We start from the raw sequence: 109,251 nt of genomic DNA on the forward strand, positions 1-109,251 counted from the left end.
TTCGAACAATTTTTTAAGGTTTGTTATCGACCTGACAATGCGCACTGAACCATTTTTGACGCTTCGGTCTCATTATCGAAAATGGTACAACGGAACATTCGCTCAAAAAAGGTAATAAATCCTCAAGGTAAAACTGATTTCGAAAATTTTTGTCCAAAGCATATACCTCCTCTTCCAAATGCCCTTTTTGGTCTAGTTAAACATGTATCTCATCCTCCTTGGGTGAAAACACTCGACCCGTTTTACCTTGAGCGCAAAGAAGTTCCTGTAAAGAATAAAGTTACCTACGCGAGATGTTCCGTGTACGATTTTCCTCGAAACAAATGGTGGCCATTATGTTGGGTCAATAACATTAACCCTCCTCCTGGTAAATATTTTTCACCTCCTTCTTCTTCGAGTATACCTTAAACTTGTCTCACTTCTTTGCTCGAACCTTGTAGCTGCCATCCCTCAGCGTGTTCCTCGATATGTTGATCCAACTCCTGATTGAGAGAGTGACGATGACGAGGATAAAGAGACATCTAAAAAAGGTCGAAAGAGAAACACCGCTGCTGACAAGGTTTCTTTAGTTCTAAGGTATAGCTTGTTTGGATTGCAGTTTTTCTCGAAACTAATATTTTATCTTACCTTCTCGAAATTCTACTCTACAGAGTATTGGAAACTCGAAGAAACAAAGAATAGGTTCAGACAGTGCCAAAACTGTAAGTAAATTAACTCAAATATCAAGGTTATTTTCTTGCTCGTGTTTCATACCTAATCAATTATTCTCCAATTCAGGTCTCGACCACAAAAAAGCAAGACAAGGGGAAAGGTAAGATGGTCTTGCCTCTTCCCAAGAAACCTCAACAATCCTCTGGCGAGAAATTGCTCAAAGACGCCATGAAGTCCGCTCCTAAGGTATCTCAATTTCGATGTCTTTCTTCATTTATATTTCTCTTATGCCTTTAACCGTTCTAAAATCCTATTAATAGGATATTGAGATTATCCCACTGGATTCTTCTCAAGGGGTGTCTCAAGAGGTGCAGAAAAGCGTACCTCTTGTCACTGAAGTAACTCAACAGGTTCATGTTCTCATACCTTTCGACTTCAAATTTTCTGGTGTTTTAAGTTAATCTTTTAACTTACCCTTTCATTTCATCAGTTGCCTACCTCCCCAGTGGATGTTGCAACATTGGCCTCAGTTATGGCTTCGATAGAGGTTCCTCTTCAAGCTGAAGAAGATAGGGTTTCCCAGCCAGAGCCTTTGACTCATGCGGAGACGCAACCAGACTCTGCTCAAGGTGAACCCTCTTTTGAATTACGACCTCCCCTGAGTCCACACAAGGGTATATTTCTTTCGACTTTACTTTTTGATATGATAACTTGTTAATGAAGATCTCTTATGTATTTCTCCTTGTGTAGGTTCTACTGAGTCTCCAAGACCTTTTACCACTTCTCCTTCGACCCAAGGAGGTGCTACTTCTTCTGTCCAGGGCTTCTCTTCCATTCCTTCTCCAGATTTGGATTTGATGAGTTTCTTCAACGACGAGGATGAAGATATCAATAGTATCTTCGAGGTCTTGGACAACTGGACTAGTGGCCCTTCTGGGTCAGAAAAAGAAAAATTGCCCACTGTTGAACCAGCTTCTGAAGTACCTTCTTACCAACCCTTGCTCGAATCATTTCGATTGAAGGCATATGTCGAAGATCTCGATCAAGCCTTCCTTATCCATGAATTTAAAACAGAAGTTCAACAAATGCTTGATGACCTGCTGAGCTATTCTGACCTTCCTTCTGACATTTCTTTGGAGCTTCAATCTTTTATCAAGCCTTTTAGCCGTGCATGGGAACTTCGAACTCAATGGTCTACTGCATATCAAGAAGTGACCCAAATTGAGGTCGAAACTGAAGGAGACCGTGCTAAGCTCGAGAAACTCCGAGACGAGTTGGTTTCTATCAAGAAATCAACGGAAGAAATGATTTCTGCTTTACAAGCATTGCAAAAGGAGGAGGCTGATATCGAACATGCTATCGAAGCCTTAAAACACGAGCTTGACAGAACTCGCTCGAAGAAGGATGGAGTGAAAATTAAGAGTCAAGAGATCAAGCAACATCAAACAGGGCTTAAGGAAGAAGGCAAAGCCATTTCTTCTCGATTAGCAAAGACTTTGGAGCAGAAGAGGCATTTAGAAGCTCAATGTACGTCTCGCAAGAAAAATTTGGACGAAGCTTACAAAGCTTTCGAGGACTTCAAAAGACAATTTTGTAATAATTAGCGTTTAGATTTTTCTTTTCTTTCACTCTTATTAATTTATGTTCGTCCTGTATTGAACAATTCTCATTCTACCCTCTTGTGAAAATGTTTTAAGTATTTCCCATTCATGACTTTGCTTGTACTTGAATCATTTATCCCTTTAATCACGTATGCATTCTTTGAATATACTTGCTTGACTACAAAGGGACCTTCCCAATTATATGACCATTTCCCCAAGTATCGAGATTTTTGATCTATAGGAAGGATGAATTTTAATACCAGATCTCCAACTTGGAAACGTTGGGTTTTGACCTTCTTATTATATGTTTTCTCGATTTTTTCTTTTTGTTGCACAAGATTTTGCAACGCAATTAACCTCTCTTCCTCTAAAGAAATCAACTCGTCATACATTAAACTCCAATAATCCGCAACAGGTAATTCATTTTGTTTTTGTATATGAATTGATTGTAAATTAATATCAATAGGAAGAATAGTTTCATGGCCATATACTAATTTATATGGAGTAGTTTTCGTGGCATCTCGAGGTGAATTCCTATAAGCCCATAGTACTTGAACAAGAGTCTCATGCCAACTTCGAGGTCTGTTTGATATATGTCTTTTGATTAAATTAATCACTACTTTATTAGCAGCCTCGACTTGACCGTTTGCTTGAGCATAATACGGTGTTGAAGTTATTAATTTAATCCCTCTCGACTCCGCATATCGAGCAATGTTTCGACCCGTAAAAACTGTGCCTTGATCAGTAGTGATTGTTTGAGGAATCCCAAACCTTGTGATAATATGATCCTCGATAAAATCAATTATGTCTTTTTGCTCGACTTCTTTTAAAGGAATAGCTTCAACCCATTTTGTAAAGTAATCTATGGCGACTAGTATATACTTGTGGTTCTTCGAGGAAGGTGGGTGTATTTGGCCAATCAAATCCATTGCCCACCCTCGAAATGGCCAAGGCTTGATAATCGAGTGCAACTCACTGGCCGGCACTCTTTGTATCGGTCCATGTTTCTGACACTCTTCACAACTTCTTGCGAATTCGATACAGTCCTTGATCATAGTTGGCCAATACAAACCTTTTCTTGATAATGCCCACTTCATTTTCTTTCCAGCTTGATGTGCTCCACAAATACCTTCATGCATCTCCGCCATTGCTATATAGCTCTCATCTTTCCCCAAACATTTGAATAAAACTCCGTCGAAACCCTTTTTATACAATTCATTGTTCAGTAAAAGATAACTAAGGGCTTGGAGTTTAATCTTCCTTTCTACCTTTAGGTTGGGATTTCGCAAGTATTCGATCAATTCGCTTCTCCAATCTTGCTGACTCACTGAACTAACATTTATAATTTCTCGGTGCTCCACCAATTCATTTTTTGTGTGGATTAAATACTCAAGACATTCTTCACTTACTTTATACCCTGAGGCTGTTTGAGCCAACCTATTTGCAATGATATTTGAGCCTCGAGGAATATGTTGTAATTCGACTTCATCAAAAGTGTTAAGTAATTGCACGACTCGATCCTTTAATTCAATTAACCTCTCATTTAAGCACTTATATTCTTGTGTTAATTGTTTGACAACTAATTGTGAATCCCCTCGAATCAATACATTTCGAGCACCCAACTCCATTAATATTTCGAGTCCAGCTATCAACGCTTGATACTCAGTTTCGTTGTTCGAATACTTTTTGTTCATTTTAAGTGACACTTTTGTCGGCAATCCCTGAGGGTTTAGGATTAAAAGACCTATTCCAGCGCCTGACTCATGTTTCGATCCATCAAAATATAATTTCCATGGTTTCGTGGTTAAGTATAAAATCTCTTTTGACTCATTCGAGTGATCAGCGAGAAAATCTGCGAGTACTTGACCTTTAACTGCTTTTAGTGGTTCAAAAGTAAGTGAATATTCAGTTAATGCAAGTGGCCATTTACCAACTCGAGAATGTAAAACAGGTTTACACAACATATACTTAATCACATTACTTCGACAAAATATTACAACATCACGAGTCCTAATGTAATACTTCAACTTTGTACAAGCAACATATAAACTTAAACACAATTTCTCTAAAGGGGAATATCTAATTTCTGCTCCTACTAACATTCGACTTAGATAATAGATGACTCTCTCGATGCCATTTTCATCTTCTTGCGCCAGCATGCCCGCAATAGTCGAATCACTAGTTGAAATGTACAACTTCAGTTGCTTCCCTTCAGAGATTGGTGCGAGTACTAGAGGATGAGCCAAATACTCTTTGATGTTATCGAATGCTTTCTGGTGATCTTTATCCCATCGAAATTCTTGTTCCTTTTTTAAACGTAAAAGAGGAGAAAAGATTTTAGTTTTACCAGACAAGTTCGATATGAATCTTCGCAAAAAGTTCACTTTACCTAGGAGAGATTGAAGTTCCTTTTTGTTCGATGGAGGTTTAGTCTCCATAATAGCCTTCGTTTTGTTTCGATCCACTTCAATTCCTTTCTGGTGTATGACAAACCCCAGAAACTCTCCTGCTGTAACACCAAAAGCACATTTTAGTAGATTCATTTTCAAACCATGTTTTCTCATTCTCTCGAACGATAATTTTAAATGGCTTAGATGATCCTCTTTTCGTTTCGACCCAACAATTATGTCATCAATATATACTTGTACAAACTTACCAATTAGATCATGAAATATTAAATTCATTGCCCTCTGATAAGTAGCACCAGCATTTTTTAATCCAAATGGCATCATCACCCATTCATAGACGCCTAAGGCACCTGGACATCGAAAAGCAGTTTTCGACACATCGTTAGCTGCAATATAAATTTGGTTATACCCAGAATAACCATCAAGCAAACTCATAATTTCATTACCTGCAGCGGCGTCTATCATGTTTTCAGCAATAGGCATAGGATATTCATCCTTGGGCGTTGCTTTGTTGAGATCTCGAAAATCAATGCAGACTCTGAGTTTTCCATTCTTTTTGGTCACAGGCACAATATTCGAGACCCATTCAACATATCTTGAAGTTCTAATAAACTTCGCTTTTAGCAGTCTTTCAATTTCTTCTTTAATTTTCTCGACTACTTCAGGGGCAAATCTTCGAGGGTTTTGCTTAACAGGTCTCTTTCCAGGAACTGTGGGTAACCTATGTTCCACCAATTCTCGATCTAATCCTGGCATTTCCTCGTAATCTCATGCGAAGCAATCTTTATACTCATGTAAAACTCGAAGCAATTCCTCCTTTAGATTTCCTTGCAAGAACTTGCTCACGTAGGTTACTCTTCTAGCCTCACCCGTTCCTAAGTTTACCTCTTCAAGTGGATCCTGAGATTCTAACTTATATTCCTCTTTCTCCGTTCTTTCGAATCCCAACGGTGAGTCGTCGAAGATACAATCCAACTTGGGATCTAGCTCTTGCTCTTGGTTTTCTGTTGTTTTTTCGACCGCGTGGCCTTTTCCGTTCCCTCGATCTTCTTCTTTGCTCGAGACATCTTGGTCTCCTTGATTTCCTTTTTTTTTTTTTTTCTTTTTTGTTGGAAACTCCCTGGTCTCCTTGATTTTCTATTTTTTGTTTTTCATCGGCCCATGTGGCCGTACTGTTTTTATCAACTTCCTTAAAAAATGCTTTTTCACTTTGCACTTCTTCGGCCATATTGGCCGTTCGATCGGCTACGTAAGCCGATATTCGAGCTAAAAAGCTCGAGTAAGGATCTTTATCCTTCATTCTTCAAGTGGAGCCGAATCCTTCTCGGCTCGAATCACAAAACCTCTCCTTACATCCCAGCAAAACATCTTCTTAATGCCTTCTTCTTCATCCATCATTCTAGAATTGTAAGCATCGAAAGGTTTAGTTTTCGCAAACGCTGTCAGTTGTTGGTCCGCGAAATACATCCCAACTTCATAGGTTTTCTGATCAGCTTCAAGCATCTCTAACCCTTCATCATCATTCCAAAAAAATATCTTTTGGTGTACAGTGGATGGAACAGCTCCTACTCCATGAATCCATTCTCGACCTAGCAGGACGTTAAAGTTTGCCTTAGATGGCGTTACTATGAACATTGTAGTCCTCCTTACACTTCCAATTTGTACGTCGAGCAGAATCATACCTTCAGGCTGAGAAGACTTTCCGGCATAATCCGAAATCATTATGTTGTGAGGTTTTAAATCCGCTAAGGACTTTCCAAACCTCTTCAGCATTGTCTTGGGTAGGATGTTCACAGCTGCCCCTCCATCAACAAGAACCTTATTTACCTCTTGCCCCTCAATCAACAATGTCAGCAATAAAGGCTTGAGGTGTCCTTTCATCTCCTCAGTAGGAGAATCGAACACAGCAGTGTTAAACTTGGGAATAACCCTTGATATTTGGTTAACCCATACGATTTTCGACTCATAATTGGGGTCCTCGAAGAAGTCCTCTCGATGGATATCTTCTTGTTCATTCACAGCTTCCATGGCTCCAGCATACTCAGTTGGTAAGATCGAAACTACCCCACAAATGTCCTCTAAAGAGTCCTCGAAGCCACTCTCAAAGCAATCAGTGATCATGTCCTCATCATCGTCAACGAACTTTTGAGATGACTCTCCTCTCTGGGGAACAGGGATCGAAAAACGATTTCCTTTTACTCCTTCAAAAGTAGCTTTTCGCATCCTTTGTTGTCTTCTCCACTGAGTTTTACTCAAATTGTTGAAAGGTTGTCGAAAGCCACGACCATAACTTCCCGTTGGGAATTTCCCTAGATTTCCTTGCACTGGGTTCCGTGGATAAGCCATCACTTGTTTCCCTCGACCTATTCCTCCGACCATAGGTCTTGGCGGTGCATTCCATTTGCCAATAGGCACATTAGCATTTGGCACAAAAGTGTTGCCAAACCTCGATGAATTATACATCTCCATCTTTCCTACTGGAGCGTTATATTGAGGCATGTGAACCTGCCTCATAGTTAACCCAGCATTCAACCCGACGTTGGGCTTAGGCTTTTGTCGAAGGTTTTCAGCCTTATAATTCATCATCATATCTGACTCCTCAAAAGCCTTAGCAGCAGCCCTATCAAATACAGCACTACATCGAGGGCATAACATCACTTCTCTATCAACTTCTTTCTTTTTCGACAAGAAATCAACTAAGCTATCCCCCTCTTTAGGATAAATGGGCTCCTGCTCCTTAGCAAAATCTTCCATTAGTTCCTCGAGCTTCTCGTCAGAAATGGGCTCAATATTGTCATCCTCTTCGACAGTGACATCCACCATATTGATCCCTCCTATCGAGACTGGCTCGACATATCCAGTATGAGCAGCAAATGGGTCTGTGTCCACTTTCATATCTTTCTCCTCAAAAGCAAGGCGACCATCAGTAATCGCCTTTTCGATAAAATCCCTGAAACGCACACAATTGTTAGTCCAATGACCATACATATTATGATATTTACAAAATTTCTTTCCTTTTCTTTGCTCGAATGGGGGAATTTTATGATTTTCTGGGAGTACGATTTGTTTATCTCTTAATAAAATATCAAATATTTTTTTCGCTTTCGTTACATCAAAATTATACTTCTTACTCGAATTACCTTCTACATTATCTCCTGGTTTTAACATTTGACATTGATACGTAGGGCCAGGGCGTAGTTCGGCTAAGTTGATCTCAAACTCCTCACTCGAGACTTCACAATTAGAATCTTCCCCCAAGATCTGAATTTTCTAAATACGCTACCTTCTCCTTTCGAACAAATTTGTCAAATTTTCTCAACCTTTCTTTTTCTAGTTTAATTTGTTCGATCCTTCTCACTTTTTCAGCCAGTTGGGCCATATCCCTCAATTGTTCATTTACTAACTTCTTGCGTATCGAGAAATCTAACCCTGTCGCCGCAATCCTAACTAGTTCATGTTCAGGTATATTGGTGTAATATCGAGATTTTAATTGCCTGAATCTATTCAAATAGTCATCCAAAGTTTCATTATCTTGTCTTTTGATATTCATCAGATCGACTATACTAACTTTTGTTTCCTCTCTAAAGAAGTGTTCATGGAAACTACCCTCTAACTGTACCCATGTGTGTATCGAATTAGGAGGTAAGGTAGTAAACCATGTAAAAGCATGTTTAGTTAATGAACTAGGGAAATATTTCATTTTTAAATATTCGTTATTTGCTAAATCCCCACATTCGACTCCATACCTAGCTATGTGTTCAACTGTTGACTCAGTCAATTCTCCTGCAAATTTCGAGAACTTGGGTACTTTTACTCCTCGGGGTAGTTCTGCTTGGGTAATATAATCAGGAAAAGCTGACACGAAATATGGGCGTTCGTTTCGACCTACATCGAATCCATGCCTATTTAATATTCTTTCCACCATCTGGTCTAAATGATCATTGGGATTCCCATTAGGTCGAATTACATTCTGAAAATTTCCATGCCCCCCAAGGTTTTCTCTGTCATTCAAGTTCGCACTCATGGCTCTCGAAGGTGTTCCCTCACCTAGTTTATCCCCTATTTTGTTTATCAATTCATACAGGGGAGTCATAATGTTATGCATTTGAGTTGACAACAAATTGACCATGTCATGATTACTATGGTCCATTTGCTGTCTAAGAGCCATCATAGCCTGGTTACTAATTCCAGTGGGTACGTAACTGCCTTGTCGAATTAACGAACCTTCCTGACTCGTTCCTATATGTTGATAGGGGTCTTGCATAACAAACCCCATGCCGTTTGGTCCAGGATTATATCCCTGTGGGGATATATGCATTTGGGGATTAGGCCCTATCAAGGGTACTGGCATATCAGCATGTATAGGTTGGGTATTTCGCTAATTAGGTGGCATAGCCCAAGGATACTCCCTCGTGACATCTACCAGTTCCTGAGTTACATTATTTGGCCTTGCTGTGTTTTCGAGTAACACAGGAGGAGACCTTGCCCCCCCGGTCACATTAGTAGCACTATCAGGATTGGGGTTAGGCTGTTCTACATTTGCATTATTATGGCTTGCATTCGGATTATTAGACGTAGACATAGTTCTCCCACTCCTTAATCTCATGCAATTCACACACCTAAACTAGTCCAATTATGTTCTGAATTAAACGAGTCCCACCGGGCGTGCCAATTTGTTTACGGTGGAATTAACCATCAAATCCTGGGTTCTTTTTATTTAGACTAGCATACGAACGTATTTCAATTTAGGTGCTTTACTATGTTATCGTGTTACCGCGAATGGAGAGAAGGATGAAAAAGTCTTAGCAACTACTTGTTTCAAAATGTTCTTCGATTAAAACAAACAAGCAATGTTCCCGCATGCAAATAACAATATGAATAGAATGAACAATGTATACATTCGCAATACAAATCATGTTCAGATTACATAATGTTCAAGCATTACAAGATTAAAGTCTATGACTACGTAATTAAAATAAGAGAAGAGAAAAGAAAGACTACACTAATCCTACTCCTAAAAAGAGAAAAGACAAGTGGCCGAGAAGTGATTATACCCAAAGATGATTCCTCGCATGGAAGCCATATGTGCAGGCAGAGAATGCTTCAGAATTTGGTTAGAGTATGAGTTTTCCGACCTCCGTAAGGGTCCGTCCTCCTTGTATTTATAGAGCAATCAAGGGCGGTTAATTCTGTACATGTACGCTTTTGACTCATAACCGCTATCCACTATATTTGCTACGTGGTCTTGACTCACAACTTCCTTTAACCGCTCTTCCCACGTTCCTTGTTTCCTCGATTGATTTTTTGGTAACCGTTTTGGCTTAACCTCCATGTTCTGAGTCTCAACTTTTCAACTATTCTCGAGCAACACTTGTTTTTTCGAGTCCCATAATTTCGAGTGCTCTCACGCCCCACATGAGATTAGTCACAAGTATTCAGCATGTGTTGATTTTACTTCTCAGGCAGGGCTATCAATCTTTTCGAGTCACATGATTTTCGAGTACGCCTAACAATAATAAAATAATCTTTAATGATCTTTCGTTTTAGGTTTTAAGGAGTGGTTGTTTTACGAAATAATATTCAATTTATGGGAATATTTTAATTATATATGTTTAGTTATATTTAAACATTTTTTGGAATATTTTAAATTTTAAAATAATTAAAATAAAAAGTTAAAGTTAAAATATAATTATAGTTAAATAATAACTTTCACCATTTCATGGAAATGTAACTCTCTCATCTCCTATCAAAATGGCTTAAAAGTGATATAACTATTTTTTTTTAAGAATATACGTAATATATTTTTAAAACTCCTGACAAATATATATATATGTGAGAATTTAATCTTTTTAGAATCATATTTTTAAGAATAATATTTTAATTTGTAAAACAAATACTCGAGTTTCTTTTATTAATGGGGTATTAATTTTTTTAATTTGAGAGACAGAGATGGGGAAATGTCGCAATTTAAATTACCATCACAATTTAATGACAGACTTAGGACCTGGAGTCAATGAAGACAGATTATTTATAATAAAAAAATAATTATTATTATATAAAAAAAATATAAATATTACATAAAAAAGAAAAAATACTTATTAATAGACTAGTACAAAAGAAGTAATTTACGTTGGTTATTTTAAGTTTTTTATGTTAAAAAAAAGTCCGACGTTAAAGCGGGAGACGTAAATTTACGTTTACGTCATTTGTGAAATCCGACGTAAATTTACGTCGGGCATTGCCAAGATCCGACATAAAAAGTTGTAAACAAAAAAAAAATAATGAGTGCAAGCAGAACAGGCCGTTTTGCTTGGAGAACGGGTCATTCTGCTTGGAGAACGGGCTGTTCTACTTGATAGAACAATCTAGAAGAAAAGGCCAACAACCCAAACAAATAGAACAACATAAAGACCGAATAGAACAAATAGCCACAATAGCAATACGAAGCAAAAAGGTGTTAGCAATTCATACCTGAGCTACAACAATGTGCGAACGAGTAATGAAGAGTTCACCCCACTCTGCAGAAAATAGAAAAAATGATTTAACAACAAACGAGAGGGAGAGGGTTTATACAGAGAAGAATCTAGAAAAGTGATGAAATCCGAGTGAGTGCGTGCTTCCGTGTGCCTCTCATGCACTCTTTTTATTCGCTTTCGCTACTTTTTTTACGTCAAACCTGGTAAGGTCCGACGTAAAATATAAAATCTACGTCGGTTGTATGTTGTGTCCGACGTAGATTTTACATTTTACGTTGGACCCTACTATAAAAAAGTTCGCAAAAATTATAAAAATGTCACCGCATCTTTTTTACGTCGATTTTTGTTAAATTCGATGAGAAAAAGGTGACATACAAGCCTCGTTTTCCATCGGTATTAATAAAAAGAGAGTAAAATAAATAATAAAAAAAAAGAATAGTTAATAAAAGATAAAAATTTAAAAATTTCTTTTGTGGCCTTTTTGGACAACGGATTTTGGTGCTGCTTCAAGAAAGTCCCAATGAGGTTTGGACACAAATTTGAGTTGTCCATGTCATGTTTACCTTTGAATTTTTGATCATTTTCATTAGCCCAAATTGGGTGGATCCAGCATAAACAAATGAATTTGAAATTGTCAAACCCGAAAATAGAGACATGCATTGTTTGTGGTGCAAACTGCTTAAAAACCTTATTCATTGTCCTTGTTGGATATCCTTTCATTTCACATTTGACTTGTTGTCAAAGAACAAAAACGCCATTGTCCCTTTATTTAAGTAGCTATAGTTGAAAACCATCATGATAACTACATTTTTTGTGATTTGCATAAAGAAAGACATCGGTGAGTGTTTGCCTGCAATAATCAGTGAAAACGACTTAAGAAGGCGTACGTGGGCGAAAACGGTAATCCTTCTTTGCACCAATAACCCTTCACTAGTGGACACAACAAGGACAAAGGCAAAACTAAAACCACAGGTGGTTATCGACTATCTACACTTAACAAAAAAAAAAAGGTGACAACGGCTGGATAGTAAAAAGAAGTAAGGGCATTCAAATCATGGTTATTAACCAAAAACTCTTTATCACATATTTGCACTATGAACAATAATTGTCCTTGCATTTGGATCACAAATTGTGGATTTCAAAATCCATCCGTCATCCCATTCGAGTTAATGAGACAGGTATAAATTCAGAAACAACGATAATTAATATATATACAATTAAAATATGTGTCCAAACGTCATTGGTGTTTTCTTGAAAGGACACCAAAATCATCTGTCCAATAAGGACAACCAAGAAATTTTCTAAAAATTCAGAAATTAAGGACATCAGTTAAAATTATAAATTTAGAAGAGGTAAAAAAAATTATAACTCAATACAAGAATATGTATTATCCTTAAAGTCAATGGTGCAATCGCACCTCTCAAGTGCACATAGGTCTCCTATGGGTCAAAGTAGTTATATTTATATTACAATAACAAAAATGAAATTATAAGGGAGCATTTTATACATAAAATGTTTTTATTTTTCTAGAAATATGAAGTTGTGAATGTTAGGAAGCACTTTGGTACAAAAACTATTTTTACTTTTCCAAGAATAAGATATTTGAAAAGTTTGTTTCTTACGTTTGATTTATTATTTAAAAAATAACATTATTAGGAAACATTTCTAAAGAATGTTTTTACCTATGTTTCCCATGAAATCGTTTTCATGAGATAAGTGAGAATATTAACTATATTTTCAAGTTAAATGAAAATTTTTATTCTGACAAAAAAGTCATGTCTTTATTTGCTTATTTGATGGGATAAAAATTTTTGAAAAATGTCATATTACTTTTATTTATCTATTTAATGCAATAAAAAAAATTTGATTCTCAAATAACATTATAAATATTTATAAAAAAAATTAGACCAACCAAACAAATTTTAATCATTCTTAGAAAATAATTTCCAAGATTTACAATTCTTAAGAATCATGATTATCAAGCTTAAAAAAAAATTCATGTACCAAATATTCTCTTAATTTCTTACATTTGATTTATCATCTAAAAAATATTCCTAGAAAATCATGTTTTTTATACAAGTTATCCACCCAATTGAGGGTATGTAAGAATCTAATTAATATTTTACTATAGTACAAATATTATGTTATCTTAACTTACTTAGTTAATGTGGTCAATAATGCATAGACTAAGTCAATAATACTTAACTCAGTAACTTATGATGTATGTTGAATTTTAACAATTCAACTATTAAATTAAAAATTTTAATGTATAGATCAAGTCTTCAAATTTTTAAAATTCATAAAAATTATTTGATATTTCATTTTGTTAGTTTCAATTGATGAATAAATATAAATGTATTTTATACATTAATTTGAATCTATATATCGAAATATTGTACAATTTTTAATTTTTTTAAAATTTTGTAAACTTGATTTATACATTAAAAATGTTTAATTTAACGGTTAGATTATTAAAATTTAATATATATCATAAATTATTGAATGGAGTAATTTAAATAAGAGTTACTCTTAAAGTTATTTAATTCTTCATATATATATATATATATATATATATATATATATATATATATATATATATATCAAAATAAAACTGATCGAATTTCTTAATTTGAATAGGCTATAGAGATTTGAATCAAAATTTATATATATTAATTATTGTTATCAAGTAATTTAAACCAAAATTATTATATACTTACAGATTTTTTTATGAGTAAAAATTACAAAAAGCAATCGAGAAAATATATACTTAAAGTTTGACTATTCGAATGAGGAGAGTTATATTGATGATAATTCGCAATTGCAACAAAGATATTACGAAAGATGAATTGACACGAAAATTAAGTGGTCAGGTTTTATTTGTCTGTCTATTCAAATCATCATTGATGTTTTTTGAGTAATAGCAACTTACGTACGTAATTGGTTTAATGTGTTTTGTTCACAATTGGTACTAAAACTTCTTCGCAAGGGATTAAAAAATTGTGTTTAGGCATAAACGATATATATTCACAGTTCACACCATCATGTAAACTAGCCAAAAGCCAATAATGGGCAACGAGAGATGCGAGCAAGCCATACCATACATTGCCGACAAGTTTCACCATTAAACACCAACAACAAAAAAGAGAACAAATAATCAATATCTATCATACATGAACAGAATCAAGAACAAAATACAAACGTGGACACATTCATTATGGCATTATCAATTTAACATATATTGATCATGCATGCGTTCCATATATATATATATACCACGGTCAAGTACACATAACTTGAAACAATATAGCACGTTTTAGCATAAAGATTAAATCAAGACTTAATTAACAAAAACACCTTCATTGATCTGGCCACAAGAATGCTCCCGTTGCAAAAGCTCTCTTCTCATCAAGGGTACCCTCCAAACTTAATCCATATTGCTTAAGAAGCAAGTCCACCTTCCACTCCTCCATGCTCTCATAGTCTTGTTTGGTATAACGTGGATAGTGAAGTGGCATTTGAAATTGAAGCCCTGAACAAGGGTCATCAACCTCATTCAAATTACTTGAAGGGCACAACCCTTTCACGCTTTTGACATCTCCATTAATAGGGTAGCCTTCAATCTTCTTGCACTTATCCACTTGTGTGTTGTTCATGGGGTACCCCAAAACATGGCAAGTTGAATGAAGAAGCCATTTGAGAACCATTTTTCAGCCTCTAATTTCTCTGTTCCTATGAGAAAGAGAATTATAAGAGGTGGGAATTAACTTGCAAGTGTTTTGCTTAAAGCAATTAATATTGCATGGACATAATCGGAATATATAGGAGAAGATGCACGTTATGAACCCATGTAATTAAGACAAAAGATTGCGCATTACACGCGTTAATTAAGCAAATTAAGAATCCCTTACGATATGTCTATGAATTTAGTAATGTTATATTTAATGGGATATTTTGAAATTTTGGCTGTTTCTTGCGCTGTAAGTTATCACTCATCATACATGAATATGCGTACGTGCTTGTTTGGAGTGCGTTCATAGGTCTCGCCTTAACGTGGAAGAATTATTAAGTGGTGGTTGGTCTATTTTCAATGGCTATCATTATGTGTGCTGCTTGTTAAAGAATTAAGAAATAATTAATAATATAGTATTTATGCATGATTGATTTATGGATGCTGCTTGTTAAATATTAAGAAATAATAATATAGTGGTATGTGTTTTTAATTAATGCTATTAGTGTAAATATTCACCAATTTTACTAATTACTATTTTTTTTAGAGAACCTTGTTGGTATAGTCATCAATCACTTTTTTATCTACAAAATTTGAATATAATTTTTTTTGCTAAAAAAAACTTAATTTCAATTAGATCAACAACTTATTAATATAATATAATAATTTGCATATTAAGAATTCAAATTTTTAATTTTTAAATTTTTTTAATATATTTGCTCATGTTTTCATAATAATAACTAAAGTTTCTATAATAATAATAATAATAATAATAATAATAATAATAATAATAATAATAATGTTGCTTATGTGAACATTGAGTAATAAAAAATAACATGACACGCGTGACCCGTGACGTCATATATATAATGCAAAATAGCTTCCAAATTACGTTATGATTTTTTTTATATATACGGTCATCTGTTCTATTTTTTAAATAAATAAAAAAAATTCGCGAAGCACGCATTTAGTATAGAATGCTGCTATATTTTTAAAATTAACTTAAACAAATATTTTAAGAACTTAATTAAATGAAGGGAGTTGTTGAGCTGAGTTCGCATGGATTGATCACTTTTATAATTAATTTTTTAAAAGCAATTTTGTGTAGGTTTAAGGTTTAAAATTTAGAGATTGAAACTTTTAGTAATATTAAGAATGGTAAAATGGATACCAAACTATGGTTCAGCTTGTCAAAAATTGACGGTCTGACTAAGCATTCTAGCCTGTATAATCCATCTCGCCTAACTTGCATAAATTTTTTTTTTTAATGTTAAATTTAAATAAGTCAAATAAGATTTATTATGTGAATAATATGTAACTTATTGTGTAAACATGTAATAAATATGTTATAAATTTAACTTATTTTATTATATGTAGTTTAAGTTTTTTTTATAGCAAATTTGTTGGAAAAATTGTGATTATTATTAAAATTTGAGATTTTTTTTATTACTTAGGTATACTAATTTATGTAATTTTTTTTAATTATTAAGAAAGAAATGTATTGAAAGAAATATCCAAAATAAATATGTAAACTTTTTTTTTGACAAACTGTCCCACCAACCCACCATTAGGTAGGATGGGCTAGAGCAACCAACCCATTTCACTTGACAGGTTAATCCAACATGTTTTTTTTTGTAAATAGTGGAGCGAGTCTAAATGAATTGAGCTGACTCATTTTGTCATTCTTAGTTAATATGTATTTATGATGTCATGAAATAGTATTAATCTTTTTTTTTTCACACAAGTGTTCTAAAACTTCATCTTAAACTAATTTGTTTCAATTGGGAGATAAGTAAAGTTTGGTCAAATAGTATTAATCTAATGTAATTGTCCAATTATGAGAATATGACAAGTATTTTGTCAAATTTTATGAGTTGTAAACAAATACCACGAAAACTAAATTATAAAAATATAAAAATAATAATAATAATAATAATAATAAAGAAAGAAAGAACCTAATTCTAATTTTTTTTTTTAGTTTAGAGATGTAATTATAAATTTTCGAAAAATTTGAGGATGATGTCATCTATTAAACCTTTTAAATACATATAAAAAATAAAAGAAGAAAAAGAAAAAAAAAAAATAGTTTTAAGTCAATTTTTACCTATAAAAAAAATACTTGTTAGAAAATATAAATTTCTTAAATGAATTTGATTACTTCGAGTTATTAGTCCTTAACTATCTATTAAACGATACCTTGGTTTACACGAAGAAAAAAAAATCAACTTATGCCTAAAATGAATCGATGAGATGAGATGAATACGCAATATCAATGGATTCTTTTTAACACTTAATCTAATCATGGGCTGCTCTTTCTATACTTCACTGGGCTTCAAATATAAATGGAAGGTTCATGATATATATACCTCCTTTTTTTTATAAGTACACCTTCTTTTAAAAAAAATAATTAAAATTTTAAAATATTTTTAATTTTTTGTTTTAACTTTTTAAATTTTACATCCACAATATTTAATTTAGTACTTTTTTCATATATCTTTCCTCTTTTTTTCAATTTTTATATGCACCCCTTTATTTTTCCATCCCACCTATTTTGATAGCATGTGAAAACTGAAAGAGAAAAAAAATATGTGTGAATAAGAAGAAAAAAAAGTAACAAATTGAAAGTTGAAAGTGTAATAAAATTTTTTAAAAAAATTATAATATTTTATAAAAAAAATTAAAAGAAGGAGGTGTACTTATAAAAAAAAGAAGGAAGTGTATATATCATGATCCGGAAATTTAGTATCTCTGTCCATTGGGCTTATAAGGGCCCATGTAGACTGTAGTTATAGGGCCAGTCAAAATAAAACACGAGCAATATATAAAAACTACTTTGAAAACGTTGCTTTCACTTATAATGATCTTTTAGTGTATAAATACAACTTTTTTTAAGTGAATTTATACACAAAGTATATGAACAAGGACATGATTTAACTTCAAAAATAAATCCATAAACACCATAAGAATATTTATTAAAAATAAAAAAAAAACAAAAATATTGCATTTAATTTATTAAAAATTAATAAATTTTATTACTTCCATTTTTTTACTTGATAATTACTTTGAAAATATTGTAACTCTCATCTTACTAATAAATTTATTACTTTCATTTTTTTAATGTAACTTTCATTACTAATTTTAATCTTAACATGATATTCCTTTCAAAATATTGTAATTTTTATTAATAAGTTGATATAAGAATGAAAAGAATAAATATAGTTTATATAATCATACATAGAGATAGTAAATTTTCATGTAACTTAAAAAAAAAACAAAACAATATAGATTGTGTATTTTACTGTTAATCATTCGAGATAAAATTTAAGGACTAATATTTATTCTCCACTTTTTTTTTAAACATGTATATAAATTTAAATGAAAAAGATACATTTTAAAATATAAGGTGTAATCGAAATTAACTTAAAATCGTACCTGAGATTCTAATAACTTCGTAACTAGTCATACATATGCATATATTCTACTCCCTCCGTTTTTTTTTATATAAGAAATGAATAAGTAATTATTAAAATTAATAAAAATAGTTAAAATATTTCATTTTTATTAATAATATCATAAAATTTAATTTATTCAAAAATACATTTTGAATTGAATAGTTTAAATAATATTTATGTTTAATGACATTATATTTAACTTAATACATGACTTTTGCTGCTAATAAATGTAACTTATATAATTAATAGATCAATAAATATATTTATTTACATAAAGTATGAAAAGATATTAATAATTAGTATATCTTAAAATTAACAATTAATATATCTTGAAATGAGTCTTTGTTTCTTATAATTAAAAAAAAAGTACCGAGTTTATAGTATTACATGTGATCGTAAACAAATTATGAAAATATTTAAGTTAGTTTTACACTTTAAACTTTTTCTTAATTAGATTAGTAATCTATGTGATGCACAAATTTATTTTTAATCAACTCAAAATATTATTAACTTATTTTATTTTTTAATTATAAAAGAAAAAAATTATTCGTGTTTTCTCCGCTGACCGCAAAGCTTAACATAATATTATATGAAAAAAAATATTACATCATAATCATATTTAGAAATGTGTAAATTATAACATATAATTATAATATATATATATATATATATATATATATATATAATTTTACACTTCAAATTAAGGGCATAATTATTATATCAATTGTTCAAAAATAAACATAAAACAAAATTAGAAGATTGAAATTTAATTAAGAGCCCTTCAAATCACTCAAGTAGACATAACTTTAGCCTCAATCTTTAGAGAATTTGAGTTCACAAATGAATTTCAATTTTCTTGTTGTTTTTAAATTGTTTGCCACACAATATTTCTTTCAATTAGTTTTCAAATGAGTTTTTCCTTTTTTTCCTATCTCTTCTTATTTCACATCCACATCTTTTACTTTCGTTATTAATTATATCAAATATTGTTCATATATTTATTGATATGAATTTTTCTTAAATATATAAATTAATTTTTAAAATTAACAATAAATTATGATAATTATCTTAAAATTGGTAGTTTAAAACAAAAAGTTCAATATATAACTAATTCAAACAAATAAATAATTATAGAAGTTCTTTCAAAATTACTTCTTTTCAAAACTACCTCTTACAGGAAAAAAAAATGTCTCTTTACTTTTTTTTCATTACAAAATGTGTTCAAAGTATTAAATATCAATAAGCAAAAAAGTCATGTCTCCAACTTTTTTAAATTGACATAACTTGTTAATAAATTATACATAATAAGAAGAAAAAATAAAATATTACTCTTGTTATTTATTTACATTACTATTTATGTTGTGCATGAAAATTGTCCACAAAATTAATTTATTGAGAACATACAAATCATTTAAAGCTAGTTAGGTAGAAGAGGAGTTAAGAATTTTTAATTATTTAGCATTGAAAACAAAGAATTTGACACAGTTATGTGCATAATTATCTGTCATTAAATAAATAAATTGAATTAATTAGTTAAGAGTTGTAAACAAAAAAATATTTAATGAAGAGTAGTTATAATAGGTATATAAAGTATTAAATGGAAAATGGACCGAAATCCCAATTACTTCAATTTATATATATTATAATAAGATATGACATGTCTCAATTCCTCCAACTTTTTTTAAATTGACATAATTTTCTAATAAATTATACATAATAAAGAAAAAAGACTAATTAAGCAAACAATTAAAAATAATATTATTTTTGTTATTTATTTACACTATTATTTGTGTTATATATGAAAATTGTCCACAAAATTTATTCATGGAAAATATACAAATCATTTAAAGTTAGCTAGATGAAAGATGAGTTAAGAAGACTCAAATCTTTTAACTATTTAACACCTAATAAATAAAGAATTTGATAAGGTGACATGGATAATTATCTACTATTAAACATATGAATTGAATTGATTAGTTAAGAGATGTAAAAAAAAATTAATAAAAAACAACTGTAGTGTTTATATAGAATATTAAATGAAAAATGGACAAGAAATCATAATTAGAGAATCATTTTACTTCATATATATTAAGATAACAAAGAAAAAAAACTAATTAAATATACAAATAAAAATATATATTATTTCTATTATTTATTTACATTATTATTTATGTTGCACATGAAAATTATTCACAAAAATTATTTATTAAAAACATATAAATCATTTAAAGTTAGCTAGATGAAAAAGGAGTTAAGAAATCTAAAATCTTTTAATTATTTAACACCGTAAACAAAGAATATAACATAATCAGATGCGTAATAAATTGTTATAAAATAAATAAATTGAATTAACTAGTTAAGAGTCGTAAATAAAAAGTATTTAATAAAAAAATATTTGTAATGGATATATAGAGTATTAAATAAAAAATGAAAAAAAATCATAATTAAAGAACTTGTTCACTTTATATATAGTATTAAGATAAGATTCCTGGAGGAAGGGCATAGAGGAATCTCGGGAAAAAAAATATTACACTTATAATAAGTTTTTCTTTTTCTATCACATCACTCATCTTCTCTATCTTTTTTCTTTTTTATTTCTCATCTTTCTCTTAAATATTTTACGATATAAAATTTACGTACTATTACAATTACCATAATAAAAATCCAGACCAAGGATGAAGATATATCTAAGATAACAAGTTCCAACTATATATCTAATATGATTAGAATCCAAAAAAAAAAAAAAAAATAGTAGCACCAATTGGGAAATAATTGTATATATTGCCTCTAAAGTTAGCTGCAATGAGAATTGCAGAAATGGGGCTGCTAAGTGTCTATTTGTATAATTGGTGGCGTAAATTTCAAAGCAACGAACAGAAAAGCATGAGTCTTGATATTTTGATGCTTTTAAATGAATCCACGTTTAACTGAACCAAATGGAAAAACAAACACACCCTAAACTACTAAAAACTGAGCATATCATGAGAGATTATTTGTTCCAAGTCTTCACAAGCCTCGAATAACCAAATTTCGAAAAATCGATATAGAAGTGATGTAAAATATCAATTTTGCACCAGTGTTCCAGTGCCAGATTCCACAGATGAAAATTTTCTTCACTCACTGATTGAAATTTGAAAATTTTGAAGGTGCATGTGATGTTATCTAGTGTTTGAAATATTCTTAATTTCTTTCCCATATGATACCAGACTATATATATGTACATTACTGGTAGTTTGATGAATATGAAAATGAATGGAGATAGATTAATGTGAGAAGCTATTGAGAAAGCAAGTTATTTGATGTTCTTTGGCTTCTGAGTGTCACAATAAACTTGTGCTATATCCCACTGACACTTGTGGCTTCCATTTTGTGGATGGAAATTGACAGCAACTATACTATACTACCAACAATACACCAAACCTTATCTTGTTCATGCCTTATCTTTCCGTGCCCTCAATGTAATGTAGTAAAAATGTGGATCCCACCACCTTACATGCCCCCCTCACAAACGTTCTTTCTTCTTCACTTGTCCTTTCTTCATTGCCTTCTAAATTTGGGTAAAGGTCAACTTAAAATATAGATTCTAGTTTGCAACAATTTGAATTAAGAAGAACAAAAAATTATCACTATTTAAGATAATTTTATTAAAACAGTTTACTCTCTTAATAAATGCATTACTTTGAATTGTGATGATTGGATAATTCATGAGGGGATAAAATAGAACAAAATTAATTAATATTACATTGAAAAATGAAAATATCAATCATCATATATTTTTTAAATGTCATAACTGCAATAATTGTGGACAAGGGGAGTATAAACACATTTTAGGCTTTAATACATTTTTTTTCTACTCATCTTTTATAAATTTTTGTAAATTTTGTCACCCAATTTTCAAATTTTTATACATTTTATGACTTGTTAATTAATCATTTGATGTTATTACTTAACTAATGAAATAATATGTTGTTTACTAATATGAATTATTATGTGTGATATTTATATATGATAACATGAAAAATTGTTACATCAACATATCAATTAACATTCACACGGTCAACTAACAAAGTGATAAAAAAAAATGCAAAAAATATGAAACCTAGGTGATAAAATATGTAATTTTGAAAGTTAAGTTACAAAATTTGTAAATATATAAAAGATGAATATAAAAAATGTACAATTAAACTCATATTTTTATCGGATGTAGTGTTTTTGTTTTTCATTATAAATGTAAGGAGAATGAGAATATCTCAATAAAAGATAAAAATAAAAAATTTATTCTCAAAAAAAATTATATAAGAAATTACATTTATTTTATCTTAAAGAGATAAATATTTCATTTCAAAAAGACAATAAAAGTTTATTCTACTCAACATAGTGGTGACTAGTAATATTGAAATAGTATATATGAAATCTTAAGTTTAAATTTTGTAAATTTTCTTACTAATCACAACAAAAAGAATGTTAAACCTATACCATCTTCGATATAAGACATTATATTGTTTATATATATATATAATTAAATAATATAATTTCTTTCAATTCATAGTTTTGCTTTTGATCTCATATTAAGCACGAAATCAAAGTTCAGCCTTTAATTAAAGAAAGATTACCACATATACTAACAACTTTAAGTAACATTATCTTATTTTACAAAACTAATACTAACCATTGAGTTATGAATATAATTTTATTTTTTGCATTAGGAATATCTTCAACCAATAATGAGAAACTATTGTTTTTAAAGCATAAATTACTTAAATAAATTTCACGTTTAATCACACATACACTAACTTTTTTTTCTCTCTCTCTTTTAGTTCTTGTGGTTTATAGAATTTAAATAACACACACTATTTTTTTTCTCTTTTAATTCTTGTCGTTTATAGAATTAAAAGATGAAATTTATACAACTGTAAGATTAAAAAAATTAATAAAAAAAATTGTATGAGAACTAAGATAAAATATTTTTAATTATAAAAAATAAAAAAGTAAAGTTTATAAAACTGTATAGAGAGAAACTAATTAAACCTAAATTAAACTTCCAAATTAATTTTTTAATAAAAGTATGCATGCCTTTTGGAACAAAATGCTTAAACCAAAGGCATCGCTGTCGTAGACAATCTTAAATTCCGATTCCGATTCAACGTTACCCTACATGCTACGCTGTGAAAATCACTTCAGATACTAATTCTTCTTTTATCATTTCTCTCTCAAAATTGTTGAATATATATATATATATATATATTGTATTTTTCTTCTTCAAATATGTACAAATTAAATTAACGTTAATCACGTCTCGATTACATTTCTAATAATTGTTAGATAAAATTAATAATGTGAAAGACTTAATTTTTTTATTCAGTTTTTTTTTTTTTTGACTCTGAGAGACTTAATTTATATACAAATTTAATTTTTTGTATTTTTTAGTTTGTTTTGTTTTAATTAACTGATGAGAAAACACACGTACTATATGTATACTTGTATAGTATATGAATATGAAACGGTCGGTATTCTTAACTTTATAAAATATCTCCTTATATATTATATATATATTATACCTATTAGGCTTAGCATAATGATTTAGAATTTAGGGTTAATAATAGGAACGATATGAAATAGTTAGAAGTACGAGGATCTAGGTTTAATTTTCATTGTGATAATTTTTGTAATTTTTTTTATTTTAAAAAAATAAATATATATATATATATATATATATTATAGAATAGATAGATGCTTAAATGTATTTTATTAGAATAGAATTAAAATTGCTAATATTTTAAAAAATAAACTAAAAGTAAAATTACACAATAAAATTAAAGGGTACAAATGTCAAAATAATTAATAAACTGCCATTTGTTTAATAAACTATCGAATTCACATGATAATTATTTATTTTATATAAATTTATTTATACAGTTTCATAAATAAATATTTTCATTACATATTTTATTATATTTTAAATTTATCATAAATAAATATTTTTGATATAATTTAAATTTAAATTTATGATAAATAAGATATAATGTAATATAAAAATATTTTAATTATTAATAAGTTTGTTCAAAATAAATATATCAAAATAAAAATGAAAAAGAATATCTTAAAAGGATAAGAGATTTAAAAAATATATTTTTAATAAAAAAAATATCTCATTTTGATTGATATAAATTTTAAACTAATTTATGTTTATAACTACCTCCAAATCATTTTCTCTATTATTATATATATTCATTTTCTAAATCTCACACTTTTTAAGTAAATATTCATTATTTTTTTATTTTAAAAAATACAGAAATATGAAGTGTGTTTTTTTTATAAATATAAACATTATACATAAGGATAATGTTTGAATCTTGTAGAAAAAATATATATTTTAGGTTAATATTGAATTACTTCTTATTAGATAATAAATTATTTATTTAATATAAAAAATTATGAGAGACTTGAGGAGGTATAGATAGAAAGTAGAAAGGAAGGAGGTGTGGACTGTGGTGAAATAGAAATATAGAGAATAGAGTGATGGAAAATGGGAGGTGTGACGTGTCCGTAAGTAGAATATCCCGGAATGGAGAATTCCCATTATGCCCTCTCTGTTCTTCCTTCTCTTCTGCGCCAACTACGCCCATTGAGTGGATTGAGGCATTGAGCACATGGCACAGAAGAAGAAGAAGAGAAGGTAAACTAAGGACTCAACACTCAACACTCAACACTTCTCTCTCTCTCTCTCTCTCTAACCAAACACAACACTTTTTTTCTCTCTGCCTCTCCATTCAACCGACTGGGCTGGGCCCACTCCGTTCCGCTTCGTGGCAGACGCAAACAAGCCTCCATGAATGCACTTTAACATTTCTGTCCTTTTGCTCAACCATTCTTCCTTTGACTTGAGTTTCGCCTCAATTTTCTATAAAATTCTTGTTTGAGGTTGTGTTGGTGAGAATGGTTTGAGGGAGGGTTGTGCTAGGGTTTTGGGGAGTGAGGATGTCGGGTGGAGTTTTCGTGGCGTGGGAGGAGCGGGTGATTTGCCAGGAGCGTGGGAACCGAGTGATTCATTTCTATCTGAAGGATGCGTTGGGGAAATCGGTGCTGGCGGTGGTGGGGACTGAGCGGAGTGTGAGGCACATGATGTATGTTGTCCCTGACCATTTCTTGCAGGCTTATGGATCCACGCAGCCCATTAATGCTTGCAAGTGGAGGGCGCGGAGGGAGGTCGTTGATTGGCTCACTTGCCTCGTCTCTCACAATCGCCAACACCATGCAGGTGCTTTTTCTTTTCACCTATTTTCGAGTTTCAGACTCTGCTTTGCTCGTTTAGGCTGTCACTATAATGTTAAGGTTTTCGTGATACCAGTTGGTGATGCATTTGTCTGCAATTTAAAACCTTGACTTGTCTAATGGGGTGACCCTTGGTTTGGTTGTTGTTAGTTGTTGGTGCTAAGCCAGTGTCTCGTACTCACATTGGAATGCTGTTAGGCTTGGTGGTTGTTAGTTGTTAGTTGTTGGTGGTGTGAGCCGGTGTCTTGTACTATCACCGGAAAGCTATAAGGCTTGTTCTGATTAGTAGGGTAACTGTGCTTCTGCTTCCCGTGAGTTTATCTTTTCAAGGAATTTGGTTGAGTATGTGCTGTGGGAATTATATGCTTTATGTCATTGTTGCTTGGAGGGCCATGTTGATTAGCTCACTTGACAGGGTGTGATCTTGTGTTTTTCATGTTTAGGGGGATTTGTTTTTATGAAACATTGCATGTTCCTGTGTGCATGGATTTTGGCTGGTGGAATTTTATAGTGAAGGTTGTTGTCGGTGCCTAATGGGACAAGGTTGGTTGTCGTTAGTTGTCGGCCGTTAACCGTTATCTTGTATTTTATCTGCTAAGCTATGAGATTGTTCTGATTAATTGTGTAACTGTAATTCCCACGTGTTTATCTTTTCAACGAATTTGGTCAAGTCTGTGTTGTATGAGTCATAGAGTCTATTTGGATACAAACTAAAAGCGCTTCTGAGAGTTTCTTTACTGAAAAAGAGTATTTTCTGGTAGGGAAGCTCTCAATAGTGCTTATAAGCTTGCATCCAAACAGGTTCATACGCTTTGTTATTCTTGCCTGCATGACGACTTACATGAAAGCTGTATTTATACACACTTTATTCATGGGATGTTGTCTTTGGACTTTCATATTGAGGATTTTTCGATGATAGGTGAATTTTATTTCGGAAAGCATAGATTTTGATGATTTCTTGGAATAGAGTAAATTGGTTTATTTTAAAATAGTGTTGTTACCACATCAAATATTTTATGTGTTACTTAAGCGCAATCGTATGAAATTTATATACTATCTTCTTTTTAAATATGTTGTTACGGAATGATTAATAATCACCATGTTAGCATTTGTAGCTGTCGTTTCCATGGTAACTTAATAAATGTGAGAGCAGCTGTGATTGGTTTGTTATTCCTTTCTCGGGAACATGAGTTATCAGGTATTGTAATTACTAATTAGTACATTATGATATTACATTATATTTGCACTTGTGGTTGGAAATTGCATGGTTTGGGGGTGTAATTGGGCCTAGCTTAAAGGATTTTTATGAAGATTGAAAGGAAGAGCAAGGTATATCACATCCTTGCCTGCTACCATTATGAAGCAGGGCCGGCAGAAAAAAGCTCAAGCCTTGTGAATGAATGAGCAAGATTAAGGTAATAACAAAAGAACTAGCATTCTAGAGTTGAGAAACCACCCAGATCTAAAAATATATTATGACAACTTAATACAAGTCTTATGAACTTTTTATTCTTGGGTTACTTGTATAATACCATACTAGTCAATCCCAAATAGCACATGTATTCTATGCTGAGAAAAAAAAAAAAAAACCTAAAACTGAAACGAAGTTTTGTTGTTTTGACTTTTTTTAGAGAGATTGAAGACATAACAGAGCAGAAAGAAATATAAACATGGTTAAAATGGTAATGTATATTGGATAGGCTCATAGGCCACTACAGCAAAAACTGACCAGAAAATTGCTGTATGGTGAGCGACGGGGAGTAGATCTGTAAACTCACGGAGGATTGTGGAGAAGAGCTCTGCTGAGGCTAGAGCTTGCACTTGCAAATGTTAGTGGATATTGAATAGGCTTATAGGCCACTACAGTGAAAACTGGCCAGAAAAGTGCGGTGCAGCACACGAGAGGAGTAGAGCTGTAAACTTGTGGAGGACTATGGAAAAGAGCTCTACTGAGGCTGGCACTTGCACTTGCAAGGGCGCACAAACAAATTTTTGGGAAACCTAAAACAAGTCAACTTAAAATTCTCTGATATCCCAATTTCTCCCCCTTTAAAAGCTTAAACTGGCACTCAGTTAGGGTCAAAGCAGTCTTCAGCCCCATATTCAAAATAAAGACAGCAAAGGTCGCAAACTGGCATGATTTGCGCTGCTTCTCTCATGATAACCAGGCACAATGTGACCCGGTTCCAAGGATTGGGACAATCTCACCATTCGATGGTGTTGCTATCGTGCGCTACTAACTACTATGTATAATACTAGGCCTGGCCCAAAGAATACTATCTCATCTAACATTTTGACTGATAGCCACCGAAAGATCACATGCTAGTTACATGACTACTTAATGCAATGGTAATTCACATTAAAATCACCACAGAGAGGGGAAAAAACAATTCTTACATTAATTGCATGGAAATATATTTAATAATGGGCTTGTGGCTCAGTTGGCCCTGGCCCCATACCAACCTGCCCTCCACCTACACATAAAGAAGGAACTTACAAATGTCAATAAACCATTGGTGTAGCGAGTTGTTTTGACTAGATTTTGTTTAATATTTATATTGCATACCTTTCCTTCTTTGATGTTGCTGTCACTCTACTAATAAAAAATAGAGCTTGCTGAAAGAGAGATCGAGATGTTTTTCTGGGCCAGATTTATGATGCTTGAAGAAATGGGTACTGTACAACTTGATATATTTCCTTTTACCATCGGTGCTAGGATTTGGGATTTTTGTGATCTGTTTGTGTTTTAGATCTATGGATTTGTCAATTTTATTTCATTCCTTTTTGTTTAAGATTGAAGCATTAAGCTTGGTGTGATCGTCTTCTGCTGATTGAGTAGCAATTGATGTTGAAACCTATTGGTTTTCATTTTTGTTGATTTATTTTTGCTTGAGCCATGACACATCGGTAGGATTGTTGCCTAGCGACCATGAGTCATTCATAAAATCAGCCTCTCCCCTCATTGGGGTAAGGCTGCATACATTTGTCCATTCGCTAGTCCCATATTCCTTACACAGCCACTCTTGTATTCCTCTTTTTATTTGGATGTGAGCCTGTATTTATTTCATATGGTAAGACTTGATAAGGTATCTTTTGATCAATTAGAATTTCTTTTTTGTGTCTATGAAGATAATTTAGGTATTAAGTTGGGTAATTGATGTCAATCTGTTTCCTGAATCAGTTTTAAGAACAACTTTGTCATCACTAATAAAAAAGAAATCAATTGATGTTAATGAACTTGCTAATTCATGCTGGTGTGGCCTCATTCCTATTCTTATATTCAAATAAGGACCTTCTGTTGATGAAGATTGTGGTTCAGTCTGTATCCTGCTAATTCACTATTTTGGTTGTTCCTAGAAAGTAAGATATGGATGTCATATATAGTATGAAGTGTATTTTATTTAGGTACAAATACTAAGACCAATAGTTTAGCGTTGTTACAAAAAGGAACCAGAGATCAACTAACACTACATCTGAATTGCAGTTGGATGCTAACATCTTAATGTGGTTATTTTAGTGATCCTTTAGTCCAATAAATTAATAAAATGCTTTAGGCCCTTTTTTATGCCAATCTGAATTACTGGTTTTTTAGATGAATCTCTTCTTTTTATCTTGTGTATATTGTTTTTCTTTTCCTTATTTTGCTACAATTAGATTCACCAATTCTTTCTGAACAGTTTTTCTGTAGTTGTGGAGAGAAAATATTTTGAGCAACCATAATCTTTCTGTGACAGGTGTACAGCTGGATGATTCGGCACAAGCCGAAGAATCTCTTAAGATTTTAACACCTGGAGTCAATGTCAATAATAAGATTATACCTGATAAAATGGTATGACAAGTAATTAAATTCATCTCTGTATATTTCCCTTTCTATCATTATGCCATTAATTCACCATGCCCCTGTTTTTTGTACTGCAGATTTCTAGAAAACTGAAATTTCAAAGCTCAGATATTGAATGGTCAGGCTTGGCTTGGCTTTGTGCTAAACAGCTGAAGCACTACTCAGGGTTTTGCAGGAATGGAACAACCATAAGTGTGAGAAAATTATTTCATTTTTCATTATAGCTCAATTTTTCCTACTTCATGTTATCATTTACTTTTTTTCTGTTTTTGGACGGGGTTTAATTTTTATGATTCTCAATTTTCTTCTAAATTTTAGGTTCATTCATTTGTATATATCATGGCTGAAGAAGAAAACCACTATCTTGGTTACTTGGAAGATATGTATGAAGACAAGAAGAGACAAAAAAAAGTGAAAGTACGGTGGTTTCACCATGGTCAGGAAGTTAAACATGTGATTCCACAGCTGACTCTGCAAGAGGGAGAGGTTTTCATCACACCTCATGTTCAGGTGATCAGTGCTGAGTGTGTCAATGGTCCTGCAACAGTGTTGACTCCTAAGCATTATGATAAATACCTGGCTGCTGTGCCTCATACCTCTTTATCTGAGATCCATACATGCTTTAGGCAGTTTAAAAACAATAAGCTTAAGCCCTTCGCACTTACAAAGTTGCGTGGATATAGTAACCAATCTATACTTTCTTGTTTGAATAGTCCTATTTTCTCCAAGAGAAAGGCAAAGTGTGAAAAGTCACACACAGATGATGATGAGAACCTTACTCAAGATGATCCTTTAAGGTCCAGCAATAAGAGGAATAGAAGTTCTAAGGATCAAATGCTCGAAAAGGGTTTATCTGGTCTGCAAATCTCTGATCCTACAAATGAAATGACAAAATGCGAACCAAAATACCCTAGTTTAAGATTAAAACTATCAAGGAAAACAATGGGTATTAAGGTTATTGGACCAAAACCTCAACTGTCTTTCCAAGTTGGTGAAAAGATAGAGTTTCTCTGTCAAGATAGTGGCATTAGAGGATGCTGGTTTAGATGTAAAATCTTGAGTATGTCTCCGAAGCAGCTGAAGGTCCAATATGAGGATTTGCTGGATGTAGATGGACCAGAGAAACTAGAGGTATGCAATGGCTTATCTATTTATCTATCTACTGTGTTTTTTCTAGCATCATACAAATACTTGTTGTAATGATTTTTGCACTTAGAAATCCAATCATCTCACCAATTATCTATTGGGCACTATTGGTGAAGCTAGGGAAAGACTATGGTTCTCAGCCCTGTTGTTAACACTTTTGTAGGAATGGATCCCTGCATCTAGAGTGGCAGCTCCTGACAAGTTGGGTATCCGATGTCCAGGCCGCTTAACAGTACGGCCATGCCCTCCTGAATATACTACAAGTCATACTTTTGAGATTGGAGTGCCGGTGGATGCCTGGTGGTGTGATGGATGGTGGGAAGGTGTCATAACTGCAGTTAATGTTAGCGAAGATGGAATCCTGCAGGTTTTTAGCCCTGGTAGGATGCAATACACATTTTTTTTCTTTAATTATTTTGTGCTATAGTTCACTGGCTCATGGATGAACAGTCCATGAGTTTGGGAATCATGCCTTGTTTGGGTTATATATATCTCATGGTTGGTAGTATGGTTTTCCCTTTAGGTGAAGAGAGATTCCTAATGGTCGACAAGAAGAACATTCGGGTTTCCCGAGATTGGATCAGTAACAGGTGGGTTGATATACAGGGAAAGCCTGACATTTGCAGCTATTTGTCTTCAAACGTCAGGTGCAGTGTTCGGATGTCAGCTAATTCTGCAGTGGTAGGTGGATCTAAGTCTGATTGCTCTGCAATAGTAGTAAATAAACCATCATCGATTGTCAAAGTTGAAGTTGCTAGGGTTGAGCCAGATTTATCTGGTTTGGAGGCACCTACTTACCTGGAAAGCATGAAGGGGGCTTTGAGGAAGCCACTCTATGCCATTCACGAAGACAAGGATGACAACTCTGGTAGTGGCTGTGATGATGAAGCTGACAAGGCTGTGAAGACTCTTCTGGCCTTTAATGAAAACAAGAATAATAACTCTGGTGATGACAATGATGCTGACACTGACAATGACGACGATGTTGATGAAAATGATGATAATGATGCTGACAATGATGATGAGGACAGTGAGGAAAATTTTGATGGTTCTGAACCAAAACTTGATGCAGCAGAAGTAATACGAGCTGCATGAATATATGATAGAGCTAAATGGGGAATTTTTTCTCTCCTGCTGAATATACCTGAAGGTGGAATCACCTTGTATATAAAACAAAATGAAGCCCCGAGGTAGTTATATATGCAGAGGATAATGATTTTCAAGTTTCTGACTTGAGGATAATTGTAGTGTATAGCGTTATAGCTTATGTTCTTGGGTTAATGAGATCAACTTCTATAGGATGGTATTAATATACATTTTAGGCTCCATGTAGGTCGTGGTTGGTAGATGCTCAATTGCACATATCAGTTGAAACTGCGTATCATAGTTAGCTCATGAGTATAGTCTGTAATTTGTGATTTTCAGTAGTTTTGGCTTTTGGCCATGAATCTTACAAGTTTAAAGTGTTACAAAATCTCCCATGTTTATATTCTATTTCAATATTAGAGGGAATGAATGTTTTAACCAAATCTTCCATGTTTATATTCTTCTATTTCGATATGAGAGGGAATGAATTTTTAACCAAGTGCATGTTGATCTTCGAGTGGGCAATGGATTTGATTTTCTAAATAAAGTCTGTATTTCTTATTTTTTTTATACTTTTTATTCATATTTAATGGGTTTTTCAATTTAACGATTTAAATTTTTTTACTAATCGAGTGTTCTTGTTTTTAGTGTAATTTTGAAAATATTTTTCTATTATAATTTGTCTCTTTTCATCAATAACACATGCACACTACCTCTCTTTGTTGCATTTTCCTCTTTAATTTTCAAGCAGTGACTCGTTTCTATTAGTGCCACTAAGAGCACATAAAATGGGAGTTATTTATAGGGAATTTTCATTCACTTTAAATGGTATTATTGTGTCGCATCATTTATAAATAATTTATATTATATTTATATAATTTTTGCTTTAATGGGAGTTGTTTATAAGTACATACACTTTTTGACAACTCATATTACACTTTTTGATAAATTTTAAAAAAGAAATTAATGGGAGAACAAATCAAACCTCTCCACATGAACTCAAACAAAGTATTTTGGAGAAAGTACATATCTTAATTTTTAACAATTTTCATTGTCATGTCACTCCACTCCGATGAGAGTTTATAATAAAGGACGATGATTAGTTTTTACAAACTACCTTAGCACCTCCTTTAGAGGTGCTCTAATAGTGCTGATCAGTAAACATTAATGTTTAAACTAACATTCTATGCTTAAACAAGTTGATAGAGATGATATTAAGATCTAAAGTGACTTTTGAATATTCTGGATCTTAGGAAAAAAAAGATGTACATAATAATAGAATTGCAAAACGAAAATAATTGATTACAAGATTTTTTTTATTGTTATACATGATTAAATTGTAAAGTAAAAGGTTTAAGTGGTCTTCATGGATGGCTTTCAAGAACAAGTTATGAATTTTGTTTTTGAATTTTAAGTTGTTATGGAATTAACTGAAAGCTATGTATGATATGAAACTTTTAATTTTCAAAAATGCTTTGTGGTTTGCATTAGCTGTGGATCCTTTACATTTATTTTTCTTCTTTTGCAGTTTTATTTCTGCCTTATCTAAGTCACTTATTCGAGCACTAATTTAAGCATGTCTTTTGTTCTTCACTTAAATGCTATAGCCTTTAACTGGATAACAATGCTACTAAAGTTCACCATCGGTTCGAGAAGGTAAAATCTTCATAATGACTGTTTCATGATTCGAATCTTTTCAAATCCATAACCCTTCGACTTTTTTTATACACTACAATCCTTTAACACACTGACAAAATCTAAAATCCTATAGTCATATTAAGCAATTTTTTTTTTTTTTGTAAATATACAAGCAATAAATTAAAGAATGTTGATAAAATTCTCGCGTGCAAATTTGAATACATGATTTAAGTTTCTCCCGTCTATTTATTTCCTGGTTAAAAAGTCTCGAACCCCATGCTTCGCTTAAGTAAATTTATCTATCTATCTACCACCATGTCAAAATTATCGTACATACCCAAAAAAAAAAAATAGATGCACGGATAGAAAGGACATAAAGAGAAAAAATAAAAGATACTCCTTCCATCTCAAAATGACTATAATCTAATGTTTCTGCATATAAATTAAAAATAATAAATTTATCAATTTTTATACAATTTTAAAATAATCTCACTCTTTTAATAAATACATTACTTTTAATTGTGATAGTTGAATCATTTATAAAAAGTAAATTAAAAAAATAATTACATTACATTAAAAAATAAGAACACCAATTATTTTTAATATTTTTTAAATACTAAAGCTGCATTTAATTTATAATAGAGACAGTATAATAAATGATGTAATAGAAGTTGAAGAGATGGGAAAATAATGAAATGGACGGCCAATCTTTCATGATAGATATTTCTATATTTTGGTATGGTTTGGTAAGCAGACTTGGGGTATATTTAGATTTTTTTTTTCAAAATTGCTTATAGGAGAAGAAAATAGCAAGCTAAAATAAAAAAGTTTATTTGTAAACTAAAATTAGCATTATATCAAAATTTTATCACATTTCTGAATTTTAAAGTTCTAGAATTACTCCATATCTCAAATTTATCATAAACCATCAAATATATTTGAATAAAAATAATAATTTGAAGATTTTCTACGGAAGAAAATTTATGTTAAAACCAACTTTATTTAATTTTAAAAGTTAAACTTGTTTGGCCAATGAACAATGAACAACTAAAATAGCAGATAATACAAAAATAAGGAAATCAAAAACACAAATAAACCTATACTTTATTATGAGAAAGAGTAACCCATAATTGTGCAACAAGCCATCAAAGGGCATCAGTACCTTAAAAACTTGAGTGCTGTAGAAACTCTATAGATATAGAAGACTTTGAATAAACAAAATTTGAGTCTACCCAAGTTTAAAATAAAACCAACACCTTGACCCTGCTTACATAATAATACATTACTTTAGCTTGCCATGTCTATCCACTCCGTACAGATGCAACCACATTCATGGAGTTGGTGAGTTGGGTAGGGAGAGAAGCATGAGAGATGTCAGATAAAATCATAATTAACCTGTGTGTATAGTCCATCCATCTTTTATCTAACTCAGCCCATTACTAAAGCTTTGATGCAGTACTTCAAAATTTCTATCAACTTTGTTATACAAGTTTAATTTATTTTAATCAAGGAAGGCTGGAAGAGAATAATCTATCATGAGGTGATACATCAGATGCATGGGAGGCCTCAGGGTGAACCAATTCCCTTTTTAATGAGCATATCATACACCCTGTCAATTTTCATGGCATCCATCTTGAACAACTGATGGGCGTCTGATTTTGCAGAGACAGTGCCAGCAAGTATTTGTAGAGACAGTTGCTCTTGCATCTTTAGATATATGGCTGGAGGCAACCTTAGCTCACAACATAAACGTTTCTCCTGCCAAGGTAGAAACAGAAAATCAATGAACAGTGGGCTAATTTAAAAGGAAAACTTGTCAAAGACACTATTTTATACATAGAGGGAGGGGGAAAAAGATACTAAGTTTAAGAAATTCTTAGAATTTGTGTTTAGGTTGTGCCTCACTTATATATACCATTTTGATTATATTATTAAACAATCTGAGATCCTTGACACATTCCTCTCGTCAATGACTAAACATCTTGAATGTGAAGTTACAAGACTGTCTAATAATGGCATGATAATAGGTGGCTCAATAGGCACAATAACAACCACTAAGATAGGCTTTGATGCTGTCTTAAAATTTGGATTTGAGTCCATCAGTCCAACTCAACCTTAAAATCTAGTTGAAGTGGTAAGGGTTCCTCCACATACACACTATCTAGTCATATCATTAGTCAATATGAAACTTCCAACACTAACCGCACCCAACAGAAAAGTAACAGCATTTAAAAGGATTTTGGGGGAAGGACTGCATGTTTACCGGTTCAGAAAGTAAATCTGCGCCATAGTATCCCGTGACATCCATTTCGTTGACAGAACTAGAAGTAGCAGGTCCTGCAGGTCTTGCACTCAAATCCTTGCCAGCAGAGTCCGGAGACATTAATGCATTTGGAACCCCCTGATTGCTTGGGCCAACCTGAGGACTTTCTTTTGTCCTACGAGCACTTTCTTCAGCTTCCCTTTTTCTCTTATGTAACAGATATTTATCAGCTTCAGCTGAATTGCGGCAACCAGCAGCCCGGGCTTGCTGCAACACAGTGTATTACAAACATGAAGAGTTAGGGTTAATTGTTTGATTTGTGCATGCAGTATGCACATTATATAATCTATATCGGTAGTCAAATTGAAGCACCCATTTAATATAAAAATCTAACTTTTGATATATTAACACAACCAATTCTTGCAACCGAATCTAAAACTAGGATAGGTCAATTGGAATCCTGCCAACTTAGATGCTTGTAAGACACCTAAAAAATGGTATAACCAGACTGATTAGTATGTAAATTTTCCTAATCCGCACAAGCAGTACAATGCTCATATCTAGCAGTTTCTACATACATTCAACCAAAGGACAACAATACAGAAAAAAGATAAAGATAACAAAATGCCCCACAAAAAAGCATCTAGTTTTCCAAAAGAGAGAATAAAGGTGAGAATGTCCAGAATAATTTAAAGGCATTCATGTCTCAAACCTTAAGCTCTTGAAGCCTTTTACGAGTTCTATGTTCAGAGATAACTATTCTAATCAGTTCCTCATGCTCCTCTTTAGAATGAAAGCGCATGAATAAGTCATATTTCCGACATACTGTCTTCTCCTCAGGTGTTAAATCCTTCTCAAATGGATTTGGGTATAATAAATTTCTTTCAAGTATGAAATCCTTCCTACGCTTTCTTTCATCGAGCCTGTAACATTTTTCAATTTAAAGACAAAGTGTGAGCAATGCATAGCCAATACCCTGATAACATCATTACTGTTAACGGTTGACTGTAACTGATTCAGAAAGAGAAGTGTATAAAAATAAATTGGTTGTTTACCTTTTTGAAAAGTAATGCAACACACGTAGTTTCAGCTCTCGCTCATCATCAGTGTCAGTGTCCTTAAATTCCATTTCAGCCAGTAGTTGTTCAGCATCATGATCATATTCAGGATCAAATTCCTGTCTTTTGGCATTATAACCACTCAATTCTACTAAAGAAGGGCCTTCATTGCCTGAGGAAGTTGGCTTCTTTCCTCCAAAATCTCTGTCTATTTGAGAATCTGCCAATGACATAGAAAGTAGGAAGTTTAATACAGAATATGCATCATTAATTTCCAGGAAGAACATGCATTGCAGATAGGTAAGCTAACTTCAGTAAGGATAAGATGCAAGTGTCAAGAGTTTAAAGCAAGAAGCTGCGCCCACTTTACCGTACCTCAGCATACACAAAAAGTTAGTTTTAGTTATACTAGCAATAGAATACTTGCTACATCTCAATTTTAATTTGTTGCCATGGTTGAAAAATCATGCAAAACACAAGAATCCTTCAACTCTTTTTTCAATTTTCTATGGAATTGAAAATCCAAACGATAGAATTTATTAAAAGTCAATTGGGGTTCAGGACCAAATATAAAAATGCACACCTTCCATTTTGATGACTCCTCCTTTTCCCCGGCCCACATTAGATGCCTTTTGGTTAGCACCAGTTGCACCATGTGTGTTACCCAAGGGGCCAGAATCAGACTCTGCAATATAAAAGCAAGATAGAGATCCAAAAAAGATGAACACAGGTAACTTGATGTATGGATAATTAATTAGCCATGAACTTATTTTGCTTTACCTGAATTCAAACGGTTAGCGGAGCCAGCTTTATGGGAATCTTCAACTCTGAATCAACAAATTGACATCAAAGAATGTGGTATAGAGATGGCATGATATAAAACATATAAAGATGACAGCCTTACTTGGCTCTAGATGGAGAAAAGGAAGATTCTGCCTTTAAACTAAGATCCCCCATGGAAAATCCTGTGCCAATCACAAGTGACAAATGATTATAAAAATGTCATAACACAAAAACCTATCAATCATGCAAAATAATCAGAAGCCACATATGATTGTAAATTTATCACTCTTATCTAAAATATTTTATGCAAATTTCAGCATCATGTGGTACATTTATATTAATCTACAGGAGGCCTTCAGGTATTAATATTTGGACACATAAACTAAGTTAAAGGCAACAAGCTCATGTCATTCAAAAGAAGTGGTTCTTAAAATTTGGGCTTAGGGCTTCACTCCACCCTACAAAAGAAGCTCGTAAGCTTCGTAAGCTTTATTCAAGTCATATCTCTAATTGATGTACGACTAAACACCGCCCTTGAGATTGCAATTATGCAATCCCAAAGAGGCTGCAACTAAGACAGGCTAGGAGTGACCACAACTAAAGTGGCTTTTCCAACAGTGGTAAATGAGATGTGTCTGCTTAAAACAACATACTATGCATGTGAAATTAAATTAGAAACTAATGTTGTGGATTGTGACAAACCTTTCTTGTCTTCACCCTGCCCTTTGGCCATGGCAAGGAGTTCTTTTCTGTTTTTCCCAACAACATGAGACATGTCCTAGAAAATAAGACAGGTCAAGATTTAATATACCATTATAAGAATAACTATAATAAGAAGAATTCATAGCAGCTACATTTGATGCCCATCATACCGGAACGGGAAAAAATGGGGAGTTTGAGTATACATTCGTATAGTGTTCTATGCATGTTTCTTTGTTTTTGGTTCCAACATGCTCAGCAACTTCTGCCCAGTTTCCCAAGCCATACATTTCAATTCCCTAACACCCAAAAGTTATTGCTCAAAAGATCAGATATAAATAAGAGATATCTTCTTGGAACACATGCTTTATAGTTTTGAACCACTAGTCACCATTACTCCTAGGAAATAAATTTGAAGTACCTCTAGAAGCAAAATTTCATCATCTGCATTCCAGTCTGGGCAAATAAGAGGGAAAGACAAATTATCCTGTCAAAATAAAATCATATATAAACAGACCTTCATAAGGGAATACAACAATATAGACAAGACCAGCAGTAACACAATTTTCTTAACAGCTTGGGACAGATTAACTTAAACATAAATTTTCACAAATATGAATCACATTTCACACAAGGTAACAAAATAAACAGTTTCAGAACAAACTTACAATCTAACTTAAGCTGTGAAACACCAACATGACACAAACACAGAAACACAGCTAATGTCTAAAATATAGGACATGGAGACACAGTATATATATGTGGTATGTGTGTGTGTGTGTGTATGTATGTATATATATAAACTTTACAATTTTTATATGATAATGTCTCTTAGAAGACAAATCATATCTCTTAAAAGTTAAAACAACTAGTATTTTTAGTAAAATGAGTCTCACAAGATTAAAAAAAAAAAAAAAAGATGTTACGAGCCTTGCAATATTTAGAAATGACAAATTTTTCATTTTTTTAATAATAGGAGTTTAGATAAGTGTTTAGCTCTAAGAAAATATGTCAGTTCACTCTCTTGGCTTGAGTCCAAGTTGTATCAGAAAGGTGTTCAAGCTATGCCATAGAGATGTCTACGCGTGTGTAATAAGTATCGTGTCTAAAACGTGTCAAACAGCATTTTATAGATGTGCTTCATAGAACTTAAGTGATTAATCCTATATTTGAACAGAGACAGTCAGACAGCTCAGCTAGCAGTGTAGCAGGAAAAATAACACGTAATTTTCTCTGTAAAAAAAGCTTTAAATTAAGTAATTAACTAAACATTAAATGAAACATTTGAGATTAACAGTTACTGACCATAACCCTGTATGGGTGGTTGTTTTTATGAGGTTGCACCTCAGCTCCAACAGAAACGCACTCTATACACAAGTCAAAATCTGGGCACACTGCACACTTGATACGGATTTTTCCTGTTATATCTTTATTACAATAATTGCAGTGGTACAGAGCCTTTTTCCCATCACCTGCTCCTTGGCCTGATTCACATAAAAATAAGTAAAATTATTTTCAAACAACAATATCCATGAATCAACAAAGCATTAAAGGTTCAAGTAACTATCACTGCTATAGTATTTTCATGTGTGAAAAATAATGTTTAGTTTCTTTAACCTAACAAACATTCCACCAGCCTTCCAGTACAACTCCAGTGTATCACTACATTTTTTCATGTTTCATTTATTATAAATGAAAACAGAAATTCCAGGCCACACATATAATATCTTCAGCAAAAGATTATTCAGCGTATGCAAAGAGAGATTTGTAGAACTTTGCATTTGATAATTGTTGATGACATAATTTAAGTTACTTTAATACACTGGAGTTACAAACTTATAGTGTTTAAAATAAATACACCTTAATATATTCATTGTTGCTGACGATATGTTGTACATACATGTAAACAGTTGTGACTATCTCATTTTACAACAACATCTTATCCCACTATGTGAGGTCAGCTATATATGGTTCACGTGGCATCTTTAGGCTTGGTAAAAGATCAAAATTTTAAAGATATTATGTGCCATGAGATTCCTATTGACAACTTCTTCCAAGGTCCTTTTTAGTTTCCCTCTTCTCTTCATAAGACTAAAAAACATGCAATTTACTCTTCTCACTGATGCTTCCCAGGGCCTTCTTGGTACTTGTCCAAACCACCTTAACTGATTTTCTGTCATCTTTTCCTCAATCAGTGCTACATCAATCTCTCCTCATTTACAGTCTTTTTATATCTTATCTTTTCTCATGTGGCCACACATTCATCTTAAGATTCTCATCTTTGTCACTCCTATGTCCTATCTTTTTCTTGTCCTTAAAAGTCCAACATTCACTGCCATAGAGTATGGCATAACCATAAAACTTATTTTTCTCCCATTTTTACTTCTATGTTACATTCCTCTTCTCTATTGCAGATATTGCAATGCATTCTCTGTCTTACTCATACATAAGCAAAAACCCTTTGTTTTCAAAGTTTGTCTCCAAAGTTCAAGTTGAAAGTGTATTACTTTCCTTGATTACAATCAAAACTATATCATCTACAAAAAGATGCAACAAGAGATTGTCCCTGGTAAACACGTTGAAAACTAAATTAAACAAGAACTTAAGCTGAGCCTTTAAGTTATACTATCTCTATAGGAAAGTCTTAGGTTTCACCTTTTGAAATTCTCAACACTAGTAATTACAAAAGAGAAACCAACAGTTTGACTATTATCCATGCTCTTTTACTTCTACGATCCGAATTCTAGAGTAATAGGCCGTATTTTCCTCATCTTGGATTTTTAGTCCTTCCATAATAGGAGCCATTCCTTGTCTATCATTGAAAAATTTATAAAAATAATTCTCCCATCTCTTTTTAATATTATGATTTGTTGTCCTTTCCTTAGTACATCTTAATCGATCAAAATCTTTTATTTTCATTTCTCTATTTTTGACAAGCTTATATATCTTCAGTTCTCAATTTTTGTCTGAAGATTTTTGTGAAATTCTTTAAAAGCTTTAGAGATCATCCACAGATTCTCTTCTCTATTCCTAGCATTCCTATACATTGCCCAATTCTCATCACTATTCAACCCATAACATTTTAAAGCATGAACATTTTCATTCATCACCAAAACTCTTCATCATTCAGCCAAAACCTTTTGATTCACCCAAAACTGTTTCTGCAACCTTCCTTATCTTCTTAGACATTTCATCTATAATTGTGATTGCCTCATTTCAGTAAATTTAAATTAGTGAAGATAATATAGCAGATTAATCCACTATAATATGTTGCATATTGTAGTACATAACTTATTACAACACTGCATAACGTTTAAAAAAAATATTACCTGAAGCTCCAGATTCTAAATTTTCTCCACTGGCAGCATTCTTTTTTCTCCTTGACCTACACAAGCAAAAAATAATAAATAAATAGAGAAAACACAAGGAAAGAGAAAAGATAAAGAAAATTTCAGTTGGACATCAGGGGACAAACTAAGCATAGCATTTTACTGCAACTGTGATCAGGTATACACATCCAGAAAAACAACAAAATTCAATCACAATTGACATCCTCACTCACACAACAAGAAAAGATAATAAGAAAAGAAGAGTAAAGAGAGAAAGAAACCTCTGGTGGGGGTCCTCATCAGCGTGAAAATTCCCACGAGAACGGCCCATTGATTCTCTGCGCGAACTTCTTAATGAATCTCAGTTTGTGGAGATGCAGGATCACGATGTAAGAAAAGGGCAGCAATAATTTGTTTTTTAAAATTGAAATAAAGATAAAAACCCTAAATTTTTTAAGACAAAAATTAAGGGATAGCAGTTGGGGTCACACGAATTTTTGAAAAAAAAGAATTGAGGCTGTTGCCGCTGGGAATTTGGATGTGGGTTCTGTATTCGCGCTAAAATACTGTGAAAAATATATGATAGGGCGAATTGTGGAAAAGAAGTGCGACAAAAGATTATGTTTTAGCGTTGCCTATGGTCAAACCAACTTGAGTTTGTTGCCGTGAGTGAACTCAGTTACGAGGAATCTGTTTCAAGTGTAACTAGTATTTTTTTTTGTAAATAAAATTTAAAATAAATTATCATTTAAATTTAAATTTGATTCATGTTGTCAATAAATTGTTAATAAATAAATATTTTTATTATATAAGTTTTAATTTAAATTTATACTAAATAATTATATTATAATATAAAATTATTTATAATTATTTATAATTTTTTAAAAATTATCAAAATTTGTTTTTTAGAAGAATAGAATGAAAAGTTAAAGTAAATTAAAAATAAATAAACTGCCCTAAAAATACTATCTACTATGAGTTATTTTATAAATCTGACATTTTTTTAAAAAGTTTGGTATGCAATATTAACTTATCTTAGATAAATAAAGTTAAAACAAATTAACAAATTTATTTTTAAATATGTGTGCAGATTTTTTTTACTTTATGTTATAAAAATAATAATTTATTCTATCATTATTAAAATTTAGATTTTAAAAATTAATGTTAGAAGGACGGTCATGCATATACATGTATGTCAATGTAGAGACATGCACAAACTATAATAAAAGAATAAAATCTTATCCAAAAATAATTTTCTAAGTATTCACTATATTCTATTTAGAACATTCTAAATAATCAACTATGAGTATGAAAGAAAGTGGAGATGAATATGCAATTGCTATAGTTTCTATTTTCAATTTCTTAGATTTTATAGGAATAGAAAATGTAAAAAGTTTAAACGTAAAAATTTGTAAAAATGTTAAAAATATTGATAATTAGTTTTTTTTTTTTTGCATTGTAAATTTAATTATTTATTTATATTATCGATAATATATATATATATATATATATATATATATATTGACAATTAATTTCTTATTATATTATATGGATAACAATTTTTTTATAAACTTAAACTCAACCTTTTAAATAAATAAATTTTTTTAAAAAATTTAAATCTGACTTTTTTATTAAATAAGTTATGTTAGGCTAAGTCAGACTTTTAACAAATAAGTCAAGTTGTAGGTCCTTATTTAAAGTTAAACATATTTTCATTTTACCTGTATGAGTGTTGAATTGACATATTTATTATACTAGTATTGTAACACGTGCAATGCACGTGCTAAATATAAACTTTGAGGAGTCTGTATTTATTATTCATGTCGGAAGATTTTCTATCATTTGTGCCTCTAATTGACACTTCTGAGTGTTAGAGTATGGACTCCAAGGAGAAGAGGGAATTGCAATGATTGCAAGAGCATATGACTGAAGTTGATTGAGTACCTCCAATCCTTAATGTCACTAAGAAGTTTCCTTATCATGTGATATTGTCCTTGGGATTGTCATCCAACCAAGGACAACCTTCCCGACTAAACTCAGGCCCATTGATCTTAATGCACCACCACATATGAATGCCCAAACAACTCAACTTATCCGATAACAACATCATGAAATCCAAAACCTGATCCACTTGTAAGTTACTTTGGAGCTAAGTTACGAGGGAACCCTTCATCATTTGTCCCATGCTTGGTGAAGTGTACAGATCATGGAAGATTTAGCCATAGACAAAGTTCTTCATCATAGACACTCATCCCAAGGCTCATTTTTACTCCATCTGTAAGGGCAAGGAGAAACTGAAGCCATACTTGGATGATGTGCGTTACATGCGATATGTCAAGTGTCATTAGTCTGATGCCTCCAATGGAGACAAGATTGAACACCTACCCTACTTTGGACGGAGCACCCAAATCTACCTAATTCCCTATAGGACCATGCTCTCCAATAGTTGTAGGATTTGTTGTTATTACTCTTCTTCACTAATGCAAAAATTGGATTTAAAATCAGAGTTTTAAGATCGGTTATAAGGTAACCGATTTTAAAAGTGACGCGGTGGCAATTTTGTAAATAACACGAACACTTTTAAGATTGGTTGAAATTTAACCGATCTTAAAAGTGACACTTTTCAGATCGGTTATAATATAATCGATCTTAAAAGTACTTTTAAGATCGGTTATAAAAGAACCGATCTTAAAAGTGGCACTTTTAAGATCGGTTATAAAATAACCGATCTTAAAAGTACTTTTAAGATCGGTTATTATGTAACTAATCTTAAAAGTGCCACTTTTAAGATCGGTTCTTTTATAACCGATTTTAAAAGTACTATTTTTAAAATCAGTTATTTCAAAACCGATTTTGTATGTAGTATACAAAATCGGTTGTTTAAGAACCGATTTTAAAAGTATCGTCAGAAATCTTTTATATTCCCCTCCATTCTCATTCTCTTCAATCTTTCCCTGAAACTCTCATTTTCTAAAGTCTCCAATAAGGTAAATTTCGTTGTCGTTTTCGTTTTCATTTTCGTCTTCTCATGTTCTTATTGTGTCTCTTTTCGTTTTTTCATGATTTTCTCGTCTCTGTTTTCGTTGTAGGTCCAGTTTGGGTTCGAACCTGGAACGGGCCGTTCTGCAAGGAGAACGGACCGTTCTCCAGGGAGAACGGACCGTTCTCTAAGGAGTACGGGCCGTACTCCATGGAGAACGGACTGTTCTGCAAGGAGAACGGGCCGTTCTCCCTGGGAGAACGGGGCGTTCTAAAAGTGACCTATTAGACATTTTGATCATACTGGAACGGTCCGTTCCGGTTTTGGAACGGCCCGTTCTAGTTTAATTTTTTTTCAACAGCCAGACTTTTAAGATCAGTTATAAAACAACCGATTTTAAAAGTTAACTTTTAAAATCGGTTGTTTAAACCGATTTTAAAAGTCTAACTTTTAAAATCGGCTCTTTCAAGATCGGTTAAAGAACTGATTTTAAAAGTCAAAAATAACCGATTTTAAAAGTCTTTTTTCCACTAGTGCTTTCAATATTACATTTCATGTTTTTCTATTTGATAACATTATTTTTCTATATAGAAAACTTGTACATTTGCTCTTTCTTTATCAACCAAGTCTATTTGCTCTGTCCCAAACTCCTCCCCTTACAATTAAAGATAACAATAGAACAATCACATTGTTGGTCTCTTTAAAACTTTTCGATATGCTTACCAGAGTCAAGCCTATTTTGAAAGGAAATTCCACAAGGTACTTAGTCATTTGAATATCAAATTGAGCTTTAATGAAGACGGGAATGATCTCAAAAGAAGTGGCACTTATGAAAAACACGACCAATCTTTTTGCATATGCCAAAAGGGTAAGTCGAAATTATGTGTTTTGAACAATTTTGTTGTTGTTGTTTTGCTCTAATTATAGTTTTTTTGTTACTTTTGCTCTGATTTTACTCATAACAACATGCTTTAATATAATGACTTTTAGATTATGCATGCTTTTTGAGGGAGTCCCATATGCACCTCATCTCATACTTATATATGTTTTGATATGAATGTCGTGTATAAGTCTGTCCTTGTATGCATGATAAACAACATAGGATCTGATATGCATAATAGATAACATATGTTGATGGATGAGTTGTAGGGATGTTGTTGTATGATAAAGAAATTTATATGTTGAATGTTGATAAGTTGTATGTAGGTGATTATGTTATGAGTTGCTAATTGAAAGTTTAGTTGAGTTGTAGGTTGTGTGGTTATGTAGCTATGTTAAGTATGTTATATCCATGATGTTGTTGTACTGTTGAGATGATGAAAATATGTAACATGCATGAAGTCGTTGTGTTGTTGAGATGATGAAAATATAACATATACATGAAGTTGTTGTGTTGACTAACCTAGAACTAGAGAAAAAGTTTTAAAATTTGAATATCTCATTGTGTGGATATTGTGTCATGGTGCTCTGAGAGCTCGATTTGTTGAAAAACCCTTCTTGAAAAGTTGATCCTTGAAGTGGAGAATTGTGTTGAGTTTCTTCTAGAACTAAGTTGGTACCGTGTGTAAGTAAGGTCAATACATTAGTGTATAAAGTAACCAATTGAGTAAAGTACAAAGTTAAAAACTTAGTTCCTAATTGAGTATCAAAAGAGCGTGGTATTTAGAGGGTATTCGATAGGCTAATTCCATTGGTAACTTAATTAAGCTAGTTAATGTTGTGGTAGGCCCAAATCCAACTTTTCTACCTTGATAATGGTACTAGGCTTCCTTTTTTAAGAGGCAACATCTGAGAAATCAAATTTTTGTATTGTGGATTGATATCCAAATTTGTTGTTGATCCAGTAAGCCAAAAAGATTACCTTGTGTTGTTGGTTCGGTAAGGTTAAGCCAATTAAACTACTCATCATGTGTTGTAGGAGATCTTTTAATTAAAGTATGTGATGACATACCTAGTATTGTGTTGAACATGTTGTGTTGTATAGTCTATGTTGTATATCCTGTGTAGAAAATGCCTTGTCGAGTGTATAGGACTTGTGTGGTTTCCATTGTGGTGTTAAAGTTGATTATAGTGTGGAAATATCTTAAGTTGCTCATGCTAAAATATACATGTTGGTTCGGTTGCGATGTTGTATTATGAAATGAAGATGTGATGATACATATTGTTGTTGATGTTTCATGTTGTATATATGTTGTTTCCTTCAAAATTTAGTTTATCCTTACATGTTTTTATGTGGATGAATTACGATAATCATATGTGGTATAGGAGTAGGGTAGGGATAAATTAGTCTTGAGAGTTATGTAGTGGAGGTCACCACAAGGTGCTGGAGCTGGTTGTTCTTTTTTGAAGTTACCCTTTAGTAGAGTTTGTATAGTGATGTATAGAAGTTACTTGTCTGGTAACTTAAATTCTATAGTTTATATTTCCCTGGATAATCGTATCTATATTGTATATACATACTTGTGTAGTTGATATTTTGTTATATACTTTATATATGATACATATTCATATATTAGTATGCTTTCAATCCTAACCATTTGATAAATTTTTGCTACTAGTAATGGTGCTGATTAGTATAGGGACTATGCCAGATCGTTATAATTTTTATATCAATTACTTTTAGAGTCAACATAGAAAGTTAAGATTTTTCATATCTATTATTTTTATAAATGACATGAAAATTTAAGACTTTCTATATCACTGGGATCCGTAACAGGTCTAGAATTAACATAAAAGTATTTTTTATTTGTCATTAAAAGTGTCATGAATGCAAGTGATTTGTCTTGCTATTGTTAAGGTCATTAGTAAATTCAATAAGGTACCACTCCAAAAATCTCATTCACAAACTTCACATTTAATAACATATTAACATTCTTAAATTTCCTCAACATTAATTTTCTTACGGTTGCTTGAATCTCAAACTCCCGTAATAGATGTAATATCATTAAAAAATATATGATATCATATGATCATAAATTGACAACTTACTTCAACACTCAACATATCTCTCTCTTTCTTTTCTCTCTCTCTCTACACACACACATATATACATATACACACGTACATATATGAGAATGCATTTACTATTTATAAGAATAAATCATTGTAAACTTACTTCATTCAATAACTTATATTTTATATTAAATTTTAACTACTATATTATTAAAATAAAAACTATTGATGTATAAATCAAGTTTACAATTTAAAAAAAAATAAAATTATTCAATTCTTCATGTCATTAATTCAATTTGATGGACAATCATAAAAATATTTTATACGTTGATTTGAATCTACATAATGAAATATTATATGTTTCCAAACATTGCAAAATTTTGTAAACTTAATTTATATATTAAAAACTTGAGGAGGGTTCAAACGACACCGATGTAACTTTTACTAAGTGTTACACCGCTCAATAACTTTATATTAAATGTGAATTTTGAAAATTCAACCGTTAGATTGAAAGTTCATATCTCTTAAATCAATATCACAAGTAACATAATCTAATATCAAGTATAACTATTCATCATATCCGATTAGCATGCAACATAGTCTAATATCATATGTCATAATTAAATATCATGATAATCATCATGAAACATCACATAATATAATGAAATATAGGTAAAAATATCATACACGAATATATTCAAATATATTTGAACATAATAGAATATAATTAATTATGTTCAAATATCCTATAAATATAAGTGCCTATACACAACATATTCAAATATCATACAAATATAAGTGTCTATACACAATATATTAAAATATCATACAAATATAGGTGTCTATACACAATATATTTGAATATGATACACAATACAAAAATACATAATAGAATATAATTGAGCATAATTGAATATGACTTGTTTCACATTCAAAAATGATACACAAAAAAAATACTCTAATGAAAGTCATAGGAGTAAAGACAAACAAAAGGTAAAGTACATAGTTACAGGTAGTTTGAAAGAGATAAAAGACATTATTTTTAATCTAAATTTCACTCAAATCTCCCTCCATTTCTTAAAATAAATATTGTTCAAGTAGGTCTCGCATAAATTTCACTCAAATATCCCTTTTTCCCCACTTTATCAAGCAATATTGTCTTTTTATCATTTAACTTAAAACCATTCTTCTCCCTCTCCTATCCTCAAATTCTTCTCGCCCAAGTAGAGAGTAAATATCATATAAGATGCAGTTTGTTACTTACTATATATAAAAAAAAAAGTTTCTTTATAAGGTTTAACCATCAAACATAAAAACTGGGAATTAAATATAAATAAAAAATGTGAGTATTTTATAAGTTATTTAAAATTTTATTATTAGAATATATTAACATAATTTAATTTTTTTAAGACACATTTACCTTTTAACTAATTTATTTTAATTATTTTTATATTTATCCTTATTTATTATTTGTGCTTTCTTTCCTTTAAATAACAAGTAAACATAAAAAATTTAAACTAATCTCACTCTCTTTCTATCATAACTGTTCCAATACATGTAACTAACTAATAATAAATTATTTCTCTTTTATATAATTTTTATTTAACTTTTTATTTAAACAAAATACATAATAAAGACATCCACAAGTTAAAATAAAAACACAAGTTACCTAAATGAGATATATCGATGTAATATATCAGTTCAAAATAAATTATCATGGATGTTCACATTTCACACAATATATATCTATAACATCTATAATATATAATTTATACATTTTATAAAGAGGATATCATGGTATGTAACCATTTTTAATCCCTATTTTTAGTGAATTATTATATCACTTAAATGTCAAAAAAATATAATTTCTCATCCTCTCAAAATAATCATTCATAATTATCTAATATCCTCTCAATGAAACTGTTAGAGACATAAAAGTGTCTTAACCATTCTAATAATATATAGTATACACTCATTTCATGTACATATTTTAAGACATTCTTTTTACCTTTTTAAATGGTCTTCTATCCACCCTCATCTTCTTCAAATAACTGTTCATTTGACTCTTGTGTTTTTATTTTCTTCTATTAATAGAGGAAGGGAGTGAAAGTAAAAGAGAAAGTAATTATTGAAGTTAAAAATTGAGGTTAGGGAAAGAATGAGGGCTAAACGACCATTGTAGTGTAGTTTTAGAAACTTATTACCACAATGGGGCTGTTTTGAAACATTTTATACCTTTGGGGCTGTTTTACTGGGTGTCGCTATGGGCCACAACGACACCCATGACACGTGGCAAATTTGGGTTTCAATATAAGCCATGAACGCCATATTAAACGAGTCGCTGTAGCTGGTGGAGACTTTTATAGAGGCGCTATAGGCTAAAGCGCCTCAAGTCGGCTTAAAATAATCTGAAATAAATTTAAAAACAAAAAAAACAAATTAAAAAATGGGGCGCTATGGCTGATGACGCCTCCCAGGAGTCTATTTAAAAAACCATATTTAATATTTTATAAATATAAAAAATGAAAATTAATTTTATAAAAAATGTCTGATAAAAAAGAAAAAAACAATAGAAATTTTTAAAAATATAAAGTTAAAAAATGAACTAATATAATGTGAAATAAATTAAAAAACGAAAATTTTTTTTTAAAAAACTGAGGCGCTGTGGCCTAGGGCGCCTCCAAGGCGTTTGGCTCACAGCGCCTCAAGTGGTCTGATATTTATACCATATTTAATATTTTATAAATACAAAAAATGAAAATTAATTTTTTTAAAAATTTCTGATAAAAAAGAAAAAAACAATAGAAATTTTTAAAAATATAAAGTTAAAAAATGAAGTAATATAATGTGAAATAAATTTAAAAACGAATTTTTTTTTTTTTAAAATTGAGGCGCTGTGGCCTAGGGCGCCTCTGAGACGTTTGGGCTCACAGCGCCTCACGTGGTGTTTTTGTAAAGTATATATATTATATTTTATAAATATAAAATATGAAAAAAAATTTATAAAAAAATGTCTGATAAAAAATAAAAAAGAATTAAAATTTTTGAAAAATTATAACTTTTAAAAAGAGGTAATATAATGTGAAAAAAAATTAAAAACGAAAAAATATATATATAAATTTGAGGCGCTATGGCCCAGAGCGTGACCACACACAGGCTGACACATGTCCACAGCTAATTTGAGGCGTTGCAACTCATAGCGCCTCATTAATTGACCGCCTGCGTAACCACACAGAGGCTGACACGTGTCCACAACTAATTTAAGGCGTTGCAACTCATAGCGCCTCACTTGGCGCGTAATAAATTCACCGCGTGCTTGGCCAATGAGACGCTGACACGTGGCACTGCGGTTAAAATTTTTTTGTATGTAATTTATAATTATTAAAACATTAAATTTATATAAATTTTAAAATGATTTCATTTAATTCTGTGTTATTTATGTTAATTAAAAAAATATTTTATTTATATTTGAAATAGCTGTAATTTAATTCTGGTTAATTTAAATTTTTTCTTAAATAATTATATTTAAATTATAAATTGATATCATTTATTTCTGTGTAATTTATGTTTATTAAAAAATAAATAATTAAAAATTTAAAAATGATTTAATTTATTTTTGTGTCATTCAATTTATATAAATTTTAAATTGATTTAATTTAATTCTGTGTTATTTATGTTAATTAAAAACAAAATTTATGTATATTTGAAATACCTTTAATTTATTTATGCTTAATTTAAATTTTTTTCGTAAATAATTATATTGAAATTATAAATTGATATAATTTATTTCTGTGTAATTTATGTTTATTAAAAAAATAAATAATTACAAATTTATAAATGATTTAATTTATTTCTGTGTCATTAAATTTATATAAATTCTAAATTGATTTAATTTAATTCTGTGTTATTTATGTTAATTAAAAAAAAAATTGATTTATATTTGAAATACGTTTAATTTATTTCTGCTTAAATATTGAATTTATTTATTTTAATTCTGTTTTAATTTTATTTAATTAAAAAATAAGTTTATTTAAAATTTGAATTTATTTAATTTAATTCTCTTTTAATTTTATTTAATTAGAAAAAAGTTTATTTTTTTTAATTTATTTAATTTAATTCTGTTTTAATTTTATTTAATTAGAAAATAAGTTTATTTAAATTTTTAATTTATTTAATTTAATTTAATTCTGTTTTAATTTTATTTAATATAAAAAATAATTGAAAAACGAAAAAAAAAAAATGGGGCGCTGTGAGCCACAGCGCCACTCAGGCGTACTGGGCCACAGCGCCTGTTAAGAAAATAATTTAAAAAGTAATTGAAAAACGAAAAAATAAAATAAAAAATGGGGCGCTGTGAGCCACAGCGCCACTCAGGCGTACTGGGCCACAGCGCCTACTAAAAAATAATGTAATAAATAATTTAAAAATGAAAAAAAAATAATGTGGCGCTGTGGCTCACAGCGCCACTTTGGCGTACTGGGCAAGCCTATAGCGACACTAGTCCAGTCCAATCAAGCCTAAAAAAAAAAACCCACGTGTCATAAGTGTCGCTATGACCCATAGCGACACCCAATAAAAGAGCCCCAAAGGTGTAAATTGTTTCAAAACAGCCTTATTTTGATAATAAGTTTTTAAAAATGCGCTACAGTGGTCGTTTAGCCAAAGAATGAGAGAGCATGGGTTGCGCGTGGAAGTGGTGAATGAATGAATGTTGATCTCATCTCATCCATCCGATCCAAAGAGAGTCCGCGCCCAGCACGTGAAAATTTGAATTAGTACAGCGCCAACGGAACACAGTCAATGAGCGCCACGTGTCCCCAACCAAGACTAAAATAACCTCACTCACTCATTCGAGTCACTCCTCATTCCTCAAGGCTCAAGTAGTTAGTAACCCTTCACTCTCTTCACTCTTCAATTTCAATTTCAAACCTTTCTCAATGGCCTCCGCTGCCAAGCCCTCTTCCCGCTACAGTTCTTACGATTGCCGCTCATCCACCTCCTCTCACGTCTCCGACCCTTCTTCCTCCCATCAATTCACCAAGCCCAATTCCTCCTCCTCTTCCTCTCGCGCACTCCTCAAGGCCAAATCCTCCAAGGTCGAACCCACCTTCACCACCATGCTCAAGAACTTCATGGACAAGAAACCCAAATCCACCACCTCCACCAGGTTGATCATTCCCCCCGATTTCGTCGCGCAGGATTTGAACAAGGACGCCAAGAGAGTCGCCGGCTTCTCCGCCTTGCAGAAGAAGCTCTTCGGAAAGGGCTCTTCCGAGAAGAAAGACAAGCTCAAGGCCTTGACCGAGGTCAAAACCAACACCAGGACTCTCGCCATGGTGCTCAGGAGCGAGAGGGAGCTTCTCACCATCAACAAGGACCAGGACCTGCAGATTTCTCAGCTCAAGCAATTGCTTCAGAGCAAGAACAAAGAGGTAAAAACTAAAATGTCTTGTGTAATTGTGTTCTCGTTCGAGGTCCACATTGATTAGTGATATGATATCTACACAATCATATATGTAAGTGGCCTTAGATTCTGTATGTCCTAGTGATATGAATAAGTTAGATTAAATCCAAATTCATATTGTGAGATGATATTAGAGTCCATCTTATTGATTGTTGTTGGGTTAGGTCACCCATTGTGTGACTGGTATCAGACCATTCGTAAATGTCCAATTTTGTAAACTTCCCGCTTTAAATGTTTAATCTTATGTGTGATGAGTGTGTTGAATATATCCCACCTTTAGTGTTATATCCGGATTAGAGTATAGAAGTGGAGATAATTCTTATTTTATAAGTTTATTTTGCAAGATTGAGTTGAGTCAAAATCCACGTTTGATGAGAGGTCTTTGAATTTTGAATTTGCAGGTGGAGAAGTTGAAGGATTTGTGTTTGAATCAAAGGGAAGAGATCAAGTCGTTGAAGAGTGCGATACTGTTCCCGGATGTTATGAATTCTCAGCTTCAAGAGCTTTTGGAGAAGCAAGGTTCGGAGTTGAAGCAGGCAAAACAGGTTATTCCGGCTCTACAGCAACAGGTTTCTTCTCTTACTGGTCAGCTTCAAAGTCTTGCGGAGGACCTTGCTGAGGTATATATAACTTGCTTCGTTCTATGACAACGATGCTGGTTATTGAAATTATTTACTGATTGAGATGGACATGTTTCAGCTACATTTGATTGTTTTTCATTGGAACTTTCTTAAATTGTATCCTTTGTTTAGGTTGAATTGAGAAGAGAAGAGGTGGGAAGATGATATTACTCATTAGGATCAATAGGGTGTGTTGGATTTCTGTTTGCTGTAGTTTTTTCAAATTTCAAAATAGAACTAAACAAGGTTGCTTAGACAGTGGAGGGTGATATAAGACACCGAGTGTGAATTGAAGGAGAGGTTGAACAAGTTAAAAGCATGATAAATTGTATCTTCTGACTGTTTCGATTTTTTGATTTTTAATACAATTGTTTTGGAAACAATTTTCAAAATCCAATAGATTTTGAATGAGAAATTGATTATTGGGTCGTGTGGAATTTTTTTTTTTTTCATTTATTTATATCTCATTTGCTAGGTCAAGGCTGATAAGTATTCAGCGAAAGCAGGTCTTCTAGGTTTTGGAAGTTCCCCAAGAACACCAACGCATGCCCGGGATGATGCTTGCAACTCTTGGGTAAGCTTGCAATTACAATATATATGGTGGATTGATTATATGTAGCAGAAGCTAATCATATGTGCTACTATTAAGCCATGTAAATTGTTCTTAAGCAATTCTATCATTACCTTCTGACCTGACAAATTTTGGTAAATCTACGTAACAATTCGTGCAGGAATTCAGCTCTGACCAGTCCGACGACCTATTATTGAAAGATTTAAATCCATGCTTAACTCCATGCACTGCTAAGTCAAGATCAAGGGTAATTAAACTTCTCTAACACTGTTGTAAAATTTTCCTTTCGTTTCTGAGCAAATAACTCCATTTCCTGCAGGAATTTGAGGGTAGGGGCTCTGGCTCTATGCTTGATGAAAGCTTATCTGAGGATGAAGCTAAAGTATATCCTGAGATGAATTTTAGCTCTCATAATCGTAGGTTTTCCAAAAGTTCTGACTGTTGCCATAACTCAAGCCAAAGAAGCGTTGCAACGAAAGCAGGTCGAAGATCTGATGAGAGCAAATTAGCCTATGGAGGTAGAATGAACCTTAAATTTGCATAAATAATCTCAATCCTTGCTCCTTGGTGAGATTTTTTATTTATTTTTATCTCTTTTCCCTGTTACCATCTTTCAGTTTTGTCATTATACCATCATAATATGTCTGTTTCAGAAGTTGGACATTGTCTCTTAAAAATGTAAGATTAAATTACTCCTCCTCGTTGTATATTGTGCACATGAGCAATGAATAAGGCCTCGAAATCAACAAGTCCTTAGATATATTGCTCGAAAATTCGATAAGAGTTGCAGAGGACAAATCCTTAAACTTAAGATTTTATTGCAAAAAATAACCAGGCTCAATTTTTTTACATATGGACTTTAAATTGCTTGCTTTTTACTGTATCATTTCTGTTTTTTGTCCAATTGACAATTTTATGATCATGCTAATCTTGTATGAGTGGTATCAATAAGTTAACTGCAATAAATAAGAATCAATTCTTAGACCATAGGGCTGCAGCTAGATTAACTAAAGGGAATATGTCCTCATCAATTAGAAACTGTCCAAATGCCTTTTATGTTCTTGTTCATCGCGATACCACAAATCAGTGAAAAGCACCAAATTTAATTATAATTTTGCCCACAAATATAGATCAAATTTAATACGTCTAGTCTCTACATCATTACAGATGGGTTTTATGAGTTTGGCTATTTAAAGTAGGCTTTATTTATAGCAGGCTTGACAAGTAAATTCAAATTTTTCTCAACTTATAAAATCAAGTTCACGTATACAACTTCTTTCTCAAAATATAAATTAACCATTTTAATAGTTAAATAATTTAAATTATAGCAATAATTAAATAAAAATTTAAATTATATATTTAACTAAAAAATATTATTTGTTTCTTATTTTATTTTTTTAATTGTTATTTATTAAATATTATTTACTATTTGAATTAAAATATAAATAATAACTTAATAAATAATTTATTTTAAAATCAACTCACATATTAAATATTAATGACTATTTTGTGAGATTGTTTTTAGAGTGTTTTTATGAGTTTTTATAAATTTTGTTAATTTTGTTTTTTATTTATCATAATTATTTATGAATTAAATTTTAATATTTTTAAAACAAATTATCAATAAGTAAAAATAATCTTGTACTATAATATAAATCATTTATTATAAATTTAAAATACAATTTGTGTTTAAATATATATATATATATATATATATATATTTATATTTATATAAATTTAAATATAATTCATATATTCAAACATAGTGTTTATTTGTATATATAATTTATTATAAATTTTAGTATATAATAAATATTTAACATGTGTAATGATTTGTCATGATCTTTATATTAGATTGTAAATCTACTATCAGTAGAACACCTACTAACTTAAGGTTATATATTTACAGATACAAAAATATATATTATATTGCATACATATAAAAATAAATCAACAACGTCAATATATACAATATAAGTATAGTAATCTTGTAAATGTAAATTATACAATCTAAGTTGTTAGATAAGCAACTGATATTATCTATACAAGAACCATCCTCAAAGGTAGTCATAAATTTTTTTTTTTAGCTCCAACACTACTAAATGACCTCTATTGCATAATTCTATACCTATCCTTATCTTACTTTTGTATCACGTATGATCATAACCGTCCAAACCATATGAAAACACATAAGGGTAAACTAGATTTTAAAACATTGGCATATACATGACATACAACATAAAACATCAACAACTTAAATGCATCATCACATATTCATCTCATCTCCAACACCATCATCATGCAACATCATAACACAACCAACATATATCAGTAAGGACAACTCAATCTACTATCGTAAAATATCACTTGAAACATCATAACATCAACAATCTTATCATTCATCACAACAACACAATAATTATAATACAATTATATGTGTAGTTACGTATTTCAACTAGAAGATCTCCTACAACACAAGGTGAACAATTTGAGTGGTTTGACCCTACTGAATCAATAACACAGGGTGAGAAGTTTAAGCGGTTTGACTCTACTGAACCAACAACACAAGGTGATCTTTTTGGACTTGCTAGATCAATAACAAATTGGATATAAATTTACAACATAACAACTTGGTTTCTTAGATGTCATCACTTAAACAAGGAAGTATAGTACTTCTATTATGGTAAAACAACTTAACTAAGCCTCCTATGAGATTAACTCATCGACTACCTCCAAATATTACGTCCTTCCAATATTTAATTAGGAACTATGTTCTCGACTTTGTAATTTTCTCAATTGGTTACTTGTAATTAGTATAGCTTGATCTGGCTCTTATATTGTGATTGCTTTATACATGTATATCTTGATTTTGCCCACACACAGTACTAACTAGGTTGTAGAGAAGATTTAACACAACTATCCACTTCAAGGTTCAACTTCCCAATAAGGATTTTTAACAAATTTGGACTCTTAGAGCACCACACCACAATATTCATACAATGGGATATGCAACTTTTAAAAACCTCTCCTTTAGTCCTAGGTTGTTCATCAAAACTTAACAACACCATGCCTAAATGCCCAAAGCATTCTTAGCATTCATCATCTCAAACAACATAACAACCTCTTGCATATTTAACACAATTACATAACCAACACACAACTTTACAACTCACAACATACATCTCGATTCACATTCAACTTCTCAATCATCATTCATCTTAAAACATCATCATATATAGAATAACAACACTTAACAACTTTAAAGTATGCAACATATACTCATATTCATCTCATGTTCAATAATTCATCAAATAAATCAACAATTTTTCTTCAACAACTAGTGCCCGATGCCACTCACCCAATGTCCAATGCCATTTAGGCAGAGAACTCTCTGCCTCACCCACAGCTGGTGCTACACAACCTGTGCCCAACGTGGATAAGGTAGGGACCCTTAAGACCTCACGCTTGATGTGACAAGATGCCACGTGTGGCCTCATTTCAGGTAGAGTCTCTGCTTGACTCATGCACGATGCCATCCAAACAAAGAGCTCTAGCATGGCCAAGCTGGGCGCCACTCAACCTTAGGTCCAATGTCACCAATTCAGAGACCTCCAAATGTTCTCACGCTCGACACCATTTGAACAACACCCGACGTTATCTCAACCCAAAACGAGTCTTTCTTCTCAAGTCCAACACCATTGATGATCCTGCATCCAACGTGATTGAGAGAGATAGTCTCATGTTGGAACCTAATTTTGACCCAAAACCTGAAACTCAACAAAAATCCAACACATGGAACAAGAAATAATGTTCTTACTCAACACAAGTAACTCAAATCCAGCTCAAAAAGCCACATGTAACAACAATTCATAGCAATTCATTACACTCTTCATCATGAACCCAAAAACCCAAACTTCCAACACACTCTTGACTTTGAATTCACCAACGCAACCACAAATCTTCAAGATTTCACACCATATGAAACATAAAACATTCACTAGCTAGCAACTTATCCAAGACACCAAAAATCCAATTTCCCTTAACTCGAATTTGAAGCTAACTCAAGAATAAGAGATCTTGAAACTTCGCACTACCACACCAAAACAAACTAAATAGTTGGATTCAAGTCTCTAAGCACATGAATTCATTAACAAGACAAAACAATGAGAATTAAAGAAGGAAGAGAAGAAGATTTAAAGAAAAGAGAAACTCACGAATTAAAGTTTTTCTCTTTAGAATCGTCTTTCTAGACTTTTGATAATAAGAGTTTATGAGACTTTAATCAAAACAAAAACTTTATATAATCTTCATCTTAGAGTCAAACTGACATTCCCAAAGAAACCCCCAACATCATTAAAGCTCCTAAGGCATCCTCAAACCCTAGAATCTCTCAATATTAAATGATAATTCAACTTAGCAACACGAAATAATTTTAAAAAATAATTATAACACTATATAACTTATCATGTTATAACATGTGCATTATACAAATTAAAATATTATATAATTAAATTAAAATTGTAAAAAATATGAAAACTTCATCTATACTATTAATAAAAGTGATACACCCACATTTTGTTGATCGTTTTATATCTTAACTTCATAAAAACTATCTCTCTCATACTTTTTTATTCAGTTTTTATTCTTTATTTTTTTGTAATTTTTTAAATGCATCGCACTCTGTAAATAACTATTTAAAAGCTGCTTACAGTTTCTAATTGTTAACTACTCTTACATATTTAATATAAATATTTTTATTTTATATTTTATATTTTTAAATAAAATTTTAAAAAAAAACACGAAGTACTTATTTTTCAGTAAAATCTGACAGATAAAAACAATTTTAAAAGTATAAACCTATTCTTTTAAATCTAAACAGAGCCGATCATGATATTTCATGATCTTGAGCAAAATAATCAATTAAGATATCTTAAATATAAGTATTAAAATATAAAAAATATTTTATAAAAAAGTAGACACTTAATTTTATTAAAAAATTATACATATTATTATATTAAGTGAATGATATAATTTTAGTAATGGGAGATATATAATAGTATACAATACACTTTTTGTGTTTAAAACAGTTTTTTAAGTACAAATTTTATTCAGTGCAGTTTTTTTTATACAGAAAATTTAGAGAATAAATTTAATATGTTATTGAATGTAAATATTCTTATTTCAAAATATTTTTATATATTTTTTAGTGTCATTGTTTTATAAAAATCTGAATAATTTTTTTTTCATAAATAATAAATGAATAAATAAAATAACAATTAAAGCATAAACATGCATAAAAAATAAAAACAAGAATATTATTTATTTATTTTTTTCTTGAAATATGATAAATTAAAAGAAAAAAATAAGCCGTAAGGACCTTAGACAATTTCAAAACTATTTCCAAACTCTCAATCTAAATCCTAATTTATTCAAATTATGATAAAAAAATATTTTTAAATATATAAACACATTTCTTTATAAATCTAAATCCGTGTCCTATTTCCGCTGAATTGCCCACCTACCTATAATCATTTAATTACAATAACTAGTATCTTAATCTATACATTTATATTGTATAACTTAAATATTTATTATATATAATTAAATTTTAAATAAATTATATATATAAAAATATTATATTTAAATATAATTATATTTAAATTCATATAAATTGATATTTTTAAATATATAAAATATATTTTATATTTATAATAAATAATTTATATTTTAAAATAAAATAATTTTAAAATTTGGTAATTAAATTAAAAAATATTAATATTTAATTTGTAAATAATTTTAATAAATAAAATTATAACAGATAATAACTTTAAAAAATATTTAAAAAGCTCTTGACTGAAGTCCCTAAAACGCAATAGTAGTTCAGTTTATATATTGGATTGAATATACACACATTCCGACAAAAATCAAGATTCCATCCTTCAATAATTTTTAATTAAATATAATTTTTGTTAATTCGACCAATTTTATGTATTAATATCAATTTTTTTTTAAATTAAACAACAAATTCAAAGTAATTCAACCAATTGTATGTATTAATATCAATTTTTTTAAAATTAAACAACAAATTCAAAAGTAACTAAAATATTTATATTTTAATATATTTCAAAATGAATATCAATAGAGAAACACACAGCTCAATAAATAAAAATATTGATTTATTAGGAAAGATAAGTTCTCATTTCACTCTCTATCAACACAATGCTGATCTAAAGTGAATAATTATTATTATGCTATATATATAACTCTTCACAAACATTCCTCCTCCTTTCTTAGGCCGTCCCACGACTGGTAGCTGTCCTAATGATCTGAAACAGAGCTGTCAACAAAACAAGAAGAAGTCATACATCTTTATTGAAATAAATTGTCGGCAAAGTATTCAATTTTTACATCATAGTCTTTGATATTATCTTTGCCCAATTCAATATATTTAATATATGAATTAAAATTTTGCAATAGCAATAGACATGTTTATGTAATCAAGTTTTTTTAAATGTTTTTTTTTGTTTGATAAATCAGATAAATTCTTATTAAGAATAAATGTAGATAAGAAAACAACTTATAAATTTCACTAGAGATCAGGATATTCATGTATGTAAAAATGTTAAGGAAGCAAAAGAATATACATGAGCCAACAACAACGAAGATGAAGAACCCAAGAACAATTGGACCCACAGGGTATGCAAATCCTTTCTTTTCTTTCTTGCTAATGTTCCTTTCAAACCTTGCAACTTTCCTGTCCGCTACACGCCTTGAAGTAGTCTATGAAATCAAACAAGTTAAAGCCAACACAAGAAATGTCACCAATAATATAAATGAGAAATAACTATGCTCATTACTTTAGACGAGAAAGCAGAACCAGGAAGCATATAATCAATCATAACCTATATAAAATTAATTGGGAAAAGAACTACTCACTCTAACACTCTTTTAATAATTATTGATTCAAAATCATAAATTTTAATTAATCTTACCACTAATCAGAATTACAAATTATAGATACAATACTCAAAAAAAATATAACTTCTAATAAGTTTCGATCAATAAAAACTGACAGCAATCCTACCATGAAGAGAATGTCCACGTCTTTAATATTTCTCGATTGGGGAATACACAAGAAACTCTGCTAAATGTTGTGAAGCCGGAGGTAGCAATAACCATACAAAATTATAAAATAAACAAACACATGACAAAGGGATTTTCTCAATTGAGGGTTTAGCAGTGTGACAACACTCCTTAGAAAAATCATGAACAAATAGAACTCAACAATTCTGGTTTTCCAACGACTCTGCAATTCACAGAAATTAACAGGACAGAGCGCATACAAACTCCCAAAATTCCCTCCTTTTTTTTTTTTTGTTATTGTCAAATATGAGCAAGATTTTGCACTGAAAAAAAAAGGATTGATGAGAAAACCACAACCAAAAGAGGTTTCTAGAATGAAGTGGCCACAAAAATAAATCTACTGTGGAAGTAAGATGAGTGAACAAGATCACAGTGACAATCAACAAAATGCAACAACAGTCACAGGTAGCAGCAGCATCATAAGACAAAATTGTTCAGAAACAAAAAGAAAAATCAACAAAAATTATAGAATAAAACAGAAGAGGAAGAGAAACTTTACCATAGTAGTACTCAGCAAATTAGAACCCAAAAACCCTTAAAGAGAAGAAACTAAAAATTAAATTTTGGTTGTAAAATAATGAAATGTGCAAGCAGAATGCAAAGTTGAGAGTATCACCACAACCTGAACAGTGTTTATAAAATATGTGTATATTATGTGTCACCTCCTTCAACCGACTCGTGGGCGTTTATTTATTTTTCTGAACAGAAGTTTTGTCTAAATCTATTTTTAAAGATTTACTACCAATTTTAATTTTGATAATTTTGGAAAAGGGTCAATTGCGTAACGCCTCATATTAAATGCGTATGTAATTACTATTTACTGACGTTACAATTCAAAAAGCTGGTCTTCGTGACGGATACGTTGTAATTGGGAATTTAATACAACCATAAATCTACTTAATATATTTATTTTTACATTAAATTTTTATTTTAATTCATATAATTTTATTTACTTTATTTTTTTAATTTCTACAGTTTAAAATATATATATATATATATAAAAGGGGTTATAGTTACATCAATGTAACTTTTATCAAGTACTAGACTTGTGTTCATGCATTGCACGAAAAATAAATTATTATAGTCAAATAATTTTATTTTAATAATTAATATATATAAAATTGTGAAAATTAATTAAACTTAACATAACATAAAGAAAAATATCTGAATATATAAATAAAGCGACAATAATAAACGATTGAAAACATGATAATATGAAGTATTAGAAAAAACTAAATTGCATTGTGTCTCAGCTTAAAAAATATCAACATCTATAATATAAGCTAATGCATTAACCTGAAGAAGAAAAAAACTTATAATTAACTTATAAGAGGTGTAATATTAAAATGCTATAAATATGTAGTAATTCAAATAGAAAAGAAATCAAATTAAATTTTTACCTTATATAATAATTATGTAACGACCCCTAAACACATCCATCATAAAAAATAAACTTGGAGAAATGATTGAAAAATTGGTAAAATTAGAACTAAAGTATACATGTTTTCCTTTTATAATATTATATTTATTTTTGTATTAAATTTTTATTTTAATTTGTATAATTTTATTTACTTTATCTTTTTTAGTTTCTACCGTTTAATATATATATATATATATATATATATATATATATAAGGAGATTATAATTACACCGGTGTAACTTTTACCAACTATTACACCACTCAATAAATTTATATTATATATGAATTTTGTAAATCTAACCGTTAGATTGAAATTTCATATCACTTTATATGTGTATATCAAATTTTGTTAAAATTGAACAACAACTTGAAAGTAATCAAAGTGTTCATATTTTAGTATATTTTCAAATAAATATATTATGTCAATTTTGTTTTATAAAAATGAAATATCAAATCATCTTGGATTAATATAAAATTTTGTATATATGATCTAAGAGATATGAACTTTCAATTTAACGTTTGGATTTACAAAATTCACAATTAATATAAAGTTATTGAGCGGTGTAATACTTATTAAAAGTTACATCGCTGTTATTATAACCCTCCTTTCTCTCTCTCTCTATATATATATAGAGGAGGGATCCTTTTACTCTACGAGTAAGTCTACTTAGACTTACTCCGTTCAATAATTCATGTTCTACATCAAATTTCAACGATCCAACCGTTGAATTTAAAATTCTTAATGCATAGATCAAATCTATAAATTTGTAGAAAATTTGAAAATTATTTGATACTTCATTTCATTAATTCAATTTTTCTAAAAATTTAGATATTTGATCTATGCATTAAGAACTTAAAATTCAACGATTGGATCATTGAAATTTGATGTAGAACATGAGTTATTGAACGAAGTAAGTCTAAGTATACTTACTCCTGGGGATCCCTTCTCATATATATATACTTATACTCATTTTTTTAAATTTTTTTTGTTTTATAGTTTAATATAATTTTTTTTAATTTATCTATTTATGATTTTTTTAATCTTTATTATTTTTTTTTTAAAATTTTACTATTTTCGTATTGATATGATAGAGATATTAATTTAATTTTGTATATCTAATGTTTAATTTATTTTATTAAAATTATTTTAAATTAGTTTTTTTTTTATATATTTCCTTCTATTTTTTATACCTTTACTTACAACATTAATTGTTTATTTTTTTTAAATTGAAGATTTTTACCATGTTAATACAAAATAAATAATATTTCAAAAAATAATGATAGAGACTAAAAGATTAAAAAATCATGAATATAAAGAAAAAAAACTATCTTAAATTATAAGAATTAAAAAATAATTATAAAAGATAAATATAAAAATTAAAAATATCTATTTTTAAATTATAAAAATAATAGCAAAAAAAAATAAAAACTAAAAAAGTATCTTAATTTTTTAATTAAATTAACTATGAATGAAAATAATATTTAATACACTACTTCGTTTATGTATTTTTTAAGATTTTATTCAGATTCTTAAACTTAAAAGAAATTATAATCAGATCTTTTACCTTTTTATCCTGTTAGATGTTTGTTTATCATTTATAAATTTTTATAAAATATTTTTATATACTCATATATTTTATGTATATAAGGTTTTAATTCTTTTCTATTAAATTTTTTTACTATTTTAAATTTTTTAGGATAACAAAGATTATAAAAATTTGTATAAATAAAGATTAAAATCTTATATAAATGAATAATGACATATAGAATGATGTGATTGTTCAAGTGTGAATATATAAAAGATATTCAGTCAAATTTTATAAATTATAAAAGATTTTTTTTGTCTATAAATATGATATACACAGTGTTTTAAAGTTGATAAATAAGGACTAATGTATATTTATAGATCAAGATTTTTATCGATCAAATATTATTTTAACATATAAGAGAAACGGATTTTTAATTTTGAACACTAAATTGTAAAAATGTAGAAAAAACATAATTAAAAAAAATAATTTAGGGATCTAATTAAAAATTCTAAAAAAAATTAAGAAGAAAATATGTGTTAAATTTAAGATTCATTTTGGAATAAAATAATCTTTTTGAATTACTATATTATGTTAAATATATATAAAAAATATAGATATATAAATTATAGACCTATAAAAAAAACCTTCTAGTTCTTTCTTTCTATCTGTTTTTTAAAAATAAACAAATTACAACATATATAAAAGCCTAAAAGTAAATATTAATAACATGTTTGACAAATTTGTCAAATAAAATTTTATTTGATAAATATAATAATTTGTTACTATTTATTAATATCAATTTCTTTTATGAATATAATATTTATTAGTGTGATGAACATATATTTTATATTTTAACTATTTTAAAAAAATACAGAAAAAAGTACATATAAGTTAATAATTTTTTTTTATCATAAACTAACAATTTGTGTGCCAATAATTAATCCCTAATTTTAGTTGAAACTAACTTATTAGTTTGAGTGGAATAATTTGTGTTTTACTATTTTTATTCTAAAAATAACTTGAATACAATTTTTTTATCAACCTTAAAAGTTACTAAAAATCACTTTGACTCAAAATAAATTTTTAATTACGAATTAACTTTTCAATGTAGGACAAAACATGTGAATACTTACTTAAAAGTTAGTTAACTAATATTTTAAGTGATTTTGGTTCATGTAAGATAAATCAAAACACATATTCACCCAAATAAAATTTTCTATTTTTTATAATTAGAAAAAAGTACGATAATTATATTTAAAATCAAACATAGGTCTTTTATATGCATTAAAAAGTAATTATGTTATTATTGTTATTATTATTTAAAATAATTAAATTGTAAAATAAAATTTCAAATATTAATTATTATATTTGTCAAATATAATATATTTATTCAATTTACTAAATTTAAGTCATATATTGATACATAAAATATAGAAATATTAAAATATATAATTTGAAAATAAATAAAAAAATACGATGATTTATCTCTTACTTACTTTCTATATTTAATAATTTGACTATATAAAATATTCAATAAATATAGTTTAATTTTATCAAGCAGTCAATTTTATATATAATATATTAATTATGATATTTATTAAATAATACTTATTATATTTACTAAGCTTAATATTTTAAAATAGAAAAGTTCAAATATATAAAATAATTTATTTTTTTTCTCAATTTTAATATTTAATTAAATAGTACTTTAGCTTGTGTAATACACAAATATGTTTATTATATAAAATTAAAATCTTATAATCAATTATAAATAAATAAATATATATATATATATATAAATTCGTGTTTGAATATATAAATTATATTTAAAAATTTTATAAATAGAGATTTTTAAATATAAAAATTATATTTTTATATTTATAATGAATATTTAATATTATAATAAAAAATTTATTTATTAATAATTTATTTTAAAATATTAATATTTAATTCATAAATAATTATGATAAATAAAAATCGAATTAGATAAGAAGTAAAAAAAATTCTTAAAAGTACTTTTACAAGGAATGAGTTAGTATATTTTATTTAAAAATATTGAACTTATGCTTATAAAAAAGTATGTTAGGTCTAATAAGTTAGTCTATCTTACATTATTAACAATATAATTAAATACAAAATTAAATTATCAATATTTTTTGACATTTTTATTAAATTTAAAAGTATTTTATATGAAATCAAGAAATAAAAAATAGACTCTAAGAGTCACATCTTCATTTTCTATTTTTTTTTCACAATCATAGTTGATTATTTAGAATACTTCAAATGAGATATATGAAATATTCAATTTTTTTTAGATAAGTTTATCTTCCTTCTTTATTGCTTATGCATGAGTGAACATGTATGCATAAATTGTCCCTCAATTAATTTTTTTATTTTTATTTTAAACTTTAAATTTTAATAATAATAGAGTAAACTAAATTTTTTATCAAAAAAATTAAAAACAGGCTCACATGTGTATTTTAAAATATAATTATAATTTTATTTTAAATTAAATTTATTGATCTATTTAATGTTGTTAATACTAAATAGACTTTTAAATAAACTAATAAATCATATAAAAAATTAGGTCAATACCTATGAAAAAATTTATAATAAATAATAAAATTAATAGGCTAGACTTAGTTTAATTTTATAAATCAAGTCTATTATGTATATTCGGAATCTTATTTCATTTAATCTATTCTCACCCCTAACTCTTAGGCACAATAACAATTAATATAAAAAATTATTAAAAACACTTTTATACATATTCGTCTTAAATATATAAGATTTATTGAATGCATAATATATTAAAATAAATGTAAAATTCAAAATTTTTTTATCAAACATTCAATATTATTTTTTACACCACATTTAATGTTATTAGGAAGTCAAACTTTACTCATAACATATTAATTCTATATTTAATTATTTGACTACATAATATATTCAATAAATTTGGAATCAGAATAAAAAAATATAATAAATGTAGAATTTAATATTACTAGGAAAAAATTATTTATAATACATTAATTATGATATTCATTAAATATAATATATTTATTGAATTTTGTAAATGTCTTAATACACTTTAAAAAAAAATTAAGTGTTTTGATACATTAAAAACATTTTTTTAATGTAAATATTTAGTAAAATATATTTGAAAATAAGTTGAACATTATCTTCTGTCAAAGAAAACATTGATAGTCTATCAAATTTTTTATCACAAAAGTCGATCAATTTTAATTATAATAAATAAATATTTTTAAATATATAAATTATATTAATATTTTTATTTGCATAATACACAAGATAATTTTTTAAAAACAGACATGATAATTTTTTCAATTATAATAATCAATCAATTTTAATTATAATAAATATATACTTTTTAACATATAATCTGTACTAGTATTTTTGTACTAGTATTTTTGTTTGTACAATATATGATAATTTTTTATAGTTAAAATTTATAATAAATGAATCATATTATAAAAACTTATGATAAATAAATATTTTTGATAATATAAATTATAGTTATATTTATGATAAATATCTTATACTATTATACAAGGTTATATTTTGATTTTTTAGCTATTGATAACTTTTAAAAAATATTAAAATTTAATATATAAATATAAATAAAAATAATAAATTAAAATATATAAGAAATTATTAAAAATTATTGATTCGAGTTGTAATAAACTTGATCTTCTTGAATAAAGTCTTAAATTTAAATCTTATGAATAAAAAAAAAAGTAAAAGTAAAATCTTCATAAAGATTATCGAAAATAAGTGATTATTTCATATAATAACATGATATTAAAAAAATGAGTTTCTTTATACACAAAGATGAGTTAAACAAATAGATTAATAGTATTTCCTAAAAAAAACTGAAAATGCTCTGTTGAAAAATAATATATATAAAAACACTTCATAGAAGTATTCTTATTAATATAGATAGAAATTTTATATTTATAATAAAAATTTTATGTTGTATTATAAAGTTATTTTTAATTATTGATAAAAAGTAAAATTTAATTTAAAAATGAATTAAAAGAGATGAGAGATGAAGAAAGATTTTTAAAATGTTCTAGATGAAAAAATGGATTATATGTTTTTAACCATTGAATCTTTATCTATTCTTACTTTTAAGTTTCTAAACAAATTTTGTACTAGTCTTATTCTTTAAAATTTTATTGATTTTTTACTTTTAGTCATTAAAATTTTCTTTTTACTAACATTTTAGTTTCTGATGTTAATTTTTTTTATAAATAAATTTTAAAAAATTAAAATAAAAATTGACAAAAAATTTAAAAATTTAAAATATAATTAATTTTTTAAAATTTAACTAAAATCACTTTAGTTAAAGATCAACCCTAAAAATTATATTTTTTTATAACTAGAAATTTAGATAGGACGAGTCATCCTAAAAGTTGTCTAGCTCAAAATACAACTCTTCAAATTTACTAATTTATATATGACGAGGATTTTAAAAAGGAAAAAAGACAGAGAAAATTATTTATTTATTTATTTATTTCAGATAGAAACGCCTTTTGCTAAGCATCCTGAAGTGCACAAGATGACAAAGAGTTATCTGCAACAACAGCTTTTATTATTTTATTTTTAAATCAGCATCAACTTTTATACTATTTGTTCAAGAAAAGCATAGCTAAAAAGTTCAAAAGAGATTTGGGCAGGGCACGCTAGCTATGTGAAAATCTGAAGCACGCTTTTTCTCACCCTGCCACGATTTTCCCAATTTTCTTATGAAAATCTTAAGCGTGCTTTTCTCACAGCAATTGAAAGAAAGGAGAAAAAATTAATGCAATAACATCATAAAATAATTATAGAAAAATTACTTTCATTTCCTAGTTGCTTCCTATGTCTATAATATAGATCGAAGTTTATAAATATAAACTGCACAATCTTTGTTTCAACAGGCACTGTCTTTACAGTTGGATTCTATAAATCATAGCAGACTCAAAGGAACAACTAAACAAGGCCCAAGGTAATCAAAATTTGAATGGTTTTTCAAATCTAAATGGGTTTAGATTTAGGATATACGTACATATAAAAAGAATTGGATAACTACACAGATGCTAACGTATCTACAAAGAATTAAACAGCACAGGAATTGAAGGACTCTTCCAACTGATACCACACAATTACCTGAAGAAACAACCTAATTCACCTTTACTTCTCCCCTTCTGGACTAAATTGGATTTACCCTTGGACCACCTATTCTGGTGCTCCCCCCTATGACAGTAACCCATCACTAAATTGGATTTAAAGGCATCTGTTATCTTTGATATCATGGCAGTGAATTAGGAATTAGGTAAATAACAAAAATTGTTTTGGCAAAGAAATCTGACATCCCATCTTAAGGTTCTGTGAATAGTAAGAAGGCAAATCTAGTACTTGCACAGTAAATATATCCTGGTTGTTAATTTTTATAGTTGTTTTTTATTATACCCCTTAACCATTTACTATTAATCCATTACTATTAATCGTTAGTTCATTTCTTTAGAGTAGTGCCACAACTACAATGCACTTGAATAGGATTTTTCTATGTGTGAATAATGTTCCATATCGTGCTTAATGTGTGGCATGTTCATTTCACTCGAGTATTTTTGGGTTGTTGAGGGTCCAAAATTTTGTTCTTGACAGCCTTTATAATCTGGTTAGTATTCATGATATGAAAAATGACTATATTAATGTAAATCTCAATAGTTATGTATTCTAATTCAGTCTTTTTGGGTTGTTGAGGGTCCAAAATTTTGTTCTTGACAGCCTTTATAATCTGGTTAGTATTCATGCAATGATATGAAAAATGACTATATTAATGTAAATCTCAATAGTTATGTATTCTAATTCAGTCTTGTACTTGTAAAACATATTCTGTTTGAATATTCTTGTTTGTATAGCTTGACTTCTGATGCTGTAAACTCATGCATGTTAAAGTTTTCAAGTGTCCTACTATTGTTACTATTCTTTTTTCTAGATATCAGGTCACTCTCATCTGGAAATTGATATGAATTATGATGATTGTTATTATATATAATTATATATTACTGGTCAATGACATCTACGACCTTTCTGTCCCAATGTCAATGACAGACAAGGAATCCGTGCTCCAAAAAGGCTTCAAAAATGATGAGAAAGATTATATACCACATTTCATTATCATCGGTATCTGGTATCAACTTCATATTTAACTTGCCTTTATTATACATCATTTACTCTCTTAACCATTTCCACTTGACAGGAAAACATTAGTTGATGTCCTCTTTGGGGTAAATGTATATTGATCACAGTATATCTATTTTATTTAAATAAATTATAGTTAACGGGCAGTGATTTAAGTTTATAAATATATTGATACATAAACCACCAACTCAAGTCGTCTGTCACAACTTTGTTTTGGGCTAACCATAGTACATATACTTCCTATTAGAACTTCAACTTTATTGCCAATAACTACTTCCTATTAGAACTTCAACTTTATTGCCAATAACTATTATCTGATATTTCATATCATATTACCAGAACCATTTCACTACTACATATACAGGAAGAAACCTTGTAAGTTGCAGAACTATTATGCTGGCCAAGTAACAGTTACAGTGGGAGTGAGTGGTAGGCTAGTAACTTAATCTATGGTAGTTTCTAACCTATCAATATACATTTTTGATTTTGTTACCACCATACAAACGGAAGAGACTGAAAGCAGAAATACAAGACAGGACCACCATACTTAGGCTAACCACAAAAGCACTAGCTATCCCTTCTCCCACTTGGTTGCAGAATTTCCCATACATGTTGCATATCTTCATCCATTGCAGTTCTGTCTGGCCCACCTTTGCAAAAATACCCGATTGCGCTGCAGCCACCGCTGCTGCCACTGTTACATATGCCATTACCTGCATACATAGGAAAGTTATGTCTTTAGTGTTATTATTACACTGTGCAGTACTTGTTTAACTAATCGACAAAACATTACCGAGCAAAATATGTATGTACCAGTCAATCCTAAATTGTCATACATCCTAAACTATGATACAAGCTAGCTTTGTTAACTTTTATAATAAAGTCCTTATAAACCGTACTAATTGGTTGACACTTTACACTGTAAAATTGAATCTACCCTTAAAAATGCATAAATATTAAACTCTAAATTATTTAAGAAAAAACATATTCTGTAGGATCAGAATCCATTTCTTTAGAACTGACCTATTTAGAAAAAAAAAGTGAACATAAAAGTCTTTCTTTCAGTAAAGGTGTATTAAAGTTGTAGGACAAGACCATATCTACCATGCCTATTGTGTTTAATTGCTTTGGTCATTACTCACTCCCAACCACTAACAAAAATGCCAACAACAACCAGCACACATTTGTGATAGTCCCCAATCATGGAATTAAGTATGTCTTACGGTGAATGATGCTGAACTCCTAACATAACATCAATCAGGTACAGTTCCCTAAATGGGCCCATGGTACTAGTTACCTTTGCTTGCAAGACAAATTTGAGATCCTTATCAAGATATTCTGTCTAAATTTGAGACTAAACTTCAAACGGACGCTAGTTGAGCCTCTGACACATGTAGAGAGCGTTAGTTCCGGAAAAAAAAATCAAATGTCACTCTATTGTGATGGCTTTGTCTAATTGGTGTGATACGAGTTCACAATTCCATTCAATCGAACAATTAGGGAGGCTAAAAGGAACTAATTAGATGCAATTAATTAACAATGGTTCACATGAATTCCTTTGAAACTAAGAACAGCCACCTGAGCCAGACTTCAACTTTAGGCAGTTGTCACAGGGAAAGCTATCAAAATATAATAAAAAGCAGTAAAGTGAAAATACTGAGAGAATCCAGTAGGGTAGTGATGTAATCATCTTGATATATTTTTTCATGAGTATCATGACATCAACAACATTTGCATATGAAATCTTGTGCTAATTAACCAAAACAGGCGACCCTAATGAATTTGTATACATATTGATACATGATTATAGGTAACACTGCAAAAGAAAAGCAAATATGCAGTATTGTTTATGTATATAAAATGTACCTGATCACCAGAAAAAATGGCCCAAGCTAGGGTCTTGCTAAAGAGTACTCTTCCTCTGACCATACTAATGATACAGCGCAACCCTTGAATTAAGGAGTAGCCAGCAGCTAACCCATTTGCAGCTACCAAGAACCTGCAAAGTTAACAGACATCAAAATTAGAACACTACAACCTGCAATGTTTTGGCAATCAAAAGAGAAAATATTGTGGAACAAAGAGCTTACACTAAAGCCTTCATGTCTGTAAATTTAGCTTTCTTCTGAATTGAGAAAAACTCTTTGACTTGGGAATCAGTCCCCACAAGAACAGCTGCAAGAACCCCTAAACCAAGTATCACACACCTTAACACCAACTCAGTTATCCTTATCCTCCTATCAAACACTTTCACATTTGTGCTGTGATTAACTGGGACAGTCCCAGGGCTAATACCTACACCCAAATAACTACTCATTTCTCCTACAAAATCAACACTCAGAAACAAGAAAGACAGGAAATATGTCAAAGGATTCCTCAAATATCCACCTACAGGGAAAACTAGCGAGAAATGAGAACTATGGATGAACACTAAACTCTCAACCACTTATATAGACACAAGTTTTTCCCCTTTGTAAATTACTGATGGTGGTGGTGCTTAGCTGCAATGCAGCACAGCGTGCCAAGTGGTCAAAACTTGAGGCTGCTAGGACAGAGAAAGTGTTTAGGTGGACAAAAGAGGCACTTCAATCTATACATACATGGTCATTAAATAGGTCTGCTCTGACCTCTGGTTCTGCATTTAAGGACTTATAAATGCAAAGAAAAATGTGGTTTTGAGGGCTCCTTTATTATGTCTAGGAAGAAGTAACAGTTTCTCGTCCCTAGAAAGGATATGATAATATGAGGATTGAAGAGTGCCTTAATTCTGATCATCCAAGGAGGACAGTGGTTCAATTTATGATGCCCCATTTTCCTTTGCCTAGGCACCATATCAAACACATGGTGAAGGAAAAGAATCAAAAGATAGTGACTAGTTTTTTTTACCATTTCTTCTGGAGTTGGGTTAAGGGTCATCAAAAGTGGACTTCCCTGTGTAGAAAATTAGCTTGATAAAGCAGAATAACATTGGTTTCACTGGTTTGGCCTAGTGTAGAAATTTGGTTGTTGAAAAGTTACTCAAGAAAAAAGCTGGTGGAGGAATCATTAAGGGTCATCAAGACTCAAGAGTATTGATTATTTGGATTTCTGATAGGTAATGTGAAGTAGGTGTATTTTTGACTATGCCAAAAAGTAACGTGTATGTCATTAGTCTCATAAATAATGGATTGAGAGTTTACACGTGACATGAATGGATAGCAAATCATGATAATGCCGTCTCACTACATATCAACAACTTCGTTCCACTAAACACAGGATCACACTTGTTGCTTGGGTGAATGTTTGAGAAATTGATTTTACAAAATGTGAAAATTATCCTAAAATCATGATAATTAAAATTTGAATATTCTAACAAGAAGCATGCACTTAAAAATTGCAAGCTTGGCTTTGAATGTTGAAAGGGAGTTATCTTTTTTTATCTCAAAGTGGTTCCAAGAAAAGGTAGATGGCATTATCCTATGCTTTCTTGCACATATCTTGTGCCCCGTATTTGCTATTTCCCAGGGTGCTTGTCCATTTGAAGTAAAATAAAAATAGAAGATAAAGATATCATAGAAAACTATTACTGACAACTTGGCGAATGGGGCATTGCGGTGCTGTCTGCAGCACTGAGCATATGTATTATGTTCACGGACTTTTCTCTCTAGCTCTCACGTATCGATACAGTGTTAGTTTTTTATGCAAAAATTTGTATTAAAAAAAAAGAGAGTAAAGGTTTAGTATATTGGTAAGTTTTTTTCTATTGGCTATTTAAAATAAATAAAGTATTATTTTTATAATTTTTTATTTATATATTATTATTAATACAAGATACTTATTATAACGAATTTTTGTTAAAAAATTTGGTTGTCTATTTGTACAAGAACTTTTCCTTCTAAGCATGTTTTTATATGTCTACAAAATTCAAATATAAAATTTAATTTTAAAATTCAAATTTAATGTCATTTGGACGAATAACATGTTAATTACTTAAATTCAAATTCAACTTGCACTTCTATACCCTATTTGTTCGATGTTTCAATTTTTTTTACACATGTAACAAAGGAATATTGTAATTTTTGACATGTTTAAAGAATATGAAAAAGCAATAAGGAAATTTTTGGTAGGAGGTCAAGTTTCCTGGAACGGTGTAGAGGAATGGTAAAATAAGGGTGTAGAGTATCTTAGGCCAGTTATCCTGTCTTTTAAAATATTTCTAATGTAACGAGAAGATTAGTCACTGTTAAGTACATGGCTCTAGTTTGATGCAGACGGTGAAAGTGGAATTAAAACACAGAAGTGGAGGTGTATTGAGACGCGTGTACGTTGAAATATTAATGTCTGTGTATGCCTCTTCACATAGGATACAATTAATGCACTCGGAACATGATGTAATAACAACCTTTGAACGGTGGAGCACAGAGTAAAATTTTTTGTAAAGTGTCCCATGGATTTTGTTATCATTACCCAAAGCTTTTTTAAATTTTGTAACTGAATAGATTCTTTTTAGTTTTATTACATAATTCTTTATCAATGAGAGATTCAAACGCTATATTAGATATAACCTCACTTAGTAATGAGGTTTATATAAGTTCTAATATCTCATTTGATACGGTAGAAATATCGAAGAAACAGGGTGTAAAAGTATAAAATTGGTAAGAAATGAAAATTTAAAGTTATTTGGAATCAACGAAATTTGTCAGCAAAGAAATAAAAAAGTTTTAATTCTAATTTTACTTTAATTTTAGTTAGGACATCTTTAGACTTTGCAAAAACATTTTTGACTTTATCTCGGCTGTGACATTTTTAATTTAGTGTCGACTATAATATTTTTATTATATCTTAACCAAGTATTTTTTAACTTGATTTTCATAGAGAAATTTTAATTTGGTCTTAGTAAGAGTATCTTTGACTAAATATTTACATATATTCTTGGATTAATTAATTAGTTAGAGTATATTTAACTGAGTTTTGGTCAAAATATCTTTAAACTAGTCTCAACTAGACTTTAGCTCGATTTTAATTAGACTATTTTTTCAACTTAATCATGATTATGTTATTTTTAACTTAATTTCAATCTCATCTTAAACTTGATATTGATCAAATTATTTTAAATTAAATCTCACATAAACTATCTTTAATTTAATTACAATAGTCTCAGTTTAATTTTAACTAGGGTATTTTTAACTCAGTCTCAATCATAATATTTTAAATTTATACTTGCCTATAATATCTTGAGCTCGAAGGTTAAGGTATGTATGTTAGGCTATTAAAATTTAAGGCCTATGGCTAACCTTATTCCACAAGGCCTTTTGAGACTTTATGGCCTAATGAGCTTTTTTTGTCCTAGCGTATGTAGGATAGAGCCAAATAGATCATATTAAACTATTATAACAACTCTTCTCTTCGCATAAAATAGTATTGGATAAAAATTCAAATATCACATCGACTAAAGTTAAAATTAAGAAAAAGTATATAAGTAAAGATAATTTTTTTAAGATAATATCATAGTTATCATATTTCTTTTAAACGAATCAAACTCGCTTAACTTAAATCATTTAAAATAAATTACATATTATTTAATTTTTTATCTACGCACCAAATTTGATAGTGTTGATTGTAAGTGAATATATTATTAAATATTTAAGTCTCACATCAATAGAAATAAAATTAATGAATTGTATATAATTGAGGATAATCTTAATCTTAAAAGTTTTATAAATTTGAATTAGACATTCATATTTTAAGACAGAATCGGTGCAACTCTTCCATACACTAAGAGCATAACATAATAACCAATAATAAAATAAGAATTGTCCAACTCAGTGTGAATTATAATGTAAAAAATGTTCGATAAAACTTTGAGTCACAAATTTATTTGTTTAACCTAACAAGTTTCACTTATTAAAATGGGTCAAATTTACCTTTTTATATTTAGATAAATTTAATAATAATAATAATAATAATAATAATAATAATATATAAACTAAATTGATTCAATTCTTTGAGTCATAAATTTTAATAGTCTAATCTAATCTAACCCGTGGATTAAAGCAAATTTGACCAGTTCTAGATTTAGGAGATTGTTTCCTCCAACCATCATTATTAGTCGGAAATGAGTGTTCAAAAATACATTTATTGGGTGCAAGCCTGTAAACTAAGGCCAAAGGGCTTCGTCTGTATCCGAAGAGAGGAGAATCGGGACATGGCTCATGATAAACACACCTCCACTCTCCTATAAGCACACCCCCTTTTAAAAAAAAATATATATAAAATGTCTAAATTACCCTTTAAAAAAAAATTCCTAAATTTACACCCCTCCTTCCTCGCACCCCCTTCCTCGCACTCCCTTCCCAGCAAGCAGAACCGTACTGCAAGCAGAACGGCCCGTACTGCTTGCAATACGGCCCGTTCTATTTTCAGTGTTGGCCGTTCTGAAGCAAAACGGGTCGTACTGTTTTCAGTACGCCCCGTTCTGCAAGCAGTACGTCACGTTCTTCAATCAGTACGGCCCGTTCTGCAAGCAGTACAGGCCGTTCTGCTTGCAGAAAGGGCCGTTCTGCTTGCAGCAAGGGCCGTTCTGGGGCCGTTCTGTTGCAGTACAGGCCACTGCGTCACTTTTAAAATGGCTACCTTATGACTGATTTTAAAACCCCGATTTTAAAAGTTATTTTTGTACTAATCTTTCTTTTCATAGAACAAGTAAGAGTTTTTCTCATACAAAATCACTTGCCGACATTGCGCATCCCTCTTCTTTCTCTTTCTGGCACTCCTCTTCTTCTTCTTACTGTTACGAAAAGTTCTTTCCGGAATTATATAAAAATGTTTCGGAAAATACTTTCCATAATATTAAATTCTTATCCCGGAAAGTATTTTCCGGAAATATTTTGTTATATAATTCCGGAAAATATTTTCCATAATATTAAAGTAACTATTACGGAAAGTTCTTTCCGGAATTATATGAACAATAATTTCTATTCCGAAAAGTACTTTCCGGAATGTTAATGACTGTAAAAGTACTTTTCGAAATGCTATGATTGTAAAAGAACCTTTCTTATGCTGATTATGGTGGGACTAGTCCTTTTTTTCTATTCAGAATGACTGTAAAAGTATATTGCTTAATAACATTGAGCGGAAAGAGGCTTTGGGAAGAAGAGGGGTGTGAAATGTGGGGTGCGGGGAAGGAGGGTGGGGGAAGGGAAGTGTAAATTTAAGAATTTCATTTTTTTTAAAGGGTAATTTAGACATTTTACATATTTTTTTTTAAAAAGGGGGTGTGTTTATATGAGAGTGGAGGTGTGTTTATCACCAGCCTCGGGACATGGACCACGTGGCAGGACACGGTAAACCCCTCTGGGCCCAATCCAAAATGAAATGGAGCCCAATTTGCAGAGTGAAACCCTGAATTTGGTTTCGAATCCCACGGATGTCACATTCTACAATCAAATATCGCTTTCTAGCATTAAGTATAGAGAAGACTTGAAGCAATGTACTACTATATGGATTAATTTAGCTCTACACAAATGTTAAATTTTACTATTTTTGTGTACCAAAAAGCAACAACACCAACATCTTATTCACTCTTCCATCCTCTAATCAAATCATCATAATGTCATAATTAACAATAAGTAATAACCCTGCATTTTTCTAATACCATCAAAAAAAATACAAACTACTCTATGTAAATAGCATAACCATCAAAATGTACATAACAAGTATTTTAATACGTGTAATACACGAGTTAAATTTTTAAATAACCAAAATTCCTTATAATAAACAAATATTTTAAATGTAAATACAAATTTATGACAAATAACTATTTTTAAACATATAAAATGTATTTCAGATTTATGATAAATACTTTATATAACCATCCAAAGTTATTTCAAATATTAATTTAATAAATTTTAAATAATATAAATATTTAATTTTAAAATAAAGATGAGAGAAGTAGATTGAAAGTGATAAAAAAAAATTAATACATGAGATTAAGATAAGACATGTAATACAATAAAAGTGATAATAGCTTTTAAAGATATTTTTATTGAAAAAGATTTTTGTTGAAAAATAATTCCTAAAAATAATCTCATATAAGACAAGAATTTAGATTTATAATAAAAAAAAAGTATATTTGAATAAGGCAAAAGATAAACCAAATCAATTTCTTCTTGAGATAAAATTAAATCACGCGTTTAATTTTATTTTTTTTTGTAGAAGTTAAATGATTTTTTTTAAAGAAAATTAAATATTTAAATTAACTTTAACTTGCGAAGTGACAAACTTTTTTTTTTTAATAAATACCAGTGAAAAAAATTTATTGATATCAAACCTAACTCAAAGTCATTTTCCTTGTTCCAAAAAACAAAAAAACAAAACAGGTTTACATCAACATGTGGAACATTAAGAATTTAAGAGAGACACACGGTACTCGCTGCATATCTTTACATGGCTTCGAACTTTATTCAAGGCACGACCTGTCATTGAACAAAAGATATATCATTTATACCATAAATTTGAATACAATCGATCGATAACGTGAATTAAATGTGAGATCCCAATGGAAGGAATTAAATGTGGAGGGGAGAGCTGCATTTGTACTAAAGGAGAAACTCAAGCTCTTAAAATGTAGATTGCGTCAGTGGAATCAAGAGACATTTGATTGTTTAGACAAGAAAATAAATGAGGCTCGGATTATTGTTAACATGCTGGATCTTAAGAGTGAAGATTCTAATCTACAAGAAGTTGAAGTTGTGCAAAGAAAGGAGTGGAGAGCTCAGTTGTGTGCATCATTGACTCTTAAGGATAATCTATTGTTTCAAAAGTCGCGTCTTAATTGGTTGCAAGCAGGAGATGCTAACTCAAATTTTTTCCATGCCTGTATCAATCGTAGAAGGTTAAAAAATGAGATTCGAAGCTTGAAGGTGGCCAATGAAAGGTATAATGAGCCTTCGACAATAAAAGAGGCAGTCAAAGGATTTTTTGAAGGGCACTTCCGTGAGTGTTTGCATGCTAGACCTCGACTTCAAGATACCGACTTTAAAACATTGTCAGAAGAAGATGCTACAACCTTAATCTTGTCATTTTTTGATGAAGAAGTTAAGATTGCAGTGTGGGATTGTGAAGGACCCAAAAATCCAGGACCTGATGGATTTAATTTCACTTTTATCAAGGATTTTTGGGATGATATTAAAGCTGACTTTTTGGCTTTTTTACATGAGTTTCATGCTAATGGGAAATTAGTTAAAGGCTCCAATAGCTCTTTTGTGGTTCTTGTGCCTAAAACTGATAATCCTCAAAAAGTGGAGGAATACCGACCTATTTCCTTAATTGGATGTATGTATAAGGTGTTAGCGAAAGTACTGGCAAATAGAATGAAGAAAGTCATTGGGAAAGTTATTTCTGAGAGTCAATCAGCATTTTTGAAAGGACGGCTAATTCTTGATAGTGTCTTGATTGCCAATGAAATTCTAGAAGAGGCAAAAAGAAAGAAAAAACAATGTTTGATGTTGAAGGTTGATTTTGAGAAGGCTTATGATTTTGTCAATTAGGAGTATATTTTGTTTGTTATGGAAAAAATGAGGTTTCCAATTTTGTGGAGGAGGTGGATAGCAGAGTGTTTAGCCACTGCTAGAGTATCTGTTCTTGTGAATGGAAGTCCATCTAGTGAATTTGGAGTTGGTAGAGGGTTGAGACAAGGAGACCCACTGGCTCCTTTTCTTTATTTGATTGCTACAGAAGGATTGTCTTCTTTGATGTCTAAAGCAGTGCAAGAATGTGTGTTTACAGGCTATATGGTTGGTGGGGATGCAGTGCCAGAACACATCTACAGTATGCTGATGATACCATCCTAGTGGGCGATGTTTCTCTGAGTAATGGTTGGGCTATTAAAGCTATTCTACAACTGTTTGAGTTAGTAGTCGGTCTCAAGGTTAATTTCTTCAAAAGTCAGCTCTTGGGTGTTAACGTTGACCAGGTTTGGTTGCAGTCTTTGGATCAGTTTCTAAATTGCAAAGTTGGGTCTTTCCCGTGCTCTTATCTAGGATTACCACTTGGTGCTAATCTCGCTCGCTTGACGACCTGGCAGCCCGTGGTGCGGAAGGTGGAAAAAAAGTTATCTAAATGGAAGAGCAAATTATTGTCCTTCGGTGGTAGGCTTGTGCTCTTGAAATCCGTCCTCCACTCCATCTCGATCTACTTTCTTTCCTTCTTCAAGGCTCCCAAAGGAATCATTTCACATCTTGAATCTCTGTTCTCAAATTTTCTTTGGGGAGGGGATGATGAACATAGGTAATTAGTTTGGGTCTCTTGGGCTGATGTGTGTCGAGAAAAACAGTATGGGGGACTAGGTTTGAGAGATTTGAGAGCTTTCAATTTTGCTCTATTAGGGAAGTGGAGGTGGCGTCTATTAGTTGAGAGAGATAGGTTGTGGAATAAAGTGTTAACATCTTTATATGGAGTGCCATCCTTGACTTTGGAAGGTAGAAGGGGTTGTGGGTCCAAGTGGTGGTTAGATCTGTGGAGTATTGATGTGTGTGATGATATCTCTTGGGATTGGTTTTCTATGATGTGTGTAAGATTTTTGGGTAATGGGCGAAACACTTCTTTTTGGAAGGATTCTTGGTGTACTACAACTCCTTTTTGTGTTCGATATGGTAGGCTCTTTTCTATTACTATCAACTCGGAGGCAACTGTGGCGGACATGTTCTTTGGTAGAGGGGGTGGTGTTGAGTGGAATTGGAGGTGGAGAAGGCCTTTATTTCAGTGGGAATTGGAACAGTTGGATCTATTAGTTTCTGATCTTCGTGGTTTTCAGGTTCAAGAGTATACTCATGATTCTTGGAGATGGAAAGCTGATTCAGATGGCAAGTATTCTATCAAGTCATCTTATCATGTTATTGTCAATGATTCTCTTTTTGCTGAAATACCATTACACAGGTTTATTTGGTGTCGCTTGGTGCCCTATAAGGTCTCTTGTTTTGTCTGGAGGGTATTGTTAGATAGATTCCCCTCAAAATTTAATCTTGTTAAGTGACATGTTCTTATTAATTCGGATAGTTCCTGTGTATGGTGTCAATATAGGATGGAGACTTCTTCACACCTATTCTTTGAGTGCTATTTTGCATATCATGTTTGGATGCTTTCCTTGGAATGGTGTGGCTTCACTTTTGTGCTGTCCAATAGCTTCATTGCTCATTTTGATCAATTTCTTGGGCTGCCTCTCTGTCCTTCCAAAATGAGGTATAGATGGGTTGTGATCTGGTTGACTATAATTTGAAGTATTTGGCTAGCAAGAAATGCTCTTATTTTTTCTGACAAGTTGCTGTCTACTTTAGATGTGCTTGAATTGGTAAAACTGCGCACTTGGAAATGGTTAAAAGCAAGAGATAATTCTTTTTTCATACTCATTTTCTTCTTGGGCCGAGTCCCCTTTCGTATGCCTTAATTTTTATTAAGTGATTTTGTTGGTGATTATTGCTATCTGGGTGTGTGATTCTAACTTAGTTCCGACAATGCTTTTGACAATGCTGATTGGCTTCACTTTGTAGTTGATAGTCTTTTTTTGGATTGCTAGTTTGGTTGTTCCACCTATTAGTGCAAGGTCTTTTATTGTTTGATGTTTGCAAGGTATGTAGTTATTGTGTTGCTTTCATTAAACACCTCCTGTTGTTAGAGGTGCACTACTTACTTTGGTTATGTTGTGTATATGGGTTGGAGTACCCCTTGTATTCCTCTTATTTAATTCAATTTTGCTTAGCAAAAAAAATATGTGAATTTATCTTTTATTATCAACTCAGTTGATAGTGGGATATTGATCAAAGAACTCAACTATTCCCAATTGCACAAATGGCTAAAAGAAACTATTTGATGGAACTAGGGCCGTTCATGGTTCGATTTTTTTAAAAATCTGAACCGAACTGAATCGAACCGTTTTATAAAAGTGGATTGATTAACCGATCTATTTTTTTATAAAGTGGATTGGTTTGGTTTTTATAAAATATGGATCGGTTTTTTTAAATTAGATCGGTTCGGTACGGTATGGTTATCCATTTTTTACTCATATATGAATCAATTTTTTTAAAAAACCAAACCGAATCGATCTATTTTGTAAAAATGGTTTTATAAAATGGATCGGTTCAATTTTTTTTTCAAAATAGATCGGATTTTTCAATGCAGATTGGATCGGTTATGGATCGATTTGTATCAATTTGGATTTTTGTGCACTCCTAAATGGAACTAACAGAATTCACATGAAAGAACCAACAATATTGAAATGAAAACAAATAGTAAATATCTATTAGCTATTAGGGTAAGTTTGGAACTTTGGGTAGATTTCTTCAAAACAAAAAAAAAACACTTCTAAGAGAGGAAAATATATAATTTTTTTTCATAAAATAAAGTTATTTTATATATAAACTAATTTATAAATGTTTTCTCTTATTAATTTTTCTTAAATCTTATTTTCAACTTGTGAATAAATTTATTTTAACTTTTAGAGAATTTTATTTAATTTTTTCTTATTTCTTTTTAAAAGTACTTATGAAGAAGTTTACTTAAACATACCTTTAATAATAATTATTAGTCCATTATATTTTATTCAGTTTATTGGGACAGAAGCGGGATTGAGCTAAAACAAGAACACACTATAACTGCAAATTTGTATCAAAAGCAATGAATTTATGCTCCTATTTGTATAAGATGTCTTTTATCTCAGCATGAAAGAAAATGAAAAAAAAAAAAACTTTTAATCTTGCATTTGTCAAAGATACGAGGGATGGTACCTTGCATTGGTTCACACTTCACTTTTAATCTTACTTCAATTATTCCTAACTTTCCACGGCCCAATCCAGAGTCCACTGTAACTCCACATATGGGGCCTGCTCTTTAGCTATTCGACACTCCAAACACAGTTTCAAAACTACCCAATCGATAAGATAAATTTATATTTTTGGGGGAAATTCGATTTGCATATCTCCATAACTTTTTTTCATTAGATTGATCTTATATGAATATAAATAAAATGATTCTTTCAATTGTGATTTCATGTTTATGTCAGTGATTGAACTCTCATTCCAGATTAAGAAGAATTTATGTTGAATCACTCAAACTAATAATTTTTTGTTCTTTTTTAAATAAGTTTCCAAAATTAGATTTCATATTTTGAAAATATATTTCAAAAATTAGTTTTTGAAAGACAAAATAACGGAGGTATGAAAAGAAAAGAAGAGTGGTAATAGAACGGGCCAGTTGTTTTTGTCCTCAAAACTCGGTGGCCCAGATCAAGGTCCTACGAACAGGTAAAAACAAACTGCAGCCCACGGACTGACATGAATTAATCTCCGGCTTGCCTAAGTTATTATTTTTTGTTCAAAAGTAAACTTATGGTGACTTTATGATCTACGGTCCACTTAAAATGAAAAGGTTGAAATAGTATGTACATGATTTTAGATTCAAATTCTAATGTAATTTAGATATATATATAAAATTATCACTGGTTTATTCGTAATAGATTTCTGGCAAAGGCATGATTCTCTTATGACATCTTATCTTATAATTTGGCCCAAGGAAAGCTTAATTTGTCCCCGTTGATATACCACACTATACTATACTATAAGTATAACCCAACCTTTTGAAAAGCACACACCTCAGTAATCTTTGTATGGTTTCCAAGAAAGTGCTTCCTCGTGTACAACCTACTCTCCATTACGTTCTGTTAAAGAATATTGTGATGAGATCCTCATGCTTTTTACCCTTTTCAAGTGCAAACACTCTCAACCATTCCTCCTTGTCTTCTTATTTATTCACACACATGCACGTCCCTACCTTCATATCCATCACTTCTCTTCTCTCCCTATGGCCCTACCCTCTTTGTTCATCCTTCTTTTCCTACTTGGTTTTGCAGAATCACAGTCTTTCACACACCCCTTTAACCGCACTGACCTACAAGCAGCAATAGGTGACATGAGAGCAAAGTCTTACTACGGATTCGCAATGCTCTTGCAGATGCTGAATGGAACATCACAACCAACTCGTGATTTAACTTTCTTGATGCCAGATGATAAGGAACTATCTGCATCATCCATTTCCATTTATGAAGTGGAAGAGTTTTTACTAAAACATGCCATTCCAATGCCTCTTTACTTCAATGACTTGTCTCATTTCCCAACTGGGACCCTTGTTCCCTCGGGAAATAGTTCCAAAATGATTAGAATACATAACCGTGGAAGGGGGGATTTCTTTGTTAATAATGCGCAAATTGTTTCGGCTAATGTTTGCTTGAACTCTATGATCAAGTGCCATGGAGTTGATGCAATAATTGAATATGATAATTGAAGATGCATTACACAGTGTAGAGGTGTGTTAACATCCTTCAGGTGCAAGCAACCCTGATGAATATCAGAAAGGATTTCATTTGTCCTGATACTTGTTCCAAACTCTATCCGACAGAAATAAAACCATTGCTACATTTCAAGGTGTTTGTTTTCACTTGTTTATGTTGACATTTTTAATTTGATGCTGTGTTTTGAAGGTTGATGTGATGATAGCACAATTTACATTGCCTTATCATAGGATTTTTAAGGCTATGTATGGATTAAAGTTGAGAGTATTTTTTCATATTCCAATGCACAAAATGAAGAAGGAGAAATTTGTTATTTTAGGAGTAAAAGTACTTCTGAACTCTAGTTAAAAAGTTAAACATACATTTTACTTTGTTAAATTAGCACAAATTATTTTTAAATTAAAATAAGAGGAATGTTAATAACATATTTTTTTTGAGTAATCATATTATTAGTGTAAAGTATTCACTAATTTTTTTATAACTAATCTCTGTGGAGAGATCCGACTAATCCCTCTTAATGTGATCTTTTTTCCTCACAACGTTTTTTTTCATTTATAAAACTTGAACTGAAATCTTGTTTAAAGAGATCAACATACTCTCTAGCACACATTATATATCGATTGAAATTTGTTGAAAATTACAAATGAGAGAGGACCACTACACAGGACATAAGACTTGCATTTTTTTTTTAATTTCTAATAAAATTCAACTAATAAGATAAAATGCCTTCAAAGGATTACGTTGTTACTCAGTAGCATTTCTCTGCCATCTCATTTAGGAGCAGTAAAAAAGATCCATATATGATTTTTGCCGTAAAACCCCCGGCCATAAAGCCCCACTAGTGTGCATTGAATGGATGCACCTCATCCTTTATATATCTACAGTTCTACACGTACGATTGATTACTTAAGTAGATTAAAATGATAATATATACCAAGTGAGGTGCATGGACTTTGTGAGGTTATCTCATATCCAAACATACAGAAAAAAACAATTTGGATTCATTGAACTTCGAAGTCATCTTCATTGTTGTATTTTTTGTTAATCTTGTTGCATGAAAACCGTTTACTTGTTCAGGGGGATTTGTTTTTTCATTTTTTATTACTTTGTTTTATCAATTTGCTTAACCATAGTAGTGTCGTCTCTTTCATTCATTGTTTTCTGAGACAACTCATTACCTATAAAAAGAAAGTTACATGGGCCATGTCAAAATCGCAGTATGACGCATTACCGTTAGACTATAAATATTATAGATCCTATTTATTGCATGATGCTTTTTAAAGGAAAAAATAAAGTCGAATACTAATTAAGCAGATTGGTGACAAGCTTTAAAAGATTGATGCTATTGCTAGCTAAAAATACACTATAAATAGATTATAGACCAAAACCAGAAAGGCAGAAGCCTAAAAGGCTAAAACCAACCAATTAAGAAAACCAAACAGATGGTTCGTTGATATTCTGTGTCGACTCACCAAAATATCCCAAAAAGCTCTCATGTTCACGCTATTTCAAGCCTTATCATTGAATCTTTTCATAATACTACTAGCTAGCAATAAACAGGTAGTGATATCAAATAGCTAAGCTGATTTGATGATAATTAACACACTCGTGCCAATTAAGCCACCACAGAGATTAGAGAGGCCGTTGTGTCACAATCACAAGGTTTTACATGATCCATCTGAAGCAACATCATTAGACAAACAAACACACTCTCTTTCACATTTCACAGGTGAAGGGAAGTGTCGACACCAGAATCAGCGCCAGAGTCACAATCATAAACGTTCTTCCATGAAACCTGGAGGGACTGTGAATGTGCATGGTTCATTGAAAGTGGGGTGTGAAGGCTTCTATAGTCCTCTTTGGTCTGTGAAGTAGGCCAGAGAGAGAGAGAAACATGGGGTGGTGACCTTGATGGCATGATGAATTCAGGGTGAGAGAGAATTGAGTTGTTGGAATTGTGGTAAGTGATGGTGGTGGTGTTGGAATTAAATTGTTTAGGTTCATTGAGCATCTTCTGAAGCTCCCTCTCCTCCCTCATTTCTTTTACTCTCTGCAATTGTCTAAACCTTTCTTGTAGAAGAGCAATGGAAGAGTGAAAGGAAGTGGGGTCATGATGATGGCTTTCCCTAGCCATTATGATGAGTGAGTGATACGTGGTAGTAATAGTAGTAGTAGTATGATATGTTGTAGGCTAAGTCTAAGGAAGCATGGATTGGTGTACGTGTGTTTATATAGTGTGGTGGCATGGTTAAGAAAATCTACTTGATATTAAAATATTTTACTTGTAGTGTAACGATGAAATTGTAAATGATTAAAAAAGGGAATGAGAATCGGCAGAGAGGGTGCAAAGTCCAAAAAGAAGATGTTGATTGGGCAATCTAACCGAGTTTTTAGCCTGTGTATGTGGGGGAAGGAGGCACAAGCATATCTTTCCTTTTTTTCGGTACGAAGAGGCAAAAGCATTGGTAAAGCAGAAAAGGACAATGAGAAGAGGTTAAGGGAATGTCGGAGGTAGCACATGGAAGGGTGTGTTTGGAGGAATAATAAGTGGAGTGATGCCCTGCCAACATGTCCCAAAACCCCTCTTCAGCTTTGGGGATGGTGGAGTCTTTTTGGTAGGCTTTGTTTGGATATCACATTATTTATTTTTTCCCTTTTCCTTTTAGACCATTTACTTCTCCTAACTTTTTCCCTTTGTTGGGAGAAGGGGAAGTTGAGGAATTGGGGGCAGTGTAATAGCAAGAAGACAAGGCTTAGAAGGAGGAATAATCTTTGGAGGTCATCATGCTTTGATTGAACAATTATGTATGACAAGGACAAACATACCAACATTCTTCTCTCTCTCTTTATCTCTATGCAACTCCTTTGTCCCTAAGTGTTTGGATGTGAATGGCATGCACAAATGAAAGCTGCAGATGCCACTAATGGTTGGATTGGATACTTCTTTTATGCGCCACCCCTCCTCTATTATTTTCTTCACATCTTTGGAGTTTGAAACTAAAACACACTGATGGACATTAATTAAACTAGACTCAAACATGGACAAGGCGTGCATTATGAATCCCATTATATTGTTAAATATAATTAGCACATGTTGGTGGAAGGATGTGAGGCCAAATTAGCAACATAACAAGCATAACAAGTTGATGAGGCAATACAGGTTAAGGGACTACATTTCACAGATCCAATTATCTGAAACAGTGGAAGTAGTAGTTAGTGCTATAACTTGTGCCTCGCTATGTCCAATAAAGAAAAAGGCATTTGGAGCTGAGTTTGAATGGACGTACCATACCAGCCTCAGAAAAAGAGGTTAGGTGACTTCAAACAAAATAGAAAAGTAATATCTCAAATCAAATCAACAAAATGTCTAATGAGCACATTTGACCCCATTGTTGGGAATCTATCCATTAAGCCCCTGATTATATACACATGACTGATATGTATGTCTCAACTTCCTCAAATCAACCACACTGCTCATTGTGAAACCTGAGATCTAAAACTTTAAATCAGGATTTAGAAACATTTAAATTTTGCTTTGAATTTGGTGATTTTTAACAGTTACTTATTAGGAAATGAAAGAAAAAGGGTAACACTAAATAGAAACGATGGTGTACTGATAGAAACATTCTGCATTTCTGCTACATAGGTGGAATCTCGAGACCATCAATAGCACAGTTTGATTGAATCTTACTCTCTGTTTCATCCTACTTTAGGAAATGTTGGCCCCTTTTCAAAATATTTATACTTTAAAACATCAATAAATTATTTTTATTTATCTAATAGAATCTCTTAGTTATTGATATTTCACTTATATACTTAACTAATTCGCAACTACTTTTAACTCTTTTAATAAGGACAATTCAGTAAAAAAAATAAATAAAAGAGACTACCATATATACATTTCTTAAGATGTATCCATTATTGAAAAGAATAGTTATATTTAACCATTGAGAAGTGCAATCAAATAGATTTATAAAACATATACATACTATGGAAATTTTTGAAAAATTATCAAAAACAAAATCATAAAAACTTAAATTTAAAGTAGACAATATGATATCATTGTAAAAATGTGTGTGGGATACCTTTGGTGCACCTAATATTAACTTTATTGAATACATTATATATTTGATTATTACCTTGAATGTGAGACCTAAGGTTCATGTCAAACAATGATCTTCAAACTAGGAAGAGAGAAGGGAAGATATTCAAGCCAAATGGGTATATACTATATTTTCTTTATTAGATAAGTAAATAATATAAGGATTAGTCACAGGAAGAGAGACTGAGGGAGAAAGAGAAAGACATGTTTAAGAAAAATGAGTAAATATTGATTAAAATAATTAAAAAATATTTTTTTATTAAATTATTACTTACATAAAAAATATTATTTTGATCTTATGTAGAAGTCCATAAGATATGTGTCACACATATAGGAAGATGTGTAGTTGTATGAGAAAGAAAACTAGTAAGTTATTTTATTTTAAACATAAAAATTGAAATTTATAATATAAGAGTAATTATTGTCAACAACATGATTAAGGTAAATAATTACTAAACATTCTTGATAATACATCAAAGTTACCGAATAATGGCGTGATTAATTGATCTAATGAATGATGGTTAACCAACAATGTAAATTGTTTAACTATATATGTATTTTATTTTACTTTAATGAGTTATATATTGTTGTTTTATATTTAAGTAACTTATTATATTTTTATTCAAATGATAAAACTTTAAGCGTTTTTTCTCAAAAAAAAAAAAAATTATGGATATAACCTGGACATGTTTGAATAAGGTTCCGTAAAAGTATTTTTAGAAGAGAAAAATAAAATAAAAAATTTAAAAAGCATAAGTAAAAAATAGCTTATGCAATAAGATTTTGAAGAAACTAATTGGATAAATTAACTTTTACATAAGTTAATTTTAATTTATAAAGAAATTTATTTTATTTTATTTTATTTTTATTTTTCTCACCTAAAAGTATTTATGGATAAGTTTATTAAAACAGCCCTTATAAGTGGTGTTTTTTCCCTCTTTTTCTCAATTTGATGGTATATTTTTTCATTCATAAGTTACCATATATGGTTAATTTAAATTTAAGACACCTTTTGTGTTACGTACTCTGATTCCAATAAGAAAAATATTAGATATGGTTGCTTAAACTTAGATACTGGCATAGCATTACTGATGATTAAATCGAACTCATGAATTGTCTTTGAATTGGTAAGTAATTCCTTATCTAGCAAAAGCTTGTGTCCCGGCTTCACTAAAAGCTTATTTAGCTCATCTGGTATGGAGCATGGAATTTGAAACATAAGGAGGCAAAATGATAATATTAACATATATTTTCTCTTTGTATATATTAGTGATTTGGTAGTCTAAGCTACATCCATTGAGATGGATGCAAAATTGTTGTGCCCAAAGTGTGTGGGTATCCTCCAAAGTCCCACATTGAGTAGTTTGTGTTGTGCCAAAGTGTGTGGGTATCCTCCAAAGTCCCACATTGAGTAGTTTGTGTTGTGCCAAAGTGTGTGGGTACCTTCCAAAGTCCCACATTGGGTAGTTTGAAGAAGGGTAGTGGTAGAGAACTACTATAAATAAAGGGTGAGGGTTTGTGTTTACTCACCACAACAACATAGGTTCCTTTGAGTGTATTGGGAACTTGGGTAGTTGTGTGCAAGTGTAAGGTTTCCAAGTTTTTCCAGAAAACTTGTGTGAGAGGTTTTGCAATTTTGTCCTTGTAAAAATTGCTAGTAAAAATTTGTTTGTGGATGTAGGCAAGAAGTGCTGAACCACGTTAATTCTTGAGTTTGTTTCTTTAATTTGTTTCTCTTGTTGTGTGTGCTTCCGCTGTTGCAGTTTTTATTTTCCCTCTGGTACCCAACAGTGGTATCAGAGCTGATGGTCTGATCGGGAGACCGGCTCGATGGTAGGTCTCTGGGGAATTCTTAATTCTTAGTATGCTCTGTGGTTGCAGCATTGTCTGATCTTCCACATCAAAAAAGAATTGAGGTTTTGCTCAAGGGAGGAAGAGAAGCAGAGTACCAGGGAGGAAAAGAAGCAGTACGTGGGCCAGAGCAGAACGGTGCTATGACTACGATGAAGTTAGATGTTCCTTTGTTTGATGGGAGGATAGACTTCTCCTTATGGCAATGCACAATCCAGGACTATTTAGTACAGCAGGGTCTTGATTGTGCCTTAGAAGAAGAAAAGCCATGTGAGATGAAAGATTCAGAATGGAGTACAATCCAGAAAAAGGCAGTGAGCACAATTCGATTGGCACTAGCTCCACAAATCAAAGTGACTGTGTTGAAAGAAACCTCTCCAAGGAAGTTGTGGAATTTGTTGGAAGGCAAGTTTGCATCGACGACGTTGACCAATCGATTGATGATGAAAATGGATCTGTACTCGCTGAAGATGGAAGATGAAGGTAATGTGTTTGATCACATTAATAAGTTTAATGAACTGGTATCTAGACTGATGAATGCAGGGGAGACTATCAAAGATGAAGAGCAAGCATTGTTGATATTGGCTTCTCTACCCAAATCTTATAAATCACTAGTGCAATCATTGCTAGCTGGGAAGAGTATATTGCTACTAGATGAGGTGATAAGGGCGTTGAAGGAGAATCAACAAATGATGGGTGGTGATAAATCCTCTGGAGACAGTCAGATACTGCTAGCTAAAGGCGAGCGAGGAAAGAAGTATGGTGATCAACATGGTAGAAGATTCCAGCCGAAAGATATGAGTAATATTCAGTGTCATTACTGTGGAGAGTTTGGTCACATTCAATTCAAATGTCCAGAATTCAAGGAGGACTTGAAATGTATGAAGGAGAAGAAGAAGAGTACTCCTTCTGTAAGTGTGGCCTGTTATGATGATGGATTAATGTGAGACTTTGGATGAAGGGAGGAATGTTGTGCCCAAAGTGTGTGGGTATCCTCCAAAGTCCCACATTGAGTAGTTTGTGTTGTGCCAAAGTGTGTGGGTACCTTCCAAAGTCCCACATTGGGTAGTTTGAAGAAGGGTAGTGGTAGAGAACTACTATAAATAAAGGGTGAGGGTTTGTGTTTACTCACCACAACAACATAGGTTCCTTTGAGTGTATTGGGAACTTGGGTAGTTGTGTGCAAGTGTAAGGTTTCCAAGTTTTTCCAGAAAACTTGTGTGAGAGGTTTTGCAATTTTGTCCTTGTAAAAATTGCTAGTAAAAATTTGTTTGTGGATGTAGGCAAGAAGTGCTGAACCACGTTAATTCTTGAGTTTGTTTCTTTAATTTGTTTCTCTTGTTGTGTGTGCTTCCGCTGTTGCAGTTTTTATTTTCCCTCTGGTACCCAACAAAAATGTGATTACATCGAGGATGCAAGTAGGGATTTGGTTGTTACTGACTTACTTCTTTTGGATAACATAAAGAACCACCAAACTCGCGGTTTCCTATGATGTTCTTAGTATGTTAAAATTCGGAAATTTAAGGTTCAGTTTGCATTAGTTTCTATAGGATATTCTATGCATTAGTTCAATTTGACAGTATTGTATTATATTTTTAAAGTATTAAAAATCTTTATACAGTTATAGGTGCTTATAAATAAATTAAATTAAAATTAAAATATTATCTAAAAGTTAACGTACGTAATTTAGTTTTAAATTTGCGCGTAGAATTTGATTTCTTTGACATCTTTTATTCATTTGATTTATTTTTCTCACGGTCTAGACGTGTGTGCAAAAGCTGCCATTAAAACAACACGCGAAGTTGGGAAATGTTCAACATGTGAGCCCGAGAACAGAAACACCTTATTTGTGAAAATAGATTATCCATGATATGGAACTAGCTTATGTTATCATGCCCATGTGCGATTAAAAAAAGTCGATTCAAATACAAATTTAAAAGTATTTTTGAGATTTTTTTTATAAAAAATATTTTTATTTTCAATAAAGAGATTCTTAAAAACATTTTTAATTTATATCCAAATAGATTTAAAGTGATAAAATCGCTAATTTACTATACTTGCTTTCTCATTTGTATATGAATTTTAGACAAAATAATTCATAAACGAGTCTTCCTAATAAAGTATTTTGATAAGCTTATCCTAATATGATGATAATTGAAGTATGAGGATTACTAATAAAAAATTCTAATGTATTATTCTTGATATACTCTTTTATTAAATAAGATGTGAGATTTATCAAATTTTGTAATTTTCAATAAGTAATTTTTATAAGAGTTGCATCTCCAATATTATACTCATATAAAGTTACTTAAATAACTTTTTTGGTGAGTCTTACACACTACATTTTCTGGTGGGTTGACCTATGAAGAGGAAGCTTCACACTCTTGAGAGTTAGAGTGGCATGAATAAAGTCTCTTCTAGAGGAATGTTTTTTTTTTCACAAAAATTGAGCCAATGACCTCCTTATGAAGTATTTTTATACACACTTTTATACCTTAGAGCTAATATGTTTTCACTAGGCGGAACTCTTTTAGGTGGTATGACATAATGTCATATTTAAGAACTTCTATATTTTTTTCTCTATAATGATGAGTTGTACATATCTTTTAGTGGTCTTATTTTTCTCTCTATCTTAACTTGTTTTTACTTATTTCATTATTAAAAAATGGTTAAGCAATCAATTACAAAATTACTTACGAGTGATTGGGATTAGAATTGATTTGCAAAGTTGAGCAAAAGAAGAATATTGGCAAAGGGACAAACAGAAGTGTTGACAATTGAGAAGGTGGGTTTTGGTCCAAGTTGAGGCACAAGAACATTTGAAGAAATTGCAGAGGATGGACCACAAAGTGTGTACTTGGTTTTTCACTTTTCAGTTTCATCGGAGTAAACTCACGTTCAAGGTTGAACTCAACTGGACACTCTTGTTACTTTTTGGTTTTGTGTAATAGAATGTGCAAGCCTTGTATTGAACACCATTCAAATGGATTTTCAAATACACTCCGGTACTTTATGATGCAATGGCAAAATGACCCAAAGAAAAGAACTAAACAAATGGCAGCAGCAGCATCTATTACTATTAGCCTCATGACAACACTCAAACCACTAGCTAGTATCTTTCATTATTGCAAATGTGCATGTTTCCATTGCTATAATGGACTCTCAACTTTCCTCAATTTTACAATCAACTCACCCAGCAATACGTTAAATAAATAAATAAATAAATAAATTTATTTATTTATTTTAATTTTTATAATTTTACTTACTTTAATTTTTTAATTTTTATAGACTTATTAAATTTTTATATTTATTTATTTTTCTATCTTTTAAGTTTCTATATTTAAGATAGATTATTTTAATCGTTATGTTTTTAATTTTTTAATTATTTTAATTTTTATTGTTAAATTTTTTTATAACATTATCTTTTTTTATTGATATGATAGATATATTAATTCAATTATGTATGTTTGATATCAAATTTATTTTAATGAAATTATTCTAGATTAAGTCTCTCCACATTTTGTATGTCTTTTATATTCTCATTTGCGACTTACATGAGATGAGACACTTTTTTTTACTCTCACAAAATTAAAAACATCTATTACGTCAATACAAAATGGATAATATTATAAAAAATTTAATGATAGAGACTAAAAAAATTAAAATATAATAAATATAGAGATTAAAAAATCTACATAAATTATAAAAATTGAAAATGATTGAAAATGATAAATATAAAAATTAAAAATATTTATTTTTGTAAGGACCCGACTGGTCACTACACACGCCACTGTACACCGGAAACACCAGACAGAAAGAACGAGTATATAAATATAGGATCTAGAATATAAATATATACAAAGTCTCAATCCGACTAGAGTTAGAGTGTGCAAAAAACAACCAAACCAAAACAAAATACAACATCAACCGCTACACCAAGTAGCTGAAACAACATAACAGCAACTAAGGTCAGCTCCGCCTGCCCGCTGCAGACTCACCACAAGCCACACACCTATCCCTGCTCTGCTCCCGTACATAGTACGATCATAGCAATCCAACCACATGGAAACAACAAAGGGTAAGCTAGTATAAAAAGATCACATCTAGCAAGATTTAAAGAAAATCAGAATCAACTTCAACTATCAACACAACATCGGTCTACATCTCATCGGTTATACAACACATCAGCCATTAGCAAAATAATGCGTCGTTACGCATATCACCTCGGAGATCTCCTACAACAACTCAGCCTTTATGGCCTACAACAACTCAGTCTTTATGGCCTACAACAACTAAGCCCTTATGGCCTACAACAACTAAGCCCTTATGGCCTACAACAACTCAGCCTTTATGGCCTACAACAACTCAGCCCTTATGGCCTAAAATAACTCATATCAACATTCAACACAACACAACTTTTACAACTCAACATATCAACTTGCAACGCAATACAACTTTACAACTCAACATATCAACTTGCAACACAATACACCTGATACAATTCAATATCAATCAACCAACATCATCTACTAGTCATCACATTATATTCATCCATTTCAACTCAACTCAGCATAAAACAACATTAACCAACATATAGAAAAATCTCATCTACGCGCCTAGCGCACTCGTAGTTGCGCCCAGCGCAGTGCAACCAGAGAGCACCAGGGGGCTAGCACGCCCAGCGCAAGCATGCCCGCGCCGGCGGGACTCAGCCAGAGAGCCCAAGGCTCTCTCGCGCCTGGCGCAATACCAATTGCGCCCAGCGCAGGCCAGGCAGAGACTCCAAGGAGTCTCACGTGCCCGGCGTACTTAACCCAGCGCCCAGCACGGGGAAGGCAGAGACCTCCCCTTGGTCTCGCGCCCAGCGCAATTCAAATTGCGCCCAACGCCCACAAGGCAGAGACTCCCAAGGAGTCTCACGCCAGTGCGACAAGGGTCGCACTCAGTGCAGAACCAAAAACCCCAAAACATGTTTCAACTGGTATCGCGCCCAACGCGATCCAAGTCACGCCCAGCGTGGGCCAGCCAGAGACCCACATTCTCAAGCGCGCCCAGCGCATTCATCATTGCGCCCGACGAGCTTGGCTAAATGGGGTCCCCTGGTGGCCACGCGCCCGGCGCGAAGAACTGCGCTTAGCGCGAGGCTCAGCAGCAACACTCCATTTTTGAAAAACTTAACCAAATCCTGCTAAAATCCACCATTTCAACACATGCAAACCATTCAAGATGCCACATTTCCAACCAACAACTCAAAAACACCAACCTTTTCACATGCAACCATAAAACAATCAAAAGACCCAAAATTTGTCAAACCCACAAAACCCACAAAACTTCCAATTTCAGCAATTCAACAAAAATCATCAAACATCAAACAACTTCAACAACTAATGAGTTTACAACAACTCATTCTCAACCAAAATCAACCACAAAACTAACTTCCCTTACCTCGGTGAAGAATCCGAGCTTCCGAGAACTTGAATGGAGGAAAAGAGTGAAAAAGAACTTGAACGAAAGGGGAAAAGAGGAAGAAGAGATGCGCACCCACCAGCTACAATCCAACTACTCAGCACCTAACCCAAAGAGATCACCACCAAGAATCAGGAATGGAGTAGAGAATTTTGAGATAGAAAGGGTATGAGAGTGAGTGAGGGTGTCGGGGGTAGGAAGAAAAAGAAAGGATCTCACAATTTTAAACTATAAAAAGTATAAAAAAAATTAAGTAAAAAAACTATACCAACTAAAAAACTCTTTAACCAATATTTAAATATTATGAGTATCTCAACTTTTTTCAATTTTACAATAAGTCTCCCATCAATAATCCATTAAATATTTAGCAGATTTTATTGACATGGCAATTGGCAAGAGACGTGTTACTAAAATGCTAATAGAAGATTGGGCTAATTTAAAATGAAATAGTTACACTTTAAAAAATAAAGTATAATCATAATTATTAATTAAAAATTAATAGTTAATATTATATTAAATTTTATTTTAATGGAATTTGATTTTATAATTAATTTTATAATCAATAATTATAAATATATTTTATCATCTAAATTTTTTTACTTTAAAAGAGTGAAATCCATAACTGTCACATTGGCATATTGGCCATCTACATTCTAGCACTCTACTTTTTTTAGTTTTTGAATTCTAAAATAGGTTCCATAATTACATATCATTCATATCTATTTTTTATACTTTAAGTAATTCATTTCTCCAATATCGTAATTCTAAAGTTCTTATTATATTAGTTTCATAATTAGCCTTATATTCTTATATTATCTTTTTATTTCATTAAGAAAACAAGTAAGTGGACTCACAATTTTTAAGAACTTACTTTTTAAGATGTGGTTATATAAGTATTGTTGTTTGAGGGTGTTTAATAAGTACATTCTCCGGTAAGAATTATTCAGTAATGATGCTTAATAAAAAAAAGTGAAATAAGAACATCTATTGGAGGTACCTTAGTACTATATTAACATATGCGTTAGTGTATCACACCATATTTACATTAAATCTATTAAATATTTAATGAATCATTGACATAAACTTATTGTAAAATTAAGGATAGTTGAGAGAGACCCAATTAATGCAATGGGTCCAAAGTCTTATAATTACACTATTTAACAAGTCTAAAGGTGCAATAAGAAAAGACAAAATAAAACTCAAGAATTTCTTAATTCTTAATTTTGTATTTTTGGTTTTTATGTGCACAAATATTTTTCTCAATGCAAAATGTAAACAAATATAAGCCTAAACTCCCAATACATATATAAATGCATGTTAGAGAAGTGGTAAAAATCGGTTATTTTAGTTGGAGAGCTCAAGCTCTTCTAAAAGTTCACGCTAGAATAGCAAAAGAAAGAGAAGTGAAGGAAGAGGAATGAAAAAAATAAATTCTAAATAAAATTTATTTTAAAAAATATTTAAGAAACTTTTTTGAAAAACAAAAGGAAAGAAAGAGAGCAAACATACTGATTAAAATAATATATATATATATGCCCAAATGAGATTTCAATTTAAGAAATACAAATTTAGATTAATACACAAATAATGTATAAAAAATTATAACACACAAATAATATACTGCATATATGCAGTAGTATGGTGTAACAGCTAGTTGAAGTGATATGTAAATTTTTATTTTTCAATTAGTTGGGACTATATGGACGGGATTAACCTTCTAAGGACCTATTTACTTTCAAAACAATATTTTTTTATTAATAAAAATATTACCTTATTTTTTAAAAAATGTAAACAACGTAAATATAATAATTTTATTATTTTATTCATATATTTTAAAACATAAAATAAAATAAATATTATATAATATTTTCATTTAGAATAAAAACAATAAATGGAAAAAAAATACTTTCTAAATCTAATTAATCCAAAATTCCCTACATTTTGATTAAATGTGTGGAAATAAAGGGGGGGGGGGGTGAAGGAGATAGAAATAAGATAAAAATATTAAAAATAATACTGTTTATTTAAAAAAGTAAAGAGGAAGTTTTTTTTTTTTTTTTTAATCCGCATAAAATAAATTCACCCCTCAAAGTGGCATGGTAGTAGGAAAAAGGAGAAACTTTTCTTTAAATTTATTCAAAGCACTAGTCTCGAGATAAATAACCATAACTTAAGTAATGGACACATAATAATACCCAACCACACTAACAAAAGGATGTCAAAAGTTTTAGACTTAATTTCACTTTTACTTATTAAAAGAAAAGCATCGGTCTTCCAATTTTTTCTTTTATATCAATTTTTTTTTTTTGTGAAATAATAGATGTGAACTTAATTATTTCACAAAAAATGCACCATTAAAATAGTGGAAACCTAATTCTAATTTTTTGTTCACTAAATTTACGAAATTAAGATAGTAAATGAACACAAATACAATACAGAATAAAGCTACAATTTTAAATAGCAATTTGGAGGGGTGTGAATAGTAACAGACAATGTTTTTGTTGAATCCAAGCTCAAGGTGGAATGCAAAGAGAAGGAGGAAAGTGGGCCTAAAGGCCCAATGGTGACCAGAAATGATCTAAGGTAAGCAGCGACAGAGAGTGTAAGTGTGTTGTTTGTTGAGGTTGTAGAGCGTGTTGAAGCAGTGAGAGAGAAAAAGAGAGTAGAAATCGGAAAGATGAACACAGACATAACCGCATCGACGAAACCAGAGTACCCTGTCATTGATCGTAACCCTCCTTTCACCAAAGTCGTCGGAAACTTCAACACCCTCGACTATCTCCGATTCGTCACCATCACCGGCGTTTCCGTCACCGTCGGCTACCTCTCCGGTCAGTACCTCTCATTCTCAATCCAATCGAATCAAATTGAATTGGGAAATTAAAATTTTGATTTTTTCTTTCTTTGTTAGGGATTAAGCCCGGAATTAGGGGTCCTTCGATGGTGACAGGGGGTCTCATTGGAGTCATGGGTGGCTTCATGTACGCTTACCAGAACTCCGCTGGGAGACTCATGGGTTTCTTCCCCAACGACGATGAGGTAGCTCGCTACAACAAAAAATAATCTTTTTTTTTTTTTTTTTTTCCTTTCTCGTTAAAAAAACCCCTCTTTTGTAGTAGACGTGTTTGATCTTGATTCTTGAATAATCACATTTCGCTTCAGCTTTTGTTTGTAACGACTTTACTTCATAATCCTTATAAAGGAATGATAGACCTTGTAAGTCTTGGATTTCTATAATTTCGCTTGTGTTATGTGGAGGCAAGGCCAATGTAATGTCATATTGGAGAGACTCCATGTGAGTCAATTTGTCATGCAAGTTTCTGGATTTTTGGTGTTTTGTTTGACAGGCTGCATTTTTTCCTGGTAGACCAAGATAAACTTTAGGGCAACAATGTAGTGGTTAGTTTGAATTTTTCGTTCTCTTTGAGTGTAAGTGTCTAGGAATTCTATGTTGTTTGTCAATTGTTAACAGTGCAATAAGAATTTACTGGACACCCCGATCATAGATTTTCATTTATGATAAAATTGTTTACTTGGGTAATAATGTAAACTTTTTAACAGACTGTGTGTATCATAATTCAACTCATGGAATAAATTTCATGCTTGACCATACTTTCACTTTTATCGATGTAGGTTACAAAGTCTGACAATCATTTACACTGATTGAAATGTGATTTCACTGAAATTTTTTTGTTTGTGTTGCTCATTAAATGTAATTTTGCTCTCAGAAGCTCCGAAGACTATAACTGAAAAAGTGTAGCTTTTGCATTGAGTTTAGAATTCAAATACTAAGTTAAGGTTTAATTGTGTTTTTGATCTATCACAAGGGTGATTTTGCTCCTTCTAGTTTAAATTGCTTATACCAATTTCCCATACTTTTCAAATTAACGAAATGCTATCCAACTATTAACGAAGCGTTTGGGTTACCGTTCTGTTGAACGTAGCCCACGTTTTTTTTAAGCTATCAGTGTTGTCGCTTCTCTGTTTTGTGCTTTGGAATGCGCAAACGGATGTTTGGTGCCTTTGTAACAACAATCAAAACACACTAATATTTCGTTCAATTATTAACATTTGAGCTTATGTGGATTATATTTTGTGATGCAGCAACAGACCCAAATGACATGGCATGACACAAAATGGATGTCTTGTGACACAAAAATGTTGTTATGATGCAAAATGTTACTCACATGATAACCAAACAACAAAATTTAAAAATATCCCTCCCCTCCATTCCCCTCCAACCAAACATTATGTTAAAGTATAAATCCAGTCTAATTGTTAATATCTTGTCTAATTATTAATGTAGTAAGCTGACGTGAGCTCAAGTTTTAAGAGGGTAATGGAGGGGAGTAAAACCCTCCTCATCTAATTTTAGTCCCCCTGAGATATTGAGGGGATTTGGAAGGAAGGGGAAGTGATTTAAAACATTTTGAGTATAATGTCAGAAATATCCCTGTGTTTTATAATTTCAAATCATAAGGGTGCAAAAGTAAATTAGTTTTTGAAATTTCTCTCCTCACCATGTGAGCCAAACAAAAAAAGAGATATTTACTCTCTCTGTTAAAGTCCTTCCCTTCTCCTATGAGCCAAATAAAACTTCTAATTCTTTCCCTCTCCTCCTCTCTCCTCCCCTCCTTTGAACCAAACAGACCTAATGGACTACCATATCATTAGATGTTTCCACATCACCAAATGTCGTTAACACTATCTTTGATGTTAAAAATTAGACATGTTAAAATCAAATTTCATTGTAAAGTATAGAGAGCTGATTTAAGCAAATGAAACTTCAGGGACCAAAATCACTCATTTGTCAAATTATAGGGACCAAAAGTTTTCAAATATAAATCACTTCATTTCCGAGTTATTTTTAGTTAAAATCAATTTTACAAAATCAAGATCAGCCAAAATCAAGTTTGTAAATACTCACCCGAACACACACTTACAGATATACCTACCACTACCAGTAGTCATGAATTTGTCACCATATAGTACATGAAATTGAACAATGCTTTTGTTCTCTATAATCGATTAAGAAAAATACTCTGTACATATCAAAAGTTTCTTTTTATAACAGGGAATGGTATAGATTCTCCTGTGTTGAGGATTATTGGCAGATAAGAGTTATTTTACGGTGTCTATTGTGCTATTTGTATTCTGTTTCTCCATGCATACAATTCTATATTGTGCTCTATATGATTAATAAATATATTATATGCTCTACATGTTATAAATTGAGTGCCCTTCTAAGGACTTGTGTTCGAAAGTTAATGAGTTTTGATCTTAAAAGCACTTTGTTTCTTGAAGTATTATAATTGCAGTACAAAATGGAATACCATTCACTACCATGTATAGATGATGTATTAATAACTTGATATTAAACATGTTTACTGCTTGGTGAATAGAATGGAAAAGGTGGTACTGATTTTTCTTGTCGTAAATGCCGGGTGTCTTGGCTGTAATTATGTAACAGTGTAAAATTATAAGATGCTCGAGTCTTACTTTCCATTCCATCCATTTGTGAAGAAACATGTTTGGAACGCCATCCTTTCTATTGGTTGAAACATATTGGAAATTACAAATTTTGTGGGTCCACCATCCTAATTAATGATTCTCTCATGATTTTGTAATTTTAAATACATTTCAACAAATAGAAGTGTGTTGAAAAGTGTTACTGACACTCTTCATTTGTGAATGTATGGAGGCTGATAGCCAAGTTTGAAATGCCCATTATGGCCCTTTTTTCATTATCTTTATTTTTTTTAATTATTATTTTCCTCATACAGTAATACAGTCTCTCTATCTGTTTTACTGAACTGAAGATAATCTACTATGTTTGCCTGTCTTTCTTCTTCAACATCGCAACATTTGTCTCTACTCTCTAGTTATCCATATTGCTAACCTTAATTGCTAAGTTGAATGAATCTAACCTAGACTTTAGAACATCCACAGTGGAGTTTGAACCTCAGATCATGGATTTTTGAATACTCAACTTGAATGTAGTGTTTCGGCAGAATAATGTGTAATAACTAGTAACCAATGCTGGTTCCTGTATGGCAGAATTATTTGTTTATTGTAGAGCTTGTACAGTTTTTTGTTAAGCAAGTCTACGGTATTTTACATTATTTGTCATATGATATCATCAAAGCAGTTTTGTCCGTCCAATTACGGAAAGAGTGTCTGTTTTATTTGCGTGTAAAAAGCTTAGGTTTACCAATTGTGCTAACTATAGATTGATCTCGGGATCGAATTCTACCTTGAAGTTCTTTAATCTTTGTCGAACATTTTAGCCAAATGATAGTACTTTATGAATTATATATTGAAGTCTGCAATTGAGAATGAGGAATTGAGTGGAGTTAGATAACATTTTGGAGCACTGTTAACTTTCGTCACTTTTCTTTGCTAAGAGTTATTGGCTTAAGAGAAAGTGTTCACATTTATCAATTGACCAACAACTTTGGCTTATTCGAGGGAGGGAAAGGGGACCCTTTCATTATCGTGTGTGAATTCTGAGTATTTATCGTTGATGTGAACACTTGATTTGATGCGGGAATAAAATTAATTTGCTAATGATAAAAAATGAAATTGTAAAACATTGATTAACTATCATAAGAGTTTGTGTCCACTGCCAATCCTTCGTGAAAAGAAGAATATTTTTTGTTACTCTACAAGCCACATTTGGTATCGCATACTTTGCATATTGTGGCGTTATTTTCAAACACATTTAGAGGAGCAAGAGCAACATGGGACAATATGGTTTTGTCTCCATTGCTTGCATCCTAGCCTTTTTTTATTTTGCAAACACCGTGTACACACAATATCTTTCCCCAGTAGTGGACACAGACAACATATAACCTTTATAAATTTGATGTATGTTGGAGACAACGAATTAGGGAAGCATCATTTGTTTGGAACATATTGAGTCCAGTAGTTATAGCATGTAGATGAGGAACTAGATCTAGGCCTCTATGGTTGGTTTTATTGTTGTTAATTCATTTACTATTAGAAAAATAAGGAAATGTTTTGTTCCAGTAGTTTTACTGTCTTGGTGCAAAACTAACAAAAAGAAGGGAGAAATAAAAGGGTAGGAAATATAATCAAGTATGAAGAAGGTGTATCACGTAAAGGTGAATCATTTAACAAATTATAAAAAATTAAAACAAATAAATATAATCTAATATCTACTGAAAGAGGATAAAGTCATAAAAGTTTTTTATGTTTAGTCTATTTCTTTTATATGTTCGTCATCACGAGGATATTCCTTTTTACTGTAGGGCTAGTCCTAAATTTGAAGCAAAATTTTTAAGTTATTTAATTTACTTTTATTAAGAAATAATTACGATTAATAATAAAATGTAATGAAAGTATTTTTTTAATATTATAATATAATATGTATATGCCTTTTTACCCTCACGTATTATAAGAATCATTAGGACTTCCATGTAGTCATATGTATCATAAATTTAGTGCAATATGATCTATTTATAAAAATAAATAAATAAATACAACCCCTATAAAATTAACGCGTCAATACGTAGTTTCTCGACCTTCATGCATTATATGGGTTAACTTATGTACAGTCGCGTTATTATGAATCCTATGATGTGAACGTATTCTTAAAAAAAAAAAAAAAATTCTTTTCCGTATACTTTAAGAGAAAATGAACTATATAATTTTACATTGTTATCCAATAAAAAGTTATCATATTAATAAATTTGTTAATTTTTATAATAATTATGTTTTTTTAAAATATTATAATAATTATTTTATAATCATATTAAATTACCAAGAGTAATCTTTTATTGATTGACGGCGTAAGTTTTTTTTAATACTTATAGTGCATAATTATTAAATTCATTTTAATATTTTTTTAAAAAAATTAATCGCCCTCTCTTTATTTCACACAACACTATAACATTAATGTATAGTTAACACTACTTTGTGATGCACATATGCGGTATAAATTATTCAGGCTTATGAATGATCATGCTATCTCAATTTTTATGCCATGATCATGGAAGTAGATACTTTTAATCGTAAAAGCACTTGAAAAGTTATCTTATTTAAAAATACTTGCATCACATAGAAATTAAAAAAGAACGGTTATTGATAAGCCTATATAATTTATTCTGCAGTATCATAGAGTGGTGTTATCCATGATACAAGTTGAAGTGTTTAAGATAACTCAGTTGGCAAAAGTGTAACATTGGCATTCTTTTCTACTCCCTTTCTTTTTTCTGTGGAACCTCGTATGTGAGTGTGCCTGACAAGTGACAACTAACAATGTTGGTAATACCAATTCTTGAGTTAGCTTCACTTAGCAGTTCACACGTGATTCAAAATTTATTTCAATATAAATATAGAAGAACTTTTATAAAAAATTATATAAAAAAAAACTTTTTATAATAATTTTTTTAAAAAACTTATTATAAACTGTATCTAGACTGTTATTAATCTGTGACAAAATTAGTAAGTATGTGTCAACTGAGCACAGATTTATTTCTTAAGTTTATATACATAAAATATACTTATTGGGTCGGTCTTTTAAATAAATTTTCATATCTTGAAAGATTAGTTTTTTTACTCTTGATTAGTCTTTAACTCTTTATTGAAAGATACTTTAAATAAATAAAAAGATTATCAGCAAAGGATGAAAACTACAGGAAAAAACAAAGAAATAAAATTTTAAAAAAAAAATACTGTTTCTATATGTTTGTAAATCTCTTGGATGGTTTAAGGATGTGTATATGTGAGTTGCGAAATAAAAGGAAAGAATATACATTTAATTTAATTTAATAATTTAATAATTTGATATTTTTTAAATAAATAATAATTATTTCACAGAAATTCAATATCTTAGTTTTTTCATTATTTTATAAACATTGCATAAGTTTTAATTTAAAAGTAAAAAATTATCCAATTCTTTTTCACTTTAGAAATATTACATAAGTCATCGTTTCTTGGTAAAAAAGAGTATAAATTAAAGGATTGATTGGAGGTGTGAACAACATTGAAAGTAGACAATTCCTTCACTTCACACGAAAGCACTCGCAAGTTTAGAGCTAGAAAGAATGTGAAAAAATAAATAAATAAACAAACAAACAAAGTTTTCTATGCGGCACTGAATTATTTACGCTTTGCTCATAGGTTCAAAGCAGAGACTGAATTTAAACTATTTCATTTCTATTCAATTTCAAACCTTTTGTGAAATTGGAAATTCTAGATAACTATTATTTTAGTCCGTATATTATATAACTAAAGTTTTATAATAAATTATATACAAAAATGAATATTATATTTGAATATATAAATTATATTTAAATTTTTAAAAATATATTTTTAAATATATAAGTTATATTTTAGATTTAAGATAAACAATTTATATTGTAGAACAAGATTGTTTTAATTATTGATAATTTATTTTAAAAATATTAAATTTTAATTTATAAATAATCATAAATAAAAAATTAAATTTAATAAGAAATTAAAAGAATACTTAAAAATCCTCTCATCAAGACATAATTTCTATAAATATTGTCGTGTGAGGTAGTTATTTGTATTTAGGGGTCGATAAATTTAAAATATGTATGCTACAACTCTCATATAGACAAAGATTATATATTTAGAGTTTAATGATTAACCACTCTATCATTGAGCTACCGAGAAATAATGGAAAATTTGATCTCATAGAGTTTCATTCTCATTCTTAACCCATGGTCAATATGAGCTTGAAGTTTTTTTGTAACTTGCAAAACTTATTCGTAGTGATTTCCTTTCATGTGTGTGTGCGCATGTATATGTGTGATTTTTCGATCTTCTATATTAGATTTACGGTATCAATCAATCAAATATTAATATTGGTATGACTTTTTATTCATTTATCACAAAAGTCAACAACTCACCATAAATTGTAATTTATAGTCAGATGACAAAGTAAAATTACTTTACATTATTAATACCTCACCTATTTTCTCTTATTTTTATATGAGATGACACTAGTAAATTTAGAATATATGATCTCACATATAAAACTAGATTAAGTTGGCTAATATTAGTAGGAAAATATCTATTTTATTTGTTTACTATCTTTCTAACAAATATTAGTTATTACTCTTGATAATGAATACTTTATATCAATATCATGATATAAAATGATATAATTATAATCCAATGATACATAATGAAACATCATATTAAGTGATACATTCATAAAGTACTAATTTTAATTAGGTGATATACCTAAGTTTCATCATTTGTAAATCTTATATATATATATATATATGACTAAAATATATTTTTATTTATATCATATAAAATAGATAAATTTTAATTTTAATTTCTTAAAAATAATCGGTATCTTAAAAAGCTAATAAAATGATTAAATTTGCTGTCTTACCAATGAAGCACTTGATTAATTACTTTATGGTAGAAGCCTCTGTAAAAGAAATATGCTTTATATATTGTACAAAAAGAATATTTTCAAGGGTTAACTCCTAAACCCAACCCAACCCACACACACATATAATTAAAGATTTTTGAAGTAATATGCTCATTTGAAAAGTTGCACTAATTTTGTTTTAAAAAAATACATAAATTTTATATTTTAATCTTAATAATTTATAATTAAACCTAATAATTAATATTTACTCGTCTCATAGTGAGACAAAGAGAAAAATGATATGCATAGTGAGAATAATTTTCTTAACTGATAATAATAAAAATAAATATAACTATTAAATCTCATTATAAATTATCAATACTAGATAAACAAAGAAAGATCAATATTGTTTTTTATTTAAATACATATGATTATACGATACAAATTGTATGTATTTTCACACATAAAAAAAATTGTCAGATGATTATCTCTTATACAAGATAGAAGATACATGGTATAAAAAGAAAATCCCAATTGTGGCAATTTCTATCAATGATAAAGGATGTCGATAATTTTTGTCCTTTTCAACGATGAAGATTTGAGGCTCTCTAGAAAATGGGTGAAAAGTGAGAAATGTGGAGTGCTGGAAAAGGATTTGATGGTGCTTTGCTCGTACATGTTACGTAAGCAGCAGTGCACCACTTTAAAGTACTTCTCAAACTTAGCTTTTGTAGAATGGGCAGTGGAATTTTCATGAGAACTTTATGCACTATTTGTGTCCTTTAGCAGAGATAATAAGCATAATAATTTCTCCATTAGTTTAATAAAAACAATGCCCTGGCGTCATTGTTGCTTTTCCTCATAAAACAATTGCCACTAGGCTGCCATTTTTTTTTTTTTTTTTTGAGAGAGAGACAACTTGTATATATATAGCTCTTGCAGTGATGCAACCCTTTTCATAACTCTTCATAAACAATTAAATTCTGCACAAAATTTTCATGTGATTACGATTGATCAGCCAAAACAACATATTCGGGCATTGAAACTAAGCAGTAATTGCATTCATGTTTTATTCATTTAATTTCCAAAATAATATATAAGTAATATTATTTAAGGTTTTTATTCTTAACATTTTTAACTTGTGTGTGTTTACTAGTGGTGGAGGATAATTAATTACTGTAATCAAAGGAAAATGAAATTTAAACAGAATAAGGAATGGTGAAAGGACGGAGATAATGAATAGATCAATAGAGATAGCGGGAGGGACACCAGTCAGCTAGTTCTTGTGTTGGAAGTCTTTAAAATTATTTTTATGTAGTTTTTATATATTGTATAATTGTAAATTCCAAACTAAAAAGAATTGGAAATTTCTTTCATAAGCTAAAATTCATTCAAACTAGAGTCCTATAACACTTATAATTATAGTACAAAATACTATTTTATTAATAAATAAATATAATTGGTAGAATCCTATTACAAGATATGATAACTGAGTTCTACACTAAAGCTACAAGATTTTAGTAAGATTTATAAGTTTTTTAAACTCTAACTATACTACAACTAATTTTTTTAAGTGTGTTCTCTTAAAATTCTTATCATTGGTATCAAAATCTTCTATTGTACCGGATAGGGTTTGGATGCCTTTTAGTATGACTAGTAACTCATCACTAAGGTGTGTTCTCTTTAGGAGGTTGGATAGTTCTCATATTAGAGTGAGTAAATGCCTTTACATAGCAAAATATTTCTTGTTTTAAATTAGATTATCATAGTAGCACATGTTATAATTGTAATTTGATAAAAAAAAATCTTTATTACATCTATTTATAAGCAGGTGCTAACATTTACACAACTCATCATTATACTAATAAAACATCACATTCTATCACTTAAAAGATTTTGTAATGTAACTATCACTTATAAAACAAAGTAGAATCTAATCATAAGGTATTTTAATTTGATATTATACTAATTATTACTTATAGTTTTACTATTCTTCTAACTTAAATATCGAAGTATCTACCAGATATCCCACTTTATCAAGAAGTTGACGAAGTGTGCAAAGGAAAAAGAAAAGAAAGACTCATATCCCACCTTATCAAGTAGATGACGAAGTGTGCAAAGAAAAAAGAAAAGAAAAAGACTCTCAACTTTCATAAGAAGACTTTGAAGTATCCATTTTTTAGCGAGAAAATATATCATGTCTCTTGTTTATAAAAATGTTGCATAAGTAGTGATATTATAACATTGAGTGTTCACTTGGGACTTGGGATTAGTCAAAATGGCTAGTTTACAATTAGCTCACATGGACATTAGAATTGTAGTGTGGTGAGATATTAAAATCCAATTACAAAGTACTAGACTTGAGTCCTATATTAGAAGTATGAGATTATAATATATAATTTATAGGTTTTGATATTCTCTAACTACAAGAAGTCAACAACTATATTTTGTAGTGTGACTCTTGATGATTGTTATATATAACTTATTTTTGTAAACATATATCGACAATTATTCTAAGTTTCTTATGCTTTTGAACCTTGTTTGAAGTTAAATTTTAAAAAATTACAAATGATATTTTTTTAATTGAATTTAGTGTTTTATTTAATTTTCTTTGGATTTTTATTTCAATTTCATAGGATAATGATGTTTGAAAGGAGACAATTTGGAAAAATAAAGCACACTTAAGAGAACCTATTTTAGGTTACTTGAGCGAGACCAAAGAAGAAATTTTAATTATCAAGTCTCATTTAATTAAGCGTTAACTTAGCATGTTAAGACTTCTAGAGGTCCACGATTGAAGAAGCCCCACCCAAGTGAACA

The 109,251-nt window shown here is 30.7% G+C and overlaps 9 protein-coding genes across 11 annotated transcripts in view; 5 read left to right on the forward strand and 4 right to left on the reverse strand.

Moving 5' to 3' along the window:
* LOC145955873 (uncharacterized) overlaps nt 1-490 on the forward strand; it is a 2,979-nt gene extending 2,489 nt beyond the window's left edge. The window contains exon 2 of the mRNA XM_083071221.1: nt 441-490. Within this exon, the coding sequence (XP_082927347.1) occupies nt 441-490 (50 nt within the window). The remainder of the gene's footprint in view (nt 1-440) is intronic.
* A 13,783-nt stretch (nt 491-14,273) lies between these two features.
* LOC109804481 (uncharacterized) lies at nt 14,274-15,001 on the reverse strand. Its single transcript, XM_020366315.3, has one exon. The coding sequence runs from the start codon at nt 14,838-14,840 to the stop codon at nt 14,493-14,495; it is 348 nt and encodes a 115-aa protein (XP_020221904.1). The 5' UTR covers nt 14,841-15,001; the 3' UTR covers nt 14,274-14,492.
* A 9,849-nt stretch (nt 15,002-24,850) lies between these two features.
* On the forward strand, nt 24,851-32,103 carry LOC109803280 (uncharacterized). 3 transcript variants are annotated; one of them, XM_020364785.3, is made up of 6 exons: nt 24,851-25,573; nt 29,322-29,416; nt 29,506-29,622; nt 29,747-30,559; nt 30,738-30,954; nt 31,098-32,103. In XM_020364785.3, exons 1-6 carry the CDS (start codon nt 25,294-25,296, stop codon nt 31,667-31,669), a joined length of 2,094 nt encoding a protein of 697 aa, XP_020220374.1. In that variant the 5' UTR covers nt 24,851-25,293; the 3' UTR covers nt 31,670-32,103. The 3 variants fall into 3 exon arrangements, with proteins under 3 accessions (XP_020220374.1, XP_082920640.1, XP_082920643.1); XM_083064514.1 differs by lacking the exon at nt 24,851-25,573 and adding an exon at nt 25,605-26,130; XM_083064517.1 differs by lacking the exon at nt 24,851-25,573 and adding an exon at nt 26,703-27,002.
* A 2,274-nt stretch (nt 32,104-34,377) lies between these two features.
* ADA2B (ADA2 2B) lies at nt 34,378-42,094 on the reverse strand. The gene is made up of 13 exons (XM_020366352.3): nt 41,712-42,094; nt 41,431-41,486; nt 39,407-39,585; nt 38,523-38,588; nt 38,275-38,400; nt 38,105-38,180; nt 37,524-37,584; nt 37,400-37,446; nt 37,203-37,304; nt 36,617-36,839; nt 36,274-36,484; nt 35,562-35,828; nt 34,378-35,056 (listed from the first exon to the last, which is right to left on the reverse strand). Exons 1-13 carry the CDS (start codon nt 41,759-41,761, stop codon nt 34,865-34,867), a joined length of 1,656 nt encoding a protein of 551 aa, XP_020221941.1. The 5' UTR covers nt 41,762-42,094; the 3' UTR covers nt 34,378-34,864.
* Nucleotides 42,095-52,214: 10,120 nt separating this feature from the next.
* Nucleotides 52,215-54,790, forward strand: LOC109804140 (structural maintenance of chromosomes protein). The gene is made up of 5 exons (XM_083064526.1): nt 52,215-52,794; nt 53,228-53,446; nt 53,922-54,020; nt 54,178-54,264; nt 54,337-54,790. The coding sequence occupies exons 1-5, from the start codon at nt 52,300-52,302 to the stop codon at nt 54,559-54,561; spliced, it is 1,125 nt and encodes a 374-aa protein (XP_082920652.1). The 5' UTR covers nt 52,215-52,299; the 3' UTR covers nt 54,562-54,790.
* Nucleotides 54,791-60,176: 5,386 nt separating this feature from the next.
* Nucleotides 60,177-61,823, reverse strand: LOC109804366 (uncharacterized). The gene is made up of 3 exons (XM_029272587.2): nt 61,660-61,823; nt 60,662-60,797; nt 60,177-60,354 (listed from the first exon to the last, which is right to left on the reverse strand). Exons 1-3 carry the CDS (start codon nt 61,660-61,662, stop codon nt 60,308-60,310), a joined length of 186 nt encoding a protein of 61 aa, XP_029128420.1. The 5' UTR covers nt 61,663-61,823; the 3' UTR covers nt 60,177-60,307.
* Nucleotides 61,824-70,561: 8,738 nt separating this feature from the next.
* Nucleotides 70,562-73,401, reverse strand: LOC109803663 (CASP-like protein 2B1). Its single transcript, XM_020365338.3, has 3 exons — nt 72,411-73,401; nt 72,187-72,319; nt 70,562-71,033 (listed from the first exon to the last, which is right to left on the reverse strand). Exons 1-3 carry the CDS (start codon nt 72,635-72,637, stop codon nt 70,788-70,790), a joined length of 606 nt encoding a protein of 201 aa, XP_020220927.1. The 5' UTR covers nt 72,638-73,401; the 3' UTR covers nt 70,562-70,787.
* Nucleotides 73,402-84,150: 10,749 nt separating this feature from the next.
* LOC145955880 (FAS1 domain-containing protein SELMODRAFT_448915-like) lies at nt 84,151-84,630 on the forward strand. The gene has a single exon (XM_083071235.1). The coding sequence runs from the start codon at nt 84,151-84,153 to the stop codon at nt 84,628-84,630; it is 480 nt and encodes a 159-aa protein (XP_082927361.1).
* Nucleotides 84,631-98,650: 14,020 nt separating this feature from the next.
* Nucleotides 98,651-99,372, forward strand: LOC109804240 (NADH-ubiquinone oxidoreductase). Its single transcript, XM_020366032.2, has 2 exons — nt 98,651-98,887; nt 98,968-99,372. Exons 1-2 carry the CDS (start codon nt 98,734-98,736, stop codon nt 99,117-99,119), a joined length of 306 nt encoding a protein of 101 aa, XP_020221621.1. The 5' UTR covers nt 98,651-98,733; the 3' UTR covers nt 99,120-99,372.
* Nucleotides 99,373-109,251: the final 9,879 nt, after the last annotated feature.

The sequence above is a fragment of the Cajanus cajan genome, chromosome 1 (genome assembly GCF_000230855.2).
Source record: "Cajanus cajan strain Asha chromosome 1, NIPB_CcT2T_4, whole genome shotgun sequence".
Taxonomy (NCBI): domain Eukaryota; kingdom Viridiplantae; phylum Streptophyta; class Magnoliopsida; order Fabales; family Fabaceae; genus Cajanus; species Cajanus cajan.

Excerpts from the sequence above, each read along its gene's own strand:
- LOC109804366 (XM_029272587.2), bottom strand. Across the intron at positions 60,355-60,661 it reads CTTCGTTGTTGTTGGCTCAT|CTCTGTTTCAGATCATTAGG; the intron begins GTATATTCTTTT and ends TTTTGTTGACAG.
- LOC109804140 (XM_083064526.1), top strand. The coding sequence starts at position 52,300 with ATGGCCTCCGCTGCCAAGCCCTCTTCCCGCTACAGTTCTTACGATTGC. Across the intron at positions 52,795-53,227 it reads TTCAGAGCAAGAACAAAGAG|GTGGAGAAGTTGAAGGATTT; the intron begins GTAAAAACTAAA and ends TTGAATTTGCAG. Across the intron at positions 54,021-54,177 it reads ATGATGCTTGCAACTCTTGG|GAATTCAGCTCTGACCAGTC; the intron begins GTAAGCTTGCAA and ends CAATTCGTGCAG.
- ADA2B (XM_020366352.3), bottom strand. The coding sequence starts at position 41,761 with ATGGGCCGTTCTCGTGGGAATTTTCACGCTGATGAGGACCCCCACCAG. Across the intron at positions 38,401-38,522 it reads ATGAAATTTTGCTTCTAGAG|GGAATTGAAATGTATGGCTT; the intron begins GTACTTCAAATT and ends TTTGGGTGTTAG. Across the intron at positions 35,057-35,561 it reads CAGATTTACTTTCTGAACCG|GAGAAACGTTTATGTTGTGA; the intron begins GTAAACATGCAG and ends CTACCTTGGCAG.
- LOC109803663 (XM_020365338.3), bottom strand. The coding sequence starts at position 72,637 with ATGAGTAGTTATTTGGGTGTAGGTATTAGCCCTGGGACTGTCCCAGTT. Across the intron at positions 72,320-72,410 it reads ACAGACATGAAGGCTTTAGT|GTTCTTGGTAGCTGCAAATG; the intron begins GTAAGCTCTTTG and ends TTAACTTTGCAG. Across the intron at positions 71,034-72,186 it reads CCATTTTTTCTGGTGATCAG|GTAATGGCATATGTAACAGT; the intron begins GTACATTTTATA and ends CTATGTATGCAG.
- LOC109804240 (XM_020366032.2), top strand. The coding sequence starts at position 98,734 with ATGAACACAGACATAACCGCATCGACGAAACCAGAGTACCCTGTCATT. Across the intron at positions 98,888-98,967 it reads CACCGTCGGCTACCTCTCCG|GGATTAAGCCCGGAATTAGG; the intron begins GTCAGTACCTCT and ends TTTCTTTGTTAG.
- LOC145955880 (XM_083071235.1), top strand. The coding sequence starts at position 84,151 with ATGGCCCTACCCTCTTTGTTCATCCTTCTTTTCCTACTTGGTTTTGCA.
- LOC109804481 (XM_020366315.3), bottom strand. The coding sequence starts at position 14,840 with ATGGTTCTCAAATGGCTTCTTCATTCAACTTGCCATGTTTTGGGGTAC.
- LOC109803280 (XM_020364785.3), top strand. The coding sequence starts at position 25,294 with ATGTCGGGTGGAGTTTTCGTGGCGTGGGAGGAGCGGGTGATTTGCCAG. Across the intron at positions 25,574-29,321 it reads CAATCGCCAACACCATGCAG|GTGTACAGCTGGATGATTCG; the intron begins GTGCTTTTTCTT and ends TTTCTGTGACAG. Across the intron at positions 29,417-29,505 it reads AGATTATACCTGATAAAATG|ATTTCTAGAAAACTGAAATT; the intron begins GTATGACAAGTA and ends TTTGTACTGCAG.